Source organism: Myotis myotis, unplaced genomic scaffold (genome assembly GCF_014108235.1).
Source record: "Myotis myotis isolate mMyoMyo1 unplaced genomic scaffold, mMyoMyo1.p scaffold_m19_p_9, whole genome shotgun sequence".
NCBI classification, from domain to species: domain Eukaryota; kingdom Metazoa; phylum Chordata; class Mammalia; order Chiroptera; family Vespertilionidae; genus Myotis; species Myotis myotis.
The window spans coordinates 72,369,755-72,484,578 of record NW_023416401.1 but is presented as its reverse complement, the minus strand read 5'-3'; the positions used below and the strand labels follow the sequence as shown (position 1 = coordinate 72,484,578).

At 38.5% G+C, this 114,824-nt stretch overlaps 2 protein-coding genes and 1 non-coding gene across 9 annotated transcripts; 2 read left to right on the top strand and 1 right to left on the bottom strand.

The window, feature by feature from the left end:
• Positions 1 to 4,383: 4,383 nt before the first annotated feature.
• Positions 4,384 to 35,992, bottom strand: NDUFAF5 (NADH:ubiquinone oxidoreductase complex assembly factor 5). Of its 5 annotated transcripts, none has more exons than XM_036322046.1 (11): positions 35,726 to 35,992; positions 32,999 to 33,039; positions 27,479 to 27,542; positions 24,719 to 24,766; positions 22,798 to 22,901; positions 20,060 to 20,099; positions 17,159 to 17,356; positions 11,322 to 11,382; positions 5,325 to 5,408; positions 4,667 to 4,749; positions 4,384 to 4,495 (listed from the first exon to the last, which is right to left on the bottom strand). In XM_036322046.1, exons 1-11 carry the CDS (start codon positions 35,963 to 35,965, stop codon positions 4,403 to 4,405), a joined length of 1,056 nt encoding a protein of 351 aa, XP_036177939.1. In that variant the 5' UTR covers positions 35,966 to 35,992; the 3' UTR covers positions 4,384 to 4,402. The 5 variants fall into 5 exon arrangements, 2 of the variants coding, with proteins under 2 accessions (XP_036177939.1, XP_036177940.1); XR_004969942.1 differs by lacking the exon at positions 4,384 to 4,495 and adding an exon at positions 7,762 to 7,858 and having other exon boundaries at positions 4,701 to 4,749; XR_004969944.1 differs by lacking the exon at positions 4,384 to 4,495 and having other exon boundaries at positions 4,733 to 4,749; positions 5,325 to 5,419.
• A 12-nt stretch (positions 35,993 to 36,004) lies between these two features.
• ESF1 (ESF1 nucleolar pre-rRNA processing protein homolog) lies at positions 36,005 to 98,811 on the top strand. 3 transcript variants are annotated; one of them, XM_036322044.1, is made up of 14 exons: positions 36,007 to 36,140; positions 37,699 to 38,374; positions 42,864 to 43,246; positions 43,665 to 43,778; positions 46,575 to 46,675; positions 47,995 to 48,147; positions 51,470 to 51,584; positions 53,083 to 53,230; positions 60,867 to 61,028; positions 86,138 to 86,259; positions 88,608 to 88,695; positions 96,054 to 96,127; positions 97,353 to 97,499; positions 98,386 to 98,811. In XM_036322044.1, exons 2-14 carry the CDS (start codon positions 37,741 to 37,743, stop codon positions 98,677 to 98,679), a joined length of 2,535 nt encoding a protein of 844 aa, XP_036177937.1. In that variant the 5' UTR covers positions 36,007 to 36,140; positions 37,699 to 37,740; the 3' UTR covers positions 98,680 to 98,811. The 3 variants fall into 3 exon arrangements, with proteins under 3 accessions (XP_036177938.1, XP_036177937.1, XP_036177935.1); XM_036322042.1 differs by lacking the exon at positions 36,007 to 36,140 and adding an exon at positions 36,789 to 36,952 and having other exon boundaries at positions 98,386 to 98,679; XM_036322045.1 differs by lacking the exons at positions 96,054 to 96,127; positions 97,353 to 97,499; positions 98,386 to 98,811 and adding an exon at positions 89,836 to 90,071 and having other exon boundaries at positions 36,005 to 36,140.
• Positions 49,578 to 49,744, top strand: LOC118663877. Its single transcript, XR_004970180.1, has one exon. It is a non-coding gene; the product is annotated as a U1 spliceosomal RNA (small nuclear RNA).
• Positions 98,812 to 114,824: the final 16,013 nt, after the last annotated feature.

The following is a 114,824-nucleotide window of genomic DNA, read 5'->3' as shown; positions in this document are numbered from 1 at the left end:
CCCCCACCCTGAAGGGTGTGTGACCAGCTGCAAACAGCCATCATCCCCTCATCCAGGCTGGCCAGGTACCCCAGTGGGGACCCCCACCCTGATCCAGGACACCCTTCAGGGCAAACCAGCCGGCCCCCACCCATGCACCAGGCCTCTATTCTATATAGTAAAAGGGTAATATGCCTCCCAGCACCAGGATCAGCGGAGCTGAGAGGCCTCCCACACCGGGATCAGCATGACAGCGGGCAGCGCCCAAACCCCGATTGCCCTGCGGCTCTGTGTGTGACAGGGGCGGGGCCACAACCTCCCTATAGGCCCTGCTCTGTTCGTGACAGGGAAGGCGCCCCAAACCCCTGATCGGCCCTGCTCTGTGCCTGATGGGGGGAGCTCCCCAACCCCCTGATCACCCTGCGGCTCTGTGTGTGACAGGGTGCGGCGCCCCAACCCCCCCACCCCACGGGCCCTGCTCTGTGTGTGACGGGGTAGAGCCATAACTCCCCATCGGCCCTGCCCTGAGTGTGAGAGTGGCAGCGCCCCAACCCCCTGATCGGCCCTGCTCTGTGCGTGACAGAGGGGAGCTCCCCAACCCCCTGATTGGCCCTGCTCTGTGCATGACAGGGGGTGGCACCACAACCTCCCCATTGACCCTGCCTTGAGTGTGACAGGGGGCGGTGCCCCAACCCCCCAATCGGCCCTACCCTGAGCGTGACTGAGGGTGGCACCGCAACCTCCCGATCCGCCCTGCTCTGTGCATGACAGGGGGCGGCGCCCCAACTCCCTAATCGGCCCTGCTCTGAGCCCGACCAGGGGCTGCACCTAGGGATTGGGCCTGCCCTCTGCCACTCGGGAGGAGGCCTAAGCCAGCAGGTCGTTATCTCTCGAGGGGTCCCAGACTGCGAGAGGGCACAGGCCTGGCTGAGGTACCTCCCTCCCCCCCCCCCCGAGTGCACAAATTTTTGTGCACCAGGCCTCTAGTCTACACTAATAAAAGAGAAAGATGCAAATTAACCATCATTCCACAACTCCGCTACACCCACAAGCCACGCCCACCAGCCAATCAGGAGTGAGATTTCAAATTAACCCACTAAGATGGAGGCGGTCAAGGAGCTAGAGTGAGCAGGAGGCTTGGGTTGCCCCTGGCAATGGAGGAAGTTAAGCTTCCTGCCTTCCCTGGCCCGCCCTGGCCTCCACTGAAGGCTACAAAGTTTCAATTATAGAAGATAAATAAATCCCAGATACCTTCTTTCATCCCGCCCTGGCCTCTGCTCAAGTAAGCACTGAAAAAAAAAAAAAAAAAAGGAGAGGCTGGGAGCTTGGGTCACCAGGGGACGTGGCCAGCCTGAAAACAACCATTAGCCCCTCACTCAGACTGGCCAGGCACCCCAGCGGGGCCCCCCCACTCTGAAGGGGCTGTGGGCAGCCTGAAAATGGCCCTCAGCCCCTCACCCAGGCTGGCCACACCCCCATGGGGTGAGGGTCCCCACTGGGGGGCTTGACCAGCCTACAAACAGCCATCAGCCCTTCACCCAGGCTGGCCAGGCCCCCCAGCGGGACCCCCACCCTGATCTGGGACACCCTTCAGGGCAAACCAGCCAGCCCTGACCCGTGCACCAGGTCTCTATCCTATATAATAAAAGGATAATAGGCAAATTGACCCTAACAGTAGAACGACTGGGAATGACTGGTCACTATGACACACACTGACTGCCAGGGGGCAGATGCTCAATGCAGGAGATGCCCCCTGGTGGTCAGTGCGCTCCCACAGTGGGAGCTCTGCTCAGCCACAAGCCAGGCTGATGGCTGCCAACACAGCGGTGGTGGCGGGAGCCTCTCCCGCCTCCTCAGCAGCACTAAGGATGTCCAAGTGCAGCTTAGGCCTGCTCCCCGCTGGCAAGTGGACATACCCAGAGGGCTCCCGGGCAGCCAGAGGAATTTCTGACTACCAGCTTAGGCCCAGTCCCCTGGGGAGCGGGCCTAAGCCAGCAGCTGGACACCCCCCAAGGGGTCCCAGATTGCGAGAGGGCACAGGCCGGGCTGAGGGACCCTCCCCCCAACCTGAGTGCACAAATTTTTGTGCACCGGCCCTCTAGTCAAAGCATAATATGCTAATGATATGCTAGGGCTGCTCAACTGCTCGCTATGACGTGCACTGACCACCAGGGGTCAGATGCTCTGACCAATAGGTTAGCTTGCTGCTGGGGTCCAGCCGATTGGGATAGAGATCGGCTGGACATAGCCTGGAGCGCTCCTGTGGTCCCTCCCCAACTAGCCAACCTCCCACATTCCCTCTCTGGCCCGGTGGGGTCCCTTGGCCTGGCCTCCACCCTCTCGCAATCTGGAACCCCTCAGAGGATGTCAGAGAGCTGATTTTGGCCTGATCCTGCAGGCCAGGCCGAGGGACCCCACTGGTGCATGAATTCGTGCACCAGGCCTCTAGTGTTAAATAATGTGTCCTCAATTAATTGTGTTTATTTTTCATTCCTTTATTTAATTGTATTTACTTATTTTAGAGAGAAAGAAAGAGAGAGAGAGACATCAATTTGATGATGTTCCATGTATTTATGCATTCATTGGTTGATTCTTATACATGCCCTGACCGGGGATCAAACCTGCAACTTTAGTGAACTGGGACAACACTCTAAGCAATTGAGTTATCTGGCCAGGGCTTTCCTTTATTTTTTAAAAAAACAATGGAGTTTATTTTTGAAATAGGTCAGTGTCGATTCCTCTCCAGCCCCACCTCACCATCCACATGTTCAGTTGGCATAAAATAAACAAAAGTAATATCCTCAGTAAAAACCTCATGATTTATAAAGATAAAAAGTACAAGTCTCCCTCCTGGTTTCTGCCTACCACCTGCACCCCTGACAGACATTCAAACCTGATGACAGACAGTCCCTTTCCTCAGCAGGAACCACATGTCAGCATTCTTCAAAAACAAACATGAATGCCTATAAACATGTCCTTTAGGGAACACAGACACGTGGAATTTATCTGTTCCTCAGTCACCAGTTTGCACTTTAATACACAGGGTTTTGGTGGGTGTTTTTATTTGTTTTTGTAGTCTCCCTTTAAATTCTGAAAATTAAGCTAAAAAAAACCTGCCTTTCCCAAATTCTACTTCCTCGATATTCTTTTCCTTTGTGTTAAAAACAAAAAAACAAAACAAAAAAGCTACCAAGAGTATCCCAGCTTCTGATATCGATGAATTTCCTAACTGAAGAGAGCAAGAACAGTAATTTCTTTTCTCTTACAAAACTTTGGCTTTTAAACTTAGTCTTCCAAAGGATGTGTTTTCTGAATAATTTAATTCAAATGTAATGGAATATCTAGGAGTACAGGGTGAGACTCAGCCCCTAACCAGGAAGAGCTTAGTGCTTGTGTGTTGGAGGGAGGGAGGGGGACGGGAGAGGAGCAAATACTGTAAAATAAGTTACTGAAAGCTGAAGAAGAGGCTGGGACCCGGCCCGGTTAAGTGAAAAGGACAGCAAAGTGCTCACCACTGACTGGTAGAAACGAACTCGCACTCTTGTGTGCTTCCCAGCTTCCTCCCTGCTTCCTTCTATGGCCACCTTCTTCCCCCACACTATGCTGTCTGAGTTTAAATGCTTCCAAATGATTGTGACTGCTCCTAGTGGACTTGGATTAGAATAACAGTGCCTAAGGGCTGAAATGACAAAGGAAAGTCCAATCACAAACAGCACTATTTATCACTGTGCAGACACTTTTACGTGTAATTTTGCCTCCATAATTATCCTAAGGGGGCGATGGGGGTCCTGCCCAGATCCTGGAAGTAAAAAAGAAACAAGATTAGAGTTCTGATGCTTTAAACAAGTGAGGAAGGATCCAATAAAAGTGCACTCTCTTCTGAAGTGAAAAACTACCTAATAGCTCTGGAGAGTACATCAATCTCTGTTCTCTTCATGACAAAGCGACAGTGTGACAATTTTGGCTTAAGTATCTTACAATAGTCATTATAAAAAGTCTGTTTTTATTCTAAATGAGCCAGAGCACCAGAGAATCTACCAACTAGTCCTTCCCTCATTTCCATTGCTATGGTTCTCTTATGGAAACAACAGGTCAGGAGAAAGGTACAAAATGTCAGCATGTGTAATATTTTTTCATCAAGTCAGCGATTTTTATGTGAACATATTTGTGTATTTTTTTTGGAGAAATATCTTCTTGCTTTCAGGCTGAATCTGCAAATAAGGCACTCAAATCACTAGAAAAGAGAAATCATGTGAAACTGAAAAGGTAACTAAAGATAGTGTTAGGTTATTCTAATTATTTGAAAAGTCTGTTAGTAAATAGCTAGTATATTGCTTCTTGCTTCAAAATGTAATAATTTTGGATGTGAAAGTTACCCATCTCAGATGAAAATTCTGGACCACATTAACATTGAATAGAATATTTATTGTGACTTTTTCCCCTGTGGTATAAGATTGTTTATTTTTCCGAGCTCTCCAAATGACACAGTTGCAGAACCTCTTTCAGCTGGTCTTGCCTGAAATTAATGAGAAAGATTAAAGACATCAGAAATAGATAAATATGTAGTCCTAATGGACCCCTTCATGCTGTCTTGTATTGAAAAACACCCCCCACCCTAAGTATATAAACAATAAACAGCATATGGAAACATAAGCCCACTAAGAAAACTGATTGGTCTTACTGTTACCTGTGAATCATGATATTTCCATCCTATCATATAATAGATCTGATATGTGGCAGGCACTGAACCATCCTCATTTCTGTACATTTCTATAAAGACAAACAATGGTTAAAGTCTGAAAAGATGCCAGTAGGAAAAATAATCTGCTCAACAAAAGTCGTATCCTCCAAAGAGAATGCATATTAGGAACTTGTGGGATTCTGAAAATGCCTCCCATGAAAAACCCTCTACACCTGAGAAGCTGACAGTAGGGAAGGAGTAAGGACTGTTTGGAAAGGGATATGGAGACACGGGATCTGAGTTTGGAAGGGAGGACAAGAAATCTGATGGTGCCCGGCTGGGGTGGTTCAGTGGTTGACGATTGACCTATGGACCAGAAAGTCATGGTTGATTCCCGGTCAGGTCACATGCCTGAGTTGTGGGCTTGCTCCCCAGTGTAGGGTGTGCAAGAGGCAGCCAATCAATGATTCTCTCTCATCATGGATGTTTCTGTTTATCTCTCCTTCTCCCTTCCTCTCTGAAATCAATAAAAATATATGAAAAGAAAAGAAAATCTGATGGTGCCTTAAGAGGAAAGGAAAAAGCACTGGCAACGTTAAGGGATAAACATGACAGGACACATTTCTCAGTGATTCCCGGGTGGCGAAAGGGCCGGCTCCCTTACCTTGGTACACCGCTGCAGCCGCCAGCATCGTGTCTCGGTGCAGGAGAGCTTTTCTATTCCAGGCACAGTTACTCTCACCCATTCCTAAAAATACACTACAGGCAGTTGGAGATAATACAGCAAAAACCCTGAGCAGCTCAATAAATACCACAGATTTACTTTTATCTCCTAAATAGTATACCATGCTCTAATAGTCATGCAAAACATCCTAAATAATCTCATTTTGCTTTCAGAATGCAGCAAGGCTTCTTAGTGACTCTAAGGCAAAACTACCTGGAGCGTCTGGATATCAAGACAGTGAAGAAGTCAAATTTCAGGAGGCTAGCTAGCCCCATAGCACACTTTACTTGCCAGAAATGGTCTAAAGTGAGCCAGTAGGGCCCCGGCCGGGGGGCTCAGTTGGAGTGTCGTTCCATACACCAAAAGGTTTTGGGTTGTGGGTTCAATCCCTGGTCCGGGCATGTATGGGAGGCAAGCAATCGATGTTTTTTTTTTTCTCTCTCTCTTAAACCTCCTCTCTCAATGAACATATCTTAGGGTGAGGATTAAATAAACAAACAAACAAACAAATAAAGTGAGCCAGTTGGGCAAAAAGGAAAGTGAGTGGCCCTCCCAGTGAGTCATTAGGAGCTGCCAAGTGCCTTTCGAAGGATGCCACATTTAATGCCCCTTTTAGCTGCTGTTCAAAGGAGGACAGGACACTGTTACAATGCCTCACCCCTTCTAAAGCCATAAATGTAATATGATCATGAAACCGGGAAAAGGGCTCCGAGACTTGTTAGATAATACCAAAGCTAATGTGTTGTCAGGTCTTACAATACTTTACTAGTCCCAGATTAGGAAAAAAATTAGGTACATTCTTTTCAGGGGCACTTTCCTTAATGTTTTAAAATTCATTTTTAGATTTCTTTCTTTCAAGTTGATAGCTAAAAGCTACATTTGATTTTTCCTAATGCATATACTTAAATAAAATTACTTTGTAAAGCTACATTTTAAACTACTCCTCAATATTAAAAGGATTTCAAAAGCAAAATCCTTTATATTTATTGTCTATCTACTACATGACTAGAAATCAGTTTCTTGGTTTTGTTTTTCTACTTTCACAAAAGAAACCAATAAACTTTTCAACATCAATGTTCTTTATTAGTTTAAAAATAATATTCCAAGTTTTCATGCCTTTATTGAAAACAATCAACAAATTTGCTGTACCAAGTAAACCTTTTTCTTCTCTCCAATCCTAAAGGCTCCTATTATTCCCTAAAATAATGAATCTCTAATAATAAAAGTAATGCCCTGCATCCTGGGAGTATAACAGCCCAATTCATGAAGAACAACAGACAAACCCAGGAAGAAAAAGGTGGATCTCAGTCTTGTGGTCATGAAGCAGCTAGATCTCAGAGCAATGGCTCTGGGTCAGACTAGAGCAGTGGTTCTCAACCTTGGCTGCACATTAGAATCACCTGGGAATCTTTTTAAAATCCTGATTTCTGGGCCTCGTCCTCCGGAAATTCTGTTTCTTTGTTGTGGGGTGGGGCCACAACATTAGTACCAAAGAAACAGAATTTCCAGAGGACGAGGCCCAGAAATCAGGATTTTAAAAAGATTCCCAGGTGCTTCTAATGTGCAGCCAAGGTTGAGAACCACTGGACTGGAGGATCTCCCAGGTTTCCAATGCTGACATTTTGGGCCCATTACATAATCTAATTTTAAAACATTCTCCTGCATAGTGAGTACCAACTACAGGTAAACTGGGCTCATGCTGGAAGAGTCTATTGCTGATGATGGTGGTGGTTTCCAAGACTGACGATTAGATAACAGGCAGCACCCATGAAAAACAGGTTTCATTTTTTAAATGTAAATATTTAATGCATTTCCATGAAATGCCTTCTAAATAACTGTTATTGGGATCTGCTAACTGAGATTACTAGGCACAATGCTTTTCCTGAAGGTCTGACCTAGGCGTAATGCTCTTTCTGATACAGATATTCAAGAGCAGTACTATACAGCATGGCCAGCAACTCTGCTGCCAGGGCAACCCACCCCTCACAGGGACATGCATGGCCACCCTGAACTTCCCTCCTTGCAGAAGCACTGTGATGGGCACAAAGACTGAGGGATCAGAATCCCAGTTCTGACCCTTCTGTGACCGGAAGCAAAGTCATTTAATCTCTACTAAACTCAGTTTTGTGATCTTCAAAGTGGAATGACGCATCCTAACGCATCCTGATGGGCCTGTACTGAAGACCACCTGGGGACTCCTGAGCAGCTCTGCACTTTGGCATAACAGAAAGATCTGGAAGGAGGTAACTGATTAAGACTTTCACAGTGTTTTTAAGGTTAAGTTCAACTGTTTATTAAAAAAATCTGATTTATTCCAGTTTACTAGGAAAAATACTGAGTATTGTCTAAAAAAATTAATAATAATAACTGAACTTACCTTAAAACTACTGTGATAGCCTCCAAAACTTTTCATGCATTCATCGCTGATATACAACTTGTTTTGTAAAGTTAGGTCAACATTCTTGACTTTTTTTCTGTGAATTAATAATAATGGCAGCTTGAATGAGAAATGCCACAACCATTAAGAAAAATGTATAATGCAATGTAAAATTCGAAAAAACAATTTGAAGGTAGCACCATCTTCCAGTCTGCAAAGCCGCACACCTGGAATTCTCCCACGCTTCTCCCTCGTCCATTCATCCCTGACCACCTCTTACAGTCTCAGCTGCCTCTGACCTCTCATCAGGAGGGTAGTAAAGACTCCAGGATCTGAATTAGGCTGTTACACTGGGTTTAAACCCTGGCTCTACCACTTACTAAATACATCACCATGAACAAGTGACTTCTCTTTGTGCCTCAATTTCCTCAGGCAGAACAAGAGGTTAACTATGGTAGCTCTAGTCTCACCTTCCTCATAAACATATGAGGAAGCTATGCTCATAAACATAGCTGCAGGGTGATCCCTCTGACACGCTAACCTGATTGTCTTTCCTCTGTGCAAAATTCTTCCAAGACACTACCAGGCTCACCTGAGAAAATCCAGAAGCTTCTGATGGCCTCTCCTGCATCATTTCCCATCACCCCCACATTCTACATGCTCAAGCAGTACTGCAGTACTGCACAGTTCCTTCATTAGGGAAGTGTGCACCCTCTTACATCTCTACCTTTACACAGCCCACTTTCTTGGCTTGGAATGCAATGCCCACCCTGCCCCAAGCCTGCACCCACTCTTCATTCTCCTGGCAAGCCCATTTAGCTGAGGTGCTGCCTCTTCTGCAAAAGCATCCCTGACTCCCTAAGAAGGTTTAGGGGCTTTTACTCGTTTCTCCCTGTATTGATCTCATTTTACAGCTAAATACAGATGTCTGTCTCTCCATAGAGCATAAGCTCCCTGACATCAGGAACTGTGGATTCCTATCACTGGCTCAGTGGTTGGCACATGGTAGATGCTCAATAAATGGTAAGTGAATGAATATAAACTCAATCAGTTAATGTTTGTAGCTACTTTGTTAGTTATCATTTTTACAAGTAATCTTTAAATAATTCCTCTTAAACCTCCTAAGGACAGGAAATATCTAAGACTAAAACACATGATTTGTGTAAAAGACTATACAGTAAAAATAGGGCACTGGCAAAGCCTCTTAAAGGTAAATAAAAGGCAACAGTTCCCCCAAACAATGATCAATTTAAAATCCAGGTTATCAACTGGGAGGGGGTACGAGTCAACCTTCTAGTTTACAGCTTCGTTTGGATGATAGTTAAAAATAAAAGCCGCTGTACACTTAAGATTAGTGCATTTTACTGAACATCCATCTAACTTCAATGAAAAAAAACCCCACATAGATCAAATACCCAGTATAGGACTCTGGATTCAAATCATAGCTCCAGACTTACTGTGATCACAGACAAGATACTTAACTTCTTGATGTCTCAATGTGCTCATCTGTAAAATTAGGATACTAGGAAATCTCAAAGAACTGCACCTGGCACAGAGTAAGTACTCTAGTTTCAAATCAGAGGGTCGCAACCTCTTTCAACTGATAGGTCTAATATCTAGTCTCTCCTTTCTTTCTTGAAATGAATCATGAGCATAGCATTTTTTGTGCAGAACAAAAACAAATGCTGTATTTGAAAAGAACCCTTATCATAACAGTGAATGATAAATTACCAGCATACCATCATCTCTCAAGCTTTCCAGTTAAGGGGCTCGGTGATCAAGGGGAGCCAAGTGTTCGGGGCATTGCTCAGGAGGGAGGGTGTGAGTTATTACTGCTTTCCTGTCACGTTGGGCTGCACGATAAGGCTGCCAGGCCCTGTACTGAAGTATACTAAATAAAGAATGACTATAATAGTAAGTTTTCCGCTACACGTCTTTCCCCTTGTGGTTCTCAAAGGAGGTTGGGCAATGGCTCAAATGGACCTGTTACAAATGGTTAGCTACGAGAAGCAGTAGAATCAGGTAAGAGCGTTCCAGTGCAAGAGTCAAGAAGGCAAGAGTTTAGCACCTAATTCTTCTACTAGGAGGTAAGTGTTCTCTTTTAGGCCTCCTTTTTCTCACTTGTAATGCAGAGATGAAGTAGTTACCAGAGAGTGGTTGAGGGAAGTGAGTGCAGTAACGCTTACAAAAAAACTATAAGTCTGTAAACAAATTATTTCTTTTTATAATCCTCTTGCTTTAAATCACTTTAAGTTTTCAGGATCCAGATGAAGGCTCCCTGGTTTCACACAACACACCTTTAATCCATACAGCTTCCCCATTCATCAAACTTGTTTATGACATTTGTGTAACAAAAGAATCCAACCTCACAGATGCTCACGGGGTTGGGGGTAAGTTGAGTCTCTCTGTAGAGAAAGTCACTTTTCCAGTAGCCCTCAGTGGTAGCTGTGTGTTTTTGCATACCTCACCTCTTTCATGGCTGGGGGCAGGGTCTGTGTCCTCGTAGCTGCTCCAAGCCCCTTCCAAGCCATTACTTCTCGGCCTATTAAAACCCTTGCCCTGCTGAGACCCACACCACTCCTGCTGCTGTCAGATATCAGGCTCCCAGGCCCTCCTGTCATTCACCTGGTTCAATTTCCCTCTGTGCCCCAAGTCCTGCCACCAGCACAGATGATTTCACTGTTAATAACCAACTGTCAAGTACCACGGCCTCTAAGATTTCTTAAGTCTCCTCACCACTAATGGACCTCTCCATCACGCCTACAACATGTTCCAAGATCATTAATTCAAAGATCCCATCTGCTGACCATTTCCTGTGCTCCAGCGTTCTTGGTATTTCAACCATAATCACTCTCTGACCACCTTAGGATCACTTGTGCACGTCTCCTCTACTTTTTGCCAATCCATTAGCTTGTTCTTTTTTTCTTTCAAAGTACCGTTCCTTCCAGCTTAGATTATTTCAATTACACTCTTGGAATTATTTTTAAATTTTTCAATTACAGTGGACATTCAATATTAGATTATATTAGTTTCAAGTGTATTAGACATTTATATAGTTTAAGAAGTGATCCCGCTGAGCCCTAACTGGTTTTGCTCAGTGGATAGAGCGTCGGCCTGCGGACTCAAGGGTCCCAGGTTTGATTCCGGTCAAGGGCATGTACCTTGGTTGCAGGCACGTCCCCAGTGGGGGGTGTGCAGGAGGCAGCTGATCGATGTTTCTCGCTCATTGATGTTTCTAGCTCTCTATCCCTCTCCCTTCCTCTCTGTAAAAAATCAATAAAATATTAAAAAAAGAAAGAAGTGATCCCGCAGATAATTCTAGTACCCACCTGCCATCATACAGTTATTACAGTATTATTCACTATATCCTCTAAGCTATACTTTACACCTCATGACTATTTTGTAACTACCAATCTGTTATTCTTAATCCCTTCACCTTTTGCACCCATTTGTCTTTATGTCACTCTCAACTAGCAAAGTCCCAACCCAAACAAATTTAACTATCAGTTCTGTGCCCGGTGTTGTTGGAGAAAGTATAAAAATGCTTTAAAGTGCCTTACCTTGTAAATCTTGCATCAATTCAAACATTCCAGGATAGTTAACTTGAATTTCATCAGTGTCCTATTTAAAAAGAAAATATTCATTTGACATTTATCACACAAAAAAATCCAGATTCAAAAGGCCACAGAGATTACCCAGACCCAATCTCTCATGGTAAGCAGGACTCTTAGTTACATCATTCTTCACAGATGTCATCTGGCTTATGTTTGATTTATGATGATTTCAAATTGTAGAATAAATATTTGCCATTTTAAGAGAACATGTCCTAAAACTCTATCAACTGGTTCTAGTTCTTTCTCGGGGAACAACACAGAATTGGTCCGTTCTGTGCTCTGCAAACCATTGCTCTCTTCTTCACATCTAAAAATTCTGCCAGGAGACTGTAGGGGAGCAGGGTTTCACCCCAAAATATGTTTCTTTGGATTATTTGAGGTTGATTCTTTTTTAAAATCAAAAGGCTTCAGAAAAGCTTTTAACCTTAACTGCCTAAAAAGAAATAAAAAATGTATAAATAGAAAGAATGTGATACAGAGCAGGTCACAAGTGAAGTTTCTTCCTCCTGACTTCTGATACTCTGTCCCTCTCCCCAGAGATAACCTTTGTTAACTGTCTTATGCATCCTTTCAGAACAATTTTTCCTCATAGACTCAAATACAATTATATCACTTAAAACCTACATATGCAACTATATATGTACTATGTGTACATACATACTAGTACATACTCTTTTGCTCTGTTTCTATATTGCACTCTTGGATTTTTTAGAAAATAACATCTTGGAGATCTTCCCCTGCAAGCATATACCTACTGCATTCCTTTTTAACAGCTGTGTACTATTTCATTAAATAGATATGCTTTACTTATTTAACCAGTTCTCTATTAATGGACATTGGGATTGTTTCCAGTTTTTCTTTTTAATCCTCACCCAAGGTTTTTTTTTTTTTTTTACTGATTTGAGAGAGAGAGAAAGGGAGGGAGGAAGAGAGAGAAACATCCATGTGGGAAAAAAACATCAACCAGTTGCCTCCCATAGGCTCCCCAACTGGGGATCGAACCAGCAACCTAGGTAAGTGTTCTGACCAAGAATCAAACCTGCAAACTTTTGGTGTATGGGATGACACTCCAACTAACTGAGCCCCGAGCCAGGGCTTACTTTTTTTTTTTTTTTTTTTAAAGAAATGCATGAATCAGTTTGTGAACTTTTTAACAAGACAGTCCCTGGGTACTTCATTTCTTCTACATCTTTTTCTGTATTAAGAAACTATTTTTAAAAAGAGATCCTAAGATTAAAAACAAAATTTCTTCCAAGCTGATATGCAGCCATTAAGCAATGTCCTTTGAAAACCATTCTTCGATGAAACAATCTAAAAGCACTATCTCTCAATCAAAGAGTACCACAATAGCTTTGTCAAAGGCCTCACTCAAATTAAGATGGACCACCTGCATTCTCTCCTAATATACTAGTCTGGCACTTGGTCCTACAAGGAAATGAGCTTCATTTAGAATGCCAAATGACTCTGAAAATAATTCACTAAGAGGGTCATATAAATGTAAATATAACTATTTGGCTTTAATTTAACTTGATTTCATTTAAAGATAGGAAACCATAGCAGTATAAAAGCAATATATCTAATGTTGTATGCAACATAAACCTGTATAATTGATTATATAAAAGCTTTTTTGGATGGGTTTTTTAGAAAGTGAATTAGAGTGCAACGTTAATACAGCACTTTAGAGACAGTGCATATGTCGCAAGGAACAAATTTATAGATTTATTATTAAATCAGCAACTGTCTAATTTTGTACACTATAAAGAAGATTCTACACCAATATTTTTGTATTATATTAATGTTTAAGTTATTCAGTTCATGTTTGGAGAAGAACATGGAAATTATTCTGAATTAATAGATTTCCCAATTAAGAGAAATGTAGGCTTTTCAATGCTATGATATCAGGTTAAGTATTTTTAGTAGAAATCTTTCTAAAACGCGCAATCCACTTGACAACCATGGAAAACCACATGGAGTAACAGAATTGTAACACAATAGGGAAGACAATTCTTAAGAGGGTGAACTAGAAAGATAATCTTTAAACCAGTGGATTCTGACTTATTTCAGTCACAGTCCTCTCTCAAGATCTGATGAAATTACATACAAACAACAAAAAAAACATGTTTCTTTACAACTGATCCTCTAGTTTACTGACAGGAACCCTGTAAATCCAAGAAAATCAAGCAGGGATTTCTGGTTTTTTACTGCTACATATGAAGTACCTGGAATAGTGCCTGGCACAGAGAAAGTACTCAATAAATATTTGTCATAAGATTGAATAAATAAATAAAAACACAATACAAGGATAGTCATTTCAGAATTGTTTCTATTGGCAAAAGAATCAACACCAAACAACTAGAACAAACCTAAATGCTGTTCATTAGGGAAATCTATAATAATAAAAGTGTAATATGCTAATTAGACCAGATGTCCTTCCAGACAGACTTCTGGACGAAGCTGGGGCTATGAGGGAAGCCGGGGTCCCAAGTGCCAGAGTGAAGCTGATGCTGGCAGCCGGGGGAAGGAAGGCCTACTCTTGCATGAATTTCGTGCATCAGGCCTCTAGTAGTTAAATAAAACTTTGGTACAGTCATACTAGAGAATAATGTGCAGAAGTTAGGGCAAATATATTCATACTGATTTGGGAAACAATTTAAAATATTCCATTAAGAATGAAAAATAAGTTTCAGAAATATATACATATATTTGTATGTATGTCTATATATGTATGGTAGAGCATTTGTTATTTTTAAAAATCTGGAACATTACACACAAAACTGATGACGATAGCCACTTCTAGATCTCAAATGTGGTTTGGAGGCCCTTTTGAGGTTTCATAAAGTCAAACTATTTTCATAACAATACTAAAATGCTATCTGACTTTTTCATCTTCTATTCTCTCATAAGAATACAATGGGATTTTTCAGAAGTTACATGACCTGATATTGCAATTGATGTAAATGCAGAGCAGACATGAGAATCTAGCCTTTATTATGCCATAGATTAAAGAAATATGTAAAACTGCAAAGCAATCACATTCTTTTCTCTCAAAAAAATTTTTTTTTTACTTCTGGAAAATACAGTTCTTTCTCACACAAAAATAGGTCATTTATGTTAGCATATAGTTGGTACATTATTGTTAGTTTTAAATGAATAAGTACTAGAATTCAGTTTTAATTTCCAATATAGCTAATATTGATAGCTATAACCCACATAAACAAAAGCCCTTTAAGGTCCTCGATAATTATAAGTGTGTAGAGGGATCATAAGACCAAATTTTTGAGAAGTGTTGTTCTCAGGAGAGAAGTAAAATTTTGGGGACTAAGAGGAAAATTACAGAGTTTCACTTTATCTGTAGAGTACAATGTTCACAACCAATATATTTGTGTTATTACTTAAATAATTAAAAATGCTTTAAAATTATATAGTGATCCCTCAATGTACAATTGCCTATATTGAGAGTTTTTGCTTTAATTATAAACCAGAACCCTCACATGAAGCAGTTTTCCATTTTTAGCTGCCCAACATCTCAGAATGCAGTTTCTATTGGCTCATGCCATTTAAGAGTTTACAAAAGACAGAACTGTGAAATCTTGAGGGTTGTTATTAGTTCCTAGCCTATTGCCTCTTCCTTCCTTGAAAGTCCCTTTCTGCCATCAGAGGCCCTGGTCTATGCCCCTCCTTCCTACCGAAACAAGGACGGATATGACAGTTCATTTTTGGTTGCCTGATTTTATGAAATATATTCACACTAAATCACCTTAAACAGGTGATTTTAAGCCTATCATTCTAATTATGCAATGAAAAGCTTTTCTTCATCAATACCTATTTTGTCTAATCAGGTTTAGAAAAGTTTCCAGGCCTTGAAGGGTTTGGAAAATGATGGAAAGTCTACTCAACCAATCTCTGAAGGCAGTAATGGCATCTTTCAGAATTGCTCTGCTATTGAAAGGAGCTGGAAGAGGGTACTCGTTTTCTCTATAGATGATCCCCTATTGGAAGCCTTAGCCTGGAAAGTGCTAGGGGAGGATGACGGGGAAAGAGGAAGGCAGAAGCTACTATTTATTGAGCATCTACTGAAATGTAGGCACTTCACACCCTTTATGTTATTTAATCTTAACAACCACCTGAGGTGAGTAACATCTGCATTAAAAAATAAAAAGGAAAGAAAAAAAAATGCTCAGAGAGGTGAAGTAAATTCCCTAAATGCCTTTAGCTAGTAAAGGGACAAGGTAAGGATCCAAATTACACCTGTCAGACAACCATGTACCATGCTGATTCCATGTTTCTTCTGCCCTGATGGCCCGTGGGTCTGCTTTCCAGATCTCTTCAGCCCTAATGAAGTACATCCCCTGTCCTACCTTTTCTAAACCTGATTTAACACTAGGCCTTGTGAATGCACATTCTCTCATGTCTGCCGCATATGGCACTATTTCAACTGAGGGGTTGGAGGTAGAGGTAGTGCTGTATATTCCTGTACAACCCCTTGCCCTATCTGTAGGGAAGCACAGGAGACTTGGTTGGAAAGTCTGTAGGGCAGAAATTCCAAAAAGGGAAGTTGGCTGAAGGCGGCCTGGCCTTGTTTCTTGGAATTCTGACATAGGGAAGTTTACTGAAGGTGGCCACTCCTAATTGTTCCTTGACCTTTCTAAACAAGTCTGTTCACGAGCGGACCCTTGGTGTTTACCGGAATCTTTATGTTTAATCTTTAGGTGTCCTTGCTTAAAGGACACTGCAGACACATATGTCCTCCCAAGATTACTTACCCTACTGATTGTATCTAAAAGATAAACTTTATCTCAAAAGTTTATATCTGAAGAGGCAGGCGATTGAGGCTGTCTGGTTCCTATAGCCAGGCAGTCCCTTAGCCCTCTCACAGCAATCATGTGTCAGAGTAATCATTCATCCATCGCTCAGGGTCCGCTGGTCAGCCCCGGCACCTATCATTAGGAATGCTCTAATGCTCACATTACACTGACCTCGGCATTTGAAGAATCTATAGAGCAGTATGTCTTAGAAAATAGCCTCCTTAATGAACCAAATAAACTGATGATCAAAAATAGACCCAGAGACATAGAAGCATGTACAAACTGTCAAACCTCAGAGGGAAGGCAGAAGAGAGTGGGTGGGAAGAGATCAACCAATGAACTTGTATGCATATATGCATAACTCGTGGACACAGATAATGGGTGGTGAGGGCCGGGGGCGGGGGAGGGAGGCAGCAGGCTAGAAGAGGTTAATGGGGGGAAAAGGAGGAGCTATGTAATACTTTCAACAATAAAGATTTTTTTAAAAAGAAAATACCCTCCTTGTTAACTGAGGTACATAGTTTTTGAGCTACTATTCAGATAACAAATACTAAACATTTTACATTCCTATCTTGTGTCAATCAAGATGTGTTTATACACACTAAACTTAAAAAGAGAGAGACAGCCTTGGCTGAGTGGCTCAGTTGATTGGAGCATAGTCCTGTACACCAAAAGACTGTGGGTTCGATTCCCATTCAGAGCACATACCTAGGTTGCTGGCTCAATCCCTAGATGGGGCACATTTGGAAGGAAACCTATCGATGCTTCTCTCTCTCCTCCTTCCTCTCTCTCTCTAAAATCAATTTTAAGACAAACAAACATATCCTTGGATGAGGATTAAAAAACAGAAGAGAGCGATAGAAAAAGTGCCAAAACCTTCCCATAATGCTACTAATGCCTATAGTTGTCTACCTTTAACATGAGGAGCTATTTCTGAACTATGTAATTACTGGGTTACTCGAGACTCCTGATAGTTACCACAGTCAGTGTATTAAAGCCAGCTCTCCCGAGCAGATGTCCGAGGTCATTGACAGCAGTGAAAGGAGAAATGTGTGGAGAAAATCCTCCTTCCCTTTCCGTTTCTGCTAACTGTAATGAACACCGAAGTTCATAGAGGGTGTCGCCTCCAAACATCGCACCAATAAAAACTCCATCTGGTTTTAAAACATAATGAATCTGTAATAAATACAAGACAACAAAACTTTTCAAAATGTTATATATAAAAATGGTAAAAGAATAAATATATGGTGTCTAAATCAATATCTTGTGATTACATTCTTATCTTGTCAAATTAATGATCACATAATTTAATAAATAACACCAACTATCAGAAAGGCATTATACTTAACATTGTTGTAAAGATAGACAATACATGTATTAATAGTATTAGTATCTATAAAATGTTATTTTTTACTAACAGAACACTTATTTTTATATTCAGAAAAATAACAAAAGAAAAAAGTATATAGTGTAGAAGATTGCAAAAGTCACAATTCCCTCTGTGTCTGTGTCCTCTGAAATGCCATTCTGTAACAGCTTCCATCAAGAGATGGAGTTTACTTCCCCACTCCTTGAATCCGGCTGGCCTGTGGCTTGCTTTGGCCAAAGCAAGGGCAAGTGACAGTGCGTCAGTGTCAAACTGAGGTCTCAAATGGCCTTGCATGCTTCTATCTGCTCTCTTGGAGCCCTGTGTGGCTACCATGTGGTGAACAAGCTAGCCTGAGGAGCAGAGGTAAGCCAGGCATCCCAGCTGAGGCCACTCTTGACCAGCAAGGTCCAAGACAATCTAGTAGCGGAGCACAGACACATGGGTGAGCCACATCAGAACCAGAAGAAGTTCCTAAGTCCAGCCCAAATTCCCAACCCACAAAAATCACAAGACACATAAATTGTTGTTTTAAATCACTAAGCTTGGGTGGCTTGATATGCAGAAAAAGCTAATTTATAAAGAAACCATTATGATTCACAACATTAACCTGGAAACACATTAGCTTTCCTTCAAGAGAAGTAACTAACTTTCTTTCTTGCTTGAGAACAAAAACACTTTAATTGGTAACTTAAGCAAAGTAGTGGCTAAAAGGAATTCCAGAATCACCAATGTTTACTCATGACCCTCTTAGACCTACAATCTGTAACTAGCTTTAACTGGCTATTCTCTACAATGAGGAACATCACAGGAAAGGATAGATTCTGAGGTAAACCAGGACCCAAATCCCAGCAGGCTCTTCTAATCAGAGTATCCATCTTGAATTTATATTAAATATATTATTTAATTATATATTTTCTATTATAAAATATAAAAAAAATTATTATAAAACATGAAGCAATTACAAAACACTATGAGTATATAAGCAAACTATAAAATCCTTGGTTTCTTCCCTTTTGTCCCTTTAGAGTTACTTCCTTCTCTAGTCACCAGACTCTAACATAGCAAGTATCTAATATTCAGTCTTGAGCTTCTGCAGCTTCTCTCTACCTCAGAGGGCTTATCAATTCCCATGGATTTCACAAGGATTATTTTCCAAACCTTATGTTTAGCTTGTAGATCTTCTTAGAACTCTAAATTCATCTTCAACTTACTGTGCCATGAACATTTGTCTCCTGGCAAACACACTCCCCAGCACATCCAACACATATTAGTTCTTAAACCAACTCCCCTTTACAATTGCCGCATTTCTGTTCATTATCATTTTCTATTCCCTTTATCCGATCACTATCATTTTTCCTTCTACTTTTACTAATTATTCTCCCAGGTATCCAGACTCAAAACTTTAACTCCTCCCTCTCTTAGATCTTCAGATCTAACCAGCCACTAAACTGTGGATTCTTCCTTTGCAGAGTCCTAAATACCCCGCTCTTCCTTTTCACTCCTATCATTCCCACCTAGGTTTAGTTTATCTCATGCCTGGAACTCTGAAACAATCTCACTTCAATTGAACCAACTTCTGGCATCAGCTTTCTAATCAACAAAAGGAAGACATCTTGCACAGTTATTTAACACATATAAAAGAACACAGTGATTGGCAAATGGTATGTGCCTCACATATGGTAGTTATTATCCTGCCATCCAGTTGTTTAATCATGTCACCTTCCTCTTCAAAATTCTCCCGTGACTCTGAACTGCCTAAAGAATAAACTCCAAATTCCTCATTCTGTCACCCAAGTCCTCCCAAATCTGGTCCCAGTATACCTCACTTCCAAGCACTATGCTAATCCTCCAAAGAGGCTTCCTCTTGGTCCTCTCATGCTCCTGGCTCTTGTACCTGGTACCTATCCTGATTCTGCCTTTCTGGAATGTCTTCCCACTCCAAACCTAGCCTACCCTCTAAGGACCTGCTTAAGTAATTCCTTCCTCTTGAAGCTTTCTTGGCGGATCCAAGCCAGAGTGATCTGCTTTTTACCTACCGCTCAGCTCTTCACTGATAAATATCAACCAACCAACACCTACTGAGAACTCTCTAAGTATAGGCATGAGGAAGATACAAATATAAATAAATAAGTTCGTACTAACAAAAAATTTATAGGCAATTAAGGAGGAAAAAACCCCAATCAGAAAAAGTCTTGCAATATCAAAGTCTTGCATATTACTTTGTACAAGTTACTAGAGTCTTCATAAATATTTAAGTATCTCCATACTAGATTTTTTGAATTGGCAGGGTGCGGGGAAATCACCCAATGTATTTAATATGTCAAAAGGCACCAAACATATCCAGCCCACAGAATATAATAAATACTTAATTGATTTGCTTCAATTTCCAATTGTCAGACGTATAAAATGGAAAACATTTATAAGTTTCCATGTGAAAACAGAAGCACCTATAAGTTTCTACTAATAAATAGAATAACACATGCTACTGGAATCAACATTAAATTTCTTACCTGTTCAAGTGCTCGAGGAAGGTCATTCACCCAGTGCAAACTAAAACATGAAAACACGCATTTGTTCTAACTTAATTCACATAATTAATTAGTATAAGTATCACTAATATAATGACAAACCACAAAAAAGGAGTTAATTTAAGTTTAAAATTGCATATCAAAATTCACTGATTGATTTTATACAGGTTTTTAAAAATATGCCCAGGGTAAAACTTTCCTTCTGTCACACGAGAAAATGTGACAGTATTTCACTTTGTCGATATGATTATATGTGCAATTATTCTTTGCTGAATAAAGTAAAAGTAAATTTTTCAAATAAGACATACAAATGGCCAACAGGTATATGAAAAGATGCTCAACATCACTAATCATTAGGGAAATGCAAATCAACACCTTATACCTATTAGCATAGCTATAATGAAAAAGACAAGAGACAACAAATGCTGGCAAAAATGTGGAGTAAAGGGAACCCTTGTACACTATTGGTGGGAATGAAAGTTGGTATAGCCACCATGAAATAGTACAGAGGTTCCTCAGAAAAATTAAAAATTGAACTACCATATAACCCAAAGGAACTCTAGGTATATATCTGAAGGAAATTAAAACACTTTTTATTTCAAAGAGATACCCGCATGTGTATGTTCAGTACAGCATTATTCACAACAGTCAAGATGTGGAAACAACATAAGTGTCTTGCAGAAAAAAGGTTCCCCAACCCTGCCTTAGACCAAGCCTCTGTAATGTTTTTCATTTCATGACAGATTCTGAATACTTTTCAAAAATTTGTTCAGCAATAGAATCTGAATACTTTTCTAAGGTTGCTCAGCACACCTCAATAAACAGGGAAGAAGTTACAAATTCACTGAAGAAAACAGCAGAGGTGCCCAGCCAGTGTGGCTCAGTACTTGAGTGTGGACCAATGTACAAGGAGGTCAGGCCACATGCCCAGGTTGTGGGCTTGATCCCCAGTAGGGGGCATGCAGGAGGTGGCAGAGCAATGATTCTCTCTCATCATTGATGTTTTTCTCTCTCTCTCTCTCTCTCCTTTCCTCTCTGAAATCAATAAACACATATTTAAGAGAAAAGAAAAAAGAAAAGAAAGAAAAGAAGGTAGAAAGAAAAGGAAACAGCAAAGGTAAACAACTCTCCTAGTTTACCTGGGACTGAGGAGTGTTCAGGGACACAGGCTTTCTAGTGCTAACACTGGCAAAGTAATGAGCAAACTGTGATGAGTGTCCACCCATTTTAAAAACAACTATCAAAAGTGTTGTATTGAGCATGTTGAATCTTTGAAAGAAAATCTGACAATAACAAGGCAGGAGAAATAAGGTACCACATAGAATATTTTATTTTCTCTATTAGACACTAAGTTAAGGACAGGATCCCTGTCTGAATTCATTTTGGTATTACCCCAAAGCATCTAGCTCACTGCCTTGCATATTATAACCTACTAGAGGCCTGGTGCACGAAATGTGTGCACGGGTACAGTCCCTAGGCCTGGCCAGCAACCAGGGCCTATCAGGGCCTTCCTTCATTCCACACCACCCCCTGGTGGTCAGCACATGTCATAGCAAGCGATTGAACTCTTGGGCTCCAGGTCGAACTCGCGAGGGGACACTTTGCATATTAGCCTTTTATATATATAGACTAGAGGCCCGGTGCATGAAAATTCATGCACTGGAGGGGAGTCCCCGAGCCCAGCCTGCCCCCTCTCACAGTCTGGGAGCCCTCAGGGGCGGGAGACAACCCGGTGATCAGGAGAAGGCGATGCCCCCATACACCTCTGCTGCTGCCACTGCCGGCAGCGCAAGCCTCGGCTGGCCCTGGTTACCTGAGCCTCAGGTGGCCCTGGGCAGCTGGGCAACCACCATCCAAGGCTTGCCTGTGCCTCAGGCCAGCCCTGGGTGGCTGGGGGGCTGAGAGGACTGGGGGACTTCAGAGGTAGGCGGGCCCGGCCTTGCTGCATGCCCGCCGCCCCGGCGGGACTGAGGAGACTGGGCGCCGTCATCCTGTGGCTGTGGGCGCCGCCATCTTTGAGGGCGTTGCAGTCAATTAGCATATTCCCTCCTTATTGGCTGTGGGCGCTGCCATCTTTGTGATGGTGTGAGGGTCAATTAGCATATTCCTGCTTTATTAGATAGGATTCAATAAATATTTATAATATATGTTTGTGTTATAAGTGTGGAAAGACATAGTAGAAAGAACAAAGGGGAAAAAGTAATCCTGAGGACTATATTTCTATGTAGAAAAAGAATTAAAATAGAAGGAAATGCTAGCTTTTCCTTATATACCAGAATCTATATGTATAAAAGCCTAAGTGACTGTCCGACCAGTAGTTATGACATGCAACGATCACCAGGGGGCAGACGTTCACAGCAGGAGCTGCTGAGCTGCGGTGACTTGGCAGCTGTGGTTCTTGGGTGATGCACCCAGAACCAGAGAGGAGGGAGCCCGATTCCAGGGTACATCACCCAATCCCCACAAGCCAGGCCAAGGGACCCCACTTGGGCACGAACCCGTGCACTGGGCCTCTAGTGAGTTTATGAAAGTTGAGGTACTATATCATATTATCTCCATTCAGGAGCCGATGTCCACAATCCTTTACCAGAGAAATCATACAGTTTATAAACAAAGAAAACCAGGTTTGTGACTTTAAAAATAAAAGGCATTAAGAATTTACTCCCATATCTATTTTATTTATAACATCTATTTTTTTTAAGTACAAATGGATTACCAACCTTAAACTGCTAACCACCAGGTCAAATGTATTTTCTCTGAAAGGAAGAAATTCTTCATCAGCTAAAACAGTGACAGTAGGAATTTCTGTTTCTAAGGTATTTTTCTAAGGATTAAAAAAGAGAAGTTCAAAAACACATTTATAAAATCTCAATTAATACAATTACTGTTTGTTAAACCTAAGTCATGTTATATTTCTTGTCAGCTTCTATCTCTTCTGGGGGAAAAAAGGGAGCCACAAAGAAGGCACTCAAAAAATATTTCTTAAATTACACTTAAGACCAGTCATAAAACTGGTTAGCTGGTTGGCAAAACATAAATAGGACACTTATCTCACACCAAAACAAATCTCAGAAAGCTAAAAGTTTAAGTGGAATAACTGAAGCCATAGAAGTACTAGATGAAAATATTGGTGAACATTTTCATACTCTTTGATGAAAATGCATAAGTAAACATGACTCAAAAGGCAGAAACTATAAAGGAAAAGACTGATATATTTGATGATAAATGAATCAAAAACTTCTAAAAAGCAATAAATAATGTAAACAACACACTTGGGGAAATATTTATGACATATATAATGAAAGATTAATATCCTGAAAAAATAAGCTAGAATAAAAGCACTTAGAATAAAAATATGTCAAGGGTAAAGTAGATAAAGGACAGGTACAGACACATCACAAAATTATAAAATTTACAAATTAAAAAATACTAATAGCCAAATATTAGTAGCCAAAAGACATCAACAGTGACTTGGTTGTACTAGTCATCAAAGAAACGCAAATAAAAATAACAAGATTCTACTTTCTATCTATCAGATTGACAAAGACAAAACAACTGGACCAATGTTGCCAAAGAGGAGAAAAGAGTACTTTCATTTAAAGTACTCTTAAATGGTTATTCAATCTTCCTAAGGTCTAATATGGAATCCATAAATTCTATTACTAGGAATTTATTGCCAGGGAGAAAATAAATAAAACACACAAATTGCTTTATATGATTACATTCATCACAGTGTTGGTTATTAAGAAAGTAGAAATATAACTGTACTACAATACAAATTTAGCTAAATAAACCATGGAATATTCATATATTGGAATACTACATATCCAATTTAAAAGACAGTATGTGTATGTCATTCACTGATATAAAAGGATGATAGTCTGTGAAAACATAGTATGTTAGCATAATACCGTTTGTATAAAACTGTACTGGGGACAGTTAAACATCTACAAAGATGGAGACCAAAATGTCACCAGCAGATGCCTCTGAGTGATGGATCTAGGGCAATGGCTGGCAAACCGCGCTCGCGAGCCACACGCGGCTCTTTGGCCCCTTGAGTGTGGCTCTTCCACAAAATACCACGTGCAGGTGCACACATACAGTGCGATTGAAACTTCGTGGCCCATGCGCAGACGTCGGTTTTCGGCCTGGGCGAGTCTATTTTGAAGAAGTGGCATTAGAAGAAGAACTTAACTGCTTTAGGTATCTGATAGACGAAACAAGTGTGCAAGACGAGTGTGAAGGGAGAGTTGGAAGGGGTCGACCTCAGCAAACGTACCTCAATCAGATGGAGGACGTTTTTAGCAAAGGCCAGCTTAGGAGTACCCTAATTAAGTTAATAACAATGTACCTACCTATATAGTTTAAGTTTAAAAAATTTGGCTCTCAAAAGAAATTTCAATCGTCATACTGTTGATATTTGGCTCTGCTGACTAATGAGTTTGCCGACCACTCATCTAGGGGGATTTTTTTCCTTTTTTCCTTTATAGTTCCTGTATTATTTAGTTCTTTTTTGTGTTATTATTTATAATCAGAAAAAAAGAGTTATTTTCATCTCAAAGGAAATAAAAATAAAGAAACAAAAAACTAAAAATCAAACCAGGAGACCAAAAACCAACAATGTGTTAAAAAGCTACCTACCAAAGCATTTTCTGCTATGTCCGCTTGGAAAAACTTTCCAACAGTTTCCTGCAATAAAATAATTAAAGCTGATCCAATGTTACAAAAACAAACAAACAAAAATCCAGTAACAATAAAACGTTGAAATTTCTAAAGGAGAATGTGATAGTTACAGATTAATTTTCAGCTGTGTAAGGGTATTTTTCTGCATAAAAGCATTATGATGCAAATTCCTTAATAACACATATTAAGTTACAAAGATTTAAATATATGCACCCAACCTTATACTTAATATATTTATATTTAATTAAATAAAGAACACAGGTGTAACTAATCAACATCCTTAATTTACTCCACTGGGTTAGGCATATGTATTAACTTTTCCAAAGCATAATATGCCCTGAGCTAGTCCCCACTCTTCTTATGCCACAAAAGGCTTGCGTTGGTTTTCCAGCCTTTTAGTTGTTCATTGAGAGCTTACAGAGTAAAGAAAAGATTTAACACAGACACTGAGGGGGGAGGGGGAAGAGAATAAGTAGCTTTCTTTTCCCTGTTTCACTTATCCTCCCTTCCTTCAAAGAGGATAGGATACCATATTTCTTTCCAATTAACACCTTCACATTCTCTTTTCTCTAGGATCCAGCTCCCTCCATTACTATCTAAACCCATCTTCAATTTCTATCTTCTTGAAACAGCAGATGCCTCCCTATCTTGGAAAAAATCTCCTTTAACCACCTTCAAGTTGTTTTGTTTGTAATCCACAATCCCACTTCTTACTAATGTCTTTCTCCTCAATTTCCACTTTCACTGCTCTATGAAGACTATTTCACTAACAACCTAAGGACCAATTACAGTCTATCTGCTCTCAGTCTTAGTTCACTTTACCTGTTAAGGGTCTCCTAGAAACATCACTGCTTTCTACTCTTGTTCCCCATCTCTGCTAGATACGTCAATCCTTTCCACTTCACCCACATCCCCTTCTTAAAGAATTTCCCTGAAAAATAAAAAATAAAAAATAAAGAACTTCCCTTCCCACAACTTGGAAAGGTCAGCCTACAGTTACCTGGCCACCTGAGGACAACTGGTATGCAGATGAATGTTTAACTACAAGCTCTCCAAAAAGGGGGCCCTAAGTTGTAGTGTTTGCCAATTTCCATGGTGTAACTACTCCAATAGAGGATTTCATGCTACCAGCATGATGGAGCTAAATGTGGAATTGGGAAGAGATGTTACACAATAGGCTTTCACAAGCCAGCTCCAGTACACTAATGCCAGGGGTGAAAATTAGGCCAACCAGACTATGTATCCCTGTCCTTCACTCAGAAATGTAAACTAAGAGACTTGGAGTCAGGGTAGAAGTCCCCAGAGCTGGAATAGCATGTAGACTTGGGGTGGAAATAGTGGAGTGCTGGTAAATATTTAATAACTGGCTGTTGGTTGGGGACTGCTTGGTAGCATTTGCCAACTTCCATGGTGCAAATACTCCCACAATGGCTGATTCCAAACTATCAATATGATGTCACTGACCACGGAGTTGGGAAGAGATGCTAACAATCAGCTCTCATGAGCAAGTGTGAGCTAACTCCAGCACACCATTGGGTGTAGGTTACTCATATCAGGGCCACATGCATTGATGAACACCAGGGATAGAAGAGGTCAAAAGGGGGAATGGGAGGCATAAGTAATACTTTCAACAATAAAGATTTTTTAAAAATATTTTAAAAAGAGGAATCAATGAATAAGTCTTTTAGCCTGAGCAACCAGAAGAATTGATTTGACGTGCCCACTATATCTCATCAGTCATCAAGTTTTGTGGATTCTACTAGGTCTCTCTCATACATCCCTTCCTGTATATCTTGCAGCCTCCATACAGGTGGCAGGTCTTTAACTCTTCTGTCTGCACTGCCTTTAACACAGCCCTCTAACTGGTCTATTTCTTATCATCTTCCTTCTTCAATCCTTCTTGCATACCATCCTAAAAATGAACCTTTCTTAAACATCCCTATATCACATCCTATAGTATTCTACCTCTGTGCCTTTCCTCCTGCCATGCCTTTACTTCCAATGCCTATGAAACACCAATTCAGTTTCTTTTAAATCCCAGAACAGATTCTGTACCCTTTTAGAGGTCTTTGACCACATGAACCCTTACTGATATTTTCTTTCCCTTAACTCCTGTTGCAGTTTAATAACTGTACGATTTCTGTGGCAATTACTACTATCAACAACAGTGGAGCCTCACACATATCCCTACCTGTGTCCTGACTCAAGTGTATGTTTTTTTCTACTGTAAGTAGATTTTATATAAAAATCCCACTTTAATCTGTATCCATCAGTGGCTTATAAACTAATAAATAAATGTCTTTATGGTTGAATTAGAAAGTGCAAAATAAAATGGTATAAACATTAATAAAGGATACTTATCACACTGAAATTAATATTTTTTCTAGCTAAAATATTAGCTTAATCACATTCTTTAAATGAATGTCAATTGGATTTTATTGAGAATTATTAAAAACATGTGCACAAAGTAGAAATAAAGAGCAACATATCTTATATACACTTAAAAAGCTATCATTAGGAGCACTGTATAAAATAGATTCAAAGTAAAGAAAAACAACTTTAAGGAAAAATACTTAAGAGGGGACACAAAACAACCATTAGTTCAACCACTTAAAAAAATTAGCAATTCTGATATAATCCAAATATAACTGATTAAGAAATTCTTTCCTTAAAATCAGCCAATTTTATTTCTCAAAGTAAATTAAATAATAAATATACCTTATTCAAATTTTGTGCTATGTAACCTCTTCCACAACCGACGTCCAAAGCAAGGGGAAAATCTCTAAAAAACAGACACAGAAGTTATGTTTTGTCTGTAATAATATAGTCCATAAAATAATTATTAAGATCTAATTTTGCTTATAATTCACTAGGAACTAATTTGTAAGTGAATGCAACTTTCAAAAAGTATTATCATCTCTCTTTTCTGCCTTGCAAGTTGTAAGTACCAGAAAACATACCAGACAGAGAAAGTCTATCTGGTCCAGCCATTCACAGGATCTCACAGTCAACCGGCTTTCCATATGGAATCCATGACATGGATTCAAAGAACAGATTTAGTGAGTGTATTTTAATTTGATAATATATGCAGATAAAGAGTAAAAAGAAGTTAATGTAGATTAACATGAGCCCAGCCGGTGTGGCTCAGTGGTTGAGCATCGATGTATGAACCAGGATAGGAGGTCACAGTTCAATTCCCAAGTTGCAGGCTCAATCCCCAGTATGGGCTGTGCAGCAGGCAGCCGATCAATGATTCTCTCTTATCATTGACTAGAGGCCCGGTGCACAAAATTTGTGGGGGGAGGGGGGGACTCAGCCCAGCCTGCGCCCTCTCACAGTTCAGAAGCCCTCAGGGGATGTCCAACTGATGGGTTAGGCCCGCTCCCCACGGGGTGTGGGCCTAAGCCAGCAGTTGGACTCCTTAGCACTGCTGCGGAGGCAGGAGAGGCTCCCACCACTGTTGCTGTGCTCGCCAGCCATGAGCCCGGCTTCTGGCTGACCGGTGCTCCCTCTGTGGGAGCGCACTGACCACCAGGGGGCAACTCCTGTGTTGTGTGTCTGCCCCCTGGTGGTCAGTGAGCATCATAGTGACTGGTCGTTCCACGGTTGGGCTGAAACTGGCTCTCCAAAATTCCCCAAGGGGTCCCAGATTGGGAGAGGGAGCAGGTCAGGCCAAGGGACCCCACCGGTGCACAACTGGGGCCAGGGAGGGTCACGGGAGGTTGGCCAGCCAGGGAGGGACTGTGGGAGGGCTCCAGGGCATGTCCAGCCCATCTCACTCAGTCCCGATTGGCCGGACCCCAGCAGCAAGCTAAACTACTGGTTGGAGCATATGCCCCCTGGTGGTCAGTGCATGTCATAGCGACTGATCGACCAGTTGACTATCTGCCCCCTGGTTGTCACTGCATGTCATAGGGAGCAGTTGAATGGCCTTAGCATATCATTAGCATATTATACTTTGATTGGTTGAACAGCTGATTGGTCGACTGCACACTTAGCATAATAGGCTTTTATTATACAGGATGTTTCTATCTCTCCCTTTCCCTTTCTCTCTGAAATCAATAAAAATATATATTTTAAAAGAAAACACAAAAATATTCCACATACCCATCAGGAACATACTAATTATTTCTACTTCTCATGACTTAGATATCATCATATGAAATGCCATGAAATATCATATGTTAAACTAAAAACAAAAACACCAACTAAATAATAGCTCACTTGTATTGCAGTCTGACCCAGTCCAGAAGTATGCTAAGTGTTCAGAGTTCAGTAAATTAACCCAAGGTCCTCCAACTAAAAACAGCAAAACTTGAATTCGGTCAGTTTGAATCCTTAACCAGAACCATTATCCCCTGTACTATGCTGTCTTCTCTAAATATACCATGTCATACTAAATCAGGACACATTTCATTGTAGGCCATAGGCTTATGAAAAATTTGTGACAAGAAAACTTAAAATTTTACTCACTAATAACATTTTTCCTATTGGAACCAAAAGAGTCCCTTTTCAAGTTCTGTTGAAACATATGTCAAAAATATAGAACACCAGTACACAACTGGAGAACCACCGGTGAAAGAGAACCATTTATTTACCTAATACCCTCTATCTTGACTATGTACACAGGTAGTGTGGCACTGAGAAGTACACAGGCTTTGAAACCAGAAAGACATGAGTTAGAATTCTGGGCCTGCAATTTACTGGCTCTGTGACCAGAAACAAGTGATTTGATCTTGCTGTATCTCAGTTTCCCCAAGCATAAAATGGAAAAGTTATTATCTCCCTCAGGGTTGGTGTAAAATTTTTAGTAAACAGTACATGTAAAGTATTTAGGCTAGTACAAATGCTCAGCAGAAGTTAGTTATGAGTTATGATTATCACTGATTAAAACAGTATTAAGTGAGCCTCAGATAATGCAAAAAGGACCTTTACTAGTAATAATCTGTGGGATTCGTGGACACAGACAGTAGTGGGGTGAAGGCCTGGAGAGGGGAAGGGAGTGGAGAGGACAGAGGTCAATGATGGGAGGTGGTGAAAGGAGGACATCTGTAATACTTTCAACAATAAAGATAAATTTAAAAAAATAATCTGTGGGTTAGTTTTTAAAAATCATCACAAGATTATTGCTGACAATATAAACTACTCTTTCTAATACCAGAACATTAGTATAAGGACATTTAGACTGGTATTTTAAACTAGTGTCCTGGTGCACAGATTCGTGCACACTGAAAGGAAATTAATTAGAATACTTTAATATCGCTATTTGTGTCTGGCTAATGAAAAGAAAATAGGATTCTACCAAGTCTCCTATCTACCTACTCCAGGACTTCTGTGAGGATCAAATGAGATGAGGCACGGGAAAATGCTTCACAAACCTTCGGTTAAACTGTAAAATATTTGCACCTGGCTATAAAGCAAGTTGGGTTCCTGGGCTGAAGAAACTCCAAGGAGGCTAGTCGCTAAGGAGAGGTAGCTGGGCATTGCTACATAATGTCATTACCTGGCACCCACAGCCACTGTTTCCGGGCTGGGCTGGGCTGTGGGCCACATTTTATGCCATGGGGTCTTGGCACCAACGACTGCGATTTGGTGGGGTGTCGCTCTGGTGTGGTGGCGGGGCTGTGTCCCACTTGGGGAAAGCAGAGTGTTGGTTTGTCAGAGCCAGATCTGTGGTGCCATTTATTTTTAAACTAGAGGCCCAGTTCATGAAATTCATGCATGGGTAGGGTCCCTTAGCAGCTGCTGGCTGTCGACTGCTGGCTGGGGCCTCCCTTCCCCAGCTGCCAGCTGCCAGCCGGGGCCTTCCTTCATTCAGCACCACCCCCTGGTGGTCAGTGCCTGTCTAACTCCCGGTTGGTCGAACTCCCACCGTGGGAACAATTTGCATATTAGCCATTTATTATATAGGATGAACAGTGCATGTCATGGCAGCTCCTGCGTTGAGCATCTGGCCCCTGGTGGTCAGTGCACATCATAGCTACTGGTCAATGGACAGACACCTAGCCTTTTATATATATAGATATATAGATCATTTAATTTCAAAGAGTTACTATTAGTTTAAAACATGCTTTTATCCATAATCATAGTTCTTTCTACAAACTGTTCTTTTTTTCAATAGTATGACTTAAAAAAATTATTAAATTCACAGATTTTGAAAATTTGTTTAATTTATTAAATCACAAATGGCCTAAAGTTCAGGCAAATAAAATGACAACAGTATAGAGAATTAGCTATTTTTTAGATCTTTAAAATAATGGAACTAATGAAACAGATGAAATAGGGGCAATTATTTGTAACAATGAAGCTTTTTTAAAAAAAATATTTTATTGATTTTTTACAGAGAAGAAGGGAGAGGGATAGAGAGCCAGAAACATCGATGAGAGAGATCGATCAGCTGCCTCCTGCACGCCCCCTACTGGGGATGTGCCCGCAACCAAGGTACATGCCCTTGGCCGGAATCGAACCTGGGACCCTTCAGTCCGCAGGCCAACGCTCTATCCACTGAGCCAAACCGGTTCAGCTGAAGTTTTTTTTTAACCTTATGAAATTAAATCATCCCAACACTATTAAGTAGCATGGATATAACTAAAATATGATTGAAAGAGTTTGTGATTTTACAAAATTCTCTTTTTTATAGACAAATGTAATAAATTCATCCCATATTGGTCTAATTTAATGATGTTTTTTAAACAAACAAAAACGCACAAAAAGTGATTTACTAACATCACAGAGTAATTCTACGCAAAGATGTGGTTCCCACCATCCTATACAATAAAAGCCTAATATGCTAAGTGTCAGGTCATCTGTTAACCAATCAAATAGTAATATGCTAATGATATGCCTCTTAACTGCTCGCTATGACGTGCACTGACCACCAGGGGGAAAATGCTCCAACTGGTAGGTTAGCTTGCTGCTGGGGTCCGGCCGATTGGGACTGAGCGAGACAGGCGGGACACGCCCTGGAGCCCACCCACAGTTCCTCCCAGGATGGCCAACCTCCTGCATCCCTCCCCGGCCCTGATTGTGCACCAGTGGGATCCCTTGGCCTGGCCTGCGCCCTCTCACAATCCGGCACCCCTTGGGGGATGTCAGAGAGATGGTTTCAGCCTGATCCCACAGGCCAGGCTGAGGGACCCCAGTGGTGCACAAATTCATGCACCGGGCCTCTAGTGTAGTTATAAATTCGAATCTGTAAAGTTTTTACTATGCCTAATATAGAGCAATATCCACCGAGATTTTAATAATTACTTAAAGAAAGTGTTCTTTTCTCAAATCTGCCTCTATATAATTATCATAGAACAGTTATTGCCATTAAGAATACTTAAGATAAAATAGCCAAATTCTCTTCTAGCCTGATTGGGAAACAAATCTAGGTAAACTCTCCTTTGCTTAGATGATAAAGGATTTTGTTGCTATTTTTAGTTAAACTTTTAAAGCTAGGTTTAGTAAATATCAAAAATTCACATGCAATCAATTTTTTCAAAAAATATATTTTTTATTGATTTCAGAGAGAGGAAGGGAGAGAGATAGAAGCATCAATGATAAGAATCATTAATCAGCCGAACCGGTTTGGCTCGTGGATAGAGCGTCGGCCTGCGGATTCAAGGGTCCCGGGTTCGATTCCGGTCAAGGGCATGTACCTTGGTTGCCATCACGTCCCCACTGTGGGGCGTGCAGGAGGCAGTTGATCGATCTCTCTCATCGATGTTTCTGACTTTCTATCCCTCTCCCTTCTTCTCTGTAAAAAATCAATAAAATATATTAAAAAAAGAAAAAAAAAAAAAAAAGAATCATTAATCAGCTGCCTCCTGTACTGGATACTGAATCCGAAACCCAGGCATGTGCCCTGATTGGGAATCGAACTGTGACTTCCTGGTTCATAGGTCGAGGCTCAACTGCTGAGCCACACCAGCTGGCTGCAATCAATTCTTTATCTCCATTTTTGGAGCTATTTTTCCATTACTGGCTTTTGGCTAGGTCAAGTAGATCAGTCATTCAGGCTCAGAGGGAAGCTACGCCTTTTGCTTCCCATTCATTTTTTCTTTAAGCAACAATGAAGAACACTTGCTCTTCTACACATGAAAAAGAAGAGACTTAGAGAGGGATTAAAATCACTAATCCTAGTAATAAATTCGTCCAGATTCTGTCATTCCAGATATCAAACCCTCATCATTTAATCTCTCAAGTCTCCAGTCAAAGTTGATTGTATTTTGTTATGTATTTATCATCACCAACCTGGCTATGTCATATATCCGGTCCGCAATCCGACTTCCAACCTGAAGGATTGAAGAGACAGTGATGTACACGAGTTAAGATGAGTAGGTTTAACAGAGAAAAAACACTCTTTTTCTAGTATTTAACAATCCATAAGTTATTTATATTTCAACATGTTTGTAAGTACTTTATCCCCTTTCAATGTGACCATAGCAACTTTCTTTTCAAATTCTAAATAGGAACATTAGAAATAAAAATATCCCAGGAAAGAAATTGAGGCAAATTACTTCAGAATTCAAGTAAAGAAAAATCAAGACTAAACATATTCTACATATTTTATATTTGTGTGTATATGTATGCCATATATATGTATATAGCTTTTATATTTCATGTGCTATAAAAGCACAAGAATGAAAATCAACAGGAGCATAATAGAAACATTAATTATCCACAGATATTAGCATATAGTATTTTATAAAAGTAAAAAAGTATTTAATTAGCTGGGGTGTATTACAGGTCAATATGTAAACTTAATCACTCAATTAAAAACTCTATCATTTGATAACAACTAACAAATTCTGTAGAACTCCTAAATAAATAAACAACTTCCCTGTGCAATGTTTGCCAATTAGAAAAAGTCAGCCAATTCTGAAGAAACTGCAATTCCCACTCCTTCCCTAGCCCCATCCTAATTTAAAAGAGGTCATAAAAAAGGTGCCTCCTTTTGCTGGGCTAGCTTCATCTGGCAGAAATGAATGCAGGAGGCTAGTATTCCCCACATTCTATACATTCCCTCATAAACACCCCAGAGTTTCTAGTAGGACCTGAAAGTTTAGAACATATGTATATCTGTTGGGGGGTAGGAGTGGAGAAGGGAGGAGGTACAGCAGAAGTCTTTTCCAAGAGTCCGCTTTGGACATTATGCCCAATATGTATACCTTGTATTTATTGTAAAAAAACTCTCATATGCCCTAACTGGTTTGGCTCAGTGGATAGAGCGTTGGCCTGCGGACTGAAAGGTCCCAGGTTCGATTCCGGTCAAGGGCATGTACCTTGATTGCGGGCACATCCCCAGTGGGGGGTGTGCAGGAGGCAATTGATCGATGTTTCTCTCTTATCGATGTTTCTAACTCTCTATCCCTCTCCCTTCCTCTCTGTAAAAAATCAATAAAATATATTTTTTTAAAAAAACCTCTCACATACTTTGTTTCATTTATTGTAGTCCTGTACACTGGCCAGGCCTCAGTCTAATTGTAATCCAGGAGCTTTTCGTGGAGAAGGCTGGCTAGGTAGGAATGTCAATCCTCTGCATGTCATCATGAACTCTGAGAAGATAATCAATGATCAGATCAGGCCAGGGCGTGCACAGAGCTCTGACCAAAGTAGGAGCTCCGTGTTTGTTACTTGACTTCTATTTGGCTCAAGCCCTAAAGAAACAACGACACAGGCCTCAGCTTTGTACTGTCTATTCAGAGCGTAGAAAACCCTCAGCCTCTAGTCTACCTGGGCTGAGAAGAGGAGGTCTCAAACCAGCACAGACAAACGAGAGATCTTAATGTATCTTAATCTGATCTTCCCCAAACAAAAATCAGATCCTACCACTCCACTGCTAAAATCCGTTCAACCGCCTCACATTCCTCTACAGCAGCGCTGGCCAATAGAAAAACAGTAAGAGCCACGTGTGTAGTTTAACTTTTCCTAGTAGCCACTTTACATTAAAAGAAACAGGAGAAATTAACTTATTTATTTAACCCAATGTATCAACAATATAATTTCAACATGGAATCAATATAAAAAGTTATTAGTGAAATATTTTACATCCTTTTCCACAGGTCACTGAAATCCAGTGCATTTTATGGACTAGCCATATTTGAAGTGCTCAGTAGCCACATGTGGCCAGAGATTACCATATTAAATGGGGAGAAAACCCAAAGTCCTTACCCCTTTTGGCTCTTACAACCTGGGTCCACCCTGCCCTCCTCTCCCACACTCTCACCAGGGGCCTCAACCGAGGTCCTTTCGGCCTCAGGGGCTCTGCATTTGTCTTTCCCTTTGCCTGCAAGGCCTTCCTGCCCAGATCTCAGGGTGGATTATTATTATTTTTTAAGAGTATTGGTTTTCTTTTTTTTTAAAATATATTTTTACTGATTTCATAGAGGAAGGGAGAGTGGATAGATAGAAACATCAATGATGGGAATCATTGATCAGCTGCCTCCTGCATGCCCCCTACTGGGGACCGAGCCCGCAACACGGGCATGTGTTCGTGACCGAAATCGAACCTGGGACCCTTCTGTAGGCAAGCGAAGCTCTATCCACTGAGCTAACGAGCTAGGCTCAGGGTGGATTCTAGTGCCTCATGAGATGATCTGCCGTGTCGATGGCCTTCCCTGACCTTCGCAGGCACTATACCACTTCACTTTATTATCTCACCTTACTTCTTAGCTGACATCAATTTTTTGTTCACTGTCTCGCCTCCCGCAAGAATGCAATCTACGGAGGGCAGCGGTCTACTTTGCCCTGGACATACCTATAACTCAAGCAATACGAATGAGTGAATGAATGAATGAATGAATGAGTGAATGTGCACCTTGCAAATATCCGAGCCCAGCCTTTCCGTGATTAGAGCAGAGGCCCAGAAAGGCAGGGCGCTGCTCAAGGTCACGCGGCGAGATGGGGTCGGTCGGGACCCGGCCAGAGCTTCTGACTGAAGCCCAGGCTCGGCGCCCCCACCCCGCCCCGCGGACTCACCTCCTCCTTCAGGTACTCAAACTTCATAGGCTCGGGCTGCCGGGCCGCCCAGTTCTTCTGTTTCCTCTTCAAATCGCGATCGAAGATATTTAGGGCTCTGGGCGAGGCGCTGCCCGGGGGAGAGACGCCAGAGGCGACCTTTCGGACACCAAGGTTCTTCCCCGGGACCCCCGCCACCGAAGGTCGCCGCCACCGGAGCCAGAGCCGGGTCAGCGGCAGCATCTCCCGGAATGGTGCCATTCGCTGGCGCGCCTATCGCGCGCATGCGCCGCCGCAGCTTTGGTGACTACTCTAGAGCTCTTCGCGGAGGGAAAGCGGAGGTAGTTTGGCCCAGGTCGCCTGCCATTGCGGCGGAGCGTCACGCAGAGGATTGTGGGTGCGGTCCCACGTGAGGCTCGGAGAAGGCTCCCAGGAGGTGAGTGGGGTAGGGTTCTACCGGGACTGTGGAGGGTCAGGACCTGCCTGTGACAGGAATCGTGAGGGATGTTCCCTTCTTCCTTGCTTTCAGGCCTCATTTGTCAGACTCCCTGGGTCCTTCCCAGGTCCTGTAGCAGAGTCCTGAGGCTTGGGAGCTGGGAAGGAGACCCTCGTTCCGGGCCACCTTGGTGTTCCCCGCGTTAGAGGGTGGGTGTCAGGGGAGGGGGGACACATAGCTGAGGGCGTCCGTCCGAGGTGAGGTCGGGCCGCCTTCCCCGCTCTGGATATCGGAGGTTTGCCCAATGCTCTCCTTCTAAGCGTGTGTCTGCGTTACCTCTGGTCGTTGGATGAGATGGTACCCACCTCCTAAGGCTGTTCAAAGGAGTAACTGCTTTAATACATCTAAAACTCGCAGAACACCACCTGGCACTCTGTTGTTCATACTACTCTTTAAAAAATATATATATTTTATTGATTTTTTAAAGAGAGGAAGGGAGAGGGATAGAGAGAAACATCGATGAGAAACATCGATCAGCTGCCTCTTGCACGCCCCCTACTGGGGATGTGCCCGCAACCAAGGTACATGCCCTTGACCGGAATCGAACCCGGGACCCTTGAGTCCGCAGGCCGTCGCTCTAACCGCAGAACCAAACCGGCTAGGGCATTCATACTACTTTTAAGTGTGCACGAGGGTTATTGAAACCTATGATTTTTCTTGGCGTATAAATATTGTTTTAAAATTTTAGGGTAAAAATACAGCTGTATCGTCAGGCCTTGCTTTTTTGGAACAAAGCACCGCTATCCTGTTTGGTTAGTTACTTTTTGCTCTTAATAACCAATGGCTTTGGACTCTACAAAATTTCAAATCGAGAGATACTAAACCATTAGTGACTATTTTTCAGGAAACAGTGCTAATTACATACACACGTATTCTAATATGTTAGGGGGACGGAGCGGGATCGGCCCATTTGGGCCTTGGTCACTTCTAGAGTAAGAAGTCGTAGAAAGACATGATATTTATTAACTAGAGTGAGACTGCCTGGTTCTTGAAGGACAGTCGGATCCAAAGAGGGAGCTTTGTGAGCTAAACCCGACCTGATTTTGGTCTGTTTTGTTAGGAGATTAGCCTTGTAGAACTAAAGGCTGTTTGACAAAACATGATTGACAGAGTGAGTGGGACCAGAATGTGAAGAAAAAAATAAGACCAGTTGGGAATCTTAATTACATTAGCTTTTAACTTGTAATGTATACAGTTATACAAACAAATAGAGAAATTCTGAGTGAGTACAGTTGGTTAGTAAGCATTTGTCCCAGAATTCTTCTTGCTTTCGCCTTAAATTTATTTTTTCAAGTACTCTGTGATTGAAAGGGATATTCTGACAGCTTTTGGTTTTCTGCATGTGACTCAGACTAAGTTTCTAAATGAAATTAAACTTTATACTTTTATTTGCATTTAACTTAGACTATATTGTGAATTAGTATTTTTTTTCCCTGAAACATCTCATTTAATTATATTACTAAGCCTTCATTATTGTAACATTTGTTTTATTTTTCAGTATTTGGTTTCTTCAAGCATTTGTCCAGTCAGACATTTAAAAATGTCATCCAAACAAGAGATAATGAGTGACCAGCGGTTTAAGCAGGTTACAAAGGACCCAAGATTTTGGGAAATGCCAGAAAAGGATCGAAAAGTCAAAATTGACAAAAGATTTCGAGCAATGTTTCATGACAAAAAGTTCAAGTTGAATTATGCTGTGGATAAAAGAGGACGCCCCATCACCCACAGCACTACAGAGGACTTGAAACGTTTTTACGATCTTTCAGATTCTGATTCAGATCTCTCGGATGAAGATAACAAAGCATTAAACCAAAAGAAAATAAAGAAGAAAAAACCCCAGAAAAATGAAATTGAATCAAATCTAGTTGAGAAAAAGAAAGAAACCAAGAAAATTAACCAAAAGGATTCTGGAAATAAAAATGATTTGGATAACTCTGACAAAATTCAGAAAATGAAAAACTCATGCAAATATAAGAAGGTAGATTCAAAAATAAGTCCCAAGAAAGATAGTGAAGAATTTGTGCCAAAAAGTACAAAAGGGGAAAAAAGTAATGTTCAACATAATACAGACTTGTGTCCCAAAGGAAGTCTAAGGACAGTAGACTCAGGCACTTCTGAAATTGTGAAATCTCCCACGATCAAGTATTCTGAGACAAGAAGAGAAATGCAGTCAGGTTTGTTGGAATAAATTAAGGATTCTTTGGTATTACATTATTTATATTTATTCTAATCTTTTTCAAATGTAAGCCTATTCAGTAAGTATTTTTACAGTATAATGGGGTGTATCCATGCTTATTTAAAAGTATCAAGGTACGAAAGAAAAAACCATATAATCATTATTAATATTTGATTTAGTACTATAATGGCTAGAAGAGATATAAAAAATTGACCCCTGAGGTTAAACAATAAATTGGATTTGTGAGCAGTAGGAAGAGCTGTATTCTCTAATCAGATAAAGTGTTGTTATGTTCTCATCAAATGATAAGAAGAGTTGTGCCTGAAGAAGATAATAGAGTTGGGTACTCATTTATTTCTTCATTCAACTACTGTAAGTGATTAGCATTTAACAGATAGACCATGAGTAAGACGTGGTTCCCCGCTCAGGGCTACTGTTAGCTTATATAATGTCTGTGAAAATTAGAAGAAGGTATGCCCTTCTGAACACACAGAACTCACAGTTTGGTGAGGGACAGCATATTTAAGTGAAGCAACAGGTTCTCTTAACATGAGTAGACATAGCTTTTCTACACAGAGCATTGCTTAGAGAGTGGAGTTTGCCTTGATTTCAGCCTATCTTGCCCTTTTGCAGATCCTCTATTGCAAAAGACAGCTCTCTAAACTGGAGCCCTGTCGAAGGCAGTACTTTTCAGTCACCCCAATAAATTTAATACACATTTTTTTAAAAGTAGCACTGTCCAATAGAAATATCTAATTTTGAATTTCCTATAAAACATGTTAAAAAGTAAAAAGCAGGTAGAATTATATTAATATATTATATTTAACCCAGTATACAAAACATTATTTCAATATGTAATCAATATAAAAAATTTAGCCAGGCTGGTGTGGTTCAGTGGTTGGGTGTCAACCTGGAACCAAGAGGTCATGGTTCCATTCCCGAGCAGGGCACATGCCCAGATTGCGAGTTCGATTCCCAGTAGGGGCATACAGGAGACAGCCAATTGATGTGTCTATCTCATTGATATTTCTGTCTCTCCTCCCTTAACTCTGAAATCAATAAAAATATATATTTTTTTAAATGATAACAAATCATTAGGGGATCGATTAATAAGTAAGTTATGGTACATCCAAGTGTGATTATGATATATGCAGCTTTAAAAATAGGCTACAAAATAGCATAAATGGTATGATTAGCTACTTAAAAATAAATTAGTGGATATATCATAGAAAACAAATTTAGGGAGTTATGTACCAAAATAACCACCCAATTATCTCTGAATGAAAAATTGCTAGTCATCTTTTCTTTATATTTTCTTTATTTTTTTTGTAATGAACAATTTTATAGTTAGGTGGAAAATGATAAAACTGTTTTTTAAGGAACTGGATAAGTAGTGTTTACAATCGCTACTAGAGCAGTACCATTTAAGAATAGAGGCAATCCCACATTATCTAGCATAAGGTTTTGTAAGTGGTGGGCTCTGAGCAAAAATTGAATACTCCAAATATATCTAATATTGTCAAAAATATTAAAATACTACATCTCTTTAAATCTCCCATGTGTCACACCCAAAGTGTGATATGTAGTATTACTATCATGTGAAAAGATGTCATATGTGAGATATTCAAAACTTTTTTTATGTTAATAGTTATGTATTTACTTCAGCATCTTAGGAAAAAATGTAACTACCACATTTCAGGGATTTTATTTAGAACAAAGCTAATATTTAAAATTTAATTTAAAAATATTCAATTTAATGAAAAATATTGGTGATATGCAAAAACCATGAAAATGGTATGAAATGGCTAATGCTTGATAAATATTGCTATAATTGTTAGGCATAGGCCCCCAAGATGTTATTTCTGAGCATGTTGATTAAAAGAGAATTCTGATGCTTATCTTACAGTAAAATTATTTCACCATTGTGGTGTCTTTCTAATCCTATATACAGAACTTATAATAATGCCTTCTTTTTATTCTTTCATATCTACTGCATAGTTATTTTTTATTACTCCCATTCTTTTTTGGTACTAAAATAAAGCCTATTTCCTACTTTTTCTCTTTAAAAAATCCTTTCCATTTAGTTTCAGATCAAATGGCATCTTTGTGAAGCCTTCCTTATTATAAATACCTCTCTGCAGGCAAATTTAGATATGTCTCTCTCCGTGGTGCTTTAGAATATAGCTTCATAAATCACCAGTTTCTTTTTGGTTATGAACTCATCAAAAGCATGGGATCACATTACAAATCATCTCCCTTTTCCCTTTCCCTAGCTCAGTGCTTTTAAATACTTAATAAATATTTGGTCAATGAATGACTATTTTAAGACTATAGGACAGTGATGGCAAATGTTTTGAGCTCAGCGTGTCAGCATTTTGAAAAACCCTAACTTAACTCTGGTGCCGTGTCACATATAGAAATTTTTCATATTTGCAACCATAGTAAAACAAAGATTTATATTTTTGATATTTATTTTATATATTTAATGTCATTTAACAAAGAAAAATCAACCAAAAAAATGAGTTCGCATGTCACCTCTGACACGCGTATCATAGGTTCACCATCACTGCTATAGGACCACCCTTTGTAACTAAGTTACAAAGTTCAAGATTTAGCAGGAAAGTTAAAATTATTATTTCACTCTTTTCAGAGGTGATGTTAGTCACATCACGACTCCTGTTATCACTGCACATGAATGAGTCAAAAATTTTATTTAGTCTACAGCTACAAGCCAGCAGTCTTCTTGCTATGTCTTCTTAGATGACTCAAAGGTACTTGTAATTCAACATATCCATTATGCGTTAACTCATAATCTGCTTCTACCAAACAAACAAATTGGTTCTTTTCCAACATTGGTTGTTTATCTGTCCAGCTAGGTCTGCAAGCCAAAAAGCTAGGACTCATCTTTCATACTTCCAAAACTTCTTTGCCCCGTACTAAACCCGTCACTGATCACTATTAGTTTTACTTCCTAATTGACTCTGAAGTCAGAAGTGACTCCATTCTCTTCTCTACATCTCTACTGCCACCAACTTAGCGCTATCTTCATTTCTTGCCTTGAGTATGAACTACACTTCTCTATTCACATCTACTCTGGACTCCCTCCAGTCAGTTTTCTATAGCGCAGTCAAGGTAATCTTTTCAGTATGCAAATCTCATGTCTTTCCTTCTGAAAACATGTGGCTTCTCATTACTTTACAGCAAAGTCAAACCTTCTACATGGTTTTTGGATAGTATACATTTTAATTATTGCTTGGTTCCTAGCTGTCTGCCATCTAGACATGCTTTCCAGCTTTTTTCTATTAGTGGATCTTTCCATATACTTTTCTTGCTGTGTGGAACATATCCCTAATCTATTTGTCAAGCTGTTTACTTAATCCCTCTTCATCCTTCAAGTAGCAACTCATAGCATTATATAACATTCCTACTTGGTACCTATCCTAGTTGTAACTATATTTTTTAATGTGTAGTTTAAAATTTTTATTGATTGATTGATTTGAGAGAGAGAAAAACACCAATTTGTTGTTCCACTTAGTTATGCATTTAGTGGTTGATTCTTGTGTGGTTCCCTGACCAGGGGTTGAACCTGCAACCTTAGTGTATTGGGACAGCGCTCTAATCAATTGAGCTACCCAGCCAGGGCCTAAACGTGTATTGATATGATTGATTTTATCTGTCCATCTACTTCACTCAACTGGAAGTTCATTGAGGGATTTGATTGCTTCTCTTTTGCCAATGATTCTATATTAAGCACCTACCACATAGCAGGCACTCCATAAATATTGAATGAATCTATGAATCTACTTATACCACCTGGTATATACAGGGTGTCCCCAAAAAATGAGTGCATGCCTTAACAGCGGTTCTCAACCTGTGGGTCGCGACCCCTTTTGTGGTTGAACGACCCTTTCACAGGGGTCGCCTAAGACCATCCTGAATATCAGATATTTACATTACGATTCATAATAGTAGCAACATTACAGTTATGAAGTAGCAACGAAAATAATTTTATGGTTGGGTCACAACATGAGGAACTGTATTTAAAGGGCCAGAAGGTTGAGAACCACTACCTTAACAGCTGATAGCTCAATTTTGAAAGTGAAATTTATTTTAATAAACACTGTCTTTGTAATTATTCAAAGTATATGTATACATTTTTAAGAAAAATATATTTTTATTAGCATCAGAAACATACAAAGTCCTTGGGAGTTGCCTTAAACATATGACCTTATGAAGTAAACTGTAACACTGGATAAATTTGAAAAACCTTAATTTTGAGATACCATATTATTATTATTAATAATCTTAATGTTAAGATTTCTATTAAATAACCTGGTTAAGCATGAATTTTCCTGAATTTATATTTTCCTGTAGTCTCTTTCATAGAAATTATATTTTTTACTGGATTTGAGGTTGAAATAACTTGGGTTCAATTTAATTCCATGTTTATATTTTCTTAATTTCTCCCTCCTTTAATCTTTTTGCAGTGGTTCCGCTATCAGTGGCAAGACACAGTGATGGTTATGAAAACTCACTGGGTAAAAAAATGTTTGATAAAGATGTTCTGGAGGAAGATTTAGAAAGCACTAGTGAAATAGGAAGTGATGAAGAATCTGAAGATGGGATTACAGGCATTGGTAGAGCTTCAGATGATGATGATAACAGTGATGAAAATGAGGAGGATGAGGATGAAAGTGATGATAGTGAGGATGATGATGAAAGTGACAGTGGCCCTGATCTTGCAAGAGGTAAAGGAAATATAGAAACTAGTTCTGAAGATGAAGAAGATATGGAAGATTTATTTCCAGAGGAATCTGGTTTTGAGCATGCTTGGAGAGAACTAGATAAAGATGCTCCTCGGAGTGATGAGGTAATGTTTTGAATAACTAAGATAATTTGTGAAGAACACCATACAAGTAGCTTTTATGGATGGTGGAACTGATGTCATTAAATTAAATGGGGATCGTTTTATTGCTAAATAATAACTACGATTCTGATGAAAACCTCTTAGTGTCTGTCTAAGCAAATAAGGAAGTTCTACATTCAAATTACATGAAATTTTTAGAAAAATAATTTGATTTCAGATCCCATTGCATCTATTAGAAATGCTACAGGATACCATACTCAACTATCTTGTTTATGCATGAGTGGCAAAACAGCAAATTTGGTAGTGAAAAAACCAGATCATTATCATGTTCTTATTCAAGAACTGTCAAGTTAAAGGAAATGTTTATCCTGTTGCAGTTTTACTATTGTGTGAGCTGAAGTTCTCTTTTTTTATTTCTTAGATTACACGTCGATTGGCAGTTTGCAACATGGACTGGGATAGATTAAAGGCAAAAGATTTGCTGGCTCTGTTCAATTCATTTAAACCTAAAGGAGGTGTTATATTTTCTGTAAAGGTGAGAATTGATTTTATTTTGAAGTAAATATTTCTAAGCGTTTAAGTTCATTCTCATTTTTTTAAATCATAGTTTTCCTTTTAAAGGAAATAATTTATTTGGAAGTTATTTAATACAGTTAGATATGAAACTGATATAGCAGGTATAATAAAAGTTAGAAAGAGAGGTAAAATTGTTACTATTGATGGGTTATGTGATTGTATATAATTAAAAAACCCAGGCAAATCAATAGAGACGTTATCATAAGCTCAGTAAAGGGGTGGGGTATAAGATAAATATTTTGGAAATAAATTGCATTCTTTATTACCAGCATTAACCAATTAAGAATAAATCTACTTTAGCATCAGAAACATACAAAGTCCTTGAGAATTGTCTTAAGCACATGACCTATATGAAATAAACTATAACACTGGATAAATTGAAAAACCTAAATTTTGAGATACCATATTTTTAGAGAGCCAGCATTATGATTAAGAATCCACGCTTTGCAGTACCATATTTTTAGAGAGCCAGCATTATGATTAAGAATCCACGCTTTGCAGTACCATGTTCAAATCTTTTCGTTTGTTGATTTTTTGTTCACATTTTGATTCTGAAAAAAGCTATGTGACCTTGGGCATTTTATTAATCTCTCAGATGTGTTTTCTCATCTGACAAGTAGCTACAACAATACTATTTTCTAGTATAGTTTTAAGGATCGAATGAAAAGGATCTCACACTGAGTAGTATAGTGCCTGAAGCAGCTCTAAATAATTATTATACTTAATTATTTAAGATGTTAGTTCTACAGTTTTAGTGTAGTTTCGATCAAAATCTCATTTCAAAAGAAAGTTAAGAAAAAGGATACAAGTATCATATAAAAGAATAAACAAATAAGGATGACTAATAAATTTTTGAGAAATCATACCAATATAAAAGGACCCTACCAGTTACAATTTCTATACATTTTATAATGCTATGGGAATTAACAGGTTTGGGTAAAAAAAAGGGGGACAAATAAATGGAATGGTATAGATAAAAAGAGTTTAAATGATGAGGTAGATTATGTCATTGGGACAAGTCTTTGTATAGAGAACTTAGTTCAGATCCCCACCTTATGAGAGCCCCAAATAAACTCCAGATAAAGTAAAGGAAAAAAAATTAAAAACTAAACCACAGAAATAGAATTGTGTTTTTGTTAAATCTTGAGTTTTAGGAGATTGGTAATAGAAATTTCTACACTTAGAAAAGGAAAAAAACACACACAAAAAGAATCAACAGATGTGATTACATATATATTTTTAAATTCTACATCAAATCCTATTATATGCAACTCAAAATAGTAAGGAAAACTCATGCCCAGTTGATAAATTGGATATTTCACACAATTCCAAAAAATATGTATTAGTTAAATGTATGTTAAGCCTAGTAGTGTCAAGACAATGCAAATTAATAGTTATATTTTCTTTTTTTAATCTTTATTGTTGAAAGTATTATATAGGTCCACTTTTTTCCCCCATTAACCTCCACCAGCCCCGTTCCATCCCCTCCTACTGTCCCCACATACATACAGTTATATTTCTTGACTCAAAAGTAGTCAAAATATAAAAATACCAAATCCTAGTGAGGATGAATCCTTTTTCTGCTTATACCAAGACCACACGTATATATCTAATGTACGTGATAAAACTGTCATGTAAGAGTGCCTTTCTATTAAAAGGAATGTCTTTTAAAAAAAAAAAGCATTGAATAAATTATGTGACTTAGAGATAAGGTAGGTATTACAAAATTGGGTTTTTTTCATTATGTTTTATACGAGAGGCCCGGTGCATGAATTCGTGCACGGGGTGGGGTCACTTGGAGTGGCCTTTGGAGAACGGGCTTCAGTTTGCGCCCCCAGCCTTGCAGCCTTGCAGCCCCGCAGCCCGCCTGGCACCCCACCTTGGCCTAGCGCCGCCCCCTCACCTGCTCCACCATCCCGCCTGCGGGGCAGTTGATTGGAGCTGGGCCCCCTGCCCTGTTCCCTCAGTGCCTGGGAGCTGGGTGGCGGCCCTGCCCCCCACCGCTGCCACTGGTCGCCGTCTGTGGGGCGATAGGTTGGAGCTGGACCCCCCTCACCCCCCCGCTGCCACCTCTGGTCGCCATTGGTGCGGCAATCGGGTCCCTGCTTGCACCCGCCTTATTCTGGTGCCACCTGCTCACCTGCTTTATCATTCCGCCGCAGTTCCGCTCTCGTTGAGGCCCATCAGGGCCAGCAGTGCCTCTACTGCTGGCCGCTGCCAACGCCGCATCGTTGACGCCCTCCATGTTCCACGCTTCCCCCTGGTGGTCAACGCACATCATAGTGAGCAGTCTAACTCCACGTCTCCTGGTGGAATGACTGCCTGAGGGGACAATTTGCATATTAGGCTTTTATTATATAGGCTATTTCTTTAATCATTTTTTGTATATTTTATGTAAGCTAGTTAATCCAGTCATTTTTCATGTGTATGTTTACATTGAGTTCCTTTAAAATCTTGTTTTTGGTTTTTTGAATTTTTCCCTTGGAGCCCTGAACCATCTTGTCCCAGTTGATAAATAGAGGAGATAGTCTATTTTTGTTCTCAAGTCCCACATCAGTTACTCTCCAGCCAAAATGATCATTTTTAAGGAGATTCCTCAGGATGCTTTAACTTCCTATAGTGGGTTTGGAAGTGAGTCAACCTTGCTGTTTTCATTGAGTCCAATTGTAAATTAGAGTTACTGACTTAGATAGGTCTGGATGTTGAAAGAAAAGGAAAGTATAAATTGCATTGATTTTATTTTTTCTATATTTAGATATATTTTTCGGAGTTTGGAAAAGAGAGGATGAAGGAAGAGCAAGTTCAAGGACCAGTCGAGTTATTAAGTATTCCTGAAGATGCCCCTGAAAAGGACTGGTATTAAATTACTATCTATACTAATAAAAGGGTAATATGCTAATTAGGGCGAACGTCTTTTGGACTTCCATCCGGACAGCCACAGTGGCTGCGAGGCCCGGGGCTCACAGCAGCCGTGGGCTCAGGTAGCTGTGAGCCCCAGCACATGCAAGCCTAAGCTGCAGTAGGACATCCCCTGAGGGCTCCCAGACTGAGAGGGGGCAGGCCAGACTGAGGGACAAACCCCACCCCCACCCCCCCAGTCCACAAATTTTCGTCTACCGAGCCTCTAGTACAGTGGTTCTCAACCTTCTGGCCCTTTAAATACAGTTCCTCATGTTGTGACCCAACCATAAAATTATTTTCGTTGCTACTTCATAACTCTAATGTTGCTACTGTTAGGATTCATAATGTAAATATCTGATATGCAGGATAGTCTCAGGCGCCCCCTGTGAAAGGGTCGTTCGACCACCAAAAGGGTCGTGACCCACAGGTTGAGAACCGCTCCTCTAGTAGATAATAAAACTAAACCTTATAAGTTCGTTACTAATTCAGAATTCTGTTCACTAAAAATTAGGACTAAAGTTTATACATGCCATTTATAGTTAAAACAACTTGCAAAGCAGATTAAAGTCTGTCAGAAGTGGCATACTATTATAACAGTATTTTGTGTGTGTATTTCTGTTTCTGTATTCATTAAAATAATTATTGCTTTTTCTGGGATATATATTTCCACATAAGTGGCATTGAAACTATTTGCCTTCAAGCTATGTAATTTTTCTAATTTGAGTATTAAATACAAAAATAAAAGATTGGTAACAACTTTGGCACGTTAATGTAATATAGAAAAAAATTAACATAGTTTTTAAACCACTAGGTGGAGCTATGTGTGCGCTTAATAAAAATGGTGGTTAAGTACTATATTATTGGTGGCAGAAGAGAGCAGATGGAGACGCTCTTTATAACTAGAACTAATGCTTTCCTAGTATATTTTATAATACAGTGCTTGTCCATCAGTTTTATTTGAGAAGAGGTTTTGAGGTACCAAAACAAACAAAATAATTAACTTCTAAAACTAAAATAACAGGTAAGCACTTATAATTCTTATACTTTCCTTTTCTAGATACCAAATTCCAAACAAAATACCTAGTTTGTACCTTGTCAGAATAATAAATTGAACTTAAATGTTTAATGTTCATAAAGGCAAAGTCATGGAGGAAGAAAAGATGGGTATGAAGGTTGTAATATATTTTCCTTGAAACAATTGCATTTATTTCTTAAATGTAAATAGGTATTTGTGTTCCTGTATAAGTAAGCTTAATGAGTTTTTCCCTTTTTAGGACCTCTAGAGAAAAATTGAGAGATTATCAATTCAAACGACTAAAATACTGTTATGCAGTAGTAGAATGCGATTCTCCTGAAACAGCCGCTAAACTTTATGAGGATTGTGATGGCCTGGAATTTGAAAGTAGTTGTTCCTTTGTAGATCTGAGGTAATCTCGAGTGTCTCTTATCAATTTAATCTTGTAGTAAATGTGATTATAAGAAATAAAATATTAGAACTGGTAGTGTTCTGTATTGTTTCATACTCTTTTTTTTTAATATATGTTTTTTATTGGTTTCAGAGAGAAAGGGAGAGGGAGAGAGAGAAACATCAGTGATGAGAGAGAATCACTGACTGGCTGCCTCCTGCACACCCCCTACTGGGGATCAAGCCCACAACCCAGGCATGTGCCCTTGACTGGAATCGAACCTAGGACCCTTCAGTCCACAGGCCAACACTCTGTCCACAGAGCCAAACCAGCTAGGGCCATATTCTCTTTTTTAAAAAAATATATGTTTTTATTGATTTCAGAGAAGAAGGGAAAAGGAGAGAGAGAGAGAGAAACATCAATGATGACAGAGAATCATTTATTGGCTGCCTCTTATACTTCTCCCACTGGGGATCAAGGCTGCAACTGGGCATGTGCTCTGACCAGGAATTGAACCATGACCTCCTGGCTCATAGGTTGATGCTCAACCACTGCGCCATACCAGCTTGGCTATTTCATATTCTAAAAGAGGATTTTTTTCTTTTGGAAGAACTCTGTCCTGTGGAACATCACTCTTAAGAAAGAAAACTACACTCAGCCGGTGTTGCTCAGTGGTTGAGCATCAACCTATGAACCAGTTGGTCACAGTTTGAGTCCCTGTCAGGGCATATGCCCAGGTTGCAGACCCGAGCCCCATGGGGAACATGCAGGAGGCAGTCGATCAATGATTCTCTGTCATCATTGATGTTTCTCTCTTTCTCTCCCTCCCTCTCCCTCTCTGAAATCAATAAAAATATGTTATATATTTTATAGAAAAAGAAACTGGAATGAGAAAATGCTAAAGTATTTTGTATGAGCCACCCCACATTTGTATCCTTTCAAATATGTTGGCTATGTTTTTAGGATTATGGGTTATATATAGTGATATTTTTTTGCAACTGTGTTTTAGAATTAGGAGCCAGATAAATTACTTTTAAAAAGCGTTAAAAAAAAAAAAATAGCGTTGAAGTGGGGGGCAAAGGAATTTGCTAATAAACTGGTACTTCTAAATCTGTGTTATCAGTACAGTAGCCACTAATCACATCTGGCTATTTAAATTTATTTAATTAAAATTTTAAAAGTACTGCCCTGGCCAGTTTCAATCAGTAGTTAGAGCATCAGCGTGAGGACCAAAGGGGCATGGGTTCGATTTCCAGTCTAGGGCACGTAGCTCGGTTGCAGGTTCCATCCCCAGCCCTGATTGGGGTGTGTATGGGAGCCCAACCAGTTGATGTGTCTGTCTCACATCACTGTTTCTCTCTCTTTCCCTCCCCCCGTCCTCCCTCCCTTCCACACTCTCCCTTCTAAAGATCAATGGAAAAAATAGGTAAAGATTTTTTTAAAAAGCTTAAATACTTACCTGGCAGGGGAGATACCATCATTATGAAGGTGGTTTTCCCAAGGCAAGGTTTATCCATTGCATTCTGGATGTGCTGACCCCTGCGATTTCCCCAAATGCGTGAGAAACGCAGATGCATAATTTGTGGTAGTGAGGGACTGAGAAAAAAACATTTCTTTTCAACTTAAAATTTATTTGCTTAGATACAGAACATTGCCATCATCACAGAAACTTCTGTTTAATAACACTGCTCTAAGTGCTGCTCAGTGAAAGAGTGGATGGAATTGCTGGCATTGTCTTTAGACTTGGGCATTATTTTCACCATGTGCTCAGGCTTCACTGACCAGAGGTGAAAACCTTAGGTGGTTGTGACTGTCAGTTCTAAGGAAATGGGAAGCTGAACTACTGTACCATTTTGTCATTATCCTAGTCTTTGGAACCTACTAAACCATTCTACTATGACACTTTTCAATAGAAACTATTTCTTTGTATGCAAGTTTGTTAGAGGCTTTGTTCTCAAATTAAATATTTTAGGGGGAAAATTCATCAGTTCTTAGTCACTATGACTAAAGCAGCGGTCACCAACCTTTCGGACCTCATGGACCACCAGTGGTCCGCGGACCACGGGTTGGCGACCGCTGCTTTAAAGGCATTCCAACTGATAGAAAAATAAAATAAAAAATTTGGAATTGGTATTTGGGGTAAGATTTAAGCATGCTTAAATATATAGCAAGAAAGGCATATCTCATGAGGCAAGCTATTTCCTTCTATGTTAACAATTTCAATAGGAGGTGCTTGTTTTGAATGTTTAAATAGTAGTTACCAAACATTTGTTAGAATGTCAAACTCTGGGTATCATGAATTAATGTTAACATGTTCTTTTCAGGGTTGTTCAGTTTCCTTTTTGGGGCATTTCTATGCAGTGTTAGAATAAGCTCTGGCAGTGCCTAGAAAGTCAAATCAATGACCATTCACTTTTTTATTTTCATCTTTACATTCACTGTTTTATTTTGTCATATGTAAAAGAAAATAGAGTTTTCTGCTGCAATCCTGTTATCTAGGGAAAACTCTTTTCGTCTGCTTCAAAATATAAAAGCATGCATATTAGTAACAGTTAAGTATATTAGTCTCAAAAACAAATCTATTTGTTTTTCTTCTAAGTTTGTGCAAAAGTATAGCTGGAGAAGGATGTTATGTAGACATAATGAACCTCAATTATCCACTCCTCACCCACCAAAATTATTTTTATGCTTTTCTTGTGGAATTAAAATCTCCTATATAAATTACAAAAGCTAAATCCTGTAACCATGGATTATTTAACTCTACTTCCCCCGAGCTCCCAATTCCTTAGCCTGATGCCTAAGAATTGCATAACAGTTATTTACATTTAACGGCTATCTACTTGTAGGAAAAATTGCAAGATAAGATTGTTAGGATTTTTTAGTCTTGGAGAATTAACTTTAAGCTTTTCCTTATTTTCAGTGACACCTCCTGTATATGATACTTTATATTCAGAACATTTAACCATTAATAATTCTATTTGATCTTCAAAATATTATGTAGCAAGCCAATGACTGTGCTTTCAGGAGTCTAGTTCTTTTTGAAACATGAGGGACCCATGTGTGTTTGCACCTGACTCATATTAGTTGACTCCTAATGCAGGGTTTCTACCTACACAGAGTTCACTTAAATTTAATAGAATTACAGATTTATAGCTTATGAATCTCAGAAGTTTTGTGCCAAGGTTATTTCTAACTTTGTTTGCCTCATCTACATGTGTGTTCTGTAGAAATTTTTATATGGTATGTATGTATAAACTACAACTAATTAGAAGAGATTCTAAACTCTGGTTGTTTATTACTGTAGCATATGTTTAAATACATTTATTTTCTCTTTGTTTCTTAGGTTTATACCAGATGATATTACTTTTGATGATGAGCCCAAGGACGTAGCCTTAGAAGTGGATTTAACAGCATATAAACCAAAATATTTCACATCTGCTGCAATGGGAACATCAACGGTATTTCTTAACTTTTAAAAATGTGTAGCTGGACTCTATTGTTTTAAGAAAAGACTTCATGTACTATTTACCATAGCATCTTTAGAAATGGACAGTATTCAAACTTTTAATGCACAAGTATAAATAGAAATGAGACCAAAAGTGTATTTGCATCTTTATCTACCACATCTGTCTGAACCTATTTACATACTTTTGTTATGCTTTTAAGCCCAAGTCAATTACCTGCAAATGTTTCTTTTTTTTTTCTTCTTTCTTTCCCACACACTCTTAGTCAACTAGATTCTTTAATAAGTAATATGTCAGTTATTAATATCCTAGGGAATAGTGGGAAGAAGGTAGTGTAAAGATTACCTCAAATGCTAGTTAAAAGAAGACTAGTGGAAATTTAAAATAGAAACACATTTTTTTCTGCAAATATGATCCAAAACTGTAAAAAATAATTGAAGAAGAATAATTCAGGACTACTAGATGTCACATTAATGCTTAATAACACACAGCCAAATGATTCCTGTTGAATTAGTTTATTGTTTTGCTACATACCTTCTCTATCCTCTTCCCTCCATTAACTTTCTATCCACAGCTGGACCCCACAGTAGGCATATAGGCTTCCCACTGCATTTCTTGTGGCAAACCACCATGCTCCTCTGAGAACAGGCTGGTAGCAGAGAGAGGGGCTTCTGTATCTGTCAGGTGCATGTCATGCATGCTGTGGTGGGCACTGCGTGGCCTTGATTAGTAAAACCCCACCATTATGAATAAGTGAAGACTAAAAATTAAGTCACATAAAGTATAGAGTCATGTTATTTTAAGACTAAAATGTGACCAGAGCAAGCCTGTCCAGTCAGCCAGTCTGGAGTTACTAGCGTCTGGCTGTATTGTCTATATCTGTCCCAGTTCCAGCAGTAGTTTTGTGGTCATCAGCTCAAGCTTAATTATCAGAATAGGGATAATTCTGAATCTTGTGACTAGTTAGAACCAAGGCAGTGCCAGCCTATTTTAAGGATCAGATTCCTTGGTTAATTGGTACCCATTTTGTTGTACTGATCTGGGGAGATTAGTCTAAGGAAAGAAAATAATGATGTAGAACCCATCCTGTGATGAAGATAAAACCATTACGACCCCATCTGGGAATGGGAGTTGCATAGAGGACAGGAATCAGTCACCAGATCCATCATGTTATGGATGAGTTCCTGTAATGAACTTACTACCTGTAATAAGTTAATGGTAAATATTCTCTCTGTTTTATTGTTATTGATTTGAGAGAAAGAGAAAAGGGGGGGGGGTGGAGAAACATCAATTTCTTGTTCTACCTATTTTTGCACTCATTGGTTGCTTTTTGTATGTGCCCTGACCAGGGTTTGACCCTGCAATTTTGGCATATTGGGACAATGTTCTAACCAATTTAGCTCCCTGGCCAGGGCAATGATAAATATTCTTTAACAAGTTTGGGTGGCTGACATTTTTATTTTTACTTGTTTTTCTTTTTCATTGGTGAAAGGTGGAGATCACTTGGGATGAGACTGATCATGACAGAATTACAACACTCAACAGGAAGTTTAAAAAGGAAGAGCTTTTGGACATGGATTTTCAAGCCTATTTAGCTTCCTCTAGTGAAGATGAAGAGGAAATAGAAGATGGGCTACAAGGTACTTACTTGTTAAACTTCTGGTCTACATTTGTAAGCATTTATATGCCTAATCTAGACTTGTGAATGGAAATATATCTTTGGCAGTAGCTTAAAAGGGAATACCAAACTAATTCTTAAACTGTCTGCAACAGGAAGTTTAGTAATCAGAATTTTTATTAAAAAGTATTTTCTTGGTTGCAAATGCTTTAACCTTAAACATTTCCTTTAAAACTTGAACAAAATAGATCCATAGACATAGAAGCATGGAACAGACTGTCGAACCTCAGAGGGAAGGTGGGCGAGGATGCGTAGGTGGGAAGAGATCAAAGAACTTGGGTGCATATATGCATAACCCATGGACACGGGACAGTAGGGTGGTGAAGGCCTGGGGTGGGGGTGGGTGGGCTATAGGAGGTCAATGGGGGGGCATGGGGACGACATATGTAATACTTTCAACAGTAAAAATTAAAAAAATTGTTTTTTTGACCTAACCAAAAAAGCTTGGTTGGTAGACTTGTCATGGTTCATATAGTTATGCAATCTCTTAATAAATTAGTAAAATGCTTTACTACCCCCTTTTTTAAAAATAAGAGCTTCTTTTGGATTGATTGAATATTTTTTACATTCTATTCCTCAACTGATTTAGAAAGTAGACTGTTTTTGTTTATTTAGTGATTGTCCTAGAAATCATGACTGATATCCCTAACTTGGAAAAGTTTAATGGTAATATTTTTACTGCCCTATATTATACAAGAAATCTTAAAGCAACTTTTATGGTATCCTGTGTATTGTAATTCTGTTTTTTATTTCATTCCCACAGGACATTAGTATTACTATTTTATACTACCTTTGTTTAAATTTACCCATATTTCCTCCACTTTTTTCCCCTCTGTATTCTTTTCTAAATCTTATACTTCTGTCTGGGATCATTTTTCTTCTGCCCACCTTAAGTAAATCCTTGATAATTTCCAGTAGTATCTTCTGGTGTCAAACTCTCTTGAGTTTTAGTCTAAAAATGTCTTTATTTTGCCTTTACTTGTATTTTTACCAATAAAGGTATTTTCACTGGTAAAACATTCTAGATCAGTGGTTCTCAACCTTCCTAATGCCGCGACCCTTTAATGGTGACTCCCAATTTCATTGTTACAAATTGAACATAATTAAAGCATAGTGATTAATCACAAAAACAACATGTAATTATATATGTGTTTTCCGATGGTCTTAGGCGACCCCTGTGAAAGGGTCGTTTGATCCCCCCAAAGGGGTCGCGACCCACAGGTTGAGAACCACTGTTCTAGATGGACAGCTCTTTGCAACTGCATTCTAGCTTCATTATTGTTTTTGAGAAGTCAACTATCAGCTTAACTTTTTCAGTCTTTTGAAGGTTGTCTAGATTTTTTTTTTTAACTGCTTTTAATGTCTTTCTTTTTGTCCTGCAGTTTTACTGTAAACTAAGAGTAGGTTTTATTTATTGTGTGTGGAATTTGTTGACATTTCTTGAATTTTGGCGTGGTATTTTTCATCAGTTTTGGAATATTCTTAGCCATTATCTATTGAGATATTTCTTCTTTCCTCTCCCTCTGGGATTCCAATTAAATATTTGGTAGATCTTTTCACTGTAACTTTTATGCTTCTACTCTAATATACACACACACACACACACATTTTTTTGATTTCAGAGAGGAAGGGAGAGGGAAAGATAGAAACATCATTGATGAGAGAGAATCATCGATTAACTGCCTCTTGCATACTCCCCCCACCCCCACGGGGACTGAGCCCACAACCTGGGCAATGTGCTCTGACCAGGAATCTAACCATGACCCCCTTGTTATTGGTTAGTGCTCAATCACTGAGCCACTCCAGCTGGGCTACTCTCCTTTATTTTTATCTATTGTCTCTCTGTGTGGCATTCTGGGTATTTTCTTTAGACCTGTCTTCCAGTTCACTAATTTTCTTTTCAGCAGTGTTGAAAATGCTGAGAGACCTATGCATTGAATTCTTAATTTTGGTCATAGTATTTTTTACTTGTAAAGGTCCTGTTTAGCTATTTTTCAAATCAACAATATCTTTTTATAGTTTTCTTCTCACTGTAGATACTTTTAACATTTTTATTCCTGTAAATAGAGTGAGCATGTTTTATAGTCTTTATTAATTTCAGTATTTCAAATCTTTGGGGGCTGATTTCTAGTTACAAGATAGTTCTGTTTACTTGTGTGCCTGGTTAACTTTGTGAGCTGATTTGATATTTCAGGTGAGTGTACCTCATCAAAGAGAACCTTCATTTACTCTGGTCATTCTGGGGCCACATCACTGCATTTTAAGGCTTGAGTTCCCTGGATTTTGTGGGTGATGCAAGCCTTCATGAAGGCGGGTTTATTTCTGGTTGGCCCTTGCCATGAGGATATATTCCTCTGGGGCCCTGCTTAATGCGGGGGTACTAGTTGAAATCACCTCCTTTAAGGTCATTAACTTTTGTCCTCATGGCACTGCCAGGCTGCCCAAACTAGTTTAGTCCCATAGCTGTTTCTTTTGTGGATCAGTAAATGCTCTCAGGTTAAAATAGGTCTAAGATTTTTTTAAACCTCTTTGAAGTTTTAAAAAAGATTTTTAAAATATTTAATCCAACTGGATACTCAGTGAAAGGGTTGGTCTGAAGTACCTAGGTCGCCATTACTGGAAGCAGAAATTCTGATTATACCTTTATTTTTAAAATTTTTTGATGATTGAAATGATTAAGGGTATATTTTAAAATTGTTTATGCTGTTTGCTTAAAATAACTCATTTTTTAAAAATAAATTCAAAACATCCTTTTTCCCTATACTGGATCAGGCTCTGTTTAGAAATTTCGTTGCTTGATTGTCATTTCTAGGCAGTTTTTGGTTGACACTATCTCCCCGATCTCTTCACATCTTCATCTTATCTAATAGAAGAATTCCCAATCATGCAAAATTAGGAGTAAGAGATTTGGTGCTGAAGAACTACAAATGTGAAACAAAGACATAAATGTTCTAAAATAGCAGGAATAAATATTATTTTACTTGTAGCTTAACTTTTTCATAGCTAATCCTTTTAGCTTTCCTTTACATATCTATTGTTTTTATAACCTAAATGTGAATTTAATTAAATCCTAAAGTGTTTTTTAGGATTATTATAGGTCCTTTAAACATTAACTTTCTTAAGAAAGATCCTATGATTGGGCTATCACCATACTTTTAGCCTACTGCAGATATTGCTTCATTTTGCTAAGTGTTTCATAAAGTGCTACTTTTACACTGTGTTCCATGCATGAAATGAAAAATCATATTTAATCGAGTTTCTTTGTTCAGATATCTCATATTAATAAAACCGCATAATTGCTTGGGTATTTAATAGTCATTGAAAAGATATATGATTCACAATGGTAGTTATGTTGGTCACAAAAGCCTTCACATTTTTAAAAGGTCTGAGTGGGTGTTGCTTGTTAATTTCTTTGGCATTCCAAGTAATTGAGTATTCATTTTATTTCTAGTGTACACAGAACAGCCAACTCCTTTTTCAAATGTCCTTTGTCTTTTCTGCCCCCAGATATGCTAATGTATTTACATTTTCTTTTTATTTGTATGCCTAAATGGTCATTTAGCACTTGACTAAAAATTCTGGATAGTTTTTTTGTTTTTCACTAGCAGCTCTGAGATAAAGAAATAAAGAGGACATTCCGTGTACTTGTGAAGATTGGGTGCAAGTTTTTCAAATAGCTTTCTTTGATTGGTTTGAGAGAACTGAACTAGATTTTTTAAATGACATTATTATTAGGACAGCTAGTATTGTGGGAAAAGAAGCATTAATTTGTCAGCATATTCTTATTAAGATAGTAGAGGCCCGGTGCATGGATTCGTAGGGTTCCTCGGCCTGGCCTGTAGGGATCGGACTGAAACCAGCTCTTCGACATCCCGCAAGAGGTCCCGGATTATGAGAGGGGGGGCAGGCCAGGCCGAGGGATCCCATTGGGGCCGGGGAGGGACTGTGGGAGGGCTCCAGGGTGTGTCTAGCCCGTCTTGCTCAGTCCCGATCGGTCGGACCCCAGAAGCAAGCTAACCTACCGGTCAGTGCATCTGCCCCCTGGTGGTCAGTGCGCTTCATAACGAACAGTTGAATAGTCAAACTAACGGTCAGACACTTAGTATATTAGGCTTTTATTGTATAGGACTAGAGGCCTAGTGCACAAAATTTGTGCACTGGTAGAGTCCCTAGTAGCTGCTGGCTGCCAGCCGGGTACTCCCCTCCCCTGGCCGCCCACCCCCTGGTCAAACTCCTGGACGGACTCCCAGTCGAGGGGACAGTTTGCATACTATGATTTTATTATATAAAATTTAAATCCTGTGTTGTATTTTACTTCCCAACATTTAAGACTTTGTGTCTTAAATGTCCCTGACCATACATACTATAATCTCTTGAAGATATACTCTTCCTATCACCAGTGGACTCAACATAGAGGACAATTATACTGTAACTGTAGAAGATGGTTTGACCTCCAAGGAACCACGCCTCCTGGTACTCAAACACCTGTGTAATCCCCTTCCAAAATGACTCTGGGTTTAGTGTATGACTTGCTTTGGCAAATAAAGCATTAGCAAGCATGAGGCAAGTAGAGGCTTGATAAGCATTTGCCCTCTTGGAACCCAGCTGCGTTGTAAAGAAAGAAGCTCAGGTTAGACTGCTGAATGATGACAGAGAGAAGTCCTACCCTTTCACAGATCCCTGCCAAGATCCCAGATATATGGGTGAAGCCATCTTAGATCCACCAGCCAACCCATGAGCTGGTTCCTTGCTCCAAAAAGAATGCCTCATCTTTTTTCTAAATCAGCGGTTCTCAACCTGTGTGTCGCAACCCCTTTGGGGGTCGAACGACCCTTTCACAGGGGTCGCCTAAGACCATCTGAAAACACATATATAATTACATACTGTTTTTGTGGTTAATCACTTTGCTTTAATTATGTTCAATTTGTAACAATGAAAATACATCCTGCATATCAGATATTTACATTACGATTCATAACAGTAGCAAAATTACAGTTATGAAGTAGCAACGAAAATAATTTTATGGTTGGGGGTCACCACAACATGAGGAACTGTATTAAAGGGTCGTGGCATTAGGAAGGTTGAGAACCACTGTTCTAGATGTTGTCATTTTAGGAGGTGAAGGTAGAACTTCTGTAGCCATCTTTTACCATGACTGGAGCTTCTGGAAAACAAAACCAGCACACTGAGAATGGGAAATTGTAGAGAAATAAAGAAAACCTGAGTCTATGACAACATCATAGAGTTGCTGAGTTAACTGTGGAGCTAGTTGACTTCTGGACTTTTTATTACATAAGATTGGGTCTGCTGGTTTCAAGTTCTGTCTTTACGACATAGTGAAGCTATTTGTTTTCTTAGCCTCTGTGCCTTTCTTTCCATAGCTATAAGATGAGAGTCATAATAGAGCCTGGCTCATCGTTGGAAAGATTGCAATAATATACATATAGTGCTTAGCATACTACCTCATGTCATATTTTTTACTTTTAAAACTTTAAGGATTAATGGCTTTTTGTGTGAAATATATGACTCATTAAGTTATTTAAAGCATGCATTTTTCTTCAGTATTTGAATTGATTGCAAGCTTACTTGAATCTGTAATTTAGTACCTCTGTTAGATACAATAGTATATTTGAATGCCTTAGAGTTATTAGATGTTCCTGGTGTTGTTTATAAGAGATCATAGGAGGGCTTCTTACTGTTACAATTAATTTGTTCACTCATTATATAGTATTAAGGCTTTCACAAAGTATTGTCCTTGAATTGGGGAAAAACAGACCTACATGAATTATCCCACATTCTAGGGCTTCAGAAAGTAAATTTTAGTACTGGAAAAAATCAATTTAAAGTAGGCCATCAGAGACTTACCACTAAAATTTCAACCTGGAAGGAGCTTGCTTCTAATTATGTTTTCAGAAGTAAGCTTTTAATAGAAAGAAATACATTGCCATTTTGTTAATGTGTTCCTGATGTTTTATCCATTGAATTACGGGATACATGACAGAATTCAATCCAACATTATTATTGTGGCACAAAGCACAAACAGGAAAAAAATGAATTTCAGCTGTTTGAGTGAAAATGTAAAAGTGTGATAGGATGGAAAGAATGTCCTGGACTATTTTTTATTCATTTAGAGAAAAAAAACTGTAAAAACATTTACTTAACCAATCTTTTTTCCATATCACCTTTTTAAAGATGTAAGGACAGTATATTGACATTGATGTTTCACAGCTAAATGCTTAGTAATGTCAGACATTTTTAGTTACAATTTAGTCATAGCTCATAGAAAAGAGGGTCTTCTTTTTGCTACTTCTAAATTTTTCTTTACTGGGACATTTAGTCCATTCAGTAAGTCTGTATGTTTTGCATTAAAACCCAGGTTCTTAATTTATGGTTTTGCCTTGGAGAATTACAGTGGAAATATAGAGCAAACAAACTTTTCACGTATTGGTTTTCTTTGGTATTTGTTACCCACGAGTTTTATACTGTTCCTTTGTATTCTAATTATTTTTATAAAATTGGGAAATGGAAATGTGAATGTTTTTTCCACATAGGGAAATTGAGTAAACTTCTAACATTCATTTTTGTTAATGTATTAATGAGATCCTGAGAATCATCATACTTGCTCACCATCAAATCGAAAGGACTCATTATTCTTTGTTTTGGATTATAAGCAACTTTATTTGTCTCTTCAGCCTGCACAGCTAAGTCCATGTATCAAATGTATCCCAAAAATATTTAGCCTTCTTTTATTGACCATAACATTTTGGTGGATGGTGGAGAACATAAAAGAAGGATAAAATGCCATCCCTGTTGTTTTGCTTATAGGGAACATAAATTTAAGGATGTTACATGACTACAGAATTATTTTTAGATATGAATTTTAATAAAAAGTGATATTCCCAAGTGCTATGACAGTACTAACTTATATTGCAACATATTTTTATTATAAATAAGACATAAGTTTTTAATTCAATTCATTTAATATTAAGAAGGTTAAGTCTGTCATGGCTGGTGTAGCTCAGTGCTTGAGCATCAACCCATGTACCAGGAAGTCCTGGTTCAATTCCCTCAGGGCACATGCCCGGGTTGTGGGCTCAATCCCCAGTAGGGGGCTTGCAGGAGGCAGCCCATCAATGGTTCTCTCTCATTATTGATGTTTCTATCTCTCTTCCTCTCCTTTCCTCTCTCTGAATCTATAAAGAAAAAAAAAGAAGTTTGTCTAGTTTTGATATTCTATTATTACAGTATGTCTGGAGTTAGGTGTGAATTACTTCTGTACTAGAGGCCCAGTGCACGAATTCATGCATGGGTGGGGTCCCTCGGCCTGGCAGGTGACCAGGGCCGATGGGGGCCATCTCAACCATTCCCGATCAGGGCCGGCCAGGGGGAGGGCCCGTGGGGGTTGGCTGGCCATGGGAGATTGGCTGTGGGAGCGCACTGATCACCAGGGGCAGCTCCTGCATTGAGCGTCTGCCCCCTGGTGGCCAGAACCCGTCATAGCTACCGGCTGGTCATCCAGTTGTCTGGTCATAACCGTTGCTTAGGCTTTTATATAGAGAGATGTAGATATTAAATGAAATTGATTTTTTTTTTGTTAGGTGATGCTGAAGTCAATGTAGAAGAAGATGGGAAAACAAAAAAACATCAGAAAGATGATGAAGAACAAATTGCTAAATATAGGCAACTCTTGCAAGTTATTCAAGAAAAAGAAAAGAAAAGAAAAGAAAATGATATGGAAATGGAAATTAAGTGGGTTCCAGGTAAGAATTAGATACTAACTAAATGTTGACTTGTTTTTATTCCTTTTAGGATGTTGAGTGCATTTTAGATGTCACAGAGAAAAAGATTAACTCCTCTTTGGAAGCATAAATTTTAAAAATCTTATTTTTTAGGAATGTTTTGGGGAGGAAGTTAACATGGCATTTGCATACATAATTTAATTCTTAATTACTTAGGACTTAGTGTTTTGACTCTTGCCAACTTATTTTGATTTTACTAACTTCAAATTATTCCTGTTTATTTATGAAAGTAAACCTTCCTAGGTTTGATTCCAGTATTCTCAGGATATAGAAACTTGAATCCAGGTACCTTGTGTTCTGAAGTCATTAAACTTTGCCCTAGCTGGTTTGGCTCAGTGGATAGAGTGTTCTCCTGTGGACTGAAGGGTCCCGGGTTCGATTCCAGTCAAGGGCACATGACTGAGTTGTGGGCTCAATGCCCAGTAGGGGGTTTGCGGGAGGCAGCCTATCAATGATTCTCATCATTGATGTTTCTATCTCTCCCTTCCCCTTTGAAATCAATAAAAAATATTTTTAATAAATAAAGTCATTAAACTTTTTTCAAAATATGTAATTCATAAGTGGACTCTTCACCCATAACCCCACTAGACCTCAATTAATTAGTTTAGGTTTCACTAATACAAAATATGTAATACTTAGTTTTCCATCTCAGATTTGCTGTGAATAGTCAAAAAAGTATGGCATAGTAAGTGATTTGTATAACTGCCTGAACCGTTCAACTTTTTTTAGAGTAGTACAGTACTAATTAAAATCATGTCAGCTAAACAAAGACAAAAGCTAGGATAAAAGAGGATTATTTTCTAGTGTATACAGCTTTTCAACAATCCTGGGCAAATCAGCATGTACCTTTGCAAGCAATGTTGATTTTGCATGTTACTGCTTTTTACATACATGTATATCTTCTTTTTTTTTTTTTTCAACAAGTATAACTTGTTACTCCCACCCTCTCCAGTAGAGAAGGATTTACTATTGCCCCCCTCCTTACCGACCCACCTCCAGTTTCTCAGGGACTTGAGATAGAAGGAAGCATTGGAAAAGTTCAGGCTTGAGTTCAGAGTCCCTTGTGGACGACATTTCTCTCAAGCGGAAGCTCTTTGGAGCTTATTTTTCTACTTCTGTTCCAATTTCTCAGGCCAGACCCCAAAAGCTAAAGTCTGATTGAGATTGTGGGCAGATATTTGCATCTCTTACCCAATCCTATATGTTAAAAAAAAAAAAAAAAAAAAAGTGTATTTCAAAATCCTAATTATAAATTAAGAAGTAATTATTCACATTTCAAAGAATGACTAGTTTTATTTAAAATTTTAATGGCCTGGGTTTCTCATCATGTGCCTTAAAAATATTTTGAATTAAACTTTGTTTTTGCAAAATGAGATGCTCTCTTTATTAAATGAAAACCTAAGATAATTCTAATTAGTTAGAAAGTGTCCCTCCCTTGTCTCCATTCACACTCCCATTAATTTTCAGAAGGCCATAACTCACTGACCCCATACTGTTTTACCAGTAGTTAGAACACAGGGTAGAGAAAAAAAAATAGTAGAGCAATATTTTAGTCAATAACAGAACATATTGTTGAAAGTTGAAGGAGCCAAAAGTTTATCTTTTAAAGCTAGGTATAATTTTAGACAAGGATTCAGCTCTTTCAGCCTCTAGATCAGTGGTTCTCAACCTGTGGGTCACGACCCCTTTGGGGGTCGAACGACCCTTTCACAGGGGTCGCCTAAGACCATCAGAAAACACATATATAATTACATATTGTTTTTGTGATTAATCACTATGCTTTAATTATGTTCAATTTGTAACTGAAATTGGGGTCACCACATGAGGAACTGTATTAAAGAGTTGCGGCATTAGGAAGGTTGAGAACCACTGCTCTAGATGGACGAATACTAACCAATAACACTATTTCTTAAAATTAAATATTCTATATTCAGTTTTTTCTGTTTCTTACAGCTAGTATATTTTTGCATTGAGAATGCATGGGTTCTTTTTATTTGGGGGAAAAAAGCATATGTTTTAATGTTTGAGAATTGAGTGACTATTGTAGTAAAAATATTAGAATGGACATGTCTCCTGCATAGTCCTGTAGGAAAGTGGTGCTGTTTTGTAACCCCATTATCACATGAACAATGGTTGAGAGAATTCAGTTAAATTAGCCTGAATAAGAAAAGCCCAAAAAGTGACTTAGTAGTTATTTTCAAGTGATTGAGGGATGATTATGTAAATGGAGATTTAATCTCCCTTTTTATCTCAGAAGTCATTATTTTTGCCAATGGGTAAAAGTTGAAGGAAAGTAGATTTCAAACTAATATAAAGAGGAATTCTCTATATTTTTAGAATTATCCAGCAAAAGAGCACAAAGTCTGCTCTAAGGGGTTGAGCACTCTTTGTCAGTAAGTCTCACAATAGGCAGTGCAACCATACTGCTTGGGATGTTTCTGAAGAAATGTTTTCCTTGACAGCCTTGACTTGATTATTCTAAGAAATGTTGAATTCTATCTTTAAAGTATGTTGTAATTATAGCTTAATTCTAATCTTTGAACTGACTGAAGATATTTTAAATGAACAGATTTTTAATTGAGGTATTTGTTTGACTGAGAAAGATTTAAAATTAACTTGATTAAGAAGTTTTATAGCAATATTTCAGAGTTAAATTGAATGAACCGGATCTAGCCTTTGTCTTTATTAACATTGTTATGTAGTACAAATACCAAAAAGTATATTTACACTTATGTCTGTAACTGGAAAATTTAAGCAATAGTTTTCCTGGGATAACCTCCCTTGGTCATGATGTATATATTTCTAGACTCAGTTTAGTAATATTTTGTTAACGATTTTACACCTGTGTTAATGAGGAATATTTGCCTGCAGTTTTCATTTCTTATAAAGTTGTTAGTTTTTGATATCAGGATAATGCTGACCTCGTGAGATGAATTAATAGCTGTTCCCTCTTCTATTTAATGTCATATAAAATGTTTTGAAATGTAAAAAACATTATCTATAATTCCATTACCCTGATTCAGCCACTGAGTGATTAGATAGGTTGTGGTTTAATTGGTCATTTCTCTATTGTTGAATATTTAATCATATTTCTAACCTTTCACTACAGTAGAATTATGGCATTAAAAAGAAATGTAACCTAAGGCCATTACCAATTCCAAACCCACAAATATCAGTACTTTCTTAGATCTCTTCACTTTCATTACCAGCCAAATAATTGGCTTACTATTTTAGGGATTTTTACTTTTAAAAACAATTTTTTAACAAAGACGCTTTTCTTTTTCTCCCCCGTTTTAAAAATGTCTCTGCTTGGAGAACTAGTAGAGACCACAAAGAGAAGCTAATGCTGGCAGTCAGGCTCACTTACTAGTTAGTTACGTGACTTTCTCGCTCACATAGCAACTTTGCATATGCTGTGGATCAACCTGCGGTTCTCTCACAAGCTGTTAAAACTACCAGTGTCAAAACTCAAATTTTAAATCTCAGATGCCAAGCATCTAAGATGTTATAAATAATCTATAGCCTTTTCCGTATTTTGAAGTATTTTCATAGGATACCTTCCCAGAAATAGAATTGGAGTGTACCAGTTTATAAAGCCTTCAACAATGAATAAAAGTGCCAATTCCATGGAATTGTCATCAACATTGTGTATATATTTTTTACTGTTAGGTGAGTGGAGGAAAATTGATATTCTGCTGTACACTGCATTTTTAAGTCTTTAACTGGAATACTTGGTGTGTTTTTTTTAATCCTTGGACCCAAGGACATGCCCATTGATTTTAGAGATAGGGAAAGGAAAGGAGGGGAGGGGGAGGGAGGGAGAAGTCGATGTGAGAAACATCGAACTCTCGCCTCTCATACCAGAAATTGAACCTGCAACCCAAGTATGGGCCCTGACCAGGGATTAAACCCCAGCCTCCCCAGCCTTTTGGTGTACAGTATGATGCTCCAACCAATTGAGCCATACCAGCCTGAGCTAACTGTAATATTTTTGAAGGCGCCATATAGGGTTTTATTGTTACCTGTGAGTCCTTGGCATGTACTTACATGCATCTGTGTTTGTGAATGTAAAGGGTTTTTTACTTATTAGACTTGTTAGTTGAGATAAATGAGCTAATCTTGCAGAACTTCAGTTTACTTATTTGGAAAATGGGACTAATAATACCTTTCTTAATTTGAGTATTTATAAATGTACCTTATAAGCTACAGAGTATTGTTCACATCATATGTATATTTTGTTGGAATTATATCTTAAGAAATACATGTTCCCGGTAATACCATAATTACCCTGAACCTCACGACTTTTTTGTGATGTTACATTTCAGTAAGTCACACGATGTCAGCGTGAGATTACACTATATCATTTATTGATTTTTCTGCAGCTTGAATTTCCAAAATATTAAACTCTTCAGAAAAATAAGTACTCTTAATCACTAACACTTGCTGGAATATGGTTTGTTGGTTTGGTTTTTAAGAGGAATTATAGTTTAACCAGGGTTGGGGAACCTTTTTTTCTGCCCAGGGCCATTTGGATATTGTTATAACATCATTTATGGGCCATTCAAAATTATCAACTAAAAAATTAGCCTGCTATATTTGCTCAAACATTTAACTCACCCCTAGTGAGGGCCTTATAGTTATATAGCCTATCGTTTTACATTAGGCTATACAAGTATAGTAACATCAGGAGTTTCATTCCTTAAGGGTAAATATTAAGGGAGGCAGATAACAGGTATATGGGTGTAACAACCAGAATGAAGTACAGCACTCTTTCTCTTGATAGTCTAGTTATGAAAATGTGATAATACAACCTTATTAATTGGGATTGTAAAAAAGTAATAATGTTGAATTATAAGATTTTTAAAGAAAGTGTAATTCATTATTTTAATGCAGAGTAATATTTTTCATCTCAATGTATTGTTAAAAAGGTATCCTGACTCACTTTGATGAGTAGAGAAGGTGATGCATGCAATTAGCATAATGGGCCTTAATCAGTGATGTGCCTCATTAGGGAATTTGTAATCCTATATAATAAAAGGCTAATATGCAAATCAACTGAATGGCTAAAAGACTGGTCACTATGACACGCACTCACCACCAGGGGGCAGACGCTCAATGCAGCTGCCCCTGGTGGTCAGTGCACTCTCACAGGGGGAGTGCTGCTCAGCCAGAAGCCAGGCTCAAGGCTGGCGAGCGCAGTGGTGGTGGCGGGAGCCTCTCGCACCTCCACAGCAGTGCTAAGGATGGCCAACTGACTGGGAACAGGCCTAAGCCATCAGTCGGACATCCCTCGAGGGCTCTTGGACTGTGAGAAGGCACAGGCCGGGCTGAGGGACCCCCCTACTCCTCCCCCTCCCCCCCGGAGTGCATGATTTTCATTCAGTGAGCCCCTAGTTTACATATAAATGAAGCTTAATCAGTTTTATCTCATATACTAAATAACCTCCCCTATATTATAAGTTCAATTAATGTATGTAATAATTTTTTGTTATAGATAGTGAAAGCTGTATATCCAGAATATGAACAAATAATAACATTTCTTTGTTTATAATCTTAAAAGAGATTAGATATGAAAAAAAACAACCTCCTTTTTCTGATTTAATACACACTGGTGAAAAAGATAGCTGGTCTTTTTTCTATTCAACATTCTTCAGTATCCCAACTTTAAATATTTATTGAGTACCGACTATATGCCAGGAACTATTCTAGATAACATGTGAACAAAACATACAAATCCTTGACCTCATAAACCCTATATTCTGGTGAAGAGGAGGACATGAGTCTCTCATAAGAAAAATACTTGAGCAAAGAAGAAAGGAAGTAGAGGTCAGGGAGTGAGCCCTGCAGAGAAAAGTGTGTGAGCAGAGGAAATAGCAAGTGAGTGTCCTTGAAACTGTAGCTTGCTTACCATGTTTGAAGAATAGCAAAGAGAACAGTATGACTGGAGTGAGTAAAGTTGAGAACGATCGATGAGGTCATAGAGCTAACATGGGGCCAGATCATGAAGACCTTTAAGGGCCATTTTAAGGGTTCAAATTTGTTCTGTGAGTGGGATGCAAAGCTGTTGGGGTGTCTCAGCTGGCAAGTGAGAAGATCTGACTCTTTTTTTAATCCTCACCTGAGGATATATTGGTGTGTTTTTTTCTTTAATCCTTGATGATATGTATCTTTTTAAATTGATTTTTTTTTATTTATTTATTTTTTTAAAAAAATATATTTTATTGATTTTTTACAGAGAGGAAGGGAGAGAGATAGAGAGTTAGAAACATCGATGAGAGAGAAACATCGATCAGCTGCCTCCTGCACATCTCCTACTGGGGATGTGCCCGCAACCCTGGTACATGCCCTTCACCGGAATCGAACCTGGGACCCTTCAGTCCGCAGGCCGACGCTCTATCCACTGAGCCAAACCGGTTTCGGCTTAAATTGATTTTTAGAGAAAGAGGAAGGGAGAGAGATAGAACATCGATATGAGAGAGAAACATCGTTTGGTTGTCTCTTGTATGTGCCCCAATCAGAATCAAACCTCCAACCTAGGTATGTGCCCTGACTTGGAATCAAACCCACAACCCTTTGATGTATGGGATGATGCTCCACCTGGCCCAGGCTTTTTTTTTTTTTTTTTTTTCCAGTTTTATTGAGATGTAATTTACATACATCACTGTATGAGTTTAAGTTGTACAGCATAATGGTTCTACTTACTATAGTATGATGTGATTACTACAGTAAGTTTAGTGAGCATCTATCATCTCATATAGATATACGTATTCTTAACAGTATCACTCTGGCTGCTACCTTGAGAATAAATCTAAGTAGGAGGCAAGGACAAAGTTGGGGAGATCAGTCAAGAGGCTGTTGCAATCCTGAGATAATGAAGATTGTGGGTTTGCAAGGAAACCTCAAAAGTTTTCTTTTGGTCACATGTTAAGTTTAAGATACCTATTTAGAGTTCAGGGAAGAGATCAGAGCCAGAGAGGTCAGGGTTGGAGATAGAAATTTGGGAATCCTTATTATATAGGTCTCTGAAAGTGAAGAACACCAAGGGAGTGGTTATAGGAAGGGGGAAAAAAAGGTTCAAAACCAGATCCCTGCAGCATTCCAGCATTTCGAGGTTGAGGAAGTGAACAGGGACCATTTCATTATAAGGTAACTGGGAAGAAATTACCAGAAATGCAGGAAGGAATTTAGGGTTGCGGGGTATCTAGACAGCCAAGTGAAGACAGCATTTCAATGAGAAAAGCGTCAATAATATACACGCTAAGAATGACTATTGGATTTAGCAATACATATAGATCATCAATGATATTGAACAGTTTGGTGGAATGGGGAGGATGAGATTGGTATGGGATCAAGAGAGAATGAGGAGTGAAATCGGAGACAGCCAGTACAGATAAGTCCTTTTTCTAAGATATTTGACTACTATTAGAAAGCTGTAGGTATGACACTACACCCCTTAAAAAAATACTTCAGTGTGTAACTTCCAAAAACAAAGACATTCTTCTACATGAACACAGTGCCCTTACCACACTAAGATAATTTAACATTGGTAAGTCAGATTTCTCACTCATTCCAACAGTATTTTTTATAATTCCTGATGCAGGATCACTCACTTCTAAAATATCTACAGTAGTTGGCTTACAGAATACCCAACAATCTGGATTTCTCTAATTGTTACCTCATAATTCATGTAGAAACTTTTTGGCAAGAATTCTCCACAAATGATGTTGTATACGTCCCATTGCATCATATCAGGAGGCATTTAAAGTTCATTATCCCATTATTTGTGCTGTTAACTCTGCTCATTCCATTAAGGTAGTGTTGGGCTGATTTTTCCATTGTAAAGGCACATTTTTTCCCTTTGTAATGATGTGGGGTGTGTGAATATTCTGTTTCCCAACATTTTACCTGGTTAGTCTTCATTGGTGATCTGCTTGACTATTACATTGTTGGTTGCAAAATGCTGATTTTCTACTTCTATCATTCCTTCTACATTTATTAGCTAGCATTTCTAACTAGTGCTGGTAGAGCTTCCTCTAGCTAATGGAGCTTTCTTCCCACTCTCTTTAAGTTACTATAGACTCATAGATTGACAGATCTTGAGTTTTTCTATAATGGATCACAGAGGAATAGGAAGGAAGCTGGAGGGGAAAGAGAGATCAAGAGAGCATTTTTCTTTAATATGGGGAAAATAATGGCATGCTGTATGCTTTGGGAATGATCCACCAGAGACAGGGCAGGAAATGATGCAGAGAACTGCATTCTGAAGTAGGCAAAGGGAGTTGAAATATTTTTGCACAGGTGGAGGAATTGGCCTTCAGTAGATGTGCATGGACATTTCATCCATTGTAACAGGAGAGAAGGCAGATAATGTGGTCACAGAGGGCAATGGGGAGAAATGATGGCGGGAGCTTGTGGTACTCTTACTTGTATTTTGTTAGTGAAATAAGAAGTAAGATCACCAGCTGACAGTAGGGATAAAGGAGGAGGAAAGGATTTGAAAAAAGTAGATAATTGTCTAAGAGAGTGGCAAAGAGGGAAAATTCATAGTATTGCTGAAGAGCAATAAGGGTGCACTTGAAATTCATGGTCATGTAAAGTAAGATGAATCAACATATTTATCTTTTCTTTGGCCACATTGCTGGGGTAATACAAGCATGGAGTAAGGAGAGAGTTGGATTAAGCCAGACTAGAAGTTTTGTCAACCAAGTATGACCAAGCAAGAGTGGGGCAAGGCAGTTGAGGACAAGGGAGTGATTGTAATGATGGACCATCGTATCTGTGTTGGGTTAGGAGGGAAATGAGGGTATGCTGAGGCGAGGTATGGGGGGAAAGTGAGAGGATTGATGGATTGCAAATCCCTAGAAGAATTGTTAGCCTTGGGGTATGAGAGAGAATAAAATAGAAAGATTGGAGAATAGTGGTTGAAGAGTAGGATACAAATGAAGATTATGGTGAGATTGCAATTTTTGGTAATGACATGTTCTAGTTATGATTCCAAGAGTGAGTTTCTGAGGATGAGGTGAGTATAGAATAAAGTAAGTCAGTGCTGTGAGGCCCAGAGTGTTGGAAGGGTCATCTGTGTATATATTGAAATCACCAAGAATTATGACAGGGTTAGTATTGGAGAGAGCAAGCAATGAGCCAAAGCTTAGCACTTCAGTAAATGATATCTACAATAAAGAAGGATAGAAAGTGGTATAATCTTCTACATGATGTTCAAAATTGCGGGCTTTGGGGAGGAGGGCCAGCAAGTGAACTGGAGTTGGCAGTGAGTAGCCAAGGACAGACTATGGGAGAGAAAAATTCACCACCTTAAAGGGGTACAGGAGAAGCAGTGTCCCCAGAAGAGAACCAGGTTTCAGTGAGACTCAAATTAGCAGGCAAATGGATATAGAGAATTTTGTTAATGGCTACTAATGACTGCTTATGACTGATGAATGTGTAGAAGTTTCATTGTTGAGGAAAGGTGGAAAATGTTCAGTATTTTTAGGAGAAGGGATGATTTGGAAGTTGTAGACTTCTTCTGGTGACACATTAAATATGGATAAAGGGCATAATGAAATTGGTACTGATGGTCTTTGGAGAGATCTTGTCAGCAACACCCAGTGCTGTGGATACTTACTCAGTCAAAGGAGGCCTGGAAGCGAGGTTTCTTGTCTCACTCCGCAAGAGGAGTGCTTTCTTGGCTCCCACTAGTTGAGGCAGGAAGTGGGGGTGCAGCTGTTCCTTGCTCTATTTACTTACTCTTTCCTCCACTCTTTATAGTTGTAATTCTATTTTTATTCTGGTGTCTGCTCTTATGCTTTGTCCATCCTTTTCCCCTCCTTTATTCCTTCTCCATTTCTCTGTCCAGTGTCTCACTGGGAAGCTTAAACACAGACATCAATGACATGTATCTGTGGCCATTGTATTCAGAAATAAAATATTTTTGAATCAATTGTGCATTCATTTTTCTAGGCAGCCCAGTTTTAAACATTTTTTAAAATATATTTTATTGATTTTTTCCAGAGAGGAAGGGAGAGTGATAGAGAGTTAGAAACATCGATGAGATAGAAGCATCAATCAGCTGCCTCCTGCACACCCCCTAATGGGGATGTGCCTGCAACCAAGGTACATGCCCTTGATTGGAAAAGAACCTGGGACTCTTCAATCCCCAGGCCGACGCTCTATCCACTGAGCCAAACTGGCTAGGGCAGTTTTAAACATTTTAATTTCAAACATCTCAAAACCTGTTCACTATTTACTTTTGGCTATATCTCTATTTCCATTTATTGCCAATGTATCCATTATTTGAAATATATTCACAAAAATGTTTTTTTGGTCAGAACTTTTGAAATAACCAGATGTTTAAAATTTTGAGTTGAATGTAGAGAAAAGCATTAAATGGAAAACCTGAACTTAAAATAATCTAGAAGAATTTGCAATTTGATGATGGAGAGGAAACCAGTTTACAGTGCCCTATCATAACTTGTACACAGCTAGTTAAGTGGCTAGAATTTTAAAACTTAGGTTTTCCCTCTTTCCTTGAATCATCTTTAAACATGTTAACTATAAGGACTTTGTAATGTAACAAGCTGAAATTTTACTATGCAAAATAAATGTTTTTTAATCACTTGTGGAATGTGTACTAAAATACTGGAAGCAGCTAGGGCTATCTAAAAATGCTGCTGGCACATTTCCTCCGTGCCAGTAAATTTCTCAGAATTTCCTGGATTATTTTAAAGATTATATTCTCATTAATACTAAGATTTCATTTAAAACAAGTTTTTCCAAGAAGCTTTTTTTAAAGATCTAAAGAAAAAACAGGATATCTTTATATTAGTAGTCGTTTCAAAAAGTCTTAACACTTCCATACTTAGGAAGTTTCAGGTTAATTGGTCTGCTGTTTTAGGATCCAAATTAAATATGTAAATCGATAAGAGATTCCGGGTTGAGGCATCTAGGATGATTCTGTTCGAATGGTCCTGTCCTGCCTTCTCTGCACATGTATCACATCAGTTGTATTGTTTGCATCTGTTGCCACTATTTCCAGACAGTAGTGCTTTTTTACTTTGCCATAGATTTACAATCTGCCTGAAGTCAGTTTAAGAAGAGAGATTGTTTCATGTATTGTTTCCCATAGCCCACAGCTGTGCTGATTTGTTTTAAGTTGTGAATTCTTTTGTCTTGAAAGCAGAAATTTTGCCTATTCTATTTGAGGTTATTCTGTGTCGTTATTCTATATACTAACTGCCTGACTAGCAAATTGTCATTTTTCTCACACTTGTTCCATATGTTATTGTGACAGAATTCAGTCAGCCTACTTAACTTTCAGCAGTTTCATTATTGCTGTTGTTTTTTTCCCCAAACTGGAAAGTCTTATCATCTCAAATTTACTATCTTAACACATTCATTTTTCTCTAATTTTTTTCATTGTATTAGCATACACCTAAGATTTACCATCTTAACCATTTTTAGTGTACAGTATTCAGTATATTCATATTGTTGGTCAACCATCACCACCATCCATCCATCTCTAGAATTCTTTTCATCTTTGCAAAACTGAATCTTTGCAAAACTGCATCCATTAAATAATAACTCTTCATTTTCCATTCCTCCAGCTCATGCTATCACCATTCTTCTTTCTGCCTCTGTGATTTTGTACCTCATGTAAGTGGTATTTTACAGTGTCATTTGGTGACTGGCTTATTTCAGTTACCAAAATGTCCTCAAGGTTCATCCATGCTATAGCGTGTCAGAATTGCCTTTTTAAGGCTGAATAATATTCCATTGTTTATATGCCATATTTTGCTTATCAACCCAGCCATTGATGGGTCGCTTTTATGTTTTAGCTATATAAAACATTCTTTTTTACACATTCTCTTCTACAGGTATACAGTTGATTATATTATACTAGTAGCCCAGTGCACGAAATTCATGCACATTAAAAGGGAATTAATTGTCCTAACCGGTTTGACTCAGTGGATAGAGCATCGGCCTGCGGACTCAAGGGTCCCAGGTTTGATTCCGGTCAAGGGCATTGTACCTTGGTTGCAGGCACATCCCCAGTGGGGAGTGTGTGGGGAGTGTGCAGGAGGCAGCTGATCGATGTTTCTCTCTCATCGATGTTTCTAACTCTCTATCCCTCTACCTTCCTCTCTGTAAAAAATCAATAAAATATATTTTTTTAAAAAGGGAATTAATTAGCAGAGATATTTTAATATTGCTATTTGCACTTTCTCTATAATAGAAGTGTGAGAGATTAAAGGAAATTAGTAAAATGTATATGAAAATAATATATAAATTTTAATAAATAAACAGTAACAAAAGGATATAACAACAACAGAGGCATGATATAAAAACGACCACAATATGATATGAAAACAACAAAAACATGATATAAAAACAACAGTGATGCAAACAATGACTGATAAAGTGATTCAACTTATTCTAATATCTCCCTGTACACCACATTAAGAGTGAAAACACTTTCAGAGTGCTTGACTAATTTCCCTTGTGATGAAGTACTTAGAGCTTTAACTGTAACATCACATGCTCTTCAAATCGAGAGAAAGCAACATATAACTGACCATGTGCAAAAATGGGTTCAGGTAGGAATATGCCTACTTTGTCTAGAGTTTGTCCTTGTGATTTATTAATAGTCATCACAAATGCTGGCATCACGGGAAACCGTTGTCGAATCTATTTAAATGGTAGGCCAGTGTCAGATGGGGACAAATTAATTCTTCGAATCAGAACAGCCTCTCCCTCTGCAGATCCTGTTAATACATCAGCTTTGATAATGTTAGGTCGTAATCTTTTGATAATAAATCTGGTACCATTACAAAGACCCCATTTACTATTGAGATTTCTCAATAGCATGATGATTGCACCCACTTTCAATTTTAATTTATGACCTGGCATTCCTGAAGGAGTATTAAGAAATTCGATGGGAAAATTTTCCTTTTCAGCATCATCTGTGGAATCAATGGAATCATCACTCAAATATTTGTGAAAATCTCCGAGTATATCCAAATTTTCTTCATTTAATTTTTGAACATGCTCATTTTTTTGGACAAAGAATTGCACGTTTAGATATATATTTTTAATATTATCTATAGCAGTGGTTTTCAACCTTGGCTGCATATTAGAATCACCTTTTTATAATCCTGATTCCTGGGCCTCATCCTTTGGAAATTGTTTCTTGATTATGGGGTGGGGCCACAACATTAGTAACAAAGAAATAGAATTAAAACTTTATTGTGGGGAGCCGCTACAGTGTTTTGGACAGGTTCAAGCCTTGAACTGATGAGAGGGCACAGTCCTCTCATTGCCACATGCAAGTCTCAACTTGGAGGGCAGCGCCCTCCCAGCACAATTATAGCCAACAGCTGTAGTTGTAAGCTTGAACCTATGGTTTGAACACGTGGCCCCACGTGCCTGAGTGATGTGGACTTGATAGAGTTCAGGTGCATGTAGTTGAGTAGGATTGAAACCCAGGAGAATGTTGTAAACATCTTGATCATGCCCTTACTTTGCCTCGTAGCATCTGCTATAAAATAAAAGCATGGCTGTGGGCGTGGTCGCTGTCTCTCAGAGAAGCAGCGTCCCACCGAGACTCGGCTTCATTCTCTTGTCTGTCTTTTCTAAGCCTTTCAACCGCCCCCACTCAGGTTCACCCTTGGCTGTGCTGGTGAGGCACACTTTATAAAGATAATGCCTCCATGCTCCCAGGGCGGGTTCCTGCCTCAAACCCCGCCCTTACAGGAAACAGCTCCGGGAAACAGCTGGGGGGAGGGAGCAGCCGTTGCCAAGACAACTCCTGCAGGACTGACTTCCTTCCACTTGGTCACGGCGGTTCTGGTCATGATGAACACCACCCAGGATTTTTATATAAGTAGATAGATCCCCATTTTTCATTCTCCTTTTTTGGTTTCATTTCTCATACTTACTTTTACGTTTCTCAATAATCTTTATAATCAAATGCCTGCATCACATTCCATTGTGTTTCTAATTTATAAGTTATGAACCACTCCCCTAATATTATATTTTAGGCTCTTTCTGATGTTTTGCTATTGTGGATAACAGTCTTATATTGAATTTCTGTTTTAAAAATCTATTTTTTATTGATATCAGAGAGAGTAAGGGAGAGGGAGAGAGGGATAGAAATGTCAATGATGAGAATCATTGATTGACTGCCTCCTGAACCCCCTGTATTGGAGATTAAGCCCACAACCTGGGCAAGTGCCCTGACCAGGAATCACACCATGACCTCCTGGTTCATGGTTCAATCCTCAACCACTGAGCCATACCGGCTAGGCCTATTGTATATATTTTCATCTCATTTATAGTATTTCTAAAAAGTATAGTTTCATAAAAAAGGAATAAAGCACTGATATATGCTACAAAGTGGATGAACCTTGAAAATATTGTGCTAAGTTTAACAAGCCAGTTACTAAGACCACATTTTTTATATAAAATATTCAGAACAGGGAAACCTATAGAGACGGGAAATAGGTTGGTAGTTATAGGAGAGGAGGTGTGTTTTGGACTATCCTGTTGGGGAGAGAAATAAGGTTTCTTTCTGAAAAGATGAAAATGTTCTAAAAATAGACTTTGGTGATGTTTACACGTCTAAACGTACTAAAAACCATTGAATTGTATACTTTAAATAGATGGATTGTATTGTATTAAATATTTTTAAATCATTTGGGACTGATTTTTTTTCATTCAACATCACATTGCTGAGATTTATCTGTATTTTTTGTATTTGTAGCTCATTCATTTGACTGCTGCATACCACGGTTTGTATATGCATATTGTTGGATATACATCTGGGATGTTCTTTAGTGTTTACTATGGTGATTTAGGCTGCTATGAACATTTCTATACATCTTCTGGTATGTGTTTCAGTATTGCTGGGTATTTATCAAGGAGTGTAATTGCTGGGTCATATGGTGTGTGAATGTTCAGCTTTACAAGATGAAACACTAAATTCTTTTCAAGTATAATGATACCAGTTTACATTCCCACAAGCAGCACTTGATTTGCATTTCTCTTATCACTAATAAGTTAAAACATCTCTTCATATATATATTGGCCACAATATGTTTCCTCCTCAGTAAAATACTCAGATATCTATCCTTTGGCCATTTTTCTGTTATATTATTTGTTCTTTTTCTACTGATTTTTAGTAGTTTTTTATCTTTGATACAATTCCTTTGTCTTTTATAGGCTAGCATGTCTCTTCTATATGTAACTACACACACACACACACACACACACACACACACACACTTTCTTGGAAGTGTTGTCTAATGTAAAATGTTCTTGATTTTAATATTATCAAATAATCTTTTTTAAATAGTTAATACTTTCTGTGTTTCCTCTAAGAAATCATTGATGAGATCAATGTTCACCTTTGTTTTCTATTAAAGGTAGAGTCGTTTAAGGTTTTTGACATTTAAATCCTTGATCCATCATGAGTTGATTTTTTTTTAATTATTATATATTTTATTGATTTTTTACAGAGAGGAAGGGAGAGGGATAGAGAGTTAGAAACATCGATGAGAGAGAAACATCGATCAGCTGCTACCTGCACACCTTCCACTGGGGATGTGCCCGCAACCAAGGTACATGCCCTTGACCGGAATCGAACCTGGGACCCTTGAGTCTGCAGGCCGATGCTCTATCCACTGAGCCAAACTGGTCAGGGCATGAGTTGATTTTTTAAAAATATTATATAAGGGATCCAATTTCATCTTCTTCTACATGGAAAATTTTTTATATTCTGTTCCATTTATTGAATATCCTTTCCCCCAATAATTTGGCATGTCAACTCTGTCATGTACCAAAGTTTCAAAACTGCATGGATCTTTGCTTGGCTCTCTTTAGTCTGCTTGTCTGTCCCTGGACACTAAAGGGGTCCAAGCGTCTATCACTACTTGAGCCAAATTAAGCAGAGACCAGGTTGAATCATATATGAACGTTTATTCTAATAATGCAGGCAGTATGGAGAGAACATCAGGTCATCCTGTAAATTCTGCTCTAATATCCCCCTACTAGCCAGCTGGTTATATATATCTAAGGAAGAAAGGCTTACATGCAAGGGGGAGGTGGGGTGAGGGGAGGGCAAGGTAATGGCCTCAGGGTCCATGGTCCGTGTATCTCCTTCCAGGATCTTGAAATCCAATAACAAGGTACTGTAGTTAATTTTCAGTGATATTAAAACCCAGCTCCTCTAGTCCCTGGGACTGGAGAATAGTCAGAATTCCATAGGCAATCTCCTGGAGGGGGTATGGGTCCAGGGTCTGTAAGAAAACCTCTTATCTATAATTAATAAGGTGAATCATCTCTAAAGAACTGTGATTCTGTTCTTGTTGCATGCCCTTCCTTCCCTCTATCAGCACCACACTTCTTAAAACTGAATGAAGAGCACTATGATACACACACACCCCTATCTGCACTCTAGGCCAGTTTATGTGAGGGCTCTGTGAAAAAAACAAACACCACTACCACTAGCAACAACAACAAAATTTAAAAGAGCTGTATATCCTCAGGAGAGAGCCAGGTTTTACTTAGAACAAGAACATAATGTTCAGAATTATATAATTGGGTTTTTACTGATGATGTATTGTGAATTCCAGAGAATTTAGCAATAGAGAATTAAAGAGGGAAGGGAGAGGTTGGCAAAAGAGTGGCTATGCCATTAACTTCAGAGGATTAGAACATGGGAGGTTAGGAGGAATTTGATGATTAGGGGCTTTTTGTGGTGACCAAAATAAATAGAGATAAAAGGCACAAAGAGATTATTCCTGGTGGATTCCAGGCAGATTTTGATGGTGAGGCTGTTAATGTTGAGCATTAGGGTGAGAAGGGTATCTGCTGGTGCCATGGATGTGCCAAGTCAGTTCCCTTCTTTACCCCTTCCTGGGGAGGATCAAGTTTACGGTGAGCGCTAGAGATTTCCCCTTGACTCCTATTGACAGAGTTACAAGTGAGGAAGCCAGGTAACTAAAGAACACACTACGCGAATCCCAGGGCCCAGGGACTCACTCTTGGACCCTGTCAGGAAAGGATTAGCCTTGCTCCTCAGTGCTGCCTTTTGTTCCTACATCTTAAAATAGTTTACTATTTTGAGTTTCACTATGATGTATCTAGGTCATTTTTTGCTTGATGTGTTTATATTGCTTCGAATTAATTGTGTACTAAAGATGAGTATCTTTCATCAGTTTTGAAAATGTCTCAGCATTTTCTCTTAAAATACTACCTTTTCTTCATCTTCTCTACTTTCTCCTTCTGGAAATCCTATTTTATATGTGTGGTACCTTCTCATTCTCCATAACTCATATTTCCCATACCTTTGAATTTATGTAACATAGTGGGTAATTTCTTCAGTTCTGTCTTTCAGTTCATTAATTTTTTTCTTTACCTCATATAGTCTGCTGTTAACTTGGTCATTGACTCTAATTTCAGGTATGTTTTTTACTTCAGGAAGTTTTTTTCCCCCAAGTCTGTCTCATACTTTTTATAATCTTATTTTTTAATTTCCTCTTTTGTTTTTTTAATGTGCTGATTTTATATTCTGTATCTGAATAATTCCAGAATCTATAGTCTTTATAGGTCTGACTTCTATTATTTTGTTTCTGCTTACTCTGGTTCATATTGAATTTTGATTGTGATCTCATTGTTCTTGGATCTTTACCTATGGGAATTCTTTAAGGCCTGGGTCAAAAGTGCCTCTTTTAGAGAGTATTTGCCAGGTGCCTAAGGGCATTTCCAATCCAAAACCAATTGAAACCAAATTTTTGGATTGGGGTCTTTTGGCCCACACAGATAGTGAGAATTCCAGCCACAAACCCATGGATTTGTGGGCTTGTAGTTATAAATTCTCTGGGGGAAAATGTATTTTTACTTTCATTGTTCTGCCCATAGCCGAAGCCCAAACAGGCATGTATTCCCTCTGAGTTGTCAGAGGAGGAGCAGCACCCATTTGAAGGCACCCGTTAGGATCCTGGCTTCATAGTAGTGATCTCTGATGGGACATTCTACCATGATGTGGATTTCAACATTGTCTGCCGTCTCCTGGGCTAGCAGCCTATTAAAACCCAAGATCTGTTCTCCTCTATAGCAGATTAGTATTTGTCCCCAGAGAAAACTTCCTGCTCTGAGCTAGTTTCACAATTCTATCTAAGCTTTCTTTTTGTGGCTGGACTCTTAAAAATTCCCCTTTTTTTCTTAACTTCTTAGCCATTCATTTAAAAATTTTCATGTATTTTCTACTTGTCTGTAAACATTATATGTGAAAAATAACAGAACAAGTAGTTCTCCAGTCCTCTTTGCCATAAATTAAATAGAATGGCTTCACCAGACCTGGCCAGGTTTTTCTTCTGTTAGTATTAGGACAGCTTGATATTATGTACATTGTGATAACAAACTACTTGAAAGGCAAAGAAAACATACAAATAAAGTTACAGATAAATATAGAAACAATGATTCCCTAATGGGGCCCAAATGTCTTATACTTAAAGTCAGATTTTTAAGAATATTTGATTCTAAGAATCAGGGACAACTTGGTTCAGAATAAACTGAATTACGGTTAAGTTCTCACCCAATGTCTTTGATAGGTTTTGTGACTTTAAGTGAAAGTGTATAGTGAAGGTAAATTTTTTCATAGGCTAATTGATATAAACAAGAGTTAAGTCCTGTATGGCATCTCACGAACCTTGTAATAAAATGATGTTGAGTGAAATATTATTTGAGGACCTTCTATGTACTTGCAAATGGAAGGCATCATTTTAAGGGAGAATAAGGATATTTAGAAGTTCGAGTATGATAAGGTCAAATTAAAGACAAATGTAGAACAGTTCCTATATATTGACATAGCTTTTAGACAATTAGCAACATAAAGCATTTACATTTTTTCATTCAGCATGTAGTATCTTCTCTGGATACTTCATTGAATGCTATATATGAGAACCATTTCCCAAACTAGCGTGCCATTATCCTCTTAACCTTATTATTTGTATTATGGCTGTCTGTGTTATTTCCATGTAGTAGATATATAACAGTATTACCTGCATACAAAGGACATATGCTGGTTCTTCCTGATTAGTAATTTTTGCTGTTTACTATTGTTCCCAAACTTTTTAATTTCATGCATTGCTGCTCCCTGTCCATGAAGTTGGGAACAAATTTGACGAATTTATTCTCTCATTTTTACTTTCATTCAACAGACATTTATTATACCAGGCCCTCCACTAGCCACTAGTTACTTTTGGGTGGGGGGGGGGGGGGAGACTCTGGCCTCTACCCTCATGGAGCTTGCAACCTAGTAAGGGAGATAGCCATTAATAATAATAATTCTTAAAAATCACACAAATAAATATAAAGTTCCAACTGTGAAAAATGGTACAGAGAAGAATATAGTTTAGCTTATTCAGTATGCTTTAATGATAACCCTGCATGCGTAATTGCTTGATTACCATGGAGAGTAAAAACACACCACTGATAAAAATCCTCATTACTCATATGGACCTATTGTCCCTGTGACCTTTGTTAATTATATAAGTAAACTAGAGGCCTGGTGCATGAAAATTCATGCACTGGAGGTGGGGGTCCCTCAGCCCAGCTTGCCCCCTCTCACAGTCTGGGAGCCCTCAGGGGAAGGCGACACCCCATCACACCTCTGCTGCTGCCACTGCCAGCAGCTCAAGCCTCGGCCGGCCCTGGTTACCTGAGCCGTGGGCAGCTGGGCAGCTGCCATCCGAGACTTGCCTGCACCTCGGGCCAGCCCTGGGGGGCTGAGGGGACCAGGGGACTCTGGAGGCAAGTGCGTGGGGCAGGCCTGGCCATGCACCTGCCACCCAGGCGGGGCTGACGGGACCGGGCGCTGCTCTCTTCTTGGCTGTGGGTGCTGCCATCTATGCAACAGTGTGAGGGTCAATTAGCATATTCCCTCTATTAGATAGGATATGCTTTTCCATCTCCCTGACTATTGGGGATAACTCGACATTTTGAAGGGGTGCCTTTGATGCCAGTGTTCCTCAGGGCATGATTGGTAGTTTTCTCTTATACCCAGAGTGAATTCCATCCAAGTTGGGAGTTTGGGTAGTAGCGGTTAGTTACATTTCAAAAGCTACTTTTGGAATTGAGTGTTAATATAGATAGTTTGATTTAAACATGCCACCGTAAATAAAGTTCGAGCTATAAGTGTTCATAAATATTATCTGGATCCTAAGTCTTCGTAAAATATAAAGTGCCAGTTTCAGCCTGTATCAGAAATCTTAAAGAATGCATTTTGTTTTTTATAAACAAAACCCATTGTGCTACTTGGAAGTTATTCATGTCCGGCCCCTTGAAGACCTTTTGAATATTTCAAATGAGTAGCATCAAGAGAAATGTATAGTCTTGTTTTAGTTTATTTTCAAAGGTTATTTTTCTATGTATGCAAATTACCAAAATAATTATAAATGGATTGCACTTAAATTATTATTGTCATAATTGAGTCATCTATGTTCATGGTTGGCTTTGAAAGAGTTTTCACTCCTTATTTGTAGGATTATTGATGCTATTTTTAGCTAATCTGGCAGTCCTTGAGTATACATTAAAAATTTTTTTAAACAAAACTATGCAAAACTTAAAACAGAGTTGTTTTTCATTCACATAGTGGCTGCTCTCAAATGAGGCTAAAACTGTCTGAAGAATGTTCTTGTGCATATGCCAAGAGGCTTCTGGGATGGGCATATTTTTGAGAATTTAGAACATAAACAACTGTGATCTGTGGCAAGAGATTTAAATGACCTCATAATGATGATGAGAACAAAGCATTTTTAAGTTATCGTTGTGCTGTGTTAATCCATGGCAATGTATTTGTCATTTTACTATTTTGGTGTGTTATATGAAAGCCCAGCAAAAAATAATACAGACAGTATTTAACTGAAGATGCTATTTATTGTTGTAAATAAACAAAATGCCAGAAAAATATAAAATATTTCCTGGGAATAAATATTTCATGAATTATTCTAGAGCTATAGGACCTTTAAAAAAAACCACATGAATTGCTTTGGGATAAAGGCCATTTGTTTAGATGTTAAAGTTTTGATTCATTTTCTGTTGGAGAGAACATGTTCCAAACATCAAAGATCAAACAGTTGGCTTGAATAAGAATCCTTCCTTCAAGACAGATCAGTTAAGTGCTTAAGTACTTATTCTGTGTCTGGCACTGTCCTAAATATTATGGAATACAAAAGAAGGTGACTTAAGTTGCCTTTGGTCTAGTTGGAAGAAAAAGCATACTCAGATGAAACTTCTAAAGTGGAAAAGACATTATATAATCAAATGCCAAAAGAACCCCATATCATTTATAATACAAATAATGAAATAGCCTTTGTTTTCCGAAATGTCTTCTAATAATTGTCCAGAACAGTGGTTCTCAACGAGGGGTGATTTTGCCCCCCAAGGGGACATGTGGTAATATCTGGAGACAATTTGTATTTTTACAACTGGGGCTACTGGCTTCTAACGGATAGGCTAGAGATACTGCTCAAAAAAGTCCTAAAATGCACAGCATTATCCTTCATAACAAAGAATGTGTCTGGTCCTAAATGATAGTGCTGAAATGAATAACCCTGATGTAAAACCTACAAATGTCTGTGTTGGTCAGTTTTGAAGTTGTTGAACATGAACTCCCATCTTCCTTAGACCTCTACAGCCCCTATAAATGTTCTTTACCTGAGGCCCTTGGATCCTTGCATACAGATGAACATTGGGTATCTGTAAACTCCCTGAACATAATATGCAAGTTTTTCTAGTACATTGTTTCAGGGAGGGATTCCACAGCTTTTATAAAATTCTCAAGTTATGTCCCAAGAAAAGCCAGAACAGCTCCATGCCTATTATCGCCCCTGAAGATCTTCCAGTAGAATAAGATGTGGAAGTTTGGAAGACAGTGATATTGATGATTCTGATGCTATGTAGGCCTATGTGTGTTTGTGTTTTAGTTTTAACAACAACAACAAAAAAAGCTTACAAAGTTTTTAAAAATTAAAAGCTTTAAAAATAGAAAAAAGCTTATAGAATAAGAATATTAAGAAGGAAAATATTTTTGTGTAGCTGTATAATGTGTTTATGTTTTAAGCTAAATGTTATAATAAAAAGAGTCAAAGTTAAAAAAAAATAATAATAATAATGAATGCCCTGGCCTGCTGGCTCAGTGGGTTGGAGCATCATCTCGCACACAGAAGTTTGCAGGTTCGATTCTAGGTTGTAGAGTCAATCCTGGTCAGGGCACAGATGGGAGGCAACAGATTGATGTTTCTCTCTCACATCCATGTTTCCCTCCCTTCCTCCCTCTCTCTTTCTCTCTAAAATCAATGAAAACATATCCTTGGGTGAGGATTAAAAAAATATTTTTAAGTTTATAAAGTAAAAATGTTACAGTAAGCTAACATTAATTTATTATTGAAGCAAAAGATTTTTTAATAAATTTAATATACCCAAAGTGCACAGTATTTATAAGTCTACAGTTGTATATAGCAGTAATTTTCAACCTTTTTCATCTCATGGCACACATAAACTAATTAATAAATTTCGGCAGCACACCAAAAATATATTTTTTTTGTCAATCTGACAAAAAATAGGTATAATTTTGATTCATTCATACTGAACAACTGTTGTTGTGTTGGTTGTTACCACTTTTTTATTTGACAATCTAAGGGAGAAGAGGTCAGTGCCCCTGACTGAATAGTCAGGTATGCATGTTTTAAAAATTCTTGTGGCACACCAGTGTGCCATAGCAAACCAGTTGAAAAATCGCTGGTGTATAGTATTGTCCTAACCCTTCACATTCACTTACCACTTACTCGCTGACTCACCAGAGCAACTTCCCAGTCCTGTATGTACCATTTTTAATTTTTTATACCATATTTTTGTTGTACCTTTTCTATGCTTAGATATGTTGAAATACACAAATACTTATTGTGTTACAGTTGCCTACAGTGTTCAGTTCAATAACATGCTATACAGGTTTGTAGTCTAGAAGCAATAAGCTATACAGTAAGCCTAGGTGTGAGCAGGCTGTGCCATCCAGGTTTGTGTAAGGGCATTCTACGATGTTCACACAGCAAAACCGCCCAACATGAATTCTCAGAAAGTATCTTGACATTATTCGATGCATGATTATAATCAGAGAATACATTTTGTTGAAAAATATATCTAAACATAATACTTAATATTTTGGAGTAAATAAAATATTTCTTAACTTGTTTGGAAATTATACAGTAGTAGACTACCTTAAAGATTATTATTTAAACACATGTAATAATATAATACTATACATTTAGAATGTGAAACTCGCTTGTGTCCTGACCCTTTGGCATAATATATGTTATTTCATTTTGTTATTTGAAATCAACTTATTTTGTCAGGAATTGCTGCTTTCTCTCAAATGGAGATCCCAGTTTATATTTCCTAGGTGCTGTGTGTCTCTTGATTCGGTCAGAGATTTGGACCTAGGTGCTGTGTATCTCTTGATTCGGTCAGAGATCTGGACATGGTTTTATACATTTCACATTTCTCCTAAAATCTGCTCAGTAAAGAGAATTGTTTTTTTTCTTATAAGCAGCGTTTTGAAACTGAGAGTTATGTTTCTGATTTGGCATCCAAAGAATCAGAGTCCTACCATCAGTATGTCATAAAAACAAATCTACATAACCTTGAGTATACATACAATTTAATACTTTTCTAAGTCATAGAAATTCGGAGATTAAATCTGAGTTTAAAAGCCATGAAAGGGACCATAGAGATCATCTATTGTACTTGTTTTATGCTGCCCTTCGGGGCTCAAGATTCAAAGCACTACTTTTAGTTGTATATATTTGAATTTCTACCAAATATGTTCTTTGAGAGGGAAAAATGGTGTATTTGGAAGGGACAGTTGCATGCTTCTGATCTAGACCAACCTCATTTTGCAGGTGACAAACCTGAGGCCCTAAGCTTTAGATTTTACTCATGGACTTTACATTTCTTCATTCTAAGTCAAACCAGCATTTCAGATGTATCTGGTTATGGTATTTCGGATAACCAGGAATTCAGATTTCATATGTTTAGCTTCCTAGCTGCATGTTCTTAGGCAACTAAGAGTTCAGTAAGAACTAAGAGTTCTTACTGAACTCTCAGTCTCAGGAAAAATGAGAATTATTATATCTTTAAGATTGTTTTCATTATCTTAGAATTTAAAATGTATCTGGGAAGATTATCTGGATGGACCATGTCAGCATTTTGAATCATTCTATTACTGTTTTTTAAAGGGATTTTGTATCATATAAATATGAAACCCCTTCTTCCCCAAGCCCAACCATGACCTCCAAAGAAATACTACAAAGTAAAACAAACATCTTTATTATTAAAGGGGACCACACAGTAGTCATATTTTCTGTACTTTGGCAATAATGAGGGTCTCCATGGGCTGATATTATCAGCCTTGGGACTTTTTTTTTTTTTACATTCTCAGACACTCCAGCTATTACATAAGCCAGTTAGAAACATTCAGGAGCTGCAGAATACAAGAAACAAAGACTTTTAGAGTCTAATGAAATATAAGAGCAAATAACAATATTGAAAGAGTTAAACCATACGAAATGGAATGTGAACTTAGTGGTCCTTTTGATCTTAAAGATGTGGCCTGACAGGGTGCTTAAGGAGTGATTATGAGAATGCTTTCTTCCTGGGGTATTGCAACAGGGGTTGCCTTACCAATCAGCTTTTGTTAATCACCTGTTCCAGAATTACTAGAATCTCAAAGCAGTTAATATAGAGAAATGAAATTTGAGGCTAAATAAAGGATTTTTCTTCAGTGGCTTGATCATATATTAAGTTGATGGGTTTGTTTATTTATTTTGGTTTGGTTAGGTTTATTGTTGTTTGCTATTAGGAAATAGCTTTGATATAAGTCGATCCTACATTATTTTGTGATCTTGTAGTATTGCAAAATTCACTTTTGCATTTTACATTATTACTCTGTTAAATATATATAAATTACCTTTTTTGGTAAATTACATTTTAAATATAACTATTTTTATGTTTTTCCTTAGGTCTTAAAGAAAGTGCAGAAGAGATGGTCAAAAACAAATTGGAAGGAAAGGATAAACTGACTCCTTGGGAACAATTTTTAGAGAAGAAGAAAGAGAAAAAAAGACTGAAAAAGAAACAGAAGGTATCAAAGATAATTATGGCCAAATATTTATTGAACAACAGTTATGTATGAAACAGTACCAGGTGCTCAGCACCTATTATCACACAGTGTAACCACTCACTGGAGTAGGCCTTGTTACCATTGCAGTTTTAAGAAAGACAAAAAGGAAAATCTAATAGTTTAAGTGTTTTCTGTGAGGCTACATAATGTTATACAATGTCTGGTAAAAACTCAGAGCCACTTTAATCCACAGCCGCTATACTCTAAAATTTTGCATTTAGTTGATGTCTGGATATGAAACAGCTTGATTCTCTTTTGTTTTTGAGGAAAAGAGGTACATACAGACTTCTTTACTTGAGGATATATGCATATAAAAATTGTCATTAAGTCATTGCAGATTTAGCTTCTTTAGTGATAGCAGAGACCACTTAAGGGTTTTGCCACTGAAAATACTCTTGTCACCAAGTGCAGCATTCTATCAGTAAAGTCATTTTCTTAAGATGGTATCACTAATTACAGAATTTTACAACTTGAGGAATCTTAAATGATTAGTTCTAGTTGGTCCCTGATGTTTTATAGTTTTAGAAAATTAAGTGATTTGTCTGAGCTCTCACTCCAGTGTCTCTCTACTGCACTGTGTTCTCTCTCTCTCTCTTGTACTTTTGTAAAGCTGTGACTTTCAGGGCTTATAAAGATAGAGGGCTACAGAACTAAATGATACAATGGAGTACAATGATTTTTTTACTCCTAAAGTCAGTATTCCTGTAAGTGGCTAGGGAAAGGGGTAAGACCCCTACCCCATTATTGGTATGCTACCTCTCTTCTTCCCTAGAACTTCCTTTAAAACTAAGTAGGCAGAATAATTTCACAGGTCATTAAGCCATCAGTTTATTGGAAGACTTACAAGTGGGTCTCTGTAGGGTCGGTAAAGTAGTTCCTTTGTTCTGAGACCTTTAGCAGCTATTTGATTTTATTTATATAAAATAAATTATATCTTTGATTTTCATTTGCTAGGTGCCTTCCCTTCATTAGACAAAAACTGGGCACATTTTACCAATAACATTAAAAATACACCCCGTTTGTTCCAGACTCTGTGTTCTGTACTGGACTTGGTGATAGCAGATCCCTTCCAACTCCACAGGTTCTCCATATGTACAAGGATTTCAAGAAAATTTTTCAAGTTATAGTTTTCCCCTTTTCAGCTCTGTGACTTTAATTTTGATACTGAGAAATGTTTATTGAAGAAATGAATACATGTTTATGTGCCATAGTTGATAATAAGTATAGTTTAAATCTAAAAAACAGTTATACATGAGTAGATTTGAAGTTAGATATAAATGTTCCATAATCTTTGTTAGAAACATATTTTTGCTGAATCTATTATAATATTTTAGTGAAAAAAATTTAGACGCCCTGTTCTTAAAAGGGTATTAATATCATAATGAATATTTTTGGGCTTGCTGGGTCTTCTTCAGCGTGCAGGATGATGCTTAGCAATGTGCATTCTAAATTCTTCTGTTAAAATGACTCATGTTTTAAATTCCTGGGAATAAACTCAAGTCTGATCTTGGTTCCCACGTGTTCTGTTTATTTTATAGACTTGAATTTTTAATTAAACATGCTAATTTAGTAGATAGTCTATTCACATTTTATTAGCAACAATTTAACTAACGAGATTTGCTTAAAAATAGTCCAAGAGTACTTAGGGGTAGATTGTGGATAAAAAAAAGATATTTGCTGAAATTTGGGTGATAAAAATGAACAGGTGGATATCCCAACTGCTTTTACATATATTTGAATTTTCAAAATAACTGTTATTTTTAATTAACCAACAAATAAAGTGTTTTAAATAATAATTTAAAAGATAACCCATAATGTACTACTCATACTATTTATAACACACTGCTCTTTCTCAATTTTCTGAGAGAGAAGGCCACCTCTCTTCACTGACTAGCCATCTAAAAGTATTTTCCTCCTTTGAATGTCTGTATCATTTTATTTTTGTCTCTTCTTGCATTTCCTGTCTTGAATTATTACTACTGATATGTATGTCTATTTGTGTCTAATTTCTCTTAATAGATTGTAAAATTTTTAAAGACAAAAACCATGTATCTGATAACTTTCATTTCTCCCCATTGCCTTACATAGTTTCCTGCATTTATTAAGTGTTCCACAAATATTGGTTGAACAGAAGAATAACTTAGATGGGAGTTATTTTATAAACTGAACAATTAATTAACTGGTTTAATTAAATTATTTTTATTTAAATGTGATTTGAAAGAAATCATATTATTTTCCTTCATATATATACACATATATATATGATGGTCCTTGTAATAAACTATATGTGTTTTACATTCAACCTTAAGGCTCTTGCTGAAGAGTCCAGTGAAGATGAACTTCCCTCTGATGTTGATATGAATGACCCATACTTTGCTGAAGAAGTTAAAAAAATTGGTAAGCCAGCACACATTTGTAGTTTTCAATTGGAATCTAAAGAAAAAAGGTAACATTGGTTGAAACAGTATAAGCCACTCATTGTTTTAAAATTCCTAGTATTTGTATACCTCCCCTAGGGCCTTATAAGTAGGTCTGTCTTAGGGTATAACCACTGACCAGATTAAGAAGGGTCGGCCTGCTCCCTGTACATGCAAAGAGTAATGTCATTGCAAGAGGTTTTGGGTAACATGATTAATTTAACAGTATACTGGAAAATCCTTTCTGGGAAATATCCTTATAGACAGGTTGACTATAAAAGACTGAAAGAAAATGGAATAGTCATCTACTTGTATGCTCTCACTGCTTTTTTATAACGCATCCACTCTAGGTCTCTTTGCAAAGGCTATGGAGAATTGAAAATATGAAATAAATTTGTTTAGTGGATATATTTATAAATTTAAAATTTTTACATGGTGTTATATGAAAGTTTTTCTGCTCAAATATACAAAAACATCCATGTTTCATATTCTCTTTGCATTTATCCTGCTTCCTTATAACTGAAAAGCAACTTCCTCCCCTTTTTCCTTGAATTCCCTAAACTATCTGGAATTTGATTTCCTATATCCACAGAGTCTTACTTCCATTGCATTTGCACCACTCATTCTTTTCTGAATGCTTTTATTCTTACCTTTTCGGTATGTATAAATGTGTGTGGTAAGGTTCAGGCCTGATTTGGACAAGTCAGTGCAGAGACCACTATAAGCATTTTCCATTCCCTCTCATGCATTTTGCTTTGCCCTGATCTGAATACCACACACATGAACCCAAAGGCTTGCTCCTGGAATAACTCCAAGCTGGCATTGTAAAGAGAAGGATTTTATGAAGTTTTCCTGCTTCTTGTCCCTCGTGACTAGTGGGCCAGAATAGTTCTCAACAGGAAAGTCAAAATTGCTCAAAATTATTTCCTGGTTGTTATAGCCTTTTAGCACTGACATTTTATTGATGAAAAGGAGATCAAGATGAATAAAGTCTATTATAGGATGTGAGATTCTTAGGAATTGGAAAGGGAAATGGAAACTTAGCATGTTCTGCTTTTTATCATACCTGAGCGGTCATTTCTAGATGATGATGGATTTTAGTCTTATCCTCTGATTTCAGGAAACCAAGTTTATTATATGGAGAAATGCAAAGCATTATAGTTTCCTTGTTCTCATTCCAAAGTGCTTCATTTGGCATGTGAAATCTGGTCTGATTGCAGAACTCAGGACAGGATTCAAAGAGTAAGTTAAATGGTTTGATGGCTTGGGTAGCTTATTTCTTGGAATCAGCACATTTCAATTGTGAATAAGCTTTTTCTAAAGTTACTGTCATAAGTTCCAAGGGAAAGTATAGATAAAATTTGCTTGCTTTCAATATACTTTTGATTTCAGAATACTGCATAGGAGTAATTATATATGGGCTTTTTTTTTAAAGCAAAAATAATAATAGAAAGGCTGAGAACGTTTTAATATAAAACTTAGCACTAAAAAATGGTATCTTGCCATGTTTGTTTACTCATTCTATCAGTAAACACTTTTGAGTGCCTACCAGATGCTGGGCACTCTGCTAGGCTAGACATACAACAGTAGTAATATAGGCAAGGTTACCTCCCTTGGGTATAGTTTTAGGGAAAATATGCTAAACTGGTAAACAAATAAGAATATTTGAGAATATGGTCAGTGTTTTAAAGGAAATAAATACAGTAATATAGAGGATAAAATGGGGAGGAATAAGGAGAGTAGCTTACTTTACACAGGGTAGGCAAAAAAAGGTTTCTCTAAGGTGGTGATAATAGAGCTGACACCTGTAGAATAAGAGAGAATCAGGCATAAAGAGCTGGGGGAAGAGCATTGCCAATGAGAGAAAAGTGGGTAGAAAGGCTATGAGAGGAGAAAGAACTTGTGGTGGAGAAATTGAGACTGCAATACAGCTGGAGCATGGACAGCGCGGGAATTTGGCCAGGCTGGGATGCAGGACTGACCCTGCAGGGCCTTGTTGTCCTGGAAACAAATTTGGATGCTGTTCTTCTGACAGTGGGAAGTCACTGAAGGGTCTTTAAGCAAGTATGTGACATGGTCTGGTGTATATTTTAACATTAATCTGGTTCCTGTGCAGAGAACAGATTAAAGAAAGGCATCGGTAAAAGCTGGGAGATCAGGATTTTGCAGAGGTCTTGATGAGATGATGGCTGGTTTAGATGGCATATCAGTAATGGAACTGGAAGGAAAAAACTGAGTGGGATTTGATATATGTTTGGCAGGTAGGCTTGCTAATTTAGTTAGATAGGACGAAATTTAGCGTAACTCGTAGGTTTTTGGTTTGAGTCTCTGGAAGAATGCTCTTCCACTTACTGAGGAGGGAATGTAGGAGCAGAAGGTTTGGGTGGCAGCAAGGTCAGTAGGTTCATTTTGTATATAATTGCTTTGAGATATCAGTTAGACATCCAAATGTAAATATTAGTGTAGGAGATATGCTGAGTAGTCAAAGTATAAATATAGATTACAGATCAGTAAAATAATATTTCAAACTATGGGACTGGAGGTAGAAAGCATTGATTAGAGAGGAGAATGCAGGATTGGACTGTCACTGTTATACTAGCAAAGGTACTACATGGAAGGTAGCGGGAAAGTCTAAGAAACTGCGGAGGAGCAGCATTAATGTTTGGAAGGATATGTATGTATATATTTCAAATCCCATGGTTGAAGACAGATATATTTTAAACCAGATAGACTTGGGTACATTTATGATACCTTTGCCCTAGGCAAGCCCAGAGAACTGAACTTACACTCTTCAAATTAGGGAGGAACTGAGTTCATTGATTGATGCCAGACATGGTGTTTGGCTTGGGTTAGGAGCCAGTTTGAATGCCAGAAATCTTTTCTAATTTTTCCTTCTCTTTTCTCCCCTTACACTATAAACTTGCTATAATTTTTCTATTTTTTGTAAACTTCAAACTTGATATCAAATGAGTTTCAAAAATGTAATGTACTTGTAGCATGAAGTAAAAGTTACTGTTTTCTAATTGCATAAGCTCCTTATTAAGATTGTTTTTTATGAAGTAGGAGTGAAATAAAGTACATCACATGTAAATATACCCCATTAAAAGGTAGCCTTTGTCTTGACAACTTTAGATATTTGATAAACCACCTTGAAAATCTAATAATATGGTACACGTATTTTATTCATTCAACCGGTATGTGGAATGCTTATTGTGTACTGCTCATATGTTGTTTTACAGTTTGCAAATGTTTTTATATTTATTCTGTCCTCTAATCCAAATATCAGCCCACTTTATGGATGAGTAAACTGAAGCTCAAGAAACATAGTTGAATTGTGTAAGACAAGTGGTAGATGGTAGAACTTGAACCCTAATGGGTTCCCTTTACATTTTGTAATTCCACAAGTACATTGTGTAGATCAAAGCCAGAGCCAGGACATGAGGAATATGTATAAGAGCCGGACATGAGGAATTCCTGGATTTCCAAGCAAAGCCAGAATGCCCAGGTCCAGAGAAAGATTAACAGACTGCATCTGATTATGGGCAAGTGATTTTGAATTTAGGAATGTGCTGCAAAAAGTGAATTAGTAGTGGGTTTACCACTCCTGTCTGGTCAGTACTGAGACCATGTCTGCCCTCCACTGAATTCTCTTAACTACTGTCTCACAAGAAGTGCTTAACTAAACCTTCTGGAGGAAGGTTTTTATGGGAACAGTTCTATGACATTACAAGTAATGAAAAATGGAATTTCTTTTATAGATAGTCATTTTACAGATCGATTTATTGCAGCACATTTTTTTCCATAGATGTACTCTGTTAACATTTTTTGCTTAAAGGGATAGCAGCCTCAGTAAGGATTTTTTTTAGATTTATTTTTTTAACTATAAAACTCTAATACCTGATTTCCAGTCTCTGTTAGTATTCATCCTAGTAGAGTCAATCCATATGTACTTTTTGCAGCAGTCTTAAGAGGTGTGTGTGGTTTCTAACTTGCCAAATAATTCACTGAAAAATAAAGATAACTGCAGAATAGGACTTTCATTTCTATCGTACTCTTCATTTAACTTAGGTCTGAAAACTTTCCAAAGGGAAAAAGATAAATTAAGATGTGCCCTCTTAATATGGTCTTGTTAACAGTGCAGAAAGGATCTCTACACATTATTTATCTTTTGGCTAAACAGTTCAGTCTAGCACACAGTAAATTCTTTGTGAGCGAAGACATTTTCATCACGCTAAAATTGGATATCATTTTTAACCCTGACCATCTTGGAGCTTCTTTTTTTCCTCCCTTGCTGCAGTCTTCCTTTCAAGTTTATTTTTATGACTTTTCACCAGGTTGTTATAAAATCCGGAACAGTTCATTGTGGGCTCTTTGAAATTATTTCCCACAGCTGTATGTGAAGATCTTTATCTCTGTTATGGATTAATCAGATACAGCCTGATTTTTTTTCCCCTCCCACAGAATGATCTTCTATATTTGTCACTTGTCCATTCACTTCAAAAGGAGCTCTTGCCTTGAGAGCATAGGAACTTAGGGTGTGGGAGTCAGACCCAAAGAAAGTGAAACCTTGATGATACACACACACACACACACACACACACACACACACACACACACACACACACACATATACACATTTAAAACAGAGAAAAAAGTATATTCTTAGAGTGGATACATCATTTCCTGAAAAACATTTGAAATAGGAGCAAAAAAGATTTTCATCCTAAGGAAAGGGGCTGCATACAATAGTATTTCTTCTTAGAAGTGTAGACAGATGCCTTGGTAGTGTGCGGGGTGAACCAGCAGCACTTTCATGCTGGCATGCTCTCGGCTGGGCACGGCTACATAAGTACAGCAGGGACCTAATGCACACAAAGCAGTTCTTAAAGCCTATCTACTTTAGACTTTGAACTTTACTTTCTTACTTCACATCAAAATGCATTTTAAATAGAAAGGCTGTTACAGGGGGAATATTTGATAGCAGAGGAGGGTAGTGTGGTTAACAGGAGAGAGCCTGAGCCACAGTACTTGGATGTGAATTACAGTTCTTTCACTTACCAAACTTGAGAATAATTATTTAACCTCTCTCTGCTTCAGTTTTCTCATCTGCAGAATGGGGATCATAATAAATAATAGAATCTATCTCATGTTATGAGAATTAAATTAGTTAATATATGTAAAGACTAGAGGCCCGGTGCACAAATTTGTGCATCAGTGGGGTCCCTCGGCCTGGCCTGCGGGATTGGGCCAAACCTGGCTCTCCGACATCCCTCAGGGGTCCCAGATTGCAAGAGGGCATGGGCCAGGCCAAGGGACCCCACCCATGCATGATTGGGGCTGGAGAGGGATGCGGGAGGTTGGCCAGCTGGGGAGGGACCAGGAGAGCTCCAGGGCATGTCTGGCTCCTCTCGCTCAGTCCCAATTGGCCGGACCCCAACAGCAAGCTAACCTAGTAGTTAGAGGTCTGCCCCCTGGTGGTCAGTGCACGTCATAGCGACTGGTTGACTGTCTGCCCCTGGTGGTCAGTGCATGTCATAGTGACTGGTCGACTGTCTGCCCCCTGGCAGTCAGTGCACGTCATAGCGAGCTGTTGAGCAGCCTTAGCATATCATTAGCATATTATGCTTTGATTGGTTGAATGGACGACCAGACACTTAGCATATTAGGCTAGTATCCTAGAACAGTACTACTCCCTGACATAGTAAAGTGCTATGTAAACATTAACCATAAACTTCAGAGACCATTGTTTCTTTGCATTGGAAAGACAGAACACAGCTTATTCAAAAAGACAGGGTCCAGCAGTTCAGAGAAGACCGGCATTGTGTGTTAATGCTCTAGAGTAGCACAACAATGGCTTTGTAGATTCTGAACCCTCTTTCTTTTCAGACTAGTCTTTCACACCTTAGCACCCTGAAACCAACTCCCTTTGAATTCCTTTCACTCCAATAGCCACAAAATAGGAAGAAAAAAAAGGCATCAATCAGCCTGATCACCAAGAAGCCTAGTCAGATTATCCTAACAGTAGCAGCAAGCACTTTATAGTGCCACATGGCAGGCATTAACTAAGATCTTTGCATGTACTAATTTACTTAGTCCTCACAACACCCTATGAGGTAGGTGCGATTATCCCCATTTTACAGGTAAGGACACAGGTACAAACTGCCACAGCTAAACTCCGCTGGTAGAGCCAGAATTTAAAGCCAAGTCACCGCTCCAGAGTCCAGTGCCCTTACCTGCTGCACATTCTCCCTCCCATTAGGATGAGGACATCTCAGCCAACACCCTGTGGTCTCTAGAAGTCCTGGAGCCCCTGAAAATACAAGCAGTTTTCCAGTCAGGACCAGCTCTTACCATAAGTGATTTTGCCTCATAATAGAGTAGGAAGTTAACCAAAGGTCAAATTTGTCTTGAGACAAGGAGAAAGCGTTTTGTTAAACTATTACTTACAGGTAGTTACTGTCAAATTGTTATTATAAAGATGAAGTTTTCATTTTGCAGATGAGTTTAAGTAGCTATACTACCCTGTATTTTCTCATAAGGTTTTTTTCTTAATGTTTAACTCATTAACCTATCTGCATTTTATTTGCCTGTACATTAGGGGGTAATACAATAACTTGATTTTTTTTTTTAAGTAATGTCTGATGCTACATCTTACATCCTAAGCTATATTATTGTTTTTCTGTATTATACAGTACAATATTTTTTGTAGTACATTTTAATAAACTGTATCACTAGTATATCAAATCTATCTTGTTCATCTTTGTAAAGATTTCCTTGAATGGAATTTTATCTAGAATTTCGTTAAATGTATGTATCTTATCATGACTGGATATAGAATTTCATCAAATGCTTATTCTATATGTATTGAAATGATCTTATGGTTTTTCTCTCTCAGTTAATAATATAATTATACATCACTTTCAAGAGAAATTGCTTTTTTATAATATTCAGTTAACTCATCCAGAAGTATTATATTTATTCCATTCTCAGTAATCTCTCAGTAATATTTTTTTACGGACCCCTGATGGGTCCTTAGCACTGCCGTGGAGGTGGGAAAGGCTCCTACCACCGCCACTGTGCTCGCCAGCCGTGAGCCCAGCTTCTGGCTGAGTGGGAGCACACTGACCACCAGGGGGCAGCTCTTGCATAGAGTGTCTGCCCTCTGGTGGTCAGCGCACATCATAGCAACCGGTTATTCCACCATTCAGTGGATTTGCATATTAGCCTTTTATTATATAGGATTATTCCTAGATATCTTACATTTTTGTTCCTACTGTGAACATATTGTTGCCGATAGTCTTGTAATTTTTAACCCTCCAATTTTGTTTGGTATAAAAGAAAAGAAGAAATCAGTGAAATCTGCAACAGATGGCCCATCTCCAGAGGAGGAGGCTGAAATAGAGAAACAAAAGGTAAGCGATCATCGGTACTCACACTATCATTCATAGCTAATTTAAATGAAGTTCATCTAAATCCCATAATACAAGGAGACGTATATAATACTCTTTGTAATACTTTAAGCAATAAAACAATTTAATAAAAAATAAATCCCATAATACAGACTGCTTTCTGTGGTTTATCAAATCCTAATTTCTCTCATTATTATTATAAAAATCATAAGTTTAATGTACAAAAGTAAAGTCTTTTCTTTGAAGTGCAGTGAACCTTTTCTTCAGTGACTCCAAAGACCCATGGCTCAGAGTAATAGGTATTTTTGCTGAGGCAGGAATTGGAGTCAACAACATCCCTATGACTGATATCCACATCTGTATTTGGGAGTGAGCCTGGCTGGTCACTTAAACTCTGCGTTTTAATGGACCTTTTCTGTTCTCCACTTATTGCATATACAGTAATACTCATAGAGTTAAGGAGCACAAAGATGAGCTCTCTTGTGGAAAATGGCTCTAAAAAGAAAACCAACTGTAGGTGCCAGTGATGAAAGTAAAAGGAAATTAAAGCAGTCTGAAGTAGTAATATTGGAAGATTCACAAAAGTCTGACAGTATCCTCTTTATTTTCTCTAGTATACATCATTGTTTACTTGGTTCTTGAGAATTCACATTTAATACTATCGCATGTCGGTAGAAAATACCTATTTAGTGGAAAAGATGATATAGTTCAGAAACAAATATTAAGATAGATCACTTCATAGAAACATATCAATATTGAAACAATAAATGCAAAAAAGGCAAAAGGAAAATAAATTTCTTGTTGTTAATATGCATGTTTAAAGAGTAGCTTGTACCACAAAATACTATGTTTGCTGTATTTAGTATCACTGCATTAAAAGACCAAAGTGAAAATGATAAATTTTTATTTGGGTGACTTGGGGACTCATTCCTACAGCCTACTAACCAGTTACACTAACGTGGAATGTGGTGTAAATACAGACTTTCACCCTTCTCCTACTGTCAGTGATGTTGCTTCTGAAGCGTTTATCTGTGGCTTACAGCAGTACAAAGATCTCTGGGTTTCTTTGTGAGTTTCCGTAATCCACAATCAGTTTACAGATAACAGATGTTATCCTGGATCATTGGTGACTGAGTTCTCCTTTTCTGGAGGGCATTTCATACTCCATATTCCTGTTTGGGGAAGAAAAACATTGTTGGACGTTTGAACTTTTTTTTCCTCTTTATAGGCTGAAATGGCTTTGCTCATGATGGATGAGGAGGAAGAGAACAAGAAACACTTCAATTACAACAAGATTGTGGAGCACCAGAATCTAAGCAAAAAGAAGAAAAAACAGCTTATAAAAAAGAAGGAGTTATTAGAGGATGACTTTGAGGTAACCAGGGACAGATGCCATTAGCCTTTTAAAGCTGGTGTTGACTCTAGTCTAGAGTCAGGTCTGGAGATAAAAATTAAACATAGTGAAAGTCAGCCTTGAGATGTCTTAGGAAGGACTATGGAACCAAAATTACCATCTCTTAGTCCTACACAGCCAGTTGAGCACCGGGTGAAACCATGGTGGTTTGGTAGAAAGATAGAAGATAAATTTGGGGCTTGTATCTGACCAGATCTTGGTTTCAGGGGTGCCTCCTTTTCCATAGTGGTCTCCCAAATCTTTTCACCTATGAATCACCCTCAGTAGCTACTCATTTGGGCACTAAGGTTAAAAATGTTTTAATGTACTTCCAATACAGTGACTTTGCATAAAACTTCAGCAGGAGATACCGTCTCTGGCTGACTTATCTCAGCCAGAAACAGATTTCACACTGTAAGCGTTGGGTACCACGCCTCCGGAACCACTTCGACAATCCTTCATCTGCGTGGCCAGTATACTACAGGCACATATGTATAGACCACTACAGTTCCCTTCCAAGGAGATTGTTGCACGATTGGAAGTGTGTCCTGCACATTGTGATCTAAGAGTAGGCTTTAAAAGTCCATTGAAGATCCTGTGGGAAAGCAACTTTCTAATGAAGCTATGCAAATTACTCACATTTATATTTTTATACAGTTAGCCACTCACTGAACTTTTTTTCCAGTTACAGTTGACATTCAACATTATATTAGTTTCAGTGTACACCATAGTGGTTAAACATTTATATAACTTATGAAGTGATCCCCTCATCCCCCAATAACAACTCATTGACTTAAAATTTGGCCCCATTTCTGGGCCTTTTGGTTTAATAATTTAATTTATTTTTATTTTCCTTTTGGATTTACAGGTAAATGTTAAGGATGCACGGTTTCAGGCAATGTATACTTCCCACTTGTTCAATTTGGACCCTTCGGATCCTAACTTCAAGAAAACAAAAGCTATGGACAAAATTCTTGAGGAGAAAGCCCGTCAAAGAGAACAAAAAGAACAAGAACTAACTCAGGCAATAAAGAAAAAAGAGAGTGAAATTCAAAAGGAATCACAAAAGAGGTCCATTGATCCTGCCTTGTCAATGTTGATTAAATCGGTAAAAAACAAAACAGAGCAGTTTCAAGCAAGAAAAAAACAAAAAGTCAAATAGCTGTATGTTGTTTCTTTTTAGATTAGAAATGTGATCTCTCTAAAGTTTACAAAAGTGGTAGAAAGAATATTTATTGGGAACAAAGCTACCTTTCAAGAATATGAATAAAGTCTTACTCTGACTATTGAAAAATGTCTCTTGCATATAATGGTTAGACCTAATTGTGGATGATTGACATATTTGTGCTCTGTTTTTCCACAGATTAATCGTAGGTAATTCAGTTAATCTAAATTATAGTATTTATAAAATACTAAATTTTATATTTTATCAAATTCAGTTCATACTAGAAAATTATTCTAAAGTAGCTTCTTTTAAAGACTACAATTCTATGTGAAAAAATAGAACACAGTGCCGAATTTATTTTTCTAGCCCTAATGGATGGAAGCCAATAACTTTCTTTGTTGTTTGGACATGCTTATTATAGTTGGATTATGAAATTAATTTGTAAATAAAAAGTACTAAGTATTTTTATTATTTTATATATCAGTGATTTATTTTATTTTAAGCATCTCAAATAAGCTACTCTCTGGAAAATATCTGAAAAACTTTCTTCTTTAAGGGGACAACTCCATGAAGAGGCAGTTCTAGGTTTTCATTGCTCTGAAATTTTCGTGAGCTCTACAATGATTTTTTTTTTTTTTAAGTAACATAATTCTTTCATCTACCCTTCAGATTTTTGGAATGCTTCGAGAGTGGATTTGCTGCTATAAAGTTTAAGGAATCTTAATTTTTTTTTAAATTAAAACACACCTTCAAGGCCTGGATCTCATCTAGTCTAGGTTTTATAAACTATTCACTGTCCACTTAGAGGAATTAGGTGTGCTATATAAATAAATGAAAATAGAAACCAAGATGGTCACATGGAACGAATGATAAATATAGTAGCTTCTGAAAGACATAGGAGTTCAGCCAGCTTTGTGGTTAATAGTTAATTTGACATTTTTTGGTATAAAAATTCAAGTCTACCAATGTAGTATTGTTTTTCTTTTCTTTTTTTTGCATTCATTAGTTGCTTCTTGTATGTGCCCTGACTTGGGATCAAACCCACAACCTTGGTGTATCAGGACAACATAACCAACTGAGTTACCTGGCCAAAGCAATGTAGTAATTTTTTTTAAGAATGTAAGTATGTAGCCCTAGCCGATTTGACTCAGTGGATAGAGCTTCGGCCTGCGGACCGAAGAGTCCCAAATTTGATTTCCATCAAGGGCATGTACTTCGGTTGTATGCTTCTCCCTGGCCTGAACCCTGGTCAGGGCGCATGCAGGAGGCAATCAATCTGTGTTTCTCTCACGTCAATATTTTTCTCTGTCTTTCCCTCTCTCTTCCACTCTCTCTAAAAATCAATGGAAAAATGTCTTTGGGTGAGGATTTAAAAAAAATAAAGAAGAATGTACGTATATAAAACCAACATCAATGCCCTACCAGCCTGGGGACTGAAAGGGCCCAGGTTCAATTCCAGTCAAGGGCGCATGCCTGGGTTGTGGGCTCGGTCCAACGTGCAGGAGGCAGCCAATCAATGATTCCCTCTCATCATTGATGTTTCTCTCTCTCTTCCTTTCCCTTCCTCTCTGAAGTCAATAAAAATGTATTTTAAAAAATGATAACATGATAATAGGTGTAGCCCGGCCAGTGTCGCTAAGTGGTTAGATCATCGGCCTTCACACAAAAGGGTCTCAGGTTCAATTCCCAGTCAAGGGCACATATCTGGGTTGCAGGTTTTTTAAAATATATTTTTATTGATTTCAGAGAGGGAGAGAAAGGTAGAAATATCAATGATGAGAGAGAATCATTGATCGGCTGCCTCCTGCACACTCCATATGGGGATCAAGCTAGCAACCCAGGCATGTGCCCTGACCAGGAATTTAACTGTGACTTCCTGTTTCATAGGTCGAGGCTCAACTACTGAGCCATCCTGGCCGGGGTTGCAGATTTGATCCCCTGAGGCAACCAGTGTGTCTCTCACATCAGTGCTTCTCTTTCTCTCTCTGCGTTTCCTTCCACTCTCTCTGAAAAATTAATGGAAAAAAATATATTCAGGTGGGGATTAACAGCAACAAACAAAAGATAATAGGTATATAGACTGTGAAAGAGAAAGGAAAAAAGAAGACATTTAAATTACTCATAACAGAGAAAAATGCAGAGTATTGTACAGGGAATTGGGTTTTTCTAGCATAAACAACTGATAATTCAACCCAATAAAGCATTGTTCCTGTTTACCAATGTGAACTTCCTGATATTTATCCACTTGTCATTGAAAGATCATGAATCTTAATGTGTTTATGAATTTAGTCTGTGAACAGTTATGTAATTTTTTATATTTCATTTATGCAAGGAAAAAGACTTGTTTCTTCTAAACTTTTTATAGTGTAGGGATTACTCAGTTTGACTTCAAGGTTTCTGGGAAGCTTAGCCCTTTGGATTTTAATTGTTTTGGTTTGAGTTTTTGTTTTTGAGCCCTTCTTTTTTTTTTTAAGACACTGTATTTAATTATAAATCTCATTTTCTTAGGCTCATAATTGATTATAACAGGTAAGTTGAGCACGTAACTTATGCATAGCCCTAGTTCCTTTTCTCAAAGAGGTGATATTTTTTAGGTAGAAAAAAAAATTAGAATAGCATTATGAGGTACAGCATTAAATAAACATTCTACATCAAGAACATTAGGCTCTCAATAAATAATTGCTGGTAGTAACACTCTGGATAAAAAATGGCCACTGTTACAATTCAAACCATTGGAGGATAGTTTGGGTGACTTCATATTTTTTAATTGATTTTTAGAGAGAGAAGGAGGGTAAGGGAGGGAGAAACATCTATGTGAGAGCACAACATCAATTGGCTGCCTACTGCATGCCCCCCACCAGGGATTGAGCCCACAACCTAGGTATGTGCCCCAATTGGGGATTGAATGGGCAACCCTCAGTGCACTGGGAGGATGCCAAACCAACTGAGTCACACCCGACAGGGCTGGGTTACTCTTAGGGTCACATTTATTTGGATTTTTGTTGCTGTTGTTGTTGGGACCATAGAGAACAGGTCAGCATTATAGCATCCAGAGTCATAAGTGACTCAAGACCAGTGAAGCTCTGGTTTCTCAGACTTCTTTTATATCTACAATAATAAAAGCATAATATGCTAATTAGACCAGAAGTCCTTCTGGATGTGATTCCAGACATTCTTCGGACGAAGCCGGGGCCGGAGCGAAGCCCAGGTCCTGGGTGCCTGCTGGCGGCCAGAGGAAAGCCCAGGTCCCAGTTGCCAGAGGGAAGCCAGTGCTGGCAGCTGGGGGAAGGAAGGCCTACTCTTGCATGAATTTCGTGCATCGGGCCTTTAGAGTGTGTGTGTGTGTGTGTGTGTGTGTGTGTGTGTGTGTTATGTACTAGAGGCCTGATGCACAAATTAGTGCACGGGTGGGGTCCCTTAGCCCAGCCTGAGCCCTCTCTCCGTCCAGGACTCCTCGGGGGATGTCAAACATCCCTCTCACAGTCTGGGACCCCTCGCTCCTTACCGCCTGCCTGCAGCAGAGGCGGGAGAGGCTCCCACCACTGCTGCTGCACTCGCCAGCCGTGAACGCGGCTTCTGGCAGAGCAGCACTACCCCTGTGGGAGCGCACTGACCACCAGGGGGCAGCTCCTGTGTTGAGCATCTGCCCCCTGGTGGTCGGTGCACATCATAGCGACTGGTCAACTGGTCGACTGTCTGCCCCCCGGTTGTCAGTGCACATCATAGCGAGCAGTTGAGCAGCCTTAGCATATTACGCTTTGATTGGTTGAACAACCGACCCAGTCAATTGGACACTTAGCATATTAGGCTTTTATTTTATAAGATACATATATATACACACATATGTGCATATGTATGTGTGTGTGTGTATATATATATAAATATTTAATTGATTTCAATTAAAGAGAGATAGAAACAATCAATGATGAGAGATAATCAACCATTGGCTGCCTCCTGCACGCCCCCTTCTGGAGATCGAGCCCACAGCCCAGGCATGTGCCCTTGACCAGAATCGAACCTTGGATCCTTTGATCTGCAGGCCAATGCTCTATTCAGCTAGGGCTGGTTTCTCAGTCTTTCATCATCAGTCTTGGGGACCAGCTTAGTACCCACTGTCATTGCTACTGTATCCAAGGGAGATGGGTTAGAGACACAGGCAGAATAGTAATGATGGCACTCATTCCATATTCTCTACCAAGTAGGCCAATGTTAGGTAACATCATGGCCTTTTTTGCTCATTAATATCATTTGGTATAATTTTTAAAGTTCCGATGGACAGTCTGCATCCTACACCTATTAAATTGTACCTATGGGATAGGATCCAGTCATTATTTTATAAAGCTCCATTGGTAATTCCAATATGCAGCCAAGGTTGAGGACCACTGTAGAAGGAAAAAGAAAGCTCATTTTCTGTTTGGTCCACCAGATCAGAAACAAATGAACTCAATATCAACTTGATCTATTAGCTCTTACTGCTTTATAAACCACCCAAACATAGTGGTGGTTTATAAACCACCCAAACAGCAAACATTTATTATTTCTTATGAATCTGTGGGTTGGCTAGGCAGTTAGGATCTAGGCCAGCTCAGCTGCTGAGCTGCAACTTGTTGGGACTCTACATTAGATTCTTCACATGGTGACAGAAGGGTTCCCAACTGCAAGAGAAGGTAAGTCCCAAAGAGACAAGCCAGTAAGCCAGGACAAGCAGAATAGGGAAACTGAGATATAGTTACATAGCAGTTTGCAGCCACCTAGTAAATCCTACTTTCCCTAAACCAGGGACACTTAGAGTAAATGGTTTGCACTTCTCCACAACCAGAAGGTAAATAGCTTAAATCACCCTACTCAGCGAGACAGTAGAAATCCAATTAATGCCATTTGCCAACCACACTCAAGGACAGATGAAGTTAAGAGAATAAATTTCATTTTGGTAGATCAGCATAAAGCTGATGAATATTCTGCTAATCCTCCTCTAATACCTCCCCTAAATGCCTAACCTTTGAAAGTCCTCAAAATGAAAGTCCCAGTGCCTGCTCTCCCTCACAGGGGCATGCCTGTACCTCCCCACCCCCCTCTCAACCCCTCCCCACCTTTATACACAGGCATGCATCTCCTAAACTTTAAGGGACCCCATGAGGCTTGCAACCAAGGCAGCCAAGGGCAGTGGCACTTTGTACCAGGCAAACCCCCTGAATCTATCCCCAAGCCCCCCTGTTCTCTGAATTCTTAATGAGCCAAAGCAGCCCAGCCTAGGTTCATTCCCCAGCTCTTCCTTGTTTTTTACTGCCCCCTTAGCTTTAATAAACGTCCTCTACAATTCTCCTGGGCTCCTGTTGTGAAATTTTTCCTGCTTGAAGTCGAGAACCCATACACTACAGGCTGGCCCGAGGCAGGCCCGCTGGGGTCAGGTCCCCTTTCCGGTAACTCCAATGCGCAAGTACACTATCAGAGGCTGTTGTCCATTGGCAAAACCGAAATCAACAAGTGGCAACATCACAATTCACAAAGTCACAAAGAGACATGGACAAATTGGGGTTCATTATTAAAACAAGACACATAGGTTTCTTCTTCTGTGGAAAGGGACTCAGGGTTAGGATTTCCAATTTGGGGCAATTACAGAGCTGCTATTCACGTGTAGGTATTTGTGTGAAACACAGGTCTCTCTTGGGCAGACAGTAGGAGTGGAATCCTGGCTCCGATGATAAGTATATGTTTAACTTTATAGGAAACTGCAAAAAATTAGTTACTATAGTAGTTGAATTATTTTGTATTCCCACCAAGAATATATGAGTTCCAGTTGCTCCACATCTTCACCCAGAAGCACTTAACATGGTCAGTTTGTGTTTTGTTGTTGCCAATCTAGTACATGTGAACTGGTGTCTCATAGTTTTTTAAATTTGCATTTCCCTATATTATCTTTTCATAAACTGATTTCTCATCCACATATATTCTTTGGCAAAGTGTTCAGATTCTATGCCCATTTTAAAAAAAATTGAGTTACTTTTTGCCCTGTAATTGAATTTTAAGAGTTTATTCATCTAGATACAAGAACTTTGTCAAATGTATGATTTTCAGATATTTTCTCCTATCTTTGCTTGTCTTTTCATCCTTTTAACAGTCTTTCATAGAACAAAGTTTTTAATTTTTATGAAGTCTAATTTATTAATCATTTTTTTCTTTTATGGACTAACTTTGGTGTCATATCTAAGAATACTTTTACTAACCCTAAGTTACAGACTTTTTCCCCTCTGTTTACTTTTAAAAGCCTTATAATTTTATGTTTTACATTTAAGCACATACTACATTTAAAATAATTTTTGGATAAGGTGTGAGGTTTCAGTTGATGTTAATTTTTTTATTATTTTATTTTTTAAGTATGGCTGTCCAATTACTCTGGGACAGTTAATTAAAAAGACAGTCTTTCTCCATTGAATTGTCTTTGTATTTTTTATCAAAAATCTGTTGGTGAACTACCACAACTCAACCAAGATGAAATAGATAGCCTGAATAATACTCTTAGCGTTAGAGCAATTAAATTTGTAATTTAAAAGTTTGCAAAAAAAGAAATTCGCAGGCCCAAGCTTTAAGGAAGAATTTTTACCAAATATTTACAGAATAATTAGCACCAATTGTTCACAATTTCTTACAGAAAATAGAAAACACTTTTCAAGTTATTCTATAAGACCAGTATATCCTTAATATCAAAACCAAAGACCGTACAAATAAAACTGCAGACTGATATTCATTGTTATAGACTTATGATTGGTTCTGGAGAATCAGTCTGCCTCATGAATTTAAGCATAAAAATCCTCAACAAAATTGAATCCAACAATGTATAAAAAGAATTATACACCATGACCAATGGAGTTTAATTCCAGGTATGCGAAGTTGATTCAATGTTGAAAATCAGTGTAAGCCACTATATCAACAAGATAAAGAAGAAAAATTATATCATCATATCAATTATGAGAACAAGTATTTGACAAAATCCAGCATCTATTCATGATAAAACACACACACACACACACAAACAAGTTTGGGTTATTAGGGAACTATCTAAACTTGATAAAGAGCATCTATATATATAAAAGCCAAGTGACCAGAACGACAAGTCGCTATGATGCACACTGAGGTGGCCAACCAGCCTGATCAGGGCCCCAATTGCCACCCCCCCCCCCCGAAACCTCCTGCAGACCCTCCCCCCCTGTGGCCAGCCCGGCCCCCGAACTGGCCCCCCAACCCCAATCAGGGGCAGGGCCAGCCAGCCTACTGCCCGAAGCCCCTCCCCCCAGCTGGCCAACCACCCACGGCCCCTCCCCCACACTAGCCCGGCCCCCATTGCAGCAGACGGCCGGACCCCACCCATGCATGAATTTGTGCACCAGGCCTCTAGTTTACAAATAACCCACAGTTAACATACTAGTGAAAGACTGAAAATAAGGGAAGGTTGTCTGTGTAATCAGGTCTTTTGTTTTCTGTACTCTGATGCTTTGCTGTGGCCTACCTGACTCTAGGAAATAACTGGCAGGCAACCATGCCTTTCAAATGCAAACCAACTAATACAGGAGCTAATTTGACTCCCACACCTGGGCCACTACTACCCTGCCCTAGTCACCCTAGGGCCAGGCACTAGACACATAGGGACCACACAGTTATGCAACACAATACTGGAAGTTCCAACTGCTGGGGAAGGTGGGCAGGGGAGCGGGTAGAAATTTTAAAAGCATACAGATTAGAAAAGAAAAAAATAAAACTGCCCCATTTGAAGATGACATGATTATCTACATACAAAATTCCAAGGAATCTACAAAAAAAGAAAACAAAGACAAAACAAAACAAAAAGTAAAAACTAATAAAAGTTCAGCCAGGTTACAGGATACAATGTCAACACACAAGAATCAATCATGTTTCTACATACTAACAATAAACATGTGGAAACTAAAATTAAAAACATTGTTTCAAAGAAAATATAATACTTAGGTAGAAATTTACCAAAAAATACAAAATTTATATGCTGAAAATTTCAAATGCTAATGAAAGAAATCACAGACTTAAATGAAGAGACATTTCACGTTCATGGATTGGACAACAACATAGTAAAGATGTTGATTTCCCCCAAAATTGACCTGTATGCTTAGTGCAATTTTTAGAAAACTTATCTTTTTGTGCCCAGTCAGTGTTGTTCAGTGGTTGAGTCAAGGGCACATACCTCGGTTGCAGATTCAATCCCAGGCCCTGGCCAGGGAGTGTGTGGGAGGCAACCAATCAATGTGTCTCTCTCACATCAATGTTTCTGTCTCTTCCTCTCCCTTTTACTCCCTCCAAAAATCAATGGTTCTGTTTCCCTAGAGAATCCTGACTATTAAAAAGAATGTGGGTGATGCCCCATAAAGGAGGATAGAACACACACAGTGTGTAATCTTGCTTTGTAGGTTTTAAATATTCAGATTTATTTTAAGGACTTTATTCATGTGATTATGCAGATTGGCAAGTCCAGACTCTGTAGGGGGAGCATCAGGCTGGAGACACAAGGAAGAGCAAATGCTACAGATAAGTCCAAAAGCTGTTTGCTTGGGGTAATCAGCATTTTGTTTCGTTCAGGCTTTCAGCTAATTGGATGAGGCCCACCCACAGTATGGAGGACCATCTGCTTTACTCAGCGTTCACTGATTTAAATGTTAACACCCTCATGTAGGTCAAACATCCAGAACTACATTTGACCAAATAACTGAGCAACATGGCCCAGCCAAGTTGACACATACTAGTATTAGCCATCATATCCCTCCCTATGATGGAGGCATTTGTGCCTCAGCAGCTGGGCGGTTCAGGTGCTTGCTGAGAGCTGACATCTGGGTTCTTCTCCAGGCACCCTCTGTTAAAGGGAGCTTGCCTTGTCCAAGACCACACATCCACCCTCCCTAAACAGGTCATTGTGAGGTATATAAGCGAGGCCCTTTGCCTCAAGTTGGCACAATATGTAGTAAAGAGCCATCCCTGATACTGAGCTCCCATAGAGATCAGCTGTTCAACTTATCTTTCTGCATAACCCTACTATCCCTACAGCTATCTCCTGGTAGTCATCCCCAATAAACTTCCTGCATGCAAATTTCAGTTTCAGAATCTTTTCCACTAACACGGGGATCAGCACACTATAGCCTGCTGGCCAAATCAAGCCCACTGCCTATTTTTTTTTTTAAGTAAACGTAATGGAACAGAACTATATACCCATTCATCTATATACTGTTTATGGCTGCTTTCACATTCTACTCAATATAAGTTATAACAGAAACTGTCTGGCCCACTATGTCTAAAATATTTACTATCTGGCTCTTAACAAAAAAGTTTGCAAACCCTTGCCCCAAAACAGCAAATACATTTTTATAACCTAAAATTGAAAAATATATGTAAAACTGAGATTTTTTTATTATTAAAGAGAACTACATTTAATTATTATCACAAATTATTACTCATCAGGGTTTGGATGAGAAATAAAATAAAGACATAATAAATGTATAAATTTACTCCATATATGTTCCATTCATGTCTTTCATAAAATTAAAATTTTTTAAATATATATTTGTTGATTTCAGAGAGGAAGGGAGAGGAAGAGAGAGATAGAAACATTAATGATGATAGAGAATCATTGATTGGCTGCCTCCTGCACACCCCACACCGGAAATCAAGCCCACAACGCAGGCATGTACCCCAACCCAGAAATTGAACCCTGACCTCCTGGTTCATAGGTTGATGCTCAACCACTGAGCGATGCTGACCGGGCCATAACATTAATTTTTGTCTTACTTTCAGTACTTTGTTTTATAATCTAGATTTCACATAATTTGTTTTGTTGATAGTAAAGATTAAAGGATTAAATGTAAAATATAATTGTACTTAAAGCATTCAACATTTCAATAGAATTTCATAAAATTTGCAATATAAATGTAAAAAATAAAAAATTTTATTTTTTATATTTTTTTCTCCAGCATTTTTCTTCTAAAATATTCAAAATGCATTAAATTGTTTAATATGAACAAATTATTAATTAATTTCAAATTTAAATTAACACTATATAAAGGTCAAATTTGTACTTGATTTTTAAATTGAATAAAACCTTTAAAATATTTTCATAATATAAATCTTTTCACAGTTTTAGCATGTGGTGTCCATCCAGTTGCCAAGAATCAGTATCATCCTTGGCTTAAGTGGTATCTAGACTGCATTTACACAACATGCACTATTCCTCAGCCACTGTGTGGAACTGTTGTAAATACCATCCTAAAGAGTGAGTACTTCTGGAGCATAAATTGGAGCATCCAAAGAGAAGCAAGAAAATGGATACCCAGCACGCCCAGAAAACAATGCTTCATTATTCAAATGCCTATTGCATTTCTGCAGAGGGAAAGGATTTAGCAGTTCATCAATGTGCCTTTTATTATCATTATTATTATTATTATTATTATTATTATTATCCTAAGAGCTCTGCCATCAAATGCTCCCACCCTCCAAGGATTGTCTGCTCTGAAGATAGTGCTCTCCCAAGTGATATAGATGCCATGTGTCCTTTCATCCATTTTTTTGCACGTGTCTATGACATGGGATACTCTCTAGTACCTGGTCTTATTGTCTGGGTCTAAAGGCAGTACCAGCAGTGGCTCCCATTGGAAAAACCCAACAAGAAGCAGCGACAAGGAGGTCTGGTCAACAGGGTCAGACTCACAGACATAAAGCATGGAAGAAAGGGATGAAGAATGGATGCAAGTAGGGCAGGAGGAGGTGGGGCATTGTCACATAATAGTCTTACAGCGATTTACCCTGTAGAGCTAGTCTGTGGGCCAGTGGAAATTGTCACGAATGTCATCTTTGGAACATGTTCTGAAGGTCGCTGACCTCATCCTATTTTATACTTCCATAGTAACCCACCTCTCATCACAAGAACGTTAACCATTTAGAATATATGCATCTTCAATTTACTCCCAATCAAAGACTTAGACTTTCATTTATAGTAGAATTAACACAAAGGGCAACCAAAGCCCTCACCCTAAGGTGGAGGGTTGAATACTTTTTATTAGTCTTTCTTTTACCATATAAAGGTCATAAGTTACAAATTTGGGGATATGAAAATAAAAACCTCTCATGGACACAAGAGAATGCTGATTTAAGAAATAATTATGACCTGGTTTAATGTTGTAGATTTTCCAAATTGGCATGAGAATTTCTGAAGTATTCCTAGAAGTGTGCCTCACCCAACTGGAAGTGGTTTTTTGTTTTGTTTTGTTTTTTCTACCTTACATATGTGGAGGGCATGGGAAAAATATATAATCAAACAAAAAATTTTTTTCTAGTCAAGTCATGTTCATTCTCTAAAGGGGAAAGGAAAATTAATGTTTACTAAGTGTCTACTGAGTGATCAGTGGAAATTTATTCCTAATGAGTGTCTATCAAGTAAATTAATGTTTATTGAGTGTCTATGAAGTAGCTTCTGGGAGAGAGCAAACAAGTCAATCAGCCAGGCTAGAGAGCCCAAGCCATTGTTTGAGGTTCATTGGTGACATGCTGGCTAATGAATTATTGAAGAGAGTCAGGCATCACAGAGAAAGGCGATGAAACAGTCAGGTAGAAAGAGGCAGAAATGAGCCACCATGAAACCCTGAAGACAGAGAGAAAGTGGCTGCCAAATTGTATTTCCCGTAATTGAGATCCTCAAGGGTCCCTGGTGTCCTTGCATAAGTCCATCTTTACTGACATCAGCCTGGGAAGATTTCTGTCCCTTCCTAGTCATCGTTTTCTGAGACAGCCAAATGGGGTCAGTTCTTAACGACTTTGCTGGTAATGTTACTCATGGCACAAGATGCACGTTTATTGAAAACACTACATTTTCACACACAAAAAAATTATGTAAGTCATTCTAGAAAGAGAGAAAGCTTTTCCATTAACTGAATTCTCAGTCAATCTCCTTGGGTTCTATACAACTAATCTCATTTCCTATAGTTTTGTTCCTAAAATAATGGCAAATAAAGCTGAAGTGTTCAATACCTACCTGTTTTGACTTCGGGAGTAGTACAAATAGCACTGCTATAAACATTCTCGATGTGTCTGGTGGACATTCTCGTCATTTTGCTAGGCACATAACAAGAAAGGCATTGCTGGGTTTCTGGAGATACTAGTACATATTTTTAGCTACAGCCCTCAGAACAATGGGATGTGATAAGAATGGTCCCTTTAATGGACAAAGAACAGGTGCTAAGCTTCACAAGCCTTGTCAGACTCTTGAGAGAGGCATATGGCTACCTGAGGACAGGATTTAGGCTAATGCAGAAAAGATATACATTTTTAACTTTTATGTTGTAAAACAACTTCACCAGAAGAAGTTCAGTAACCCCAGAACTAAGGTCTGCCTGGTACACAGTCTAAGCTTCAATCCACTTCACTGCATTAGAAAATCCAAATTCACCATCAGCAGGTCCCATTATACTTCCTTTTTCTGCTTGGAAAATTTACGGCTGGGTGGTTGGCTCCCAGTGTCTCTTTCATTGTTTGATTTAGCACCAGGCTTTGTTCTGGAACGCAGAGACTATTTTTCATAATTTATACCTTCCTTGGGATTTTTGGGTCAAAGATCATAAGCTGGGAGCTGGCAACACAGTACTAGAAATATCATCTCCATTAGGACTGTTGTGGGATTCTGGATAACTGTGCTTACTATTGGGTTGGATTTTTGTACTTGGCTCTATCTTAACATCCAAGGACACGTTAAGCAGGATAATCTGTCCATGGAATATCTCCAGAGGCACCGACATCTTTTTCCATCTGAATATTTTCCCTTCTGTATAGCATTCATTCTGCCCTAAAAGACAGCGAGCAGTTACCCAAGAGAACACTGGCTTTTAATAACTCTGAAAAACGAGTAAGCATTTTTCTTCTCATTTCACCAGGGGTGAAACCTGAGACACAGAGAAATTACATAACTTTCCCAGATCACACAAATAGTTCATAGCAAAAGTGGTATTAGAGGTTAGGACACCTCTCTCTCTGTCCACTAAACCACCGTAAAATGTCCCCAAAAGCATGCTGGGTCCAGATTACCACACCAAGATTTATCAATGGGCATGACTATTTTGCCCAAATCAGCCATATTCATTTCAGCATATTTTTAAGTAATAAACCTGTGTCAAGTGCTAAGACTCATTTTTAAATTAATTTGAGATAGAGATAGTTATATATATATATATAGAGAGAGAGAGAGAGAGAGAGAGAAACATCGACCCATTGTTCCACTTATTTATGCATTCATTGGCTGATCCCTGTATGTGCTCTCACTGAGGATCAAACCTCGGGACGACACTCCAACCAACTGAGCTACCTGGCCAGGGCCTCCGACTCATTTTAATAATGTCCAATATGGACCAAACCATCAAACCGGTCATGTTCACAGAGACACTGATGTCCTGCTCCTCCCACTGGTCACCTTCATTAGCTTCACAGGGGTGATAGTTATCTGTCTAGTATGATGGAGTCCTATTTAATAAGTCATCACTATTTCCCTCAAAAGTGTTTTAGGAAAATGCTCCTTGAAAAGTCTTTTAGGAGAGTTACCTTTGAAAGTCCTCCAGAAATATGCCACATTGGTGACTAACGTAATAAGTACTGCTGGGTCAGTTCTTCCTTCAGCTATTTCTGTTCTTTTTGTTGACAAACGGTTAAAGCTGCAGCTGGTGTAGAGTCATCTTTAATGAAATGCATTCTTGAATCATATTATGTTTGGCAACATGCTCATACCCTGGGAGGAGAGACAGAACTGAGGAGGGCTGAAGGAAGAGCTACTCACATCTGCCATCTCAGTAAGTGGAACGAACGGTGGGCAGAGCCATCTAAGCAGTTTAAACTGTTACTGTCCTTTTTGTATAAGCTGAGTGTCCATGTGATGCAGCTCCACTATGATCAACCTCTCCCTGAAACTCAAGCTACCATTAGTTTTTCTCTTTTCACTATTCTAGAAAGATAGCTTAGTTAACATACTTTGGCTTTAAGTTTCAGAAGCCAATATAGATTAAAAAGGAGGAATTATAAAGATATGGAAGTATCTGGCCAAATCAGAAGATGAACCTTAATTGGTTCCCTTCCCAGTGTACATGTCCCTCCTGTCCCCTTGCCAATAGTGCCAGGTTTCTCCTTGGGGATCTGTGTGGATGTGGGGGTACTGACTCCAGCTCTAACTCTAGGGGTGAGGCATGTGACCTAGACTCATCCAATCAACAGAGTTCAGTCCACTTGCCACAGTGATTCATGCAGATATGGACATGTGACCTACATACATCCAATAAGAATTGCTCATGGGACTTTAGTGGGAATTCTGAATATCTTTCCTTCTGGAAGAAAGAAAAAATATAGTTCTGAGGACTTGTCATAGTGAAGAGATGCAAAAAAGCCAGGTCCTTAAAGATATCATTGATCCATTTGATCAAGTCTCACGTGAAATGAGATTCCTCCATCTTTTCAGTTATACAAGCTAAGAAAATCTTCCCCTTCTCTCTCCCCTTTCTTTCTCTTTTTTTTGTCTCCCTTTCCCATCATACCCACCTCCCACCCCACCTCTGCCTCCTCTCTCCCTGTCCCTCCCTCTCTTTTTTGTCCTCTCTTATCCTCTTGCCTTTCACTCGTTGGCCATATAGCTAAATGTGGTTCCCCCAAATAAATGATAGTTCCTAGATTTACCTCAGTTCAAGTAAACAGGCCAGATTGAATTAGAATGTCCTGCACCAATATCACATTTCTGGACATCAGGGATTTTAGTGGCTCAATCCACAGTAGCCCCAAGGCAAGAGTTGGAGAGAAACAAGATTCAAGAGGCAGAAGGCAATACAAACTCCATTGTTGATCCACCACATCAGTTACATGGAGGGAAGCTGGAGGTAACTCAGATCAAATTTGTTTCCTAATAAATTGGGTGAGTCATGGACCCCAAGATCAAAATAAACTGAAGGTGATGAAATATTATTTTAAGTGGAAGATAGGTTGTCAGCAGATAAATTCTCCAGTTACTTTGGTTTTTCAACAGAAATCAGATGAAACAATATCCTTTTGAAGAAGTATATGTGGTGCAAGATTTCGTCAAGTAAACCAAAGGCAATTCCTAGAAGCCTTTTGAAAAGAAAATGCTAAAATTCCTATGACCACAAGAGATGAAAGATGGATGGCAGGAAGCAAATGGTGAAAGAAGAAATAAAGAGCAGCATTTGTGTTTGAGGACCTCTGTTCAGAAGAGTTGCTAAAAATGATTGCCCATTGATTTAGAAAAGTTCTGGTTTCCAAAATTATGATTCTTTCACAAATAAAGTACTATGAATTTCTTTCAACCTGGCACACGCAAAAAGCTTTTGGTTCAAGACTCTGTTATGATTATCCTGTTGTGATGGTAGACACAGCTCAGGAATGTCCTGTGCTTAGCTGAGCTCATTCTTCTGGTTCAGAAATGTTGCAGATTCTTATTCATTTCAAGTTTCTTAAGGACAAGAGACCTTTGAACTTCAGAAAATGTTACTTGGCCTTGTTTCATAACGGTGGTCTTCAGCCCTGGTTGGTGTGGCTCAGTTGGTTGTTCATCGTCCCGTGCAAACAAAAGGTTGCTGCTTAAATTCCCAGTCAGGGCACATGCCCAGGTTGCCCAGGTTGTGGGCTCAGTCCCGGTGGGGGGCATACAGTAGGCAGCCTATCAATGTTGCACTCTCATTTTCATGTTTCTCTCTCTCCCTCTCCTTTGATCTCTCTCTAAAAATCAATTTTTAAAATCTTTAAAGAAAAAAACAAAGGGGTGTTCTTCGTGAGTAGATATTTTTTCCCCCATAAATCCCCCAAACTGCATTTTCAAAGGTAATTAAAAAGTTTGTAGCAGTCAGGCTTTTTTCAAGTTGACAGAAACGCAATCCAAACTAGTTCTAGCACAAAAGAGAATTTGCTTGTTTCTGAGAAGTCTAAACATGGGTATGCTTCAGGCATACATTTATATTTTAAGTCATCATTGGCTTTAACAAACATCAAGATTTCAGATGTTCTAATACATGTACACCTATGTTCATAGCAGCATTATTTAGAATTGCCACAAGGAGGAAACAGCCCAAAGATCTATCGACAGATGAATGGATAAA

Coding starts and splice junctions, on each gene's coding strand:
- NDUFAF5 (XM_036322046.1), bottom strand. CDS start 35,965: ATGGCACCATTCCGGGAGATGCTGCCGCTGACCCGGCTCTGGCTCCGG. Junction 33,040..35,725: donor TTGAGTACCTGAAGGAGGAG/GTGAGTCCGCGG, acceptor TCAATCCTTCAG/GTTGGAAGTCGGATTGCGGA. Junction 11,383..17,158: donor GCTTTAATACACTGACTGTG/GTAACTATCAGG, acceptor CTTTTTAAATAG/GACACTGATGAAATTCAAGT.
- ESF1 (XM_036322044.1), top strand. CDS start 37,741: ATGTCATCCAAACAAGAGATAATGAGTGACCAGCGGTTTAAGCAGGTT. Junction 43,247..43,664: donor ATGCTCCTCGGAGTGATGAG/GTAATGTTTTGA, acceptor TTTATTTCTTAG/ATTACACGTCGATTGGCAGT. Junction 88,696..96,053: donor TGAAGAAGTTAAAAAAATTG/GTAAGCCAGCAC, acceptor TTGGTATAAAAG/AAAAGAAGAAATCAGTGAAA.